General features: G+C 49.2%; 6 protein-coding genes, 1 long non-coding RNA gene and 1 pseudogene across 15 annotated transcripts in view; 5 read left to right on the forward strand and 3 right to left on the reverse strand.

The window, feature by feature from the left end:
• GRB2 (growth factor receptor bound protein 2) lies at positions 1,512–69,884 on the forward strand. Its single transcript, NM_001137628.1, is given in 6 exon segments — positions 1,512–1,642; positions 8,820–9,037; positions 59,049–59,146; positions 65,356–65,478; positions 68,641–68,809; positions 69,547–69,884. Coding segments are annotated over 5 exon segments (654 nt in total). The 5' UTR covers positions 1,512–1,642; positions 8,820–8,959; the 3' UTR covers positions 69,733–69,884.
• On the forward strand, positions 81,455–82,425 carry LOC110255908 (annotated as a pseudogene).
• On the reverse strand, positions 86,466–94,435 carry LOC102165522. The gene is made up of 3 exons (XR_002336994.1): positions 94,334–94,435; positions 87,606–87,717; positions 86,466–87,467 (listed from the first exon to the last, which is right to left on the reverse strand). It is a non-coding gene; the product is annotated as an uncharacterized LOC102165522 (long non-coding RNA).
• SLC25A19 (solute carrier family 25 member 19) lies at positions 94,394–106,224 on the forward strand. Of its 3 annotated transcripts, NM_001164514.1 has the most exon segments (8): positions 94,450–94,525; positions 94,997–95,050; positions 97,042–97,211; positions 97,592–97,747; positions 100,047–100,217; positions 101,777–101,960; positions 103,183–103,313; positions 105,587–106,224. In NM_001164514.1, coding segments are annotated over 6 exon segments (957 nt in total). In that variant the 5' UTR covers positions 94,450–94,525; positions 94,997–95,050; positions 97,042–97,079; the 3' UTR covers positions 105,770–106,224.
• MIF4GD (MIF4G domain containing) lies at positions 108,084–112,992 on the forward strand. 3 transcript variants are annotated; one of them, XM_005668610.3, is made up of 6 exons: positions 108,084–108,267; positions 109,469–109,600; positions 110,755–110,864; positions 111,067–111,222; positions 111,324–111,416; positions 112,238–112,992. In XM_005668610.3, exons 2-6 carry the CDS (start codon positions 109,513–109,515, stop codon positions 112,463–112,465), a joined length of 675 nt encoding a protein of 224 aa, XP_005668667.1. In that variant the 5' UTR covers positions 108,084–108,267; positions 109,469–109,512; the 3' UTR covers positions 112,466–112,992. The 3 variants fall into 3 exon arrangements, with proteins under 3 accessions (XP_005668667.1, XP_003131252.1, XP_013836204.1); XM_003131204.4 differs by lacking the exon at positions 108,084–108,267 and adding an exon at positions 108,456–108,578; XM_013980750.2 differs by lacking the exon at positions 108,084–108,267 and adding an exon at positions 108,489–108,682.
• Positions 112,643–133,213, forward strand: GGA3 (golgi associated, gamma adaptin ear containing, ARF binding protein 3). Of its 3 annotated transcripts, none has more exons than XM_021066652.1 (18): positions 112,643–113,555; positions 114,852–116,556; positions 123,852–123,936; positions 124,063–124,138; positions 126,307–126,405; positions 127,034–127,157; positions 127,348–127,451; positions 127,552–127,632; positions 127,949–128,086; positions 128,562–128,643; positions 128,741–128,857; positions 129,090–129,320; positions 129,576–129,646; positions 129,897–130,192; positions 130,400–130,623; positions 130,901–131,070; positions 131,224–131,334; positions 131,554–133,213. In XM_021066652.1, the coding sequence occupies exons 2-18, from the start codon at positions 116,517–116,519 to the stop codon at positions 131,662–131,664; spliced, it is 2,160 nt and encodes a 719-aa protein (XP_020922311.1). In that variant the 5' UTR covers positions 112,643–113,555; positions 114,852–116,516; the 3' UTR covers positions 131,665–133,213. The 3 variants fall into 3 exon arrangements, 2 of the variants coding, with proteins under 2 accessions (XP_020922311.1, XP_020922312.1); XM_021066653.1 differs by lacking the exon at positions 112,643–113,555 and having other exon boundaries at positions 115,635–115,808; positions 116,071–116,556; XR_002336993.1 differs by lacking the exon at positions 112,643–113,555 and having other exon boundaries at positions 116,437–116,556; positions 131,554–132,573; positions 132,743–133,200.
• MRPS7 (mitochondrial ribosomal protein S7) lies at positions 112,898–116,458 on the reverse strand. The gene is made up of 5 exons (XM_003131206.5): positions 116,122–116,458; positions 115,415–115,606; positions 115,236–115,299; positions 114,694–114,861; positions 112,898–113,532 (listed from the first exon to the last, which is right to left on the reverse strand). The coding sequence occupies exons 1-5, from the start codon at positions 116,202–116,204 to the stop codon at positions 113,311–113,313; spliced, it is 729 nt and encodes a 242-aa protein (XP_003131254.1). The 5' UTR covers positions 116,205–116,458; the 3' UTR covers positions 112,898–113,310.
• Positions 133,520–138,934, reverse strand: part of NUP85 (nucleoporin 85) — a 31,242-nt gene continuing 25,827 nt past the window's right edge. For all 3 annotated transcript variants that reach the window (XM_003131211.6, XM_013980753.2, XM_021066654.1), the window contains exons 12-19: positions 138,806–138,889; positions 138,590–138,655; positions 138,231–138,382; positions 137,348–137,465; positions 137,139–137,239; positions 134,748–134,899; positions 134,275–134,376; positions 133,520–133,703 (exon numbers count right to left, since the gene is read on the reverse strand). In XM_003131211.6, the coding sequence (XP_003131259.1) occupies positions 133,602–133,703; positions 134,275–134,376; positions 134,748–134,899; positions 137,139–137,239; positions 137,348–137,465; positions 138,231–138,382; positions 138,590–138,655; positions 138,806–138,889 (877 nt within the window). In that variant the 3' untranslated portion in view covers positions 133,520–133,601. The remainder of the gene's footprint in view (positions 133,704–134,274; positions 134,377–134,747; positions 134,900–137,138; positions 137,240–137,347; positions 137,466–138,230; positions 138,383–138,589; positions 138,656–138,805; positions 138,890–138,934) is intronic.

The raw sequence follows: 138,934 nt of genomic DNA on the forward strand, positions 1-138,934 counted from the left end.
CGCATGCAGCTGATGCTTGACAAATACTTGGTGAAAGAATAATTCATACTCTTTATTTCAACGGGCTTGTTTTCTTCAGGGAATCATGTTTTGTTTTGTTTGTCTTTTTGGCCTTTCTAGGGCCCAGGCTAGGGGTCCAATCAGAGCTGTAGCTGCCGGCCTACGCCAGAACCACAGCAATGCGGGATCTGAGCCGCGTCTGCGACCTACACCACAGCTCACGACAACGCCAGATCCCCAACCCACTGAGCAAGGCCAGGGATCGAACCCGCAGCCTCATGGTTCCTAGTCAGATTCATTCACCACTGTGCCAGGACAGGAACTCCCACGTTTCTTAATTTTTATATCTTGCTCTTTTGGTGGCTTCCGGAATTCACATCACCGTCAGATGCTCTGTTCTCTCCTTTGATTGGGACTGAAAAATAAGAGTTACTCCTCCAAGCCTCATCTTCTGCCACTACCAGGTAACTCACCCCGCCTCATACAGGAATCAAACTACTTCGCGTTGCAGGGAACACGATGCCCACGCCTCCGTTCCCTCGTACGTGCGTGCTGTTCCCTTTGCCTGGAATGCCCTTGCAATGGCTTCTCTGGCAAACTCCTACTCATCCTCCAAGACAGCTCAGATAACGCCACAGCGTTCTCCGAGAACGCTTTTCTGAGATGGGAGGAGCGGCGACCCCTCGCCTCTCCTCAGCCTTCTCCAAATAATTCTGACCGTACTTATGGTATTATTTGTTCTTTCCCTCCTATAGATCTTGAATTCGTTTCTGTGCAGAAAGGGCCCGGATTTCTGTTCTTAGTTGGACCCTCTATACTTGACACAGTGCTTAGAATGTACTAGGCACTTGGTTCAATCGATGAGCGAACGAATATGTTCATTCACCTAACGCAGCAGAGTTTGTTTGGACCAGATTCTCAAATATTTCCAGACCTGATCCTCTATTTGGCTTGCTTCACGTGGGAGGGAGATTCCCCCCCAACCCCGCCAAACTGGGTTGGTGGAAGGGGAAAACGAAGTGATTAGGGTGTGCATAAAAGTCCTTTCTTGGCTGGGGGAAAAATGTAATTGTAATGTATACATGTAAGGATAACCTGACCCCCTTGCTGTACAGTGGAGAAATAAAAAAAAAATAAGTTGATATCGGCCATCAAAAGTAATATGACAATTGAATCATGCAAATGTGGGGCATAAAAAAAAAAAAGTCCTTTCTTTCGGAGGTGAGTTGTAATTGACCCGCTCTGGCACCGAAAGGGTTACGGCGACCCAGGGGTGGAGCCCTGTCGGTGCCACCTGCTGCGGGGCGGCCTGGCGCCTGCGCTCTGGCCTGTAGCTGATCTACCTGCGGGGGGCCTGGCGGAGGAGGAGCGCTTGCGCTCTGGGCCTTTTCCGCCGGGGGAAGTCTCGCGGGGGCGGGGCGGGGCGGGGCCGCACAGGGAAGTTCTCGCGGGACCCCGACCAGGAGCGGAAGCGAGGCGGCTGTGCTGCTTCAGCTACCGGACCGCGGCGGCGACGACGAAGACTGTGGCGGTGACGGCGGCGAGAATAGGCGCTGCCCTCGGGGAGCAGCAGAGGGGTCTGCGGCCGCTCGCACCGCTGCAGAGGGGCCGGCCGGGCGTGGAGCGGAGCAGCTGCGCCACGGTGAGTGTGGCTGGCGGCGACGGCGCTGCTCGCGTGCTGCTTCCTCCCCGCTTCGTCGCGGGAGTCGGCCCCGGGGGACCGGGCCCAGGGTACCGTGGGCTGCCGGGCCTGGGGGTCGGGAGTGCGAGGCTCCGGGCGGGGAGCGGAGCGCCCGGGCTCCGGGCTCCATGTTTCCCCTTTTGGGGCGCTTCCTTCCCGGGGACCGTCCTCTCAGTACCCTTGGCTTGGAACAGAGCCCTGGACGAGAGGCTGGGGGCTCCTGATTTAATTTTATGCTTTCTTCGTGAAGGTTTGCACAGGGGGGACCCGGAGAAGCCCGAGAACACAGGGTAATCATTCTGTGAGTCAGTGTGACTTGGCCCGGGAGGCGGGGGATTCGAGGCGGGTTGCAAATATGGTGATTGATGCTCCTTCGACCTATACGGCCACCACGTCACCAACTCCTGGTGTTTGGGGGCCGAATTTTGGGAGGAAACCCACCAACCCTATTAATACTGTGAGCGAGGACGTTTGTTACCGGAGCCAGTAGAAATACCTTTACTTTTATTGCGCTTTTTTTTTTTTTTTGACTGCTTCCCTAAAAACATTTGTTAAGAAAAGTAAGCAGCAGTTAATCGGAATGCTCCGAAGAAAGATTTCCGTGATCGAGGGCAGAGAATCGCTGGCACTTTTCATTTGCAGCTCTCTCTGTGTATAGGATTGTAAAGCCATGCTAGTTAACAGCTTATTTAGGGAGTTCACCTAGGCTGGCTTCAGATGCAGCAAAAGTATACTTTGCAGAAGAGCCGAAGTGCCCTCGCGGGTTCTGTCTTTTGCTACTCTTGAGTCTCAGAAGAGGGTGGAAAAGAAAGGCGCACTAGAGAAATTCGCTTTAGTCTTCTGGGCTTTCTAGTCCCTCTGTTCACTTTGCACTCCACAGTTGCTGCCTTTCTAAACTTCTCCCTTGTCTTCTGCGGCCACGAAATGCTTACTCCGTATAATGCAAGTCACTTGCCCCCTCCCCCCTTTTAGTCTAATCTACTTCCCCTTCCTCCTTATTGTCCCTTTTGGCATAATTTTTTGAGGTTTCTGCTCTTTCGCCCGTTCGTTTTTCTCCCTCATTTAAAGATTCCGTTTCTCTCCCGGAAAGATGATGCCCTCTTCCCTGCTTTATCCTTTGCTGTGAAGCGTCCACTGTGTTTCTTCAGTCAGCCAGAAGGGTTGCTAGAGAGCTGTGCGAGACTTAAGGTCTCCCCCTGGGAGCTGGGAGGCTCAAAGGATTGAGTTCAGCCGTAACCAATACTGCACTAATACTGCACTAGATCACAAGTGTAGCTTGCTGGTGTTTTTGTGTTTTAGTTGTTTTTTTTCACTTTTAGATCGCATTTTTGTGCCTGCTCAGGTTTTTCTATGTCTCTCTTATGTTAGTAAGGAAGATTGGGTCAATTTGGGGCTCATATGCCTTCTTTTTGGCTTTTAGCGGGGGAGGCGACTTAAAAAATGAAAACCAACCATAGACACCTATATTACAATCAAGAGAGCTTGAACCATTTAAGGGAATAGAATTTATTTAGACTACTGATGAATTAATTAAAGCTTGCCTGTTGGAGTAGTACTAACTTATTCTTTCCCAGGCTTTTAAAGATCAGGTGTCTCTTCCTGCATCTGCTATAAGCAGCCTTCTTTGTTATTGTTGCTGGGCTTGAGGGGGGAAGGCGGTTGACAGAAAGAAATAACTATGTTCTGTTGGCCTTTCCTTTGTTTAAAATGTTCTGAATCCCCCAAATTTAAAAAGGTTAATTCTTGTAATCAGCTTTGTTTGTTACTAAAAGCAAGCACTCAAATGCTTGAGGCAGTTTACTTCCTCAGCAAGTGTGTTCAGATTTGAGGGATTACTAGGTTTTTCAATACAACTAATTGATGGTACTTAGAGATTTTTCCCCGAAATTCTTGTTACCATGTTGCACATTGTGTAGCAACAGTTCTAATGGTTACTTAGAACAAAAAAGTAATAGATTTTGGAGAAATGAAGTAATACGGAATAGAGACCCACTATGGTTTCCTGAGAGAAATTAATAGTTATTCGCTTAATTCAGAAGACATTTCTGGCACTCCTGAATGACTATTGAGAGCCTTTGTTTTTTTTTTGTTTTTTGTTTTTTGTTTTTTTTTTGTCAAAGTTGGCTTTTTCACAGTTGTGCCAAGTGGATAGGCGTTATTTTCAATTTATGCAAAGACATTATGCATCATCTGAGATGTAAACTTTAAAATCTGGTAAAGATACCTTTACAGTACAGCATGATTTTTTAAATTTAGCATGCATAAGAATTACCTATGAATCTTAACTTAAAATTAGGTTCTGGAGTTCCCGTTGTGGCTCAGTGGTTAACAAACCTGCCTAGGATCCACGAGGACGAGGGTTCGATCCCTGGCCTCGCTCAGTGGGTTAAGGATCCAGTGTTGCTGTAAACTGTGGTGTAGGTCGCAGATGCGGCCCCATCCCACATTGCTGTGGCTGTGGTGTAGGCCAGCGGCTTCAGCTTCAATTCTTCCCCTAGCCTGGGAACTGCCATATGCCACAGGTGCAGCCCTAAAAAGACAGAAGACCAAAAAAAGAAAAAAAAAATTAGGTTTTGGGCCTAAGGCCACTGTGCTGCAGAACTTCAGAAGGCACCTCGTAGTGAATCAGTCCCTGAAAGAGGTGATTTTGATGTAGCTGGTCCAAGGACCAAAACTGTTGTTACAGAATGCATCCATAAATTGAGATGGTAGTGTGGCTTTAAATTACTCAGCATAAAATTACACTTTCAGTGTATACAGAGTAAATTTTTAAAAGCCTAACAGAATAAGTGGCTGTAGATATGATTAGTTGTTGTATGTGTGAATATTTGAGCATTGTTAGGACTTGGTGTGGAGCTATTTAATTTGAAAGTTTATGCTTAATAGGGCTGTTAATTTGCCTGCCAGAGAGTTCTTCAGAGTATGTATGTAGATGGAAGTTCTGGATTATTGTGAGAACACGGGGGCCGATATTTGAGAAGGGGCTGGTGGTGCCGGTAAACACCTCTTAGCACTCTGTGCCGGGCACTCGGCTAAGGCCTTTTACAGGTGCTGACTCTCTTAATTAGTAAAATGACCTAATACGGTGTAGATGCCCTTATTTTCCCCATTTCCCAGCTGAAGGATACTAAGCATTAGAAAATGTAAGTTATTTCTCTACTGTTGCCCACTCAGTTAGTAAATGGTAAAGGGACAGTTGAGTCCAGGTCTAATTCCAGAGCATCAGTAAGATTTTGGTTTTTGTTTTTTCTAGCTACAAAAGCAGTTCATGCTTATAGTAAGGACAATGAAAATACAATCGAGATGTATGGTAGGAAAGTAAAAATATTCTGTGATCTCATTTCCAGAGATAATTATTGTTAACCTTTTGAATTTTTTTTTTTGTAGCACGCAATATATATTATTTTGCTTTATATACTTATATAGAAAGATATTTCTTAGTTACGCTCATGGAAATAGGTTAGAGATGTAGTATTTTGCACATGGTATTTGTGTCACTGTTTCAAGTGAGGTGAATCTTGGAAGTGGAATGGCTTGCCCAAGGGTATGTACTTTAAATATTTCAGCAGATACTACAAAATTACTCGCCAAAAAGCTTGGCCTAATTAACTCCCTGCTAGAGTATGGGTTCTGTGATGGTTTTATTATTGTAATCCAGTACCAAGCATATTGTTAGACATATAGTAGTTGCTTATAATGTTAAATTAAGAAACATTGGATCGAGTAAAGAATGTTAGTTCAGTGTATTACAGAAACTGGATGTTATAAATCTTTTTTAAACATTGACCTTTGGTAGATGAAAGAAGTCTCATTGTTTTAATTTGCTCTTTGTAATATTAATATTTAATAATGAGAACATCTGATAAGTTTTAAGTAGGGTCACATTTTAACTAATTTTGAGTGACTTAATGTCAGGCTCTGTCCAAAGCACTTCACATGTATCTATTCTATAGACTACCAATTTTAATGCTCAGTGAATCTTATAAAGTAGGTGATACTATCCCCATTTTACAGATGAGAAAACTGGGGCTTTTTTAAAAGGCTAGCCCAAACTTATAGGTGGTAAGCAGCAAGGTCATTACTTGAACCCAGGATCAAACCATGCAGACTTAACATTCAGGAAAGTCTGAGTGTTATACTATACTGCCCCAGTAAAGTGTCATGTATTTTATTTTTTGTGAATTTTGGGGAGAGTTGAATGGAAGAAAATTAAATTCTACAAACACGTTTAGGAGACTGCAGTTTAGGAGACTGTGTGTATTACTTAAAATGAAAGATTCAAGCTGCACTTACCATTAAAATTCACTGCTTGTGATGGGCTGCAGGATATGTGCTGGTAATAGTTCAGACATACTCTCATCAAACTTCAGTGTAAGGTGTACTTCCAGCCCATTTTCTTGGGAAGCCAACAGCAACATCTACTCTGTTAAAATCATTATACATTGTATCCACTTTCGGGTTTCTTTCTTTTTTAAGTAAGTAGTCTGGTGTTATGTGCTAGAACTTTTTTCTGTCTTTAATGAAACACACCCATCTGAATTTATTTAGCCCGTTTGCTTTTCTGTGGATAGCCTAATAAGCTGACTTCTGGTTTTCTCTGTGAGATGCTAATTTTCGTTTGGCACAGCCACAGAAGTATTGACTGGTTCGTTTTCAAGTCTATCAAGCTATGTCTTAAAAAGCAATAGTACTTAAAACATGATTTTCGTCAGTTTAAGTTTTCTGAAATGTTGAAAACGGTCTTGGCTTTTATGCCTTGGCTTTTCAGTCACTGCAGTTGTCTGGAATCCTGCATGACAGGAGTTTATGCCCCGTTATTGCATGGTACCTTGGCAGTGATAGTGGTCTGGGTTTCTGTCTGATTTGCGTTTCTAAAAATGAAACTCCTTAATTTGGGGGGATCTGCTCAGTTATCCACCTTCCCATCATTGATACATAGTCCCAACAATCAGACCAGTGAAAATAGATGGTCAGGTCAAGGTATGAAGAATATCGATAGGCCTGTGACAGAGATTTTGGAGCAGCTGTAAGAAATTTAAAATAGGTACACATTGGAAAGTAGGCAAAAAAAAGGAGAAACAGTTATTAACGCTGGGGAAAATTGAAGGATTATACTGGAAAGAGGGTTGGGTGTCATACGTTATTTACATCAGGAGTGAATAATATTTCGTAATGTAATGCTACGGCTTAAACCGGAATATGTGATGTTACTGGGAGGAGGCAAGGGGGAATTGGCAGGAGCGGAACAGCTAGGTCCTCGTCTTTCACGTGATGGATGATGGCTGAAATAAATTAAGACACAGCAGTAAAAGCATATTATTTAGGAATATTGTGAGTAAGTGTGAAGAGAAAGCTGAAAACAAAATTGAGGGTGATTGCTTGTGGGCTTTGGGGTAGAGAACTGCTCTTTTTCATAAGCCTTTTAATCCTCTGACTTTTAAAGTTATGTCCATGGATTCATTTGATTAAAAAAAGTAGCTGTGGTGAGTATAAGTAAAAGGTGTTTAAGGACACACAAAAATAAATACTATGAGGCAAATCTTTGTATTTTTTTGTTTGCTGGGACTCTTTTTCCTTAGAGCCAGCACAATATATAGGATATCCTAGGTATGGCCTGATGGAATAAACATTGGTTTAGTTTATTAGTTTCCCTGCAATAGAATGTTTGGTTTTCAGAATTTGACTGAAGGACCTTTTATTAACGGGTGATCTCTTTCCTTCTTAGTGATACTCATTTCCCTCTAATCTTAATATTCCCAGCTGGTTTACTCCTTAGTCCATTTGCAGCTATGCTTCCTTAATGCCCCAGTTGTTAACTTTAGAACAAAAGCGTAATAATCACTCCTGCCCCTCAAGTGAGTTCTCTGCTAGGTGGTAATTATCCAAGAAAGGTGTCACTATAAATAATCCGTCCCCATTCTGCCAGTGTCAGTGGTGTTTTCTGCTTTTATTTAGCCTGTATGAAAACAGTGACCTGACCAAACCAGGATGGGGCTTCGCTTTCCTTTAGTTATGCAAACGTCTGTGTTGTGTTCTGTGGTCCCAGCTCTAGACTCCTTGCTTCCACAGTGGCTGTACTGCCCAGGTTCACGCTCACCCGGTGCACTACCTAAGGGGTATTCTAGAATCTTTGCCTGCAGAATGCATTTGGGATCAGTTTAATACTTCCCTGGCTCTGGGAAAAGCAGCTGTTCTCAGGCTAACTGTGAGAGGCTTCTGTTTGGCCTTCTGGCACCATCTCCCAGGCCTGATATCTGGCCTCTCCGATTGTGAAAAAAAGAGATTCCTTTCAAGTGTAGATTAGGACTTCAGCTTTGCTCCTTCGGCTAGTTAGGACTAGTGCAGAGGCCACTTCTGAAATACTGAGCCTTGGACACCTATTTCAAGGACTCTTGGGAACCCCAAAGCCTCAGGGGTCTTCAAGGGAGGGGGAGCCTTATGCAAAAGCAGGTCCCCACCTTCAGAAGGCTCTGAGCTGGATCTCCTTTCTCCGGTCCCCCGAGCCTGCCGATCACAGCTGGGAGGTGGCGAGGGAGAGCTGCCTGTGCTGAGAGGAGCAAATTGAATGAGAAAGTAGTTCCTTGGACCACTTTCTTCCGATTTCCTGGGAACAGACCAAGGTTGCGTTTCTGAGAGACCCGTTAAAGCCGCTCAGGACCGCAGCCCACATCGCTGGCCCTGGACTGGGGATGGGGGGCCCAGGGTTTGCAAACACCCAGGAAAGCTGGCCGGGGGAGAGGCCCAATTCCCTGCGAAGAGCAGGGCCGCTCCCGGGGCGAGCCTCTTCCCGCAGAGCCAGGGCGGTGCAGAGCCTCCGGGACCGCGCTTGGTGCCGGAGGGGCGTGCGGACGAGGGAGCCGAGGCGGCGGCTCCGGCTCCCCGGCCCTCCCAGCGGCGGCGGCGGCGGCGAGAGGAAGTGCGCGCCGGCGGAGCTGGAGCCGGCGGCCGCCATTGGCCGGCGGGCCTGTCAGTCGCCCGGGGGCTGCGGCTGCCGAGAGGAAGAAGGAGCCCGGGCTCCTGCCTGGAAGGGAGGGAGGAGGGCCCGCCGGGGGGCGTGGGGGCTGGGACGGCAGGCCGCTGGCAGGGCGGGGCTGCCTTCGATCGGCCACTTCTCTCAGGCATTGCTCTTCTGATTCAGGGTGGCATTGTGTGTCCCGGAGAGCAGGAGCGAGTCCCCGAAGAGCGGCGAGGCTGAGCCCAGAGCCCTGGGTATCTCCTTCGGCAGGGAAGACTGCCTTCCCCCTGCTTCAGGCTGCTGAGCCCTGAGCCCCGCTCAGAATGGAAGCCATCGCCAAGTATGACTTCAAAGCCACCGCAGACGACGAGCTGAGCTTCAAAAGGGGGGACATCCTCAAGGTAAGGGGTGATGCCCAGCAAACGCCCAGACAGCCTCTCCTCTGCTGACCTGCCTGCTTTTGCCCTGATAACACACAAAGAAGCTGTGCTCCTTCTTTTTTCATTGCCCCTCTTCACACTTAGCGTCCTGTGTGATTCGGATAAGCTAGATGGCTGAGTAGAATAGCAAATATGACTTCAGAGGGTTGGTGTGGTGTCTGGTCTCTAACTGCCTTTGTGTGAAAGCCTCAAGTATTTCCAGTTGCTTTGTTGATATTGGTAATTCACGTCAAGTCAAGGCAGTGTGATTATAGTGAGGAAGCGTATGAGAAGATTGGTTTACCTTGTGGAGTTTTATTAAAAAATGAGAGGAGTTCTTCAAAGGAGCTAAACTTGAAATATTTATGTAAGAGCACTCAATTAGTCTCATTTTACGTCGTCAGATTTTTCCATTCTGGAATGTGATCCTGGTAAGTTAGAAATTAATTTCCCCTGGTTTAGTGAGGTGGTTAGAAGTGTATGCCAAAACTCATTAAAGAATCTCTGTGTATTTTTATTCTTTGTGAAACAGCTAATGGAGTTCTGAATAACAAGGTTCAACTTGCTATTGTACAAGTCAGATTTTGATTTTCTTAAACTTGAGGAGCAATTACCCTGTATTAAACTCTAATTGCACAAAAGAAACCTGCTGACGGTTTAAAAATAAGCTTCCCTACAGTTTGCAGCTCATGTTGAGCCCCCCTATTTACATGAGATTCGCTTTCCACCTGGCACATGTTAATTATGTTGCTTACCCAATTGACTGGAGCAGCTTGCCCTTTTGGGTATATAATTTCTTTTTACAAGGGTGTGTGTTATTGAATAGCATATCAACTTTGAGAAAAACCCCAGTTTAGTGTTTGAAGTTTAATATTTGAGTCTTCACTGTGTCTCAAGTTTTGACTTTTTTCCTCTGAACCTCAGTCTGATGGTTGGAATTTGCCATCCATTTGTTACCAGCCTTGAATGAAATTATTAGGATTTTATAGAGAGGAAGAAAGTGGAAATAGAGAAATACGATTCTTTATAAAAGGACTAGTGATTTTTGTTTTTAAGGTTTGCACACCTGTGGATAGTTGCTATTTTGCTGTTTGCCTGAAGTGTAGAGTGCCGCTCTGAAGTTAGCTGCACAGTGGTTTTCTTAGTGTTAGAAATGTATAGACGGTGATAAAGAGCCCTTTAGGGAGCAGGAAACTGTTGTCTTCAAAGCTGTTTTTGTGATGCCAAGCTTTTTGATGGTATTCTCAAAGTCAGCACTAAATTAATTGTCAGAAGGCAGACAGAACCAGCTATAGGTTTTATAGTGAAATACAGCTTTTTTTTTTTTTTTTTTTTTTTTTTTTTTTGGTCTTTTTAGGGCCACACCCACGGCTTATGGAATTCCCAGACTAGGGGTTGAATCGGAGCTGCAGGTACCGGCCACAGCCAAGCCAGATCCGAGTCACGTCTGCGACCTACACCTCAGCTCATGGCAACATGCGATCCTTAACCCACTGAGTGAGGCCAGGGATCGAACCCATGTCCTCATGGATACTAGTCTGGTTCATTACCACTGAGCCACAGACAGGACCTCTGAAATACATCTTCTATTTCTCTAGCTAGAAAACAGCAAGCATAACTTTGACTCCTAAATTACTCTTTATCATTGGTGTACAGAGGAGGTAATTTGATGTTTTCTTAGGTGATTATTATTTTCAGCAAATAACCTACTCCTAATATCATAGTAAAATTGGCTACTCAAAAAAAGAAGAAAAAAATTGGCTACTCAATTAGCCCCATTTGTCACCTGTACAAAACTGCTTTGAGGCCATGCTTGGGGTTTGGTTGGTGATTGTTGGTTTGGTTTGTTTACTTAAACATAAATTAGATATCTCCATTAAGCTTACCCTAGAAACTTGACACTTTAGCCTGGAAGTTCATATTTTTTGTCTAAGTCTATCCACTTGCGCTTTTATTTTTTATGGCCGCTCCCCGGGACGTATGGAAGTTCCTGGGCCAGGGATTGACTCTGAGTCACAACTCCTTTAACCCACTTTGCCGGGCCAGGGATTGAACCCGAGCCGATGCAGATTCATAATCCAGTGCACACACCACAGCCACAGCAGGACCTCCTCAGTTGTGCATTTAGCGCTAAAGCAATAAATCAAAAGAAAATTGTGAATTTGGGGTCTATTTTTAAGAATTTTTAGGCAAGTGCATTCCCTATTTACTACATTATAGTCTTGGATCCTGGACATTTCATCAGTTCTCCAGCTTAAAGTGATGAAGTTCCCGGACAAGCCTGACATCCTCCTTTCCATCCTACGACTAGAGAAGATGACAGTGTTTAACATTCCCCCGGAAATTTTTATGATGGGAGAGAAAGTGAGTCAGGGTGCTCACATTTGCTTTCACATTTTCTTTGGGGAGAGAGAAAAATACATATGTTTTGTTCTTCCCAGTTGAGTAGATAACTGGCATATGAAGTCATAATGCCCTTATTGCTTTTGAATGGTGGCCGGTTAGCTGTCTGTTAGTAATCTTGTGGCTTTACTCCAAAAAGAGAGTGACGATACAGTAGCTTGTCTCATAATTCTGTGAAACAGCTAAATGAAGAGACGGGACATTGCTTGTCTTAAGAGCTACTAGTTTTTTCTTTTTTAAAAAAAAAAAGGGGGGAAAGAAAAACAGCGTTTTCTTCTTGAATTTGATCTGATAACTCTTTTAGGACGTTAGTTATGAGCCAAAACACATTTAGAAGAGGCTGGAAGGCCTTGACCAGTTTCCCTTGATTGAAGTTGGGGTTGTATTTGCCCCGTTGATAAAGGGGACGTGTGCACACGGGTATGGAATACACTTTATTTGGAGACAATGAACTCGGAAGGGGCCTTGCCCTCTGCCTAGAGTTCAGAAGGGTTACAGCCCCTCATGGTCTTGGAGTTTCCTGGGTAGCTTTTGGTGAATGTTGACGCCTGACTCCAGCCAACCACTGCCTTACTCTTTATCCACTTGTTGAGTTGTGCTGCTCTCAGAGGAGAGAGCAAGTTGAAAACATCCTACTGGATGCCTCAAATAGAACTCAGTGCTTCAATATATCTGCCTTTGTTAATTTCCCTCTAATACAAATAAAAGCTTGTATTTTTCTTGGGGAGCGGTGGGGAGGGCACTGGGGCATAGAAATTGAGGAAATTGCTCTTCTGTTGCAGTTTCAGGCCTTACCCGGCTGAAAGGAACCTAAATTTCCTGACATAGGGCAGCCTTGAGGTAGCCCCAGGGGCCCTCCACTGAACCAGACCCCTGAATACTCTGCCCTAGAGCACACACAACGCCAGAGCTTACCTAACGCTTGCACCTGCCACGGGCTGCATAGGAATTAAGAGACTTTTGAGCTGTCAAGCCTGTGCTTACTGCATTCTAGAGCTTCTCTGCAGGCACACCTTCAACTCCAGAAGAGAACCAACTCATCTCAGTATCTTCGTCTCTGCCTGGCACTCACTTCCTTTTCCAGTTTCCTAAACGGCTCTTGAACTAGGTCTTGGGTTCAGTGCTGTTGACCCTGTCTCACCGTCACATTTACAGAGCGTCTCCTTGAGCCGCATCCTGGAATAAGCTGCTCTGTGAGTTGGGGAAGAAATGGAAGATGTCTCCCTTCAGGAATCTGAAATCAAATAAGAGAAATGACATCAATATGTGAAGCAGTATGTGGCAGTATGCAAAATTAGAGGGATTTTAGAACAGGAAAAGACCTTTAAAATCTCTCAACTTAGACTTGATTATTTACAGGTGAGGAAATGGTGGCCCATCGAGACGAATGACCTAAGATCACAGCTATGCGTGCTTAGTGCTGAACTGTGTTTCACAGAATGCTAAAGTTGTGGGGCACAGTGGAACTGCCAGAGTAATTTAGCAGGGAAGAGACTGGTACGTGCTGAAGTCGGAGAAAGCAGTGGGGAAGAAGTGAGACTGGGACTGGGCTTGTGATGCCTGGGACGGGGCTGGGAGAAGAGAAGCGGGGGTCGGGGTCGTGCTTGTGTTTGAGAGAGGAGCGCCAGAATAGGGTTAGAGACTGTGACTGGGGCGGGAATAAGGTGGAGCCGGATAAGGAAAACCCAAGAGGAGTTTGGTCTTGTCTTTAAGGAGCCTCTGAAGGTTGTGAGCTGATGAGGAAAGTGTCCTGCTTGTCTGACAGATCACAGGGAGGAAGCCTTGGAGGCTCCGCCGGCGGGTCTGTCGCAGTGTTCGGGTTGTGAGATAAGTGCCCGCACAGGAGCTGAAGACGAGGCTTGAAGGACAGGGGAGCTTTGAGAGACGCTGAAAGGAAAAATAATGGGATTTCTGCCTGTCGGCAGGGGGCTTTTGAATAAGTCTCCTGTGTAACTGAGAAGAGAAGTCTATTGAGTGTGCGCGCCTGAGAGCCAGGAATCTGAGCTGGGACGGGATTGGTTTGGGTTTTCACGGCAGCTCTAAGTCCTGCAGTTCAGTACTTCAGTCTCATTCGGGTGTTTGAACTATCAAACCTCAAAAATAAGAGGGGGTGTGGGGGTTTTTTTCCTTCACTATGTTAAAGTACTAGTGTCAGTATGCTTTTTGAAGTATTTCTTTGCCTGTTGGTAAGACTTTTTACCAATCTTGACTAAACTCAGACTGTTTAATCTTGGAGAAGGAGGGCAGTTGGAGTTCTCTTACAACAAATAATTTATTTGCCTTTCATTATATTCACCACCTCCCCCCCGCCCCCCATCTGAATACATTATTTCCAAACAGGTGCTAAGAACCAACTTACATCTCTATACAAGACCCCTTTTGGGGTGGGGGGTGCGGCAGTGGCTAGGTGAAGACCAGCTATCCCTGTTTGGAGAAAGAAATGAGTAAGGAAATGCAGTGTTCCTTGGGGGTCTTCAGTTTTCACCTCTCTGAGCCGCTAAGTCATCATTAAATAGCCGCTGTTTATGGAGCATTTTATATATGCCACAAAGTTAGATGATTTCTAACTGGGGCACTGAAAGGTTGGCATTATTAGCCCCGTCTTATGGGTGCAGAAGTTAAGTCACGGGCTCAGGTTCACACATCTAGTGAGTGGCAAAGCTGGGCTCTGATCTTCGGTCTGGCTGCAGTGCCCCCTACGATACGGTAACGCCTCTGTTAACTATCCGGTGGCAGCAAACCAGAGATGATAGGTCATCAGCAGTCCTGATTTGCTCACGCGTGGCCCTGCTTCTGTGTCGTGACTTACTGGACATCCTCTCTAAAGTAAGCGGAGGTTCATAACGAGAGAAAAGGTCACTTTGCCCATCAGATGATGAAGATTGACCCCACTTTCTGTTGGTCAGGATGTGGGGAAGTGGATCCTGTCACGTCCTGCCAGTGGAGGTTTGTACCAATGCCTTGGTCTTCCTGAACAGTGGCTTGGTAACGTGTATTTAAAGGGACCGGCAAGTCCACTTTAAGGGCTTCGGTTTAAGAAAATTCAGAAGTTTGTAAAAATGTAGACATGGGTGTTTATTTCAGTGAATTTTGTACCACTTAGAAATTTCTGCATTTAAGAAATACCATTTTAATATACATTTCAGAGATATTAAAAGGTCTTAAAAAGAGGGCTCTTTGAATCCATGGAATTACCATATTAGGAAAAAAAAAAAAAACCCTGGAATTCCCTGGTAGCCCAGCAGGTTAAGGATTCAGTGTTGTCACTGCTGTGGCCCTGGTTACTGTTGTGGCGAGTGTGTTCTCAATTCCTGTAACTTCTGCATGCCGTGGGCATGGCCAGAAAAAGAAAAAACCCAGCCAAACAAACAGAACCCTAAGTAGCCCATCATTAGGAGCCGCATAAACAGATTCTGGTGCCTGTGGCTGGAGCAGTGTGAGGATGTTCAGGCTGGGGGTTCCCGTGGTGACTCCGCGGTAATGAACCCAACTAGTGTCCATGAGGAGAGGACTTGAGTTCAATCCCTGGCCCTGCTCAGTGGGTTGGGGATGTGGTGTTGCCTTGAGCTGTGGTGTAGGTCACAGACGTGGCTTGCATCTGGGGTTGCGGTGGCTGTGGTGTAGGCCGGCAGCTATAGCTCTGATTTGACCCCTAGCCTGGGAACCTCCATGTGTTGTGGGTTTGACCCTAAAAAGACCTAAAAAAAAAAGAGAAAGATGTTAAGGTTGATGTAAACTTACATCAACTCAGAATAACATCTACGCTTGCTCAGACATGTGTTTATAGATCTTTTTTTTTTTTTTTTTTTTTTTTTTTTTGTCTTTTTGCCTTTTCTAGGCCGCACCCAAGGCATATGGAGGTTCCCAGGCTAGGGGTCTAATCAGAGCCACAGCAATGAGCTGAGTCTGCAACCTACACCACAGTTTATGGCAACGCTGGATCCTTAACCCACTGAGCAAGGCCAGGGATCAAACCTGCAACCTCAAGGTTCCTAGTCGGATTGGTTAGCCACTGAGCCATGACGGGAACTCTATAGATCCTCTTTTAAAAAGTAAAAGTGTATCTAATAGATTGAGTTTTTAGTTATGTCCTTGCACAAAGCTAAATATTTTACTGGGATTTTCTTTTAATCCTCACAATAATCCTATTAAGACAGATTCTCTTATCCCCAATTTAATGATCTGGAACCTGAGGCTTATGTTAAGTAACTTGCTCAAGTTCACATTCAAATCCAGGCTGGTTAAGTCGAGATTCCACATTCTTAACCACTACTCTGTGGGGCTTTTTGTGCCCAAATGAAGTCAAACTCGAAAGAGAGTGCGAGCCCATTCGGGGAATATTGCTATCTGTTTCTATTTGCTTATTAAAAACATGGAGTTCTTTCTGAATTTCTCCAAGGACTGAATTTCATATGATTCCTCTTTTTGTGCCTTTTTAAAAATTTATCAATTTTATTAAATTGATAGTGTTATTCAAATAGTAAGTAGTTAACATTTTGCGTCTTTTTACCTTAATGGATATTCTGGGAGGTTAAAGTGCTCTGGTCATGGGTTGGTTGGTGTTTTGTTTTTTAATGACTGAGGTTTAACCTGCTTTTAAATCTTTAGGCTAAAAGTTCACTGTCCCTATGCTCAATATCATAAAACTTTGTTTTTTAAAAGGGACTCCAAGTGCCTTTTGGAGGAAAACTTTGGTCCCTTTGGCAGATACATCCTGTTTCACCTGGTGGACGTGGAATGAGAGACTCCTGGGATGTCGTGGGAAAGAACGCCTGCCCCAAGGCTAGACCCACGTCCTGCCACCGGCAGATGGGCCTTGTGGTCTTGGGACGCTTACCCCGAGCTTTGGTTCTCCTAGGGCCCAAGTGGGAACAGCGACACCTCCCTTCTTAGAGTCACAGCGAGGCTTGTGAGGAGCGGTGTATTCGTGTGCTTGAAGCAGTGCTGGGCGTGGAGTGAATGTCCCTGCCGCTGCCAGGGGTTTTGTTAATGTTACTCAGATGCACGGCTTTGATGAGAAGAGTCCGGCCAGCTGCTGGCTCAGGTAACCGTTAAGTCACAGGACTCTACACAGAAACCTGGCTGGGTGCTTGTCCTGAGATTACCTCAAACTCAGAGCTGTTCAGACTTTGCCTTAGAGTTTAGCCGAAAGCACGCTGTCGATGGACAAGTAGTTTCTCTATTCTTAAAGGTCTTTGATCTCTCTCGGATTAATCCTGAAAGCAGAGCTTTGGGCCCCTGCACAGCCTTCTCTTGGGGACCTCCCTCTTGTGTATTTCTTGGGCCGAACAGACTTTGAGATTGTGCTGTTGGCTGACTCTTAAGAGATGAGAGAAGAAACAGCCTTGGGAAAAACTCATTATTGTATTCACTATCAGGATATTAAGGAGTCTTTCATTATTATGAGTGACCTCTCTCTGTCTCAGTACCCAGAGTTGGTGTATTTTCTCCTTAAGGAATGTTTTTAAATCTCAAGGATACTGTAATGCTTCGATGTGTTTCCTTCTGTATCTCGTGCGAAAGCTTAGAGCCTACTTTGGTCCCATTTCTAGCAGTAGCTCTTACACTTTCTGTCCTAATATTATTTATCAAAACAGGTACTAATTAGAAGTGGTAAATAGTGAAAGTTTTTTTTTCTCACCTTAACAATGGCTTTAATTTTTAACTAATTAATTTATTCTTTAGTTTAACAGCAGACTTAAAATCTAGGTTTAGCAAAATGGCAAAGCCTTTTGCAATGCTTTGCTTTTGAAAAATACAAAAACCCTCGGTTCAGTTTTAAAGTGAGAGGAAATGCATTTTGGAGCAATGTAGACTTGAAACAGTCGACTTTACAGAGGATTAGAAAGGAGTGTATGTTTTCCTCAGAATATTGATCATTGTATGTCTTCTTTGTGTCATTATCATAGATTTGTTATTTTCCTAGATAAATATGTATGGTTTGAGATGGTTTGCTAGAGGAAAAAGAATATATTTACAACATTTTATTGTCAATATTTCCTCTTTTTTCTTTTTCTTTCTTTTTTTTTGGCCACACTCATGACATGTGGAAGTTACAGGGCCAGGGATTGAACCCACACCACAGCAGCAGCCCGCATCACAGCAGTGACAATGCCAGATCCTTAATCCACTGAGCCACCAGGGAACTCCAGTATTTCAGTTTTTCCTTAACATTTAAGATTAACATATATTAATGGGGGGGAAAAAAGATAGGAAATTCAAAATCCTGCCTTAACCCTCCTCCAGTATTTTTGCTAAGCCTAGATATCTTCTAGGCTTTTTCATTATACAAACATTTTATAGTGCTGTAATTATGATGGGACTTAAAATACAACATGTGTTATCATTTCCCCATATTTGTTTTACCTATTATTTTTAGTGGTTTAGGGTTTGGGTTTTTTTGTTTTTGTTTTGTTTTGTCTTTTTAGGGCCGCACCTGAGGCATATGGAAGTTCCCAGGCTAGAGGTCACATTGGAGCTGTAGCTGCCAGCCTACGCCACAGCCACGCCAGATCCCAGCTGTGTCTGCAACCTCCACCACAGCTCACGGCAATGCTAGATCCTTAACCCACTGAGCGAGGCCAGGGATCGAACATGCATCCTCACGGATACTAGTCAGATTCATTTCCGCTGAGCCACAATGGGAATTCCTACTTTAGTGTTTTTTAAAGTTTAGTATTTTTAAAGCTAATTGTTCTATAGTTGACTTAGTTATTTCCCTTTTGCTGGCTATTTAGCTTGGTTTTATTAATTTAGTTCATAATCTCACAGGAGGCTCTTGATATATATGATGCTCTGTTGTCCAGAAGGATTGAACAGATCACCTACTTGAGGTCAGTTGAATGAGAATAGCCCATAATCTTGGCCAGAAGAGTAATAATAGTGCAGCTGCCCTTGGCTTCATTCTCTGTCCTTTAACCACAGCACGGTATTTCACACTTTGATGGTGTTTTTTAGGACCGTGGAACCAGATTTGAGAAATGATCAAATCTTTTCATTCAGCATCTAAGATGCTTGACACATAGTTTTTCTGAAGCATGTTTTGTTTTGTGCTGTTCCTTCAAGGTGATTAATTTGCTTTTTTATAGTTGTGTCAGGTAAACAGGTAATTTTGATAGCCGAGAAATTCGATGTGCATTCATAGATACAGTTTTAATTCAGTTTTACTTCTCTGGCTAAATGAATCCCTTCTAGAGGGAGATCGTCCATCCTCACTCATGTTTGGAAAAACATGGGAAGCCAGACAAACCAGGCTTTGTTTAGTTGATGCTGCAAATGTTTAGCTTTAGAGCCAGGAGGCTCTGCTGAGAGCTTTTGAGAAAAAAGTAGACTGACTTATTGAAACATCTCCATGCGCTTAAATGTACTGTGATATAAAGAAAAAAGAAAACTGTCATGTTGGTTTTTTCTGGATGCTGGTTTTATGGAGAACTGTCACTTTCTACAGCATGCGTAGCTGTAAGGGAAAATTGTACAGGCATGTACTAGTTTCATAATCAGAAGAGCAATAAAATACAAGAACACTATAATGTCAGTTGACAGGTCAACAAACCTTCTAGGGTCTGTTTTGCTTTCTTAAAAGGACAAAAAAAAAAAATCGCAGTGTACAGCTTCATGGAGTAAATCGGGTTTTATATGAAGGCTTTTCTTGATGCAGATAACACCAGCATCTCCACATTATGTAGGGCGTTATCTAGGGCTATTGTGTAGGCTTTACGTAGCGTATACAGTGATAAACTAGAAGCATGTTCGGCCCTAAAACTGGTCATGCTGCCCAAATTTCTAGTTCTATCTAGCTTATCTTTTCCCTGCACCTGATAGGACAGTGATGTCGCGTGCAGTCTCACTTAGTAGTTCTGACTTATTAGGTCAGTCTCCAAACTGGAATAAGATCAGTAGTGCAGCCACATTGCAGGTTTTCAGAGGTTTAATTATCCATTTCTCCTTCCTTGTCCTCTGTCCATTTTTAGCTCTAGCTAAGTTTACATTGTATTTATCAACTTCTATACAAAAAAATGTTTGGTTTTGAAAACTAAAACTAAGAGACAAAGCTTTGAAGTTGTTAGTGGGTTTTAGTAACCTATCGTGCATTGGAAAAATCCTGTGTCTTCATTTTACTCTTTTAAGAGTTATTCAGTGGAGAAGCGTAAAAGAAAATTAGGCCAGAATCGCTCCTGTCACTCGGAAAGTAAGTAAACAAATAAATGCTGAACTCATTAGAAAATGTAAAAGGCAAACACTCTTCCTAGAGGAAATTACTATTCCGTTTTTCTCTAACCTTTCAGGAAAAAAAAACAAAACAAAAACCCATTTAAAAGAATACAGCCATAGTTACTTTTACTATTCTTTCTGGGTATGATGAGAAACACAGTGAAACCGTATTCAGAATTACAGTATGAAAGTAAGCAGGTACTTCATCTTTGGAAGGAAGGACGGGGTTTCTGCTTAAATGAACTGTACCTCTTTAGGAAAAAGCAGTAGCTTGAAGGGTTTCTTTGCCAGGCTATTGAGAGAAGATGATAATGATGAAGACTTTCTCAAAGTCACATGTGAAAGCTGAGTTAGAGCAGGTCTCGAACCGTGAAAGCTGAGTTAGAGCAGGTCTCGAACCTGAAAGCTGAGTTAGAGCAGGTCTTGAACCGGAAATCGGTAGCATTTTCTCAAACGTTGTACTGGTGTTGTCCACATCAGGTGTCCAGTTGAATTTGTGACTAATGGCCTCACTTAGTGCTGGAAGTAGAAACTTGTAGCCCTACTGGGAGACAAATAACTTTATTGGTCTCCTAAATTTACGTTACTGGTGAGAAAGAACCAGTGCTTTAAGTTTTCGTTGACTTGGAAAGTCATGCCCTTTGTGCTCAGATGCCCTTTATCTGCCTTCTTGGAGTACCTAATATAACTACACCCATCTGAAGAGCTGTTGCCCTTAAAGACTGTAGAAGTTAACTTTCCCTTTTAGCCGTTTGTTGGTATTGTGTATCAGAATGTTAGCTTTCTGCATGTTCTTACCCTCACTCCTCTCCTTTCCTATTAGATAGTGAAGGTTTTACAAAAGACGTCTGCTTCTCACTTGCATATTCTCAGATATCCTGGTGAAAACTAACCAATGACGTGCTTTTTGGAGGTTTGGGTTTTCTTAAGACTGCTTATGCAGTATCTTGATAAATCACAGCAATAGAGTATCTTCCAGGTTAAGGGTACTATGCTTAGTGCAGAGTGTTCACGATGTAGATAATATTTAGTAATACATAGTTTTAAGAGCTGTGCTAGGTGTGCACTGGGTGTTCTGAATGAAAACAGACTTAGTAAGACAGGAGTATTGAAAAGTGTTCTGAGCTAATTTAGAAGCACTCATGACTGCTTTGTCCATCCAGATATGCTTGACTTACTAAGGACTTCTGTTTCTAACATTAGCAGAGCTTGCTCTCAAACACTAAGGGGCTGTTGGAGTTGTCCTAGAACACTTAAACTTGGAAGGTTAATTGCCTTTCAGTGTATGTGGCAGTTTCAAAAGTAGATGTGAGCCATAGTGATAACAACATGGCACATGCAAGCGCTTCAGTGATGATGACACTTCTTTCACGTTTTATAAAAAACTTTAGATAAGTACCATCAATCTCAGATTTTATGCCCATGACACCACCACCCCACCTTTTAAGGAAATATTTTATGGAAATGGATTTCTATGACACATTTGTATGTAGAGCATACTGAATAGGGTTTTTAAGTGGAGCTACTTTATTTTTTTTTAAGATTTTTTATTGTTTTCCATGATAGCTGGTTTACCGTGTTCCATCAGTTTTCTGCAGTGTAGCAAGGTCACCCAGTCACACATACATATATACATTCTTTTTTTCTCAAATTATCATGCTCCATCATAAGTGACTAGATATAGTTCCCAGTGCTACACAGCAGGATAAATGGAGCTACTTTAAGCTATAACATCCCAAGTATTGAAAATAACATGGGAGTTCCTGTTGTGGCACAGCAGAAACGAACCCGACTAGGAACCATGAGGTTTCAGGTTCAATTCCTGGCCTCACTCAGTGGCTTAAGGATCCAGCATTGCCGTGAGCTGTGGTGTAGGTCACAGATGTAGCTCAGATCTGGCGTTGCTGTGTCAGTGGTGTAGGCTGGTGGCGACAGCACCAATTAGACCCCTAGCCTGGGAACCTCCATATGCCGCAGGGTGCAGCCCTAAAACAACAACAACAACAACAACAATAAAAAAGAAAATAGCATGAAGTTTATACAGTGTTTTAGTAACTTCAGGAATGGAAAGGATTAAATTTTTATTCATCACCAGAATATGAATTATATTTAACGAGTTTGCGTGTAGTCCAGAGTGGTATATAACTGAAATCTGCGGTCTAGATGTTGGTGTCTAAAGTTTAAAAGGTCCGTGGTTGGGAGTTCCCATTATGGCTCAGCAGTAACAAACCTGACTAGCATCAAGGAGGATGTGGGTTCCATCTCCCGGGGGGTGTTGCCGTGAGCTGTGGTGTAGGTCACAGACACGGCTGGGATCCCATGTTGCTGTGGCTGTGGCGTAGGCCAGCAGCTGCAGCTCCCATTTGACCCCGGCCTAGGAACTTTTATATGCAGTAGATGTGGCCCCAAAAAGAAAAAGAAAAAAAGTCTATGGTCAAAGGAGTAGAAAATGGAATACCTTTTCAGGAAGCCTTTGGAAGAAAATTGCTTGAGTAAACAAAGAAGCTCAAGATTCTCCTGCGTACACCTGGAGACATTTACTCAGTTACAGTTATATTGTTGTTGATATCAAATACAAGTGTGAAAGCCCCCAATTCAGGGCTGTGTTTATGGGGAGCTTAGACTAAGACTAAGGTCAGTGATGCTTGTGCTGTCAGCCAGGGTCCTGCAACAGGATCCTCTTGTTAAGACGAAAGTAAAACTGTTGCAACATCTTTACTGGATATAGTTTTTTGTTTTGTTTTGTTTTTTTCTTTTTTTCTTCTTATGGCCACACCTACAGCATATAGAAGTTCACAGGCTAGGGGTCAAATCAGAGCTTCAACTAAGGCCTATGCCACAGCCACCATGGCAGCACTGGATCTGAGCTGTATCTGCAGGCTATGCCACAGCTTGCAGCAAAGCCAGATCTTTAACACACTGAGCAGGGCCAGGAATGGAACCCACATCCTCATGGAGACTGTCAGGTTCTTAACCCACTGAGTCACGATGGGAACTCCTTAACATGGTTTTTTTTTTTTTTAAACATAGACTTATTTTAGAATATTTTTAGATTTACTCAAAAAATTGCAGAGATAGCTCAGAAGGATCCCATATATCTCACATTCAGTTTCTCATGATTAACATTTTAGTATAGTATATTTTTAAAATTAGCAAACCAGGAGTTCCCATCGTGGCACAGTGGTTAACGAACCCGACTAGGAACCATGAGGTTGCAGGTTCGGTCCCTGTCCTTGCTCAGTGGGTTCAGGATCCGGCGCTGCCGTGAGCTGTGGTGTAGGTTGCAGACGCGGCTCGGATCCTGCGTTGCTGTAGCTCTGGTGTAGGCCAGTGGCTACAGCTCTGATTAGACCCCTAGCCTGGGAACCTCCATATGCTGCGGGAGCGGCCCAAAGAAATAGCAAAAAGACAAAAATAAATAAATAAATAAATAAATAAAATTAGCAAACCAATATTAATACTTTATTAACTAAGGTCCATACATTATTCAGATTTCCTTAGTTTTTTCCTAATACTCCTTTTTCTTTTCTGAGATCCCATCCAGGATGCCACATTGTTCCGTTGTCTCTTCTTCATAGGCTCATTTTGACTGTGTCAGCTGAATACAGATTTTATATTTTCATTTTGTTCTTTTGACTCTTTGATAAGTCCGTATCTAATAAAGAATTGTTATAGAGAGAGCTTATAAATTGGTGTTTATGGGGGAGATGTTATTTATTCAAGTAATCATGTAGTACCTATTGGCATTCTGAGGTCGAACCACGAGAGGGTTTGGCTCCCATATGCTGGGTATTTACCACATTCTTCAGCACAGCACTGTAGCCACTAGCCTTACACGACTGTTTAAGTGAGACAATCAGTGTTGGCCGTGTTTCAGGATCTTAGTAGCTCCATGTTGCTAGTGGCCACCCTGTGGGACAGAGCAGATACGGGACATTTGCGTCGCTGTAGAAGAGGTTTTTGGACAGCTCTGCTGGCGAGTGTCACCACCCAAATAAGTGTTTTTGTGTTCAAAGTATTTGGGGTTTCACTTTGAAATGCCAGGAATCATGTCTTCCCTCTCGTTGTAAACCTTTGGTGGTTACTCTGGTCTTTGGAGGTGAGGCCCTTGGGCAGGACTGGGACGGGAGTGGGAAGCAGGGTACCGCCGTGGTAGAAGGTGGCTAGGGTTTCCTCTTTTGCAGATTCTTCCCTGTGTGCACACCTCCCTTTCTTTGTGAACCTCCGACTTCCCAAACCCCTTCCTCCACGCACAGCACCGTTCCTGCCCGCAGCTCGTGCAGAGGCAGCTGCTGGAGCCTGCTGGCCTGCGGTGATGTGTCCATACTAGTGGAAATGGAAGGGCGGGCAGAGAGCTCGTAGAAGGGCTCCACTGGGGTGACCTGTAACATGTTGTCGCGTCCAGAGCTGCCTCTTCTAATTTGGGTGCCTTGTGTCATTGGATGTGTAATGTGGTCTTGAGCTGAATGTGCAGACAGCAGCATCTGAGGCACATCCAGAGAGCAGAGGCAGCATTTCTTTGAATTCAGCAAAACCATAATTATTGTGTTTTCTTTTCAGAACTCTGTTTTACATAAATATCCTAAAGCAAAGTCTTACTTTTATCATAGAGTCATTTTATTTCTTTGTGTTAAACTGCACCACAGTTTTGCACAATTATATATATATATCCTCATCCAGAAGGCCCTACCGTGTTTCGTGAGTGAACATCATGTGCCAGTCATGTCAAATAATGGGTCAGTTAATCGTCGTGACTATATTTAAACAACACTTGGTCAATTTTCAGTTGGTTGCATAGTTCCCCTGAACACTGAGCTCGTCCGCATCTTGCAGTCTTCAGACCTGCTCTTCTTTTGTCTGGAATAACCTTGGCCACCTCTCCTTCGCTCAGGACTCCAAGCAAGCCCGAGCTCCAGAAGTCTTTCTCGGTGCTCTTCCCTCCCTCCGGTGCCCCAACCCTGCCCCGTAACACATTGTGCACCTCTGGCGGCGGCATGTTTGTGTCTCCCAGGTCTCAGGTTCCTGTATCTCGAGTCTTACACTGTACCTAGCAACGTGGTCCTTGAGTCTGTTGGAACATAAGAAGCATTGAAACCCACACAAGGTTTATTCCACGCGGTGTCTATCAAGTCTGTAGCTGGTATTGTCTTTGTTACTCGGTATTGCCCTGTCACAGGTCAGGTTTGGTTCTTATGTTGCCTCAGCTGTTTTTGCATTTATTTAGGTGACATAAACCAGAAAAGGAACTCTGGAATTTCCATCGCCATTTTTTATTCCCTTATTTTGCCACCACCTTAGTTAGGTTTCTCAGCTACTTTTCCTTCGACTCTCTATACAGTATAATTACACTTTACTGTGCATGTGATCTAAAGAATGCTCAGTTTTATTTTTGTTACTGTTCAAAAAACACTCTCCCAGCTTCCACCAGTTTGTTTTTGGACATTTAGTCCATTTATAGTCTTAGTAGCATTTTATTCCAGCAGATGGTCCATATATATAAGAAATATCGCTATGGAAGGAGATTCTAAATCATTTTGGCTTTCTCTCCTGAGTTTGTTCTTTATTCTTTAAGTGTATAAGAAAAATGAGAAAAAAATTACAGGAGTAGTTTGAAGGAACTCTGATGATTTGTTCCGATTTGCATGGTTCACACAGCTCCTAGCCTTAGAGAACGTGCCAAAGAAAGCTAAGCAGGAGCTGGATTTGGGGAAGAGGAGTCTTATCAGAGGTCCTCTCGAGTGTACTTTTCTGCTGAAAGTGAGGTGGATGGGGCTTGAGGGAAGAATTTCTTCTTGTTTTTCAAGCTTTACCAGAACATTTTGCTTACAAACAACTGGAGGAACTCTTCCTGGTGTCCCTGTATTTCCAGGGATGCTTTCTGACCTCCTGTTAGCCCCACAGCTAGGGCTGGCGGCGTGCTTTGTGGTGCCAGATGTAGCCAAAGCCAACCTGGAGCGGGTCCAACCCGAACAAGATCCCGAAGTCAGAGTGAGCGGGGTGCACATGCCCTTGGTGAGAGCCTGGAACGTCTTCCCAAAAAGTTAATGCAGCAGATCTGACAGGCCGGTGAAAACGTGTTCAGAGACTGACATTTCAGTTCTTCCAGGCTTTGAGTTGATGTTCGTCAGCAAGGCACTAAAAACCCCTTTTAAAGTTGCTCGTAGGAGCCAGCTCTTGGAATGCATGCATCCTGGTGATAAACCTGGATCTTGATGTTAGAAAAGCGATGAATTTGCTTCTGTAGTAGGACCTGGCTTAGTTTTGACTCCGTCAGTCAGTCTATGCCTCAGCTTTAAGTATTCGTTAATTTTAAGTGTTTGTGCCTCTTCATTGGTAATATGGTGGTTCATGTTTTGAGCAAATAATGCTCTCCTTAAAGCAAATGTGTGCGTCTTGAGTTGTTTTTCTAGTCATGGTAGGTGCACTGGAGGGTCAGGAAGTTCATAAACGCTGTCGCTGTCTTGACTGGTGCCATTCTTAAACAGGCTGGTTGCTAGATATGTAGCAAGACAGAATCAGTCTTTGGACACCAGCCCAAACCAGCCCACAGTCCCTGTCCCAAGAGTCTTATATTGTGACTCGCCAGCTGAGCTCAGAAGCAGCGAAGGAATGAACTTGTGTTTTGCTCAATATCAGGTTGATTAGCATCTCTCAACTGAGTAAAGCAACATGTGGTCGTTTATGCCACCTTTTGGCCCTGGCCTTATAGTGTCAAGAAACCTTCAGTTTTGCTAGAATTTTAAGCTGCTCCCCCTTGTTCCAGCTTAAAATCATTTAAATAAGATAAATAGTTGATATGTCCTATATTTCTAAGGAATTTCTAGTGGTCCCTTGGTATAAAATAGAAAATTGGAGTTCCCTTGGTGGCTCTGGGGGTTATGGATCTAGCACTATCACTGCTGTGGCTCAGGTCCCTGCCGCAGCACGGATTTGATCCTTGCCTGAGAACTTCTGCATGCCACAGACATGCAGAAAATGCAGAAAATCGTAATTTAATAAATACATTTCTAAGCTTCTCCTTTTTTGGGCACACCCATGGCATGAGGAAGTTCCCTGAGCCGCAGTGGTGACAAAGCCGGGGCCGTACCACATTGTGCCATAGCGGGAACTCCCAGATTCTCTTTTTATATACCATATTTAGGTCAGCCTGCAAGCTTTTAAGTGTGTGCCAAGGAGACAGTTTGAGTCTACTAGGGACTTAACAAGAGTTGAGCTGGTGAGGCTCTGCATACGTAGCTGTGAAACAGTGGGTAGAGAAGACAGTTATAAGGAAGTATGTCTTCTGGTTAAATGCTGATTTAGAGGGTGTATAGCAAGACGGAATCAGATGTAGTGATTGTGGACTGTAAGTAAGTAATTTTGGACTCGGGGTACTGGGAAATGGTAGCTACCGCCTGAGTAATCAAAGCCTTCGAGGCAGGAGGAAACCTGAGAAAGGGATGGCCTGCAACAGGGGTGCCTCACCGAAGCACAGCTTCACCGGGGCCAGGAGAACCAGCTCCCACTGAGCTCAGTCTTGGGAGCCAGGCGGGCTTTGTACCAGGTCCTCGGCTCTTTAATCTTCTCAACAGCTCAGTGAAGAACTTTTTCAAATGTGTTAACAGACAGGTTGAGTAACTTGTGTAAAACTGCACAGCCAATTGGTGGGAGAACAGACTCTTGAGCATAATTTGATCTGGTTCACATTTTGAATTTGGGCTGATCAGAAGGTAGGCATTTGTGTTGATGAAACAGCAGCATTTTCTACCAGGTCCTGGAGCAGTGAGTTTCCCCAGCTGGTCTTTTAGAAAGATTGCTTTGAATGGCAGCAGACTAAAGTAGAGCAAGATTAGAAGCAGGATAGAGCGTAGGGATGAAGCGCCCAGGCTGGAGCCAGACCGTCTGGGTTCAGACTTCAGCTATGCTCTTTGCCCTGGTCGTGATGCTGGGCAAGTTTTTAGACGTCTTTGTGCCAGAATTTCCTCATTGGAAAAATGGGGATAGTAATAGTGGTTACCTCATCAGATTGTTGTGAGGATTAAATTATTTGAATCACGGAAGCAGTTAAAACTGCAAGTGGGGAGTTCCTGTCATGGTGCAGTGGTTAACGAATCCGACTAGGAACCATGAGGTTGCGGGTTCGATCCCTGCCCTTGCTCAGTGGGTTAACGATCCGGCGTTGCCGTGAGCTGTGGTGTAGGTTGCAGATGCGGCTCGGATCCCGAGTTGCTGTGGCTCTGGCGTAGGCCGGTGGCTGCAGCTCCGATTAGACCCCTAGCCTGGGAACCTCCATAAGCCGTGGGAGCGGCCCAAGAAATGGCAAAAAGACAAAAAAAAAAAAAAAAAAAAAAAAAACCCTGCAAGTATATATAGTTAGTTACTATCAAATAGAGGAAGCAGTTTTTTGCAGGCAAGCAGCTGAGATAAGTTAGTGGGAATGGTGACGAGCCCACATCTAGAGGGTGTTACAGGGCAGGAAATCACAGGACCCAGCAGCAGATGCAGTTGAGCTGAAGGGTTCTGAGGCTTTGAGATGGAGAGACTACTGGTATCATTAACAGGAGGGGAAAGCTGGGAATTATCTAATTGGGGGATATAAGAGGTTGAACACTAAACCGTAGGAAGAGATTGGACTGAAAATACTGTGGACAGTGTAGACTCTACCCTCTGCAGACTAAGCAGTGGCAGGACTCACCTCCCTCTCGTGAGGGAGCGTCTTTCTGCATCTTCCACAGCAAGAGGCAGCCTTGATGTTGAGGAACACGAGTCACTCCTGCGACCTGCTGCTCTGAGCAGTTGCCGTGTCACTAGCGCTCCTAAAACAGAGTAGCAGATGGGGGTATGATGACCCTTTGCGGCAAATGCTACATTCCATTGCCGTGGGTTTTCTAAATTGGTTGCAGAACAACTTTTAATTTTGTTTGTGGCTGAGAGTAAGAATCGTGTGGCCCTGTTCATTTAGAAAAACTCCAGTGAGAATTGTCACATCTCAATTATAAGACCCTAAAGGACCGAAACCTTGTGTTAATTTTATCTCATTGTCGTTGGCCCCGTTATGCCACTGTGCTCTCTAGGGTAGGCCTAGGGAAAGCTTCCTGACTAGGTTAAAAGGATTTCAGGTCCAACAGCTGATTCATATAAACAGAAGGATGAAAACACAGGCACTCTTCCCCCAAGTCCTGAGGAGGGACCGTTAATAGTGCTGGTAGTTGTCAAGGAGAAGTTGTTGTGTTTGCCTCTGTTTCAGCAGAGCACTGTCCATGTCAGATTCCCGAATGTGTGTCATACACTCAAAATGTGACCAGAAATAAGTCCCTCCACTTGTGCTGACTGGTATATATCACGAGCTCTTTTATTTGGGAATCTTTGGCTTATGGGTGGTCTGTTTAGTTATGATTCAAGAACTGCTTGTTGACTCTCTGGCACAGTGGTTCTTAACCTATTTAAGGGGTCACACCCTTTGAAACACTATTGAAAGCTATTTGTCATCTTCTAATGTATATAAATAATCCAGATTAAGAACCTCAGCTTGGAGTTCCCGTCGTGGTGCAGTGGTTAACGAATCCAACTAGGAACCATGAGGTTGCGGGTTCGGTCCCTGCCCTTGCTCAGAGGGTTAACGATCCGGCGTTGCCGTGAGCTGTGGTGTAGGTCGCAGACGCGGCTCGGATCCCGCGTTGCTGTGGCTCTGGCGTAGGCTGGCAGCTACAGCTCCGATTCAACCCCTAGCCTGGGAACATCCATATGCCGCGGGAGTGGCCCAAGAAATGGCAAAAAGACCAAAAAAAAAGAACCTCAGCTTGATTTTATAATGGAATATGCTAGGTATGGAGGCAACTCAACACAAAGGTAGAACTTCCTTTCCTCCAAGAATTTCATGTTTGGAACATAGCACTGAGACGGTTATGTTTAAATGTATTAGGTGTCCAGGATTGTAGCATTTTTATAGGTGTTCAGTAGATGAGGTGGTTATTGTAGTGCTGCTAGCTGTTGAAGGCATCAAGCATTCAGAGAAGAAGTTGTTGGGGCTTGTGGGGAGGAGGGAAGAGAAGCACTGATCCTTGATGGCTGGGGTTTGGCTGGGTAGAAAAAGGGAAGAGTGGCGTCTCAGATGCAGGCTTCACAGGGGGTTGAAGTGTAAATGGAATGTGAGTTTCAAAAACAGTGATCAGCCTGGCAGTCTTTTTTTTTTTTCCCCCTTGGCCTCGCCTTTGGCATGCAGAAGTTCCCAGGCCAGGGATCAGACCCTTGCCACTGTAGTGACAAGGCCAGATCCTTAACCTGCTGCACCACAGGGGAACGTCCCAAGATGAGATATGGTTTGGTCAGGTCTCAGCTCAGTATTTCCATGAGTTTTTCGTAGCTGTACTCTCTTCGCATATCCCCTTTGTTCTGAGGCTGGTTCTCTTGGTGATCGCATGCCTATCTCCAGAGACCTTGACCAGAAGACATCTCTCAGTAACCTCAGAGGGAGAGAGAAGTGTGCCCTTCCCACCTTCAGCAAATGCCCTGAGTTTGGGTTGATTGGTTCAGGTAACAGGCTAAGCTGGCCGGTGTGGGTTAGGGGAGAGAGACTTGCCCTGGGAGATTTGGTTGGGGGTCAGTCCCAGCCCAGCTTCATGGCTGCTGTACAGAGGCAGAAAAGAGGTTGAGGACCCACCCATCCTATTATAAACTCTTAGTAAATAACATTTGAAGCAGCGGCAGGGTCTCTGGTTATATGAATGGTCCGTAATTTAACCATTTCACTACGCTTGACATTTCAGAATGCTTCTTCTCTCCCCACCACTATGGTAACTGATGCTTAGGTGAACATCTTATTATGTTTAGAGATGTTTTAAAGAGGAGTAAGATGTAAGACTTGATAAGACGCAACTGTGAAAGGAGGACTAATTGTGAAAGTGGTTATTTGTGTAGACAGCTGCAGCGGGTTGGATGGTAGGAGGACTTGGGAGGACAGTTGGTTTGGGTCTTGATGTGTTCAGTGAGACCCATTCCTTGGGAGGTTCTAGTCATCTCTTTGGTGCTCTTGAGCAACCCCTAGTACCCACGGGTTATGAATTTCTCCCAGTTAGGTTCTTTTATTTTATCTTTCAAAAAAAACTCTGAATGTACCCATAGTGGGTTTTTTTTCATCCCTTTTGCTCACATTTTCTATTTGCCACCATGCATTCGCCATTATGCTCTGATTTGAACTTTTTCACCTTGGTGTAGATGGCACCAGATGTTTCTTTCAAGTGAAACCTGTCAGTCATGGCTAGCACAGTTGTAAAGGCAACATCTTGCCAGAATAGCCTGTCCCTGCTGCCCTCTTCTAGTTTTACTATTTTAGCTTCTATTAAAAATGCATAACCGACTTACTCTAAGTAAAAGGGCAGCTTAATCTCCTGTACTATTACTTACAACAGAGCAGAATTCATTGAAGTAGGATTTAGAATTTCTTTGATATAAGATTCCTTACAGGAAGAGTTAAATGATTCTGATTTAGAGGTTTTTGGGTTTTGTTTTGTTTTGAGACAGCTGAAAGGAGATGTGGTGTAAGATGAGCCATTAGCTTCTGTCCCCTCCGTGGACTTCTTCCCAGTTTAAATGGAAGCGTCTGGGTGGCAGCAGATGGATCTGCTATAGGATTGGTATTCGACACCTGCCCGCTTATGAAGCTCACACATTCTCAGTATCACAATCATTTGATACTAGAACTGCCAGAGAATGTCCTAAAAATAAAGATGGCCAGGAGCAGAGGAGGGGCTTACTGAGATTATTTTCATCTTTTTCCTCATGGTCTGCCATTAGAAGTGTGGGTATGAGGTTCGCAACTACCAAATGAAAAGAATTTATGTATCTGCAGACGGCCCTGCCTTCCAAAAAAATGGGAGGCGATATTCTATTGAAAGAGTGACCCGAATCAATAAGTAGTTGGTAGATTCTTTTTCCTTTGTGGACCTCACAAAACTTTTCTGGTTAGCTGGCTTTTTCTTTTCTGAGTAGTATGGAAAGATTAGGTTGAGTACCAGATACTTGTGTGTGAGCCGGTGTAGAGTAATATTATTCTGAGCTCATTGTCCATAGCAGTCTTAACCCAAAATAACTCTATCAAATAATTCTATTGCTTCAGCTGCAGGGAGTATGAAACCCTAATAGAAACCTAGCTAGATAATTAATTCTGTAACGTTTTGGACAGAAATAGTGAGGAGAGCACTCTTGGGGAGAACTGGAAAGTGCTATAAAACAGCACACACCCCGGATACGGACTCTGGGATTGGTCAGGCCCAAGTTCCAGTCCTACCTCGTCCAGTAACAAGCTGTAACTCCTTGGGCAGGTCATCTAGCCTCTTGGAGGTTTTGTTTGTTTTATGTCTTTTTAGGGCCGTACCTGAAGCATATAGAAGTTTGCAGGCTGGGGTTGAATCAGAGCTGCAACTGCCGGCCTATACCGCAGCCACAGCACCACCAGATCTGAGCCTCATCCGTGACCTGTGGCACAGCTTGTGGCAATGCTGGATCCTTAACCCACTGCGCGAGGCCAGGGATCAAACCAGAATCCTCATGGATACTAGTCAGGTTCTTAACCTGCTGAGCCACAATGGGAACTTCCTATCTAGCCTCTTTGAATGGACCTCAGATTTCTCATCTGCAGAGGTGAGCTAACTACCCACCTTATGGAGTTGTGAGGATGGCCTAACAAGTCATGAATTCTGGCCATGACAAATGCTTAATAAATGTAAGCTGTGTTAATTATTTATTAAAGGAGAGATGAACGCATTCACCAAACAGGCATTGAGTGTCTCCTTTATACAGGCACGTGATAAAACCAGACACTGTTTTGTGAGGGACCTGGGCATACACCTCGTGTGGTTGTGCAGTTAGTCCCCGTTCACCAGTAGAGGTGTGCACAAGGTACGGGCCTAGAAAGGAGAGTGGTGGTGATGGAGTGCACAGAGCGTGGACCTTTCAGCTTTGAAGAGCAAAATAAGGCTAGGTGAGCAGGGAGATCCCGTTGTAGCTCATTGGAAATGAGCCCGACTAGTATCCTTGAGGACTCGGGTTCACTCCCTGGCCTCACTCGGTGGGTTAAGGATCGGCATTGCCGTGAGCTCTGGTGTAGGTCGCAGACTCAGCTTGGATCTGCTGTGGCTGTGGCTGTGGCTGTGGCGTAGGTAGGCCGGCGGCTACAGCTCCGATTCGACCCCTAGCCTGGGAACCTCCATATGCGGGTGCAGCCCTAAAAAGACAAAAAATAAATAAATAAAGTTGGGAAGTAGTTAAAGGATGTTAAGCATGGAAATATCAGTTGTGGTTTTGTTTGTTCGTTCATTTGTTTGTTTTTTGGCCTCACCCTTGCGGTGCAGAAGTTCTCAGGCGAGGAATTGAACCTGCACCACAGTGGTGACAAGCCAGATAATTAACCTCCTGAGCCATGAGGGAACTTCCAACACTAGTTGCAGTTTAAGAAAGCAATTGTTGCAGCAGAGTGGTAAAGAAAGGTCAATTAGGATAACGTGCTACATAGAGATGAAATGACATCGATTTATATGATAGAAGGAACTAAACTCGGGGGGTGGATAAGGGAGAGGTCTGACTAAGGCAGCTTGGCGGCTGTGGGTCCTATTAACTGAGAAAGATAGTATGGGAGATAAAATATTTTTTGTAACATCCTGAGTTCCATTTGGTTGTGATTAAATTTGAGGCACTAGTGAGACGTCCGGGAAAAGAGATGCGGCTGTTGAAGAGGTGATTGGGGCTGGAGAGATTTGCGTGTTTCCAAGTCAAGTATAGGCAGTAATGGAAGTTTACGTAGAGGGAGCTTTTTTCTAAATGAAAATGTATTGTTAGAACAGTACCGAAAAGAGAACCTAGAGGAAGGTCAGGTCTTTGAAGAGGAACCATCAGTGAGCAAGGCCTTCTGTGGACGCATTCCTCCTCTCTGAAAATGAAAGAGGCCATTGGAAAACTTGACCAGGAATATCTTAAGTTGACTTTTTAGTATGCAGTCAGTATATTGACTTTCTGGTACACACGTTAGCTATGTCTTTGTGTTTTTTGACTAATTTGCTCTTAGGACAAGCTTAACAAAAAATTCAGAGTTGAGGAGTTCCCGTCGTGGCTCAGTGGAAATGAATCTGACTAGCATGCACGAGGATACAGGCTCAATCCCTGGCCTCACTTAGTAGGATAAGGATCTGGCGTTGCCATGAGCTGTGGTGTAAGTCACAGCCTCGGCTCGGCTTGGATCTCGAGTTGTGGCTGTGGTATAGGCCAGTGGCTCCAGCTCCAATTAGACCCCTAGCCTGGGAACCTCCATATGCCTCGGTTGTGGCCCTAAAAAAAACACAAAAAAACAAACAAAAATCAGAGTTGTGATTTCATAAGAATAAAACATTTTGCAAGTATAGTTTTCTTTGCATTTGTGTTTTTGGTTTCCTGAAACAGTGATCAAATAGCATATCTGTCATGGCCCTCTAGGTAATCCACATAGTTTTCCGGAGTGGAAAAGGTATTCCAGAGAGAAAATGTAAAAGCAGAAGGTGCTTTTATGATTGAAAATGGTAATATCCCCTGTAGCTGGTTTTAGAAGTCAGGAAGTAGAAGACCTGGCCTTCTCTGGGTGGTGGGTGGCTACTGGCCTATATGCTGACCAAAAAAGATAATTTGGGTGTTCAAAACTTTTGGGGAAGCATCTCTTGATTGTTAACTTTAGAAACCAGAGGATCTTTGTGATGGAAAATAATCTCCCTTTCCCCCCAAAACAGACAGATACATACCCTTTGTGGTAGGAATGGATTATGAAGTATGGTGCCCAGTACAGACTTGCCCTGACACCTTTATTTTTGCTTCTGTTTCCTTCAACTACCCAAGTCAAACAATTCTAATTTTTTTTCCTATTCTGTTGACTTTTCTTCCTTCCTTTACTTTCAAAATGAGAAAGCCCTCAGCTTTTAACTGTAGTACTTTATTTGGCTTTCAGTGTCTGTCACATTAGTAATTGGCTAATCTTGGCTGGAGGTGGGGGGCTGTTCTGCCCTTTTGAGGACTGGCCCACACACCATTGTACTGAAGTACCCACACAGGAGCAGAGCCAAACTGGCTGGATTTTGAATGCAAAAGCATGGTACAGTGGGCGGGAGCATATATATAGTTTTAGAATTTTTAAAGACAAGACAAAGCCCATGTACCTCAATAGGGCCAATGGAGTTAATGTTACAAAAGATAGAACTTTTGTTTCTGTTTTTCTTTTCCTACAACCAGCAATTTGAAATACTAAGAACAAATACTCGTGGTGGGTTGAGGATCTTATCACTGCATCGGCTTGGGTTGCCGCCGTGGTGTGGGATTGCCTGGTAACTCACTTCTGCATTGCCAAGGGTGCAGCCCAAAAAAAAGAAAAAGAGGAAATACTAAGAACAAGAATAAAGTGATAGTTATTCAACACCTGTACCTATTGCTTACTGATGAAAATCAACACATTAAAAAATACCTGCTGGCTCCCAAATTGTTAATACTTCCTGACTTATGTGTGTCTTGAGTAGTTTAGAGGAGTAAATGAGCTGGATCTTACATCCTCAGACAAAGGTGAGTTTTCCCTCAAGGAGAGAAATTTGGTGGTTGGAGGGTGAAAAAAATCTTACTCTTTTTATGCATATAGCGCCTAAGCAGATATTAGTGTATCTGTGGAATCAAAATTTCATGGTGGGGCAGGAGGTTTTGTTTTTGTTTTTGTTTTTGCTTTTTTTTCCAAAGACAGCAATTCAACTCCTAGCCTGGGAACTTCCATATGCTGCAGGTCCAGCCCTAAAATTAAAAATAATTAAAAAATTTAAAAAGACAGAAATATTGAGCCCTTTGATTCCAGTACCTGCCGAGCCCTGAGTCTGTGTATCTGAAGATGTTAGTGCACCCTCTTTATTTTTCTCATCTCTGAACTGGCCTAAGGTTGATAAACTAATCCGAGGTGCCTTAGGAATGCTTATGGGGTTTTTTTGTAATTTTTTGGTTTTTTTATTTTGTTTTTTTGCTTTTTAAGGCTGAACTTGCGGCATATAGAAGTTCCAGGCTAGGGGTTGAATCAGTGCTGCAGCTGGCGGTCTATACCACGGCCACTTAGGATTCAAGCCATGCACCACAGCTCATAGCAATGCCAGATCCTTTAACCCACCAAGCAAAGTCAGGGATCAAATCCACAGCCTCATGTATACTAGTGGGGTTCATTACTGTTGAGCCACAAGGGGAACTCCTAACTTTTTTCCAATTATATTGAAGTATTTACAGTGTTGTGTTTCTGCTGTAAAGAAAAGTGACTCTGTTATACATATATAAATAAATTTTTTTTTCATATTTTCCATTACGGTTTATCAAAGGACATTGAATATGGTTCCCTGTGCTATTCATTAGGACCTTGTCGTTGAGGATATTTTTAGGATCATGGCAAAATGTGATTCTAACACTTATCAAGTGTATATATGTATATACACACACATAGACATGTGTGTGTATATGCACATATGTAGTGCTTCAGAAATACTTGTATATAGTTCTCCTATGTCGGGGAACTTTGAGCTTGTTTTATTTTTTATTTTTTTTAATTTTTATTTTTTTGTCTTTGCTGTTTCTTTGGGCCGCTCCCGAGGCATATGGAGGTTCCCAGGCTAGGGGTCGAATCGGAGCTGTAGCCACTGGCCTACGCCAGAACCACAGCAACGCGGGATCCAAGCCACGTCTGCAACCTACACCACAGCTCACGGCAACGCCAGATCCTTAACCCACTGAGCAAGGGCAGGGACCGAACCTGCAACCTCATGGTTCCTAGTCGGATTTGTTAACCACTGCACCACGACGGGAATTCCTGAGCTTGTTTTAAACGTCTGAAAATAAGCTGAAATACTTCAAGTGGGACAGGCTGAATCCTAAAATATTTGCAACATTATAATTTATGATATTAATTTAATAGTCTGTATCACTGGAGATGCTCAGTTAGTAACAGGCAGTTAATGAGCATAATGTATTTTGCCCATGGACTGGTGGTGTTTTCAGAGATGTTAAAACCTACTAACCTGGGAGGTGTATTTTCCCGTTCGGTGGGGAGTTTTTATTGTCCTCCATGCCTGCTCCCTGCCCTACCACAAACCGTGATATTTAGGGTACGGTTCCTCAAACTCTTTGGAATACCCCCTCGTACCTTCATTCAGGATGGTTGGTATTTTGCAGATAGATACATGAGAGAGAGTGTGACGGTGTATCCTGGTAAATTGAGCACTTGGTAAAGAAATAACAGCGTTTGTGATGCCAATTTTAAAGAGCCAAGTGTTTGGGCCTATTTTTCTTAGGATTTCTCTGTCCCTACCCAAGGCATAGTGGATTGTCTTGACCTATTTTTATGTCCTTATGCTGCCTGTAGGAAAAAAACACTTATTTGTATCTTTGCCAGTCTGTAGTTTTCTTTTTCTTTTCCTCTCTTTTCCAGGCAGATTAGCAGAATGTTTTTTAGAATAGGACAGACCTGAATTTGTTGTGGTTTTTTTTGTCTTTTCTAGGGCTGCACCTGCGGCATATGGAGGTTCCCAGGCTAGGGTCTAATTGGAGCTACAGCTGCCGGCCTACACCACAGCCTCAGCAACTCCAGATCCAAGCCACGTGTGCGACCTATATCACAGCTCACAGCAACGCTGGATCCTTAACCCACCAAGCGAGGCCAGGGATCGAACCCACAGCCTCATGGTTCCTACTCGGATTCATTAACCACTGAGCCATGTTGGGAACTCCAAGACAGACCTGAATTTGAATTGAATTACAGTTTTGCTTTTTATTAACTGTGTAATCATCTATAAAATGAAAATACCCTCTCTGAGAAAGGTTGTCCTTAATATACATATTAAGGTCACATAGGGAGTTCCTGTCGTGGTGCAGTGGAAATGAATCCCAACTAGGAACCGTGAGGTTGTGGGTTTGATCCCTGGCCTCGCTCAGTGGGTTAGGCAGTCTGGCATTGCTGTGCCTCTGGTGTAGGCCGGCAGCTACAGCTGTGATTGGACCCCTGGCCTGGGAATCTCCATGTGCCACAGGTGTGGCCCTAAAAAGCAAAAAAAAAAAAGAGAGAGATAAAGGTCACATAAGAGGTACACAATACATGGTGCCTTTTTAAGTTCTAGCTTTTTTTTTTTTTGGCCTTGCCCTTGGCATGCAGAACTTTCCAGGCCAGGGATCGAATCAGAGTCATAGCAGTGACAATACCAACTCCTTTACCCACTGAGCCACCAGGGAACTCCTGCATTCTAACTTTTATAAAGAACCTTTCATTACAGGGCTCCAGCCCAGCACTCTTATTTTACAGGGGATTTATATGAGGCCTAGACAAGCCAAGAGACCGAGCAGGCTTAGAGGGAGGACCGTGCTGATGCCCCTGGGTCCTGTGTTCTTTTCACTCCACTCCACTCTGCTTTTGTGTCACATCATTCCATGTGATAATGGTGGCAATTTGCTTTCCTCTAAGAACTAATGCTGACTTTGACCTAAATTCCGTGAGTGGAGATTACATTTGTGTAAATTCTTGAGGATAGTTCTATGGAAGCCTTCTAAAATAGGATAATTATCATGCCCACATTTGTGACTTCACTTACTAGGTTTTATAATAGGAAAACGGATTGGAAAATCTCCTAAAACCCCATCTGGTCCTTTGATTTTTATGTGTGAAGGACTTAAAATTACCAGGAATTTTTCCAAAAAACTTAAAACTGGTCCCTGTTGTCCAGAATTGTCTTTCTAAGATGTGTGTGTGTGTATGTGTGTGTGTGTGAGTGAAAGAGAGAGTGTGTGTAAGAAAGACACACACTAAGTGCTTGAAATCTGTTGAGACCATATTTTTGAGATTTGAGCTGCTGAAGCACTTGCTTATTATGAATAAAAAGAAAACCAGGCATAAAAATTCATTATGTAATAATCACATTTCCTCATTTACATTTGGGAGATAGTTTATCATTTCTTTTAAGAGAGAAAGATCTAGAATTTTTTTTGTGACATACTGTTTCTCCAACAAAGGTTTTGGGGTTTTTGCAAGACAGATCAGGCTGTAAAAACACCAAATGTCCTTGAGGGATACCAGGGTTAATAGATGAGGCATGTGCCCTCAAATAGCTGTCTGGTGGAAAAGCCAAGTGATCACAACATATTGAGACTAGTATGGTGATAGAACTGTGGTAATAATGCAAAGATCAGTGGTAGCAGAGAGGAAGTGATCTTTCCTCTGTGTGTGTGTGTGCGTGCGCGTGTGTGTTGAAGGATTTATTGGAAGTACTTACTGCAGGGAGCCAAGCGAGGAGGCTGGGACAAGAGCCCAGCTCCGGAAGTGGTCCTTACGTCTTCAGTTTGCCATCTTGGCCAGAGGAAACACATATACCAAGTCTGAAAATCATAAAACATCTTGGCAGTTAGGAAGCAACTTGCAGTAACTTTAGTATTTTTTGGAATTTGGAATTCAAGGAAGGAAAAAGCAGAAACACCGAAGAGTCAGACAGGGGCTGGGTAGTGGAGAGCTTCCTGTTGAGTGCTGCGGATCTGGGCCCGGTGACTGATGAGGTTTGCCGTATAGTCAGAGGTAAGCGCCATCATCTCTGTCCTTTCAGTTACAGTTAGTTAGCAGATTCACCGTCCCCACAGATAAGTGTAGAGGAGAAAAACAGGTAGGTAAATATTTCACCTAAAACTGTGGTTATTAGGCCTAAGATGCTTTGCATTTTACCTAAATTGTTTAAAAAGAAATCCTTATATTTAACATTTGTTTAGAGTTTTAAAGACCTAATGCATTTTCCTAAGCATCTCCTAAGAAGTATGGACTTGTATGGTTTGTTTTGGATTGTTTTGTTGATTGTTGTTTTTAATCCCAGTTTAAGTTGCCTTATAGCCTCTCTCCATAATTCGTCTACGGACATCCTCGTTCCCACTCCCTTCCAACGTCTATTGAGCGTTCACTGTATTACACAACACAAGGAACAGTAAACAGGGCCTGTAATTTCAAAGAGAGGCCACAATACCATAGAATTTGTTACCAACAGAGGTAGAACTATCATTGAGAATAATAGGCAGTAACAGTTCTGCTAAGTTTTCTCAAAAAAAAAAGCTGGTGACATTGGAAATGGCCCGCAGCTACTCTTCCTAAGGATGCCTGCAACTGGGTCGCTGTGCCGAGTCTCTGTGGTCAGGCCTCACCGTGCACTTCCAGTGGACTTCCCAGTCTGCTGTTGTGTTAACTACGTACTAACTATGAGTGCGCAACCAAGGAACGCCAGAGGTTAGAAGAATGGGAAACCAGTGAAGGATTTTAAGCAGAATGACAGTCTAGCTTTTTCAAGAAATAAATAAAGTTTACTTTTCAGAAGCGTTTTAGATGTATAGCAACGTACAGTGTTCAAGTATGCTCACACCAGTTTCCCCCATTAGCATCTTACGTTAGTATGATGCTGATAATAGCTTTTTATAATTAGTGGACCAATATGGATACATTATTGTTACCTAAAACGTCCATATTTTTTTAAAATCCAGTTTCCTTAACTTTTCCCTCCTGTCCTTTTTCTGTTTGGGATCCCACCTAGAATACCACGTTATCCTTAGTTGTCATGTTTGCTTAGACTCCTTCTGGCTATGAGTGATCTGGCTTAGATTTTAATGATGTTATTCTGGTTTGCAGAATTGAGAACATTCTAAAGAGGACACAGTGAAAGCGAGGCCAGCTGGGAAGTCACTATCTGATAATTCAAGCGAGAGATAATGGCAGCTTGGACTAGAGTTAAAGCAATGGAATTGAGAGAAGTGTTTTGTTTAAGATATGTAAAAGTCATTCAAGTATATGGGAAAATCAGGGGATTGAGTGTAGACAAAGAAAGAAAAATGGGTTCAGGGGTGGAGCCCTTGGGGCACTTTAAAAGTTAACAAAATAAAAAGAAACTAGCAAAGGAGAGCAAACCAGAGCCACTAGTTAGATAGGAAGAAAACTAGGAAGTGTTCTGTCCCAGAAGCCAAGAAAGTGTTTCAAGGCCAAGGAAATGATCACTCTATTATGTGTTTCTCATAGGCCAAGTCAGATAAGGGCAGGAAGTTGACCTTTAGTTTCAGCAACAGATCGCTACAAAGTCTGAATAACTTCAGGGAGTTGTGAGAGCAAAAGCGGGCTTGGAGTGGGGTCAGAGAGAATGGGCGGCCCAGGGGAAAGAGCATGAGGAAACTTGCTGGGGGTGGCGGTGGTTATTTTACACCAGAAGAAAATGTGGCAAACTAATATTTGACTATAGTTAATGTGTATGCAGGAATTCCCGGGTGTTGGCTCGAGTCACTGCAGTGGCGCAGGTTCAATCCCTGGCCTAGGGTCTTCCATGTGTCGAGGGGGTGGCCAAAAAATATGGGTGTGTGTGTGTGCGCTGAAGTATTTAGTAGAAAGAGGACTGATGGCTGCAACTTTGAGATGTGTCAAAAAAATAAAATGGATTAATGGAAGGTTGTATAGTTGGATATATTTAAATATATATGTAAAGTACATATCATTAATGGCATAGTTTAGGTTGTAGGTCAATGTGTGTTTGTTGTAAAATTCTTTTTAACTTCGCTCCACTTAAAAGCTTTCTTTGAAAGCTCTCGTAATAAAATGTTGGGGCTGGAGGAGGGAACAGGAGGAAAGAAATTGGAGACAAGGAATGTAGATGGCTGCTGTGAGGAGTCGGGCTGTAAAGGCAGTAGAATCAAAAGAAGTCTGTTTTCATCCCAATCTCAGAGTTGAGAGAAATAGCAGGAAAGATCCAGTAGAAACAGAAAAAATTGATGCAGAAGAAAGGAAGGAAAACTATTGCACTAGTGTCCTCGAGCAGGAAGGAGAGATGGGAGCTAGCCCATTTTTATTTTGTTAGGAGCATGGACAAAAGTAATAGAAGGTAGATGATACTGATATAGACCTAAGCAGTCGTATATGTGTGGTGGGAACTTTGAAAGGTCTCTTCTGTTTGCTTCTGGCTCCACCCACCCCCACCCCACCTCCGGCGAAATAGAAATAAGATCAGCTGCTGAGAAGGATAGTGAAGGAGCTGTTGCGGCCCAAGGAGATATAGTAAGAGCTCACTTGAGGTCTTTCATAAGGTCGAGTAATTAATATTTAAAGTTTCAGAGAGTTCCTGTTGTGGCACAGCAGAAACAAATCCAACTAGGAACCATGAGGTTGCGGGTTCAATCCCTGCCCTTGCTCAGCGGGTCAAGGATCCAGCATTGCCATGAGCTGTGGTGTAGGTCGCAGATATGGCTCGTATCCTGCGTTGCTGTGGCTCTGGCATGGGCCAGCGGCTACAGCATGTGTGTGTCTATGAGTCTGTGTGTGTATTTCAAGTTTGAGAAGGAGAACAGTGCAAATGAAAGGAAAGGCACTATCAGATTTTTTTTAAAAGGAAGAAGGTAACCTCTTGTAGCTGATAATAGGAGCTTTTGGATGGAGAGGGCCCACCACGTGTACCTGGCAAGATAAACAGAAACAGATCCACCACACTCAAGGTCATTGGTCAGCTTCAGAATGACAAGAAAGAAAAGGTTCTAAGAGCACCTAGAAAAAAGAAACACATCTCTATAAAGAAATAATAGATGGCCAACAGACTTTGCATGAATAACTCCAAAACCCAGAAACAGTGTCTTCCAAATTCTGAGGAAAAATCCTGTTCAGCCTAAAGTTGTGTTGAATTGTACACCTCACTGAGCTGGCACTGAAGTGTGGGTAAAGAATCAAGGCCGTTTTAGACATGCCAGGACCGAAAACGCTTGCTGCCAAGCACCCTTTCTTGGGAAAGTGTCAGTGGTGCATTAGAGTCAAAACCAAGAATGAGGAAGACTCAAAATCTAGGAGGTCCATGCATCCAACCAGGGACGTATTGGAGGAAAAAATCCCAGAATGATAGACCTACTGGAGAGAAAAATGGGTATGCCAGATATTTTTTAACACTATCATTCTTGAAAAGCAGTAATAATTCAAAATATATTAAAGCCAGAAAAAAAAAATTGGGGGGGGGTTTGTTGGCAGCACACACGGCACGCATAAGTTCCCAGGCCAGGGATTGAACCCACGCCATAGCAGTGACAATGCCAGATCCTTAACCATTAGGCCACTAGAGAATTCCCCAGAAAAATTATTTTAAGGCCATTAGAACTCTGGGGAAAGCAGAAGACCATCAAATAAAGGGAGAATAAATTTTAAAACCAGTTTAACTGTATCTCCCAGAGCTGCAAACTATGACCTTAACAATGAAAATTCACCTGTAGAGGAGTTCCTGTTGTGGTTCAGTGGTAACAAACCCGACTGGTATCTGTGAGGACTTGGGTTCGATCCCTGGCCTCGCTCAGTGGGTTAAGGGTCCGGCGTTGCCATGAGCTGTGGTGTAGGCCCACAGCTGCAGCTCCGATTCCACCCCTAGCCTGGGAACGTCCGTGTGCAGCAGGTGCAGCCCTAAAAAGACAAACAGACGAAGGAAAGAAAGAAAATTACCCTGTAGAAAGTAAGGCATTTTGGTTCCGGGCAGTTCCGATGTGAGAGCGTCATCATCCCGGATCCGTTGCGCAGAGCCACTCACAGCCTTCGCCGCACAGAGGGGGTCATACAGGCCTAATAACGCCATTCTGTGTCGGCCAACAGTAGTCGTACCTCACTTGATCATGATCAGTTTTGTAATTTGGGGAAGCTCTTCATCATTGTGGGCAAGAGAGTGGACCCCGAATTCCTGGTTTCCCTGTGCATTTCCAGGCAGCCCGGCTGTTGTTGGGTTAGGTCTGTGGCTGACCCAGAATCGCGGAGTGGCACACAAGTTTCCCACTTGAAATACTACGTGAAATCGGGAAGTTGTTCTTGCAGTCTGGAATTGAGGTTCTGACAAGCCCATGGTTTGCATTCACACATCCTATTATTTAGTCCCCTTCGTCCCTCTTGTCTCTGCAGGTTGTGACATTTCTGTAGGACGAAAGTGCTGATTTTCTACATAGAACACTGTGTAGGTGCTTAGAGATAAAACTAATAGGCGGAGCAAGGCTGGGCTTGTCTGCTTTTGATGGCACAAGCGGAGAACAGAGCCGCGTGGTGTTCTCCGGCGGCCCCCCGCCCCCCAGCCCTCCCAGGGCTCCTGCTCTCGGAGCGGTGCAGCTGCCTGAGGGAGCCCTGGGAGCTGGATGATGCCTAGACAGGCCTCCCTCCCAACAGTGCAAGGAAGGGTAGTTAGTTTAGACTGTTACCAAGAGCTGTATTTATCTCCAGTTCTGTTAGCGGTGCCTGGAAAAAGTTGTCTTATCCTGAATTCTGATGTCTGTTTTGTTTATGTTTAAAGTGTCCATATTTGAGGTCACTTTTGGAAGCAGAGTGAGCATCTGCCAGAGTACACTAGTAAATTGAGTATTTTTATAGATTCTAAAGTTTGTACATTATATTTATTTGGATTGATTGTATGAAAAAGTCGTATCAGGAGTTCCTGTCGTGGCTCAGCGGAAATGAATCCAACTAGGAACCATGAGGTTGTGGGTTCGACCCCTGGCCTCACTCAGTGGGTTAAGGATCCGGCGTTGCTGTGAGCTGTGGTGTAGGTTGCAGACGCAGCTCGGATCCCACGTTGCTGTGGCTGTGGTGTAGGCCGGCAGCTATAACTCTGATTTAGACCCCTAGTCTGGTAACCTCCACATGCCGTGGGTACAGCCCTAAAAGGACAAAAAGACAACAACAACAAAAAAGTAATGTCAGTTTTTTGTAGATTATAATTGTATAGCAATTAAAATACCACCTCAACGCAATTGAAGGATTATCCCTTTTATACATTTTATTTTTGGTGAAACATAACCTTTGTCTAAGTTTTAAAGTATGTCACCTGGAGAAGCCTAGGCTATGGCTTGAAATTTGATATCCTACCTGTGCTGCACTGTGTTCCCTGTTCCTGCAGCAGAGGGTGGGGGGTAAACTCAGAGACTTAAAATAATGCATGTGAGTTTTTTAATGTTCATTTTAGAGACTTTTCCGAACAATCTAATCCTCCCACCCCATCTCTTCTGGCCTGGCTTATGGCAGTACCCCCTCAATTAAGTGGTCTTCCTGCTGCCACTTCTGTCCCTCAGGTCTCTGTGCCACACGAAAACCAGAATCATCACCTGAAAGAGCAGGTTCAGCCCATGGTTTCCCAGAATCCTCATTCCCCCCTTCAGAGCCCTGCGAGGTCTGGCGCAGTTAGTTCTCTTCCTCTCTAACTTCTGGTGGCTCTGCTTTTCACACACTTCCCTTGGGTTTGGCATTTCGGTCCCAGACGTGCTAACCCCCTTCCCACCCGAGCACCTCCATTCCCGCTCTTCCCTCTGCTTGGACAGTGTCTCTTCACACTCATTTCTGTCCTCCATCCCTTCCCCCGAGCCTCCCTCGCTGAGACCTGCTCACACTTAGGGATTGCAGTTGAAATGTCCCTGCCCAGGTGAGCTTTCCCTGACCCCTGTCGCTGTGCAGGATTTGATTGGGTCTCCTCAAGGTGTGCCCTCATCCAGAGCACTCTGAACCTTTCGTCATGGAACTTTACACCTGAAGTTATAATTACCCTACTTCCCCTACTGTCAGCTCCTTGCAAGTAAGGATTGCTTCCTTATTGTGGCACCCCCAGCACGTAGCACAGACTCTGACTCAAAACGGACACTCATACTCCTCTGCCTCCTGAGTCTTGCTATAGCAGGTCTTTGATTGTTGTACCAGGATAGAGTCTTAAGAATGGCGTTCCTGGGTTAATAGGTGTGCGCGTTCAGATCTTTGACACCTGTGGCCAGGATGCTTTCAGCAAAGCTCATACACCTTGCTCTGCTCCCACCAGTACCGTCCCCCCACCATCACTGCATATTAACTTGCTTTCATCTTTGCCAACGTGATCATCCAAAGAGGGGGGAGGCGAAGTCTATCAGATGTCTTAGTGACAGAAACAGGAGACTGGAACAGACCACTTGATCTAGTTACTCTAGGCATGCGCACATGATATCCTGTCCTTGCAGATTTCTGGGCTCCAAGACTCTTCCGCCTTGCTGGTGGCACTTGCGCAGAGTGGAGGAGACCGTGAGGAGGATAGCTTGTCTTACCTGTTGGGTGTTAGCTTCCAGTGGAGTAGCATTGCCACAGTGATTACCTGTGGGAGGAGACTCTGCTTGATTGAGCCCCATCCAGCCACCTTCAGTGTCTGTAATTACCATTTGTCACTTAAACATAAGACAGCTTCATTGCAGGAGTGCCTGGCAGAGGATGGATAGCAAGCAAAGCGTGACTTCACAGCCGTCAACTCCCTCTTTATTGAACCCCAATTAAAATATAAAGGAGAAGATGATGGAGTTCCCGGTGACTCAGTGGGTTAGGGATCTGGTATTGTTGCCACTGTGGCACAGGTTGGATCCCTGGCCCCAGAACTTTCATATGCTGCAGGTGTGCCATAGGTAGATAGACAGGTAGGTAGATAGAAGAGGGCTTTGTTGCCATAACTTTGAAATACTCTGTATTGCTCTGCCTTTAGGTTCTTGCTCCATTCCTGGTTGGTTGAAGTTGTCCCTTTTCTAGTTCCTCCAGACTTGAATTTTCTATACCAACCAGGCAGCTCATTTGGAAACTGAATTCCATATTCAACTCACAATTAGCAGTTTCCCTTATCCTACTTTTTACTTATTCCCTCATTATTTGCATACAAAGTTCCCTTATTATTTACATGCAAAGTTCCCTTATCTATAAACACTTCCGAGGGTAAGGACTGTGTCTTCTCCACCAGCCCCCCTTTTAAAATCCCATTGCAGGAGTTCCCTTGTGGCACAGCAGGTTAAGTATCTGGCATTGTCACTGCAGTAGCTGCTGTGCTGCAGGTTGAATCCATGGCCCAGGAACTTACCCATGCCATGGACACAACCAAAAAAGAAAATTCCTTTGCAGCTAGCGCAATGCTCTCAGTCTAGTAGACGGTCAAACATTAATGAAAAGTGCATTTCAGGAGTTCCCGTCATGGGAGTTCCTGTCGTGGCGCAGTGGTTAACGAATCCGACTAGGAACCATGAGGTTGCGGGTTCAGTCCCTGCCCTTGCTCAGTGGGTTAATGATCCGGAGTGGCCGTGAGCTGTGGTGTAGGTTGCAGACGCGGCTCGGATCCCCTGTTGCTGTGGCTCTGGCCTAGACTGGTGGCTACAGTTCCGATTCGACCTCTAGCCTGGGAACCTCCATATGCCGCAGCAGCGGCCCAAGAAATAGCAAAAAAAAAAAAAAAAAAAAGTTAGGAGTTCCCGTCATGGCATAGTGGTTAACGAATCCAACTAGGAACCATGAAGTTATGGGTTTGATCCCTGGCCTTGCTCAGTGGGTTAAGGATCTGGCGTGGCCATGAGCTGTGGTGTAGGTTGCAGACATGTTGCTGGGGCTCTGGCATAGGCCGATGGCTACAGCTCTGATTTGACCCTTAGCCTGGGAACCTCCATATGCCGCGGGAAGCTGCCCTAGAAAAGGCAAAAAGACCCCCCCCCAAAAAAAAAGTGCATTTCAAAGAGGACAGCTACTGGGGTTACCATTGTGGCTCAGTGGGTTAAGAACCCAACTAGTGTCTATGAGGATGCAGGTTGGATCACTGGCCTTGCCCAGTGGGTTAAGGATCCGGTGTTGCTGCAAGCTGTGGTGTAGGTCACAGATGCAGCTTGGATCTGGTGGTGCTGTGGCTGTGGTGTAGGCCGGTAGCTGCAGCTCTGATTCAGCCCTTAGCCTGGGACCTTCCATATGCTGAGGGTTGGCCCTAAAAAGAAAAGCAACAACAACGAAGGACAGCTACTGTCAGCCTAGTTATGACCGGATTACAGCTCCTGGGTTTTCATACCCTCACCACCTTTGTCAATACCCCATAATTATTTTAATAGTAAATGGAATTGTTTGGTTGCTGAAGAATGTTAGACTCAAGGCTCTTTTATAATGTCCTTCTCCCAAGTTGTTGGTACAATTTGGTTATTTCCTGTGATCTGTTTGTCCCATAACAAATGTCACTTTATATAATGAAATACCTCCTTAATGAGTTCCAAAGGATGGATGGAACTGATTTGAGGGGAGTTTCAGCCAGGGTCCTTGTAGGAAACACAACACATTTAATTTGGCTAATTTGAGGGGGGTGGGGGAGAGAGAGAGTGAATGTGTGTGTGTGTGTGTGTGTCTTTTTGGCAGCATATGGAAGTTCCCAGGCTAGGGATTGAATCTAAGCTGCAGCCGCCGGCCTACACCATAGCCACACCAGATCTGAGCCACATCTGCAGCCTACACCACAGCTCATGGCAACACCAGATCCTTAACCCACTGAGCGAAGCCAGGGGTCAAACCCAAATCTTCATGGATACTAGTCAGGTTCTTAACCCACTGAGCCATAGTGGGAACTCTAAGGAGACTTTATTAATGAGACTGTCTTACAAGATCTGGGCAGGGTTCCTCTAGAAACCACAGGGCATGGTGCATGCCCATAGCTAGTAACCGGTAACATCATGAGGCCTGCAGAAGACAGTGGGGCAAAGGAAGCGGAAGGCGTTACCAGGCCCTGGAGGAGGAACAGACTGAGTCAGGAGGGCTGAGGCCTGCAGTTACTGCTCTAAGGTTATCCGCAGAAACTCCCAGACAGGAAGCTGCCTTCCGTGGGCCTCCCCGCTGGGGAGCAAGAGAGCCTGCAGATGTGGTCCATACAGGTGGGGGGCACAGAATGGTGGAGAAGAGTGTCAGCTGGATCGGGAGAGGCGGGTGGAAGCTGGCAGCACGGGAGTACCACCCATGTTTCACAATTAGCTTTTTACTCATGGTGGCTTTAAAAGAGGGAAATCTGCCCAGCAGCTCTGTATAGCTGCTTTTCTAAAGTGTTTTTCAAGGAAAAAATCGGTGGCCAAGAGGGAGCCCACTGAGCCACATCTACCCACCCAGCTCTTTTGCTTCCATCTCCAAAAAGTATCTTGAATCTGCCTCCTTCCCTGTAGCCCACTTGCCCACCCCAGTCACCTTTCACCTGGGGGCTGTAGTTGTTCGGCCTGGTCTTCCCTGCCCTTCGTCTCACAGTGGGCCCTTGAAATGTTAGAAAAATGCAGAGCGGACTCTCAGAAACTCTTCCATGACTTCTGAGCATCATCCTCAGCTTAGCAATTTGAACTCCCTCATTTGCATTCTAGACCTGCCTGAACCACTCACAGAGATCCTTTGGGGGTGTCCCCTCAAATGCGACTCTCTGACCACATTACCCTGCCCTCCCAGCCTAGGGTCGTCCCTCTCTTTTCTGCTCCCTAACCCCCTATGCTTAACTCTGATCCTCTGATCCACATGTTCAGTTTCCTATTTACCTGTCTAATCGTCTCCTTTGACCTCCACCCTGGGAATGGGATGGGGACTCTACCCTGGTCCCTCCGTCTGTCATGCGACTGCAAACTCCCCAGCCACAGAGCTAGATTAGCTCCTTCAGAAGTGGAAAATGGGAGTTCCTGCCGTGGTGCTATGGGTTGAGAATCCAGCTGCAGTGGCTTGGGTCGCTGTGGAGGTTCAGGTTAAACCTCTGGCCCAGCCCACTGGGTGGAAGGATCCAGCATCGCCGCAGCTGCAGCGTAAGTTGCAGCTGTAGCTTGGATTCAGTCCCTGGCCCAGGAATTTCCATATGCCACGACTATGGCCATAAAATGATTGGGGGGGCGGGGAGTGGAAAATGCCTTTGGAACTAGTTTGGCTTGTGTTTTTTGGTGTTTTTGTTTAGTTCAGAATGGTAGCATTCTAGGGGTAAAAACCACTGGCCTTGGGAGTTGCCATCATGGCTCAACAGTAATGAACCTAACTAGTACCCATGAGGACGCTCAGTGGGTTCGGGATCCGGTGTTGCTGTGGCTGTGGTTTAGGCTGGCAGCTGCAGCTCTTATTTGACACCTAACCTGGAAACTTCATCTGCTGCCCTTGCAGCTCTAAAAAGACCAAAAACAAACAAAAAAACAAAAAAAAACACTGGCCTTGATCTTGGTCATAGATCCTTATGCAGCTGCCAGTGATTAGCTCAGCGACTGATGCCTTTTGCCTTTTATTTCTGTTATGTTCTGTGAGGTGGCTTTCGGGTGACAGGATGACTGTAAATCAGTAGACCCTGTTTGGCTCACGTCTTGAGTCAGTAAGGCCTGAGTGAAACTTAATAAATTTTTTTGTCATTAATGGGGGAGGGGGGCTCGTTGGGCGCCCCTGTTTTATTTTGTTGTGCTGAGGCAACAGGAAGTGAGATGGAACTGATGATGTGAAAGCAGATAACCGCTGCTCCCCTGGCCTAGGAGGCTTTGTTTTTTATTTTGTTTGTTTGTTCTGAGGAGAGGGTTGTAGAATTTGACCTGTTACATGAATAGGGACAGTAGCTAAGTATATATATTGTTAAAGAATTAGCCATAGTTTGTGGTTATTTGGGTTATTTCCTGTTCGGAGTTCTGATACCATTAATAAAGGTTTTACTTTTCAAGGTGAGGCGGCTTAACCAGGCTTTTAACGGCGGCCAGCTGTGGCCAAGGGCCCCGCCGGCCCTCCGTTTGCTCCGTAGCGAGCTGGGACATCCCCCGTGTTCCTTCCACTCAAAGTTCTGCACAGGCTGAGCAGAACTAAAGATGCAGAGAATGTAACCCAGCTCACGCTTGGTCCAGGAAGGCTTCCTCTATCCCCTAAACTGGATTTAGGCCTTTCCCTTCAGTGTTTGGGAACTCAGATGTCTTCTGTTGAACTGACCCTGGCTGCCTCCTACCCGCGATTCCCCCTCTCCTGGCATCCATCACCCTGTGTTGCCACCAGCAGTTTATCAGACTCAGAGCCTCCTGGGAAGGGTGTCCACGCTACCCTCAGCTCACCAGCTCGGGGCTTGGCCCTCTCGTGGCCTTGTGCTTGCCTGGTGCAGGCTACCGCATGACGGCTGAGGTTTTCCAATGGGCAGAATTTTCTCTCTTGAGACTCCCTCACATTTTCTCTGTCTGCCCCTGCCCCCAACTCCCCCAGTCCCCTGCAGTTGGAATTCTGACAGTCTTGAGAACATTTCACTCTTCCATTGAGCCGTCAACTGCACTAAAGTAATGTCTTCTGCAAGTCACACAACACAGAAGACAGTTATTCTGAATGGAAACTCTTGGTACCCCTTTGGTATAAAGAGTTTATTTTGGGGTACTGCCTGTGCATTTAGGTTTCATTGCCTACAGATTCATCTGGGTGGAGTAATAACTACATAAGTGTGAACGGCCTTCCTGTTTTGTTAAAATGTCATGAGCTGGGGAGTCCCCGTCATGGCTCAGCGGTTAACGAACCCAACTAAGATCCGTGAAGACTCGGGTTCGATCCCTGGCCTCGCTCAGTGGGTTAAGGATCTGGCAGCTACAGCTCTGATTTGACCCCTAGCCTGGCAATCTCCATATACCACAGGTGTGGCCCTGAAAACACGAAAGATTAAAAGAAAAAAAAAGTCATGAGCAGCTTTTCTGAAAGAAGTTGATCCAAGTGTCTAATTTATTTTTTGAATACTAAAATATTTCCCAGAGAAATAAAAATATTCTGTTTTGGTTATTCTTCGTATAATTCTAATTATAGTAATAATTTGGTTCGTTTTCTTAATTGTTCATTTTCCTACATTGTAAAGGAAGTCTACCACTTTAAGAAATGCATGAGTGGTCCTGAACTCTTAATCAATTGTGTGTGTGTGTGTGTGTGTGATAGAGAACACACACATGTTTCTCTCTACATGAACTTGGCTGCCATTCAGAAAAATTTTAATGGTGAAGGTCTTCATACTGTCCTTTGTAAAAATTTTGCTGGAGGAGTTGTAGCTATAAAATTAACATGCTGCAAAAGTAAGTCACAAGCCGGACAAGCAGGCTGCACCAGGCATCTGGACATTCCAGGAAGTGCCCCTGCGCCAAGGGCTGCTGGTAGGGACCCTGCTGTCGACAGCTCCAGCTCTGCCCAGCCCGAATCAATCACCCAGAGCGCACACCCTTTTGTTGCTTTCATGCTGAAGTTTCCCCTCCCTGCCTGACTACCCTACCCGTACAGTTTTTTATCTTGAGGAAAGTAGAAGCAGGTAGTGTTGCGGAAGAAATGGGGGGTGTACCCCCTTTTGAGGTGCCCCACGTGGAAGTCTTTCGGCAGTGGTGCTTCAGTTACAGGAAGACTGCCCGCTTGTATTGCTTCCTTTATTTTGCCTCTCCTCCTGGGGGGCAGACGCACGACAGCCTTCTCTCAGGTCTGTGGGGAGGTGATGATTTTCACCAAGGAATTTGATGTTAGCGTGTAACGTGTAGTGTTCTCTCTGTTGTCCTTAGACCCCGCTGGCTCTGTGGTCCTACATCCGTTACTCAGAACAGAGGTTCCATATACACGTCGGTTCCTCAAAACATGTTAGGTGCCATTCTAGGAACCATGCAGAGAGGGAGTTCCTGTCGTGGCTCAACGGAAACGAATCCAACTAGTAACCCTGAGCATGTGGGTTCGATCCCTGGCCTCACTCAGTGCATCAAAGGATCTGGCGTTGCCGTGAGCTGTGGTTTAGGTCTCTGACACGACTCGGATCCTGAGTTGCTCTGGTTATGCCTGTGGCCGGCAGCTATAGCTCCAACTTGACTCCTAGCCTGGGAACCTCCACGTGCCTTGAGTGCGGCCCTAAAAAACCAAAGAAAGGAAGGGAGGGACAGAGCAGACAGACAGACCGACCCACCCACCCATGGAGAATGCCACTGAGAACTGCACGGAGCCAGCTTTAGGGTGCTTGCTGTTTGGTTAGGAGAGGACCAAAGCTTCCCGGCACACAGCACAAAGCAGTGGTTGCCAAGATTTGAATAGCTGGGAAAGAGAGGAAAACGTGAGAGATTGTACCTCTCATTGTACACATTGTGCTTGTGTTTAGAGGTCGCTGAGTTGACTGGCTTGACTGAACTGAGGGGTTCATTTAGAGAGGTAGTGGGTGAGAAGGGCAGAAAGTGGATGATGGCAAATTATGAAAAGTGGAATGCCAGACCAAGAATCATTTGTTTTTGTTTGTTTTTTGTCTTTTTGTTTTTGTTTAGGGCCACACCCATGGCACATGGGGGTTCCCAGGCTAGGGGTCCAACCAGAGCTGCAGTCACCAGCCTGCGCCAGAACCACAGACACATCTACAACCTTCACCACAGCTCACCAGATCCTTAACCCACTGAGCGAGGCCAGGGATCGAACCCGTGTCCTCGTAGATGCTAGTCGGGCCACGATGGGAACTTCCCAAGGATCATTTGAATCTATAGAAGGCTACTGAAGATTTTTTTAACAGAAAACGATGATATTTGAACTGACTCGGAGCACTAAATAGATTGAGGTCAAACTAGGTCAGCCTGGGAGTTTCCACCATAGTGCAGTTTGTTAAGAATCTGACTGCAGTGGCTCAGGTCGTGGAGATGCAGGTTCCGTCCCCTGCCTGGTGCAGGGGGCTAAAGAATCCAGCATTGGCATAGCTGCAGCGTGAGTTGCAGCTGTGGCTCAGATACTGTCTCTGGCCCAGGAACATCCATTTGCTGTGGGTAACACCGTAAAAAATAAATAAATAAATAAATAAAGTAAAAATTTTAAAAAGTGGGTCTTGATCTCTGGATCCACCAGTGTTCCCCTTTCACTCTGATCCCGTTGGTAGCACCTGCTTAGGGAGGGTGGAGAGGTCACTCTTGAGCAACAGGAGGAAAAGGCACTGTTCTGGGGTATAAATGGTTAGTACTCAGATAGCACTCTACATGTAATTAGTGATTTTTAACAGTGGAAAATTGGGGGCCTCAGGAATTCCCCCCCCTTTTTTTCTTTTCCTTTTAAAACTGTTTAAAGGGCAAAACAGTATTGGTCAGAAGGTAAACTGGACCAACAAATGCCCTTTGAATTTCTTTCATTTGGTAAATAGAATCCTTACAAGAAAAATAATGTAAAAAAAAAAAAAAAGATTTAGGGCTCCTTGATCCCCAAAGAAATGAATCTTCTGGAAAGATAATTCAGAAGAACTAAAACCAGCATTTCCTGGCACAGAAATTATACTTTTGTTGAGGGAGGTTATCACTATAAGGTAAAATACCCCCTTGGTTTGATATCTTCACATAAGTACCTTTTTTAAGTGAATTGGTTTTCTGTACACCATTTAGTAAAACAGCACAGTTTGATGTTTAGAGAGAATTTTATAAATCAGCCAAAATTGGAAGAGTTTTAAAACTTCGTAGACATATTTCATCTCTTCTCGACTTTGCTGGTCGTCCAGGACCCACTGCCTGTCAAGTGTCTCCACTGGGTCAGGAGGCGCTCGGTGTGTTGTGTCTTCCCTGAGTTGGGGTCGTTCAGCGTGGAGACGGGCCCGGTCACGAGCCCTTGAGGACTGTCACACTCTGCGTGCTTGGATAAGCACCGTAAGGTTTCTGTGGGACCAGGTACCTTGATTATTAAACTGCCTCGAAGTGGGTCATCTCATCATTAAAATTCGGAGTAACTCATTCGCAGTGTGGGTGTTTTTCACAATTTGGCACACACGGTAGAGCAAGCAGCGTAGCCAAGACGTTTTTCATGTTGGGCAAAAAACTAACAGATGGAGGTGGTGATCATAAAGCCCTGATTTTAAAGTGTTAGGAATGAATCCGTGTAGTCGAGGCCGTGTCTGAATCCACACTGAGGGAGCCTGGGAAGCTGAAGAGCAGTCTCGTGTCGTCAGCTGGGTCCCCAGCAGCTGCGGAGAACTGATTGCACCTGGCTCCTCTCTCAGTCTGGTTACCCCAGCCAGGGCCCTGTAGAATTTCTCTTAGAGGTTAGTCTTTAAAAAGCCTCGTGCGAGTGCGTCTTTTCCTTCCTTTTTCTAGGAACCTGAAGTAATGTGGTAGGGTCACCGTAATTCTTTAAATTTGTCTTCACGTCGTGGCAGCATTTCAGTGTTGCTCGTGTGGGATTGATTGATCTTCGAAGAGCTGGGGAAACTCACTGGCTTATGTAGAGTTTCCGTAACGCAGGGACCAGCTATAAGTGGTATTTTTGGTTTTTTATGTAGTGAAAGAGCTTAAATGTGTAATTGTTCCTATCTTATATGCACAATTGCTCTTATAAATTGCTTCACAAACTGATAAAACTTTGAATATTTTTTCCCTGAAGAAAGGTTGGACCCCGTGCAAGCTGTTAGAATTTGAGTGTGTGGTGAATGCTTTGACAGGGACTCCTGTCCCAGAACTGCATGGCATATTCTTTTTTTTAAAAATTATGATTCTTTTTTTGGCTTATTTACAGATGCCTAGCTATGTTCAGGCAAGAAAATATCCCCATATTTCAAAATACAGCAATTTATAAACAAAATACTTATCTATCATTTTCCTGAAAGACCACCATTTTTCTGTAATTGTGTAGAAACTTAAGGGTCATTCTTGTCTCCCACTATTGGTATGAAAGAGATGGGGAAAGGAATTACCTATTTTAATCCTCGACCTCTGCATTTAAAATCTTTTTCGAAGTAGGCACAGAAGCCTTGTGCTCGTGTGTTTTCAGAATAAAACAAAAATCCCAGTTCTCTGTTAATATGTGTGGTCTTGGTGCCGTCAAAGATACCTAATTTAGATAAAACTTGGCCACGTTTGGCTCGGTCTGAGGCTGCTGGTGTGTAAGGAGAGTAACGGTCGTGAAGTAAACGTGTCCACTCCAGCGGCTGGACCGTAGCTCTGCTCGTTGCGGCGCTGCTTATTCACTTCCTCATTTAACCCCTCGTAACCCTGGGGAGATGGGTATTATCACCACTTTATAGTTGGGGAAGCAAAATTTACGAAACGGTCCTATGCCCAAGGTCACATAGCTCCCCGCTGGTGAAACTGGAATCTGACCCCATGTGTTTATTGGCCTCTTGAATCCCACCAGAGCAGGTCTGTCCTAAGGAGGTCTGGGACCTGGCTATTTGGAAACCTTTAAATTGGTATCAGTAGCAATAAAAATTTGCATTTGCCCTTAGAAGAGTCTCAGATTTGAGGGGGAGGGGCAGCAGTGAATGTTAACAACGTTGTATGGTGTAGACGAGTAGATAGAACGTGGAATGCTCTTCCTTGTCCATAGGGAAGAAAGTTTTATTTCAGGGAATTAATTTGTTTTCATAAGTGATGGTAAACTATCTCGGTGGGGGTTCTGAAGCTTCCCTGTGTTATTTTCTGCTACTCTGTGTATCTTCAGGTGAAAAGTTTGTTCCAGAGGTGTGGGGCCCGGTGGGGGTTTCTTACATGTAAATTTTATCATAGTATTACTGTGTTGTCTTGTCTTGACTGAAGTATTTTTTAGTTAAAGTGTGGTGTACCAGTGGAGAAGTCAGTGTATTCCTAAGTGTACAGTTCGAAGAATTTTCACAGCCTGAACACACCCAGCTTATGAGCACGCAGGTCAAGAGATGTAGTAACATTCTCGACAACTCAGAAGCACCTGTTGGGTCCCTTCCATCAACTGGAGTAGTTTTCATTCTCCGGTGTGAACCTCACATCATTCCTTATCTTGTAGGTTTCTTCCTGATTGAGGCTCTACCACTACTTTGAGTCTTTTTGCAACCAAAAAAGAGAAAAAGCTTCACTGAAACTTGTCTCTTCCTCCTTTCATAATCTCATCTCTTGATCAATCTGCTTCCGTTAAACCAGAGTGTTTCGATGGCTACACAGAGGTAACTCGAGGGAACATGGGGGTTGCAGGACATCAGGCAGCTGTGGGTAAGAGCCAAAAGCATTCCTTGGAATGTGCTCGATGGTCGAACAACAAGAAGTAACGAATGAGCAAACGGTAGCTGCCCGTGTTTCGGGGAAGTGGTCATAGGAGCAGTTTCCTCCTCCCCAGAACTGTGATCAGGCTTTTAAAACGTACTTGTGAAGATGTGCGCTTTCATCTACGACCACTGCAGACTCAGTACAGTGTCTGGAGGTGCAAACTCATCCACATCTGGCCTGCTCCACCGTAGACTCGCTTATGTTCATTTGTGTCCTTTGCTGTTCTAAGCACGTGGATAAAACTTTAATTTTTGAATTTTAAATTGTGCCATCCTCGTTTCATCAGGGCTTGCATGTGCATGTGGAGGTTGATGCACAGTGGAGCAGTTGGTGGAAAGGCTTCGTCCCTACCTGCAGGTGGCCCAGGGTTCACGAGCACTCGTTCTCCTGTGCTTTGTCTCCAGCAGTGCCAGTCTTTCCTCAATTACCGAGTCAAGAGATTTAGAGGCATGTACAGCAACACCTTGGCTTTCTGGCAGAGCGGTATTTCCCTACCTTCTTGGGGAGAAAAGCATACTAAGCACCAAGTATCAATTTTCTTCTGCAGAAAACCATAGTTCTGAAGTGGTGCCAAATGTGAGAGTTGCCATGGAGTTTCTTTTATTGTCAGGGAACATTTTTTTTAGGGGTAGGTTTGTCTGTATCTTAGTGAAGGTGACAGGGAGAATGGGCAGTTGTAAGAACTCCTAGACTGTAGCACAGTTACCTTTCCTGCAAAGTTATTGGTCACAAGTTAAAACCAACCTTTTCCAAGTGATTACCTTACTCTGTTTTGATGCCCAAAGGAGCTAGAATCATCTCCTTTTCAACCTGACTCTCCTGTCTTTCACAATTCTTTGCAACTCACCATTTCAGGAACTTTAAGACATTTTGGAGAACTCTTGTTCATAGGCCTACAGTTTTTATTATAACTAGAGGATAATGCTTTATAAGATAATTACTAGAACACAATTTTTTTCAAGCCTTTCTTTTTGGCAGCCAACAGAAGCCAGGCCTTCAGCTCCTTTGCTCTCGTGCTGTTGAGTTTTCTGTGATGCGAGTGGGTCAACCTTGGTGCTTAGGGACCAGCATCCCTAGTTGCGTAGGGATTGTGTTAAGAGCCCTGTCCCTCTCAAACCTTCATCCTTGGTGTACGCTTTATAATTGTCTAGTGACCAAATAGCTTTTTAGGCTACAGTACAGTTCATTGTTTTTGAAATGCAGATTTTAAAATTGTAAACTACTTTTCCTGTATTAGTTTGTGTCATCGCAGTAATTAATAAAATAAAATATTTTTAAGGGAAAATGATAGAGGAAAGTTTCCATCCCAGAGGTTGATAGGATTTACCAGTAGCTGATATTTTTTCAGCTCTCCATCCACAGCTATTAGCCCTTGAGAGATTTGCTGTCTCATCTCGCACACGTACAGTCACCCCGATGCGGAGGGCCCGATGTTGGCCAGCATCACAAATGGGCACTGGCTTTGTAAAGCTCCTCAGGGCATAGTCTCCCTTCAGAAGTGAATTCACGGGCAGGCCTCATTAATGCGGCTTAGCTGTTGGTTGGTTATCCGTCAGCCTTATGTACCCTTTCTAAACGTGTATCCCACTTGGCGACGTCAGGACACCTCAGACACTGAAGAAGTCTGGGTTCTACTTTGGTTGGCAGGGAGTACAGCATTGTTCAGCATCATGAATAAATGATTTTGTAAAGCATTTTACCAACTTCCCTTTAGAATTTTGCTGCATAGTGTAGATTAACTACCACTGTACTAACCCATCAGCATTTTCCTGTCCTCACCATTTTGGAGTTGGGCTGACTTTTCTATTTTCTCTTTTCAGTTACTGACTTTTTTTTTTTTTTTTTTTTTTTTAAATGCTGTATACCCTTTGCCTTCTGTTAGAAATCTGGAATTCAAAGAGTGGCTTTTATACTATCCTAGATCCTAGATCTGTTCTGCTTTTTTCTTTTTTGGCTATCCCAGGGATCAGATCCCAGCCCCAGTCAGGACCTAAGCTGCAACCGTGGCAACATCAGGTCCTTAACCCACTGAGCTAGGCCAGGGATCGAACTTGTGTCCAGCACTCCCAAGACCACCATCCCATGCAGCACAGCGGGAACTCCTGTTTTGCTCCTTTCAATACTCTGCAAATGACAGTATCACAGCCTAGCGTATCCGTATGACTTAGCCTTGGAGCGCACACCCGTTTGGGTTCTGAAAATCGGCATGGGATTCACCAGCTCGCAGCCTTGGGATCGTGGAGTCTCCTTTCTGACCTCTGCTCACTTGCAGCCACAGCTTCCTCCCTCTCCCTTTCTTCTCCAGGGTGTGTTTGCCCTTTTCCAGAGTCTCCCTCAGAAACTCACCTTGTGCTTTCCCGTCCCTCTGCTTTCCTACTGAGGGTTTAATGCTCGATGGTTGGGAGCCTGAGCTCTCATTTCAAGAGACAGTTCCTTCTTATTTTTAAGTATCAGAATTGACATATGCTGGTTGTTTGAAATTCTGAGAAGTCTTGCATCCATGTAACTGATAATATTCCAAACAATACCTTTTACAAACAAGCCTAAAAGGCAGCATAATTGTCTTTGTGGCCATCCATTTAAGAATGAAGAGGAAATAATCGGTTTTTTTCCCCCTTGTCTTAATTTTTTTCAGGTTTTGAATGAAGAATGTGATCAGAACTGGTACAAAGCAGAGCTCAATGGGAAAGATGGCTTCATCCCCAAGAACTACATAGAAATGAAACCACACCCGTAAGTTGGGCTCTGCTGACCCTCCGGGGTCAGACGCGCCTGCTTGCTTCAAGTGTTTTTTAAAATTGAGATCATTGGGATGGATGCCGTACTTCTAATCTGTCTTCCCAGGGAATTAACAGAGCACATTGCTTTTCCATGTTCATAGGAGTGTATACTGAGGGTATAATAGTCAATAACAGGTTTTAGATTAATAACTGTCAGTGATTTCAAATGATAAAACAAAAATTTTTCAGGTCCATAATTCTTTTTCTATGAAATCTCTGGTGCCAGATATGTTTCATAATTCTGTATTTTTTGGAATTTTAAAAAGTGTACTTATCCCGTGGTTTTCTATTGACATGCTTGATTTTCTTTTTTTTTTTTTTTTTTTTTTTTAGGGCTGCCCCTGTGGCATATGGAGGTTCCCAGGCTAGGGGTCAAATCAGAGCTGTGGCCTCTGGCCTACACCACAGCCACAGCCACGCCAGATCCGAGCTGAGTCTGCGACCTACACCACAGGTCACAGCAAGGCCAGGGATATCAAACCTGTGTCCTCATGGATGCTAGTCAGGTTCATTTCTGCTGAGCCACGACGGGAACTCCCTATGGGCCCTGTCTTACTAATCTTTGGATCCCCAGAGCGCAGTACTTGCCTCGTGGCTGGTTCTCCATAAATGTGTGCCCTAACCCTGCCCTGGCCCTTCGCGTCAGTGTTGCTCTGCAGAGAAGACAGAGTGCTCTCCTAGTCCCCGGTGCCGAGAGCAGTGGGGGGAAAATGTTTTTTAATTCCAGAACACGGTACGTTGGTCAGAGACATGGCAGTACCCCGAGAGCCCTTCAGACACTCTCACCCCCCGGCCTGTTTCACTGTCCCTGCTCCTACTTCAAGAGCAGTCACCTTCTTGGAGTATGTCAGGGAGAGCAGAGGCTTTCAGTGCTCAGACTTGGATGCCGCCGAGACACAAATGGTAGATCCTCTCTACTTGTTTTATTTATTTGTTTATTTATTTTTGTCTTTCTGTCTTTTCTTGGGCCACACCCACCGCACATGGAGGTTCCAGGCTAGGGGTCGAATCAGAGCGGTTGCCGCCGGCCTACACCAGAGCCACAGCAACGTGGGATCCGAGCCACATCTGCGACCTACACCACAGCTCACGGCAATGCCAGATCCTTAACCCACTGAGCGAAGCCAGGGATCGAACCTGCAACCTCATGGTTCCTAATCGGATTCGTTAACCACTGAGCCACAATGGGAACTCCTCTCTCTACTTGTTTTAACACAGAGTGTAAGTTAGACTTTTAGACGACTGCCCGCCCCACCTTGAGTAACTGCCCATTTGTCCCTCTTCCCTGCGGTCAGCGTTCCGACATGTCCCTGCCGTCCCCTTCCCCGGGGCTAGAGCAGAGATCTTCACCACATGCATCTCACACTGATCTTACCTCGTCCTACGCAGAACTTAATGCCCCAGAGCTTGGAAAGGCCTCAACAGCGATCTAGTTCATTCCTCTTTATCCTAAAAATTAAGAAAGCTTCCCAGTATTTTTATTTCAAAACCAGTAGTTTATGAGTATGGCTCTCATTATAAAAAGCCCAGAGGGTAGAAAACTGTAGAGCAGTGCGTCTCCCAGGGACACTTCCCTTGAGGAGGTAACTTTACCACCACTGACAATTAAATGTGGGCCCCATGCTACCTTATGAGCTGAATCTGTTCTAAAAATGATGCTTGCCTTCTGTGAAATAAAACAAATGATCCAGAAGCTTCACCATGCCACTGTCTGCGGGTTCGCGCTTTGGTCAGTAAACTCTTAACACAGTTCTCATCATGTGCCAGAGACTGTGCTAGGTGCCGGGAAGTTAGGGTTTGTAGTTAAATTATGGTATAATAAAATGTCTGTGTAGTTAATATGAAGTTCTTTGGAAGATCACATCGTGGAAGCCTTAGCCTGGAGAGAGGTTCGGTCACCCTGCAGTCTGGTAATGGGATGAAACCTGTAGAGACGTTTCTATAATGGGCGTTCCCCTCGTGGCACAGCCGAAACAAATCCAACTAGAACCATGAGGTTTCAGGTTCAATCCCTGGCCTCGCTTAGTAGGCTGAGGATCTGGCGTTGCTGTGAGCTGTGGCGTAGGTTGCAGATGCAGCTCAGATCCCACGTTGCTATGGCTGTGGTGTAGGCTGACAACTGTAGCTCTGGTTCAACCCCTAGCCTGGGAACCTCCACATGCCGCACGTGGGTACAGCCCTAAAAAGCAAAAAAAAAAAAAAAAAGTTTCTATAATGAAGAATCTGTGAAGTCCTCACAGAAACTTCTTTTTACTTGAAGAACTAGGCACCTTATTATAATGGCTCAATAAATATTTCATTGAATGATTTACAAGGAGAAAACCAGTCTCATTTGTAAAGTATGTATTTCCAGTGTTTGTTTGGAACTTGTACTGGCTTGTATCTTTGTAACTATGAGTTTGAGCTCTGCTCTCCCCACCAAAAGGTGTTGGATTCCGTGAAGAATGTCTGTCTTCTGGTGTTAGACTCCCTTATCACTTGTTCCTTGCTTTTGCACATAGTAGCTCAGTAGGTAGTTTTGAAATTATATTCAGACCAAATTCCTGTACAAAGGCCTGGACCAATTTGTTCATGATAATAAACTCAGAAGTATTAAATCTTCGAAGGTATAGATGGAAGAGATTCCTGGGCCCCATCAGTGGATTGATTGATAATGTCCTGCATTTGAGGTCCGTGTAACTTTAGATGGGTGGGGATTATTAATATGCAGCCGTGCTCTGGTTACTAAACTCTAGACACAAGTAGCGATATCCAGGAAACTCCAAAAGATGAGCATGAGATGACTAGATTCCTGGGAAGTGTACCAAGCACAGTTTTGCATTCTCGTGGCTTCTTAGTGTCCCTCTTTGCTTTGGGAGTCATGTGGGCTGTTCGTGGACAGCATCACGGAACGCGCTCTGCAAGGAGGAGGAGCTGGGTGGTGGTTCCTGGGAGTGCATGGTGCATCCTGCCTCGGGCCCTGCATACAAGCCACATCATTTGTGCACATCCGTTCCTGTGATCCATCCTCACAGGATGGATGGAGATTAGCTCAACCTTTTCTGTAAAGGGTCAGATAAATACTGTAAGCCTTGTGGGCCATGTGTGGTCTCTGTCACATCACATATTCTTGTTAGAATTTTTTTAAATAATCCTTTAAAATGTTTAAATATAGTCTTAGATTGTGGACCATACAGAAACTGCCTAGATTTAGGCCTATGGCACTGGGTCCAATGATAACAAAACCTACCTGAGTGCCCTTTTGTTTTCATAGTTCCAGACTGAAAGGGAATTCAGCAGAACATCAGACTGTAATTTGAATATTAAATGAAATGCCTGTGGCTCTGAAGCCTTGTTTTTCTCCATACTGTTTCGGGTGTCAGCCACATTTCAAACCTGACTGTTGAATACATGGGAAGGGCCCCCTTCCTTGGGTGGTTGTAGTTTCTGACCTGACTGATGGATTAGCCTTTTAGGAAGATTCCCTCTCGGGCCTGCTTCCTCCCCTCTGTGGGGAACATGGGGCTAATAATTGATCAGGAAGCATCCAGTTCAGGCCCCTGGCTCCGTCGTGGTGTTCTCCACAGACTGGCTGAAAGGCAGGCAGTGCTCATCACAAGCTCTGAAAAAGGAAACCGTTTTGCCAGAAAAGCCCCTGACCTTGTGCCTGTGTGCTCGTTGGCCTGACAGGCCTGTTCCACGTGACGGGGCTGCCCTGGGCCTGGATGTCCAGGAGAACAGGGTCGCTGCTGGTTTCGCAGCTTCGGGAGAGCACGGCGTGCCAGGCCCCCCTTCCTCCCCTTTCTGGTTTTTCTTAGGGAGGAAGGGGGAAGTTTAAAATGGAGTGTGACCTCATGCAGCATCTGAGCTAACAGATTAGACGCAGACTCCAAAACGACTGTTGGCGTTCGAGTCGCACCATGAGTTGTATGTACTGGGGGTGGGTCCAATATATGCTTTTCACATTCAGTGCCTCTCGATGGAAGCCTACGGGGTGTGATGAAGAATTGAATTGGAAAATGAGCTGCCCACTCCCATTAGCTTTCTCCCTCCCTCGTTATTTTTCCTGTAGTATAAACCCATCTTTTAAAAAAAAATGAATTAAAAAAAATTGACCACAGCCGTGTGGTTACACATAAATATTGCCATTAAAAGAAGTTCATTAAATTTATCAATAATATAAAATGCTGAGGAAACATGAGGGGTGGTGTTAAATGTCCTGAGAGTGCCAGCTGTTCCTCACACAATGTCACACTCCTTATGTTGGGGGACATCCTTGAGGGGGAGAGGGGGTGTTTAGTGAAAATGGGAGCAGATACGAAAGAAGTCTTTATTAAATAAAATGGTCTCCTACTCATTTTCTGTTTTTCAGTGTGGCTGCTTATAACAGGGGGTGTGTTTACTTTGTAAAAATTCCAGGTAGAGTGTTTTGCCTCACTGCGGGTGTTTGTTTGTTTGTTAATGGAAAATAAAAATGAGTGGCTTTTCAGCTGGGAAAGCAGTGCCACCAGCTCTGTATATCTGTGCCCTGTGAGGGCAGGTCTGAAAACACAGGCCTCTAACCACCAGCCAGCATCGCTGCCCCAGGGAGCTTGAGGGAGGAGCCCTGCTTTTTATTTTTACTTCACGCACATCTACGCTATTTTAATTCATATTCATTACTTTTACCTTAAAAAGGGGAAACAGAAAGGAAAATGCCTATCTGGTGGGAAAATGGGGGGGGGGGGGGGCAGGAGGAAAGAATGTGGCTCCCAGCCAGATGCCTGCTGCGCGGGGGCCTCGTAAACCAGTAAACCAAGCGCCCAGGGACCAAGACAGTGCTCACGCGTCCCCGTGCTGTGAGCTGTCCTTGCCCAGTCGGAGGGCATCCTGCCGTGCTAATCCGCAATTTCTCTGTGGGCACTGGAGGCCTTCGCCTCGAGTTATGTGTCAGGGCAGGAAGGCAGGTCGGTTGTACCAGCTCCTCCGCGCAGCTCGGCGTTATAGCACCCCAAGTGCGAAAGACACAAGGATGCAGATTTTAGGGCTGTTTTAGGTTATTGATGGCAACTTCTGACTGTACCCTTCCTCGCAGCTCACGTCCTTCTGTTGGGATTTTAGTATAGTGTATTATTTCAGAGGCATCTTGTGGTGCAGTTGCTTATAAGTAAGATGGATGTGTGGTAGGTTTAGAACCTTAGTTGATGCTTTGGTGCCTTTGCTTTTCTGGTTTGCGGATACACTGCCTGTTAGCTGCCCCGTAAGGAGTCTGATGAGGCCCATAGGTCTTTATTCGCTTATAAGTAGCGTTGTTGCTTTTTTAAAGTATTAGCTCGGTAAAGACAGCTTGGCACAGAGCACTGAGTTTCCAGTCATCTCTCCCAGTTAGTTAGGGCTTCCCTGTGGAAAGGGAGGTGGCTGTGACGAGATTGCTGCTCCTCTTCCTCCTGGTCGGCCCCCGGGGCTCCCACACTTTCCCTGAGTTCCCCTGCTTTCTCTCGTGACCAAAGTGAATGAGCACTGGGAGCAGAAGAATCTATAACTTGCTCCAAATGAAAATTCGAAATTTGCAACTAGCTGCCTCTGCACAGGGTGAATTATGGCATATTCCCGACGGCTCCTAAAAGCCAAACCCTGAGCGGTGACGGCAGAGAGAGGCCTGAGAGGAATGCAAACCGCCGCCACCACCTGGGGCTCTTCACCGCCAGGACCTTTCCCCTTTGTGCTGTTACAAGAAGTAGCCCTGCCTGCAGCTTCTGGGCCTTCCAGCTTCCCTGTCCCTGTCTCTCCATCCCATGTGGCAAGGCTGCCGCCTTATCAAATGGCTGCAGGAAGGGCCCATCTCCCCCTCTGTGGTTCATCCTGTGCTTAAGTCAGTAGGCCTGGGCTTTCCCCGCTGCCTTGCTGATGAGTCAGGAGGGGCCCCAGTGGGCTTTGGCCCAGGAGGCCCATGTTCAGGTGTCTTTCTCTGTAGAAAGAGTGGCCCACGATGGTGTCTTCTGAGTCACTCTGGAGAGTGGGGAAGCGAGAAGGCTTTGAAGGGATCTGGTCCCTCTCTCAAGGCGTGGTCGGGACGGGCGGGACTGGCAGGGGAGAGGGGCCCCTCCTTTGGCGAGGAGTTCTCGGTTCCTCACATTTCGGAGGCTGGATATCCCGTTTCTTTGTGGGGAAGCAGATGTTGACTGGTTTGCCTTCCTTCCTTAGGTGGTTTTTTGGCAAAATCCCCAGAGCCAAGGCAGAAGAAATGCTTAGCAAACAGCGGCACGATGGGGCCTTTCTCATCCGTGAGAGCGAGAGCGCTCCTGGGGATTTCTCCCTCTCTGTCAAGTAAGTACTTCCTGCTCTGGTCGCCTGGAAGCCTGTCTCCAGCTGATGGCAGTTGTGAAGCCAGAGGCCAGGCGTCTGACTACATGCACCAAAGGTGGCACACTGGTTAAGGTTTAGCTTTGGCAGTATTTTACACATCAGAAAAGCTTACATTAAAATCCTCATTTCTGGTTCCTCTAAAGAATCTAGCAGCTCCAGCAATACTGGGTTTAGGACTCCCAAGAGGGAAGTCTTCAGTGGCTGAGCAGCGGCAGCACTTGAGAGAGCGCACACTTCCCTCTTTTCCCCAGTCCCCACCACTCTGCAATGCTCTCCACATACACCACTCTTTCCTCCTCCGAACATCCTGCCCTTTCTGGGCTTCCTGCAGCTCTGTAAGTGATCAGCTCCCTTGTGCCCCTTTACCAGGTGTCTAGCTAAATCTGCCAGCATCATCCTAGGCCTCCCATTGACTTCAAACACAAGGGTTTCTTTCCCCGGTGGGGAATGTAACGTTGGCAGGGAGCTGTGTGCTCAGAATGGGGGAGTACCGGGAGTTTTACCATCTTGGGAATCACAGAGAATACAAATTGGAACTTTGACAACACTAAACTAATCACTCCCCATCCGTGACAAAGATTTCAAAGTTGTCATTTCCATACATTTTGATTCAGTCCATTTCTAGTTAATATCACAAGAAACCCTGACCTAGGAATCTTACAAATCACTTCATTGTTTATATGGCGGAGGTGATTAGATTAAAACTCAGCTCGCTTTAGTATGGATTTACATTATTTTTAAATGGAGGCTGTAAAATATTTTATTTTCCATTTACAGATGATATAAAGATTTTTCAGTCTCAAAAATAAACTGGGTGCGTTCCCGTCATGGCTCATCAGTAACAAACCTGACTAGTATCCATGAAGACATGGGTTTGATCCTTGGCCTCATTCAGTGGGTTAAGGATCCAGCATTACTGTGGCTGTGGTGTAGGCCAGCAGCTGTAGCTCCAGTTTGACCTCTAGCCTGGGAACTTCGATATGCTGCAGGTGCAGCCCTAAAAAGCAAAAAAAAAAAAAAAAATCAACTGAATACCTTGTTTCATTTTGGGACCAAATGAGTGGTTAAAGTGTAGGGGTTTTTTAATGTAGATTTAAGTTTAAATTTTTTGTATCCTTTTTCTCAGTGAAGTTGTGGGAGGTGGTTTCAGGTGATATTTGCAGTATCTTACAGATAATGTTTCCAGTATAGCTAGGTCTAGTCCCAACATGAAAAAAATCAAGCTGGATCTGATTTTCAGTTTTCCTCTTTTAACAGTGGCTTTTTTTTTTTTTAAGTAGACTTTGGTTTTTTAGAGCAGGTTTAAGTTCACAGAAAAATCAACTGGAAGGTACAGAGATTTCCCGAGTACCCCGACTCCCACTCACATGCATAGAAACAGTGGCTTTTTGATGTGCTTGATTAAACACATGCAAATGAGGATCTGGTGGGTGAAGAGCACCTTGAGGTGGAAAAGGCTTTATGCTTCTCATTAACTCTGGTTTCTTCGTCGGTTTTCCTTACACTTTATACTGACCTGAGTATAAATCCGGCCGAGGAAGACCAAGAATACAAGCCATTAACTGGTGATTGAATGATGGCCCCAAACCCTGAGGCAGCTGGTGTTCAGTTGTCTGATGACTAGTCCCTGCCCATGCCCTGCGGTGCCCACTGGGCAGCTCCCAGACCATGTTCCATTTTATCACGTAAAACCTTTAAAGAGTTTGTTTTAGAAATTCGAAGCAGATGTCCTAACCACCTTCCACACATAAGCATTCTTCTAGAGGAGCTTCGGGAATCCAGTCTCTCGTTTCAAGGCGTTGTGGGTCCGTGATGGAAAAACTTCGGGAGTTAACAGCTCACCGTCAGGGACCCTGTACCCCTTTCAGGAACCACCTCTGTTACACGGTGGGAGTGCCCTTCCACGGGCCAGAAGTGCCATTTGAATGCCCTTCTTCCTCATACGGCTTTTATCCTCGTCCATCTTTTTTCTCTTGAAATAGCAGTGCTGTTTCTAAGCGCTTCCTACTCGTGGCTTCCTTAAAGCTCAGTGCTGCCACCTGCTGGGTTGTTTTTAAGACGCGTTAATGCCTTAAAACCAATGGCAGAAGAGAGTCCTCCGCTCGTTTTGCAGATGGTTGTAGAGTGCCTTGTGAGGGACGGGCAGCGCCTTGGTGGAGCTGATGTGCTGGGCCGACAGCACGGTGTCTGTGGGCCGGCCCACTCAGCCAGGCTCGGGCTGGTTTTCTGGGCCAGCGTGAAAGGTGGCATTTACCGCTTTACCAGGTGGTAGAGGGGAGGGGGTAGGAGGTGCCTGGGCCTTTTTAGTGTCCCAGCATGTTTTGTTCTGAGATCTTCTCCCCACAAGTAGACCTAAAATCCTTGAGCAGAAAACAGGACTTTTCGGAGTTCCTGTCGTGGCTCAGTGGAAACAAATCTGACTAGCATCCATGAGGACACAGGTTCGATCCCTGGCCTCACTCACTGGGTTAAGGATCTGGTGTTGCTGTGAGCTGTGGTGTAGATCACAGATCCGTCTTGGATCCGGCATTGCGGTGGCTGTGGTGTAGGCTGGTGGCTATAGCTCAGTTTGACTTCTAGCCTGGGAACCTCCATGTGCTGCAGGTGCAGCCCTAAAAAGACAAACAAACAACAAAGAGAGAGAGAAAAGAAAATATGGCTTTAAACCTTTCCTAGGTACAGGAAAATCGCTAGAAGTATGTCCCATCCCTTCTCACCTTATTTCCTGTCCTGTCTCTTGTAGTCTCTTTAAATATCATACAAGATTTTAGTCCTTTTATCTTTTGGTACAGGGCAGGGAGCGGCTTCCACAGGTTAGGACATTTCTCTTTTTTATTTGCAAACTTCTTCAGAATTAGTCTGACAAGGTTTCTGTGTCTGGAGAGGTGTCTTCATGTTGACACTGGTCATTGTCGGCCGAAACGGAGGGGTCAGGGCGCTTGGTGACTGTCCTGCCTCTCCAGCCAGCCGGTCAAGCTGTGCTCCAGCCCCGGGCCCTCAGGCTGTGCGGGGCGCGGCCAGAACATGAGTTCTCCCAGGATGGCTCCTTGCTCGGCAGGTGGCCCCTGGCAGCCAGGACAGAGCCCTGGGACCTGTTCTCACTGTGTCCTCTGCCCTCCCCAGGTTTGGCAATGATGTGCAGCACTTCAAGGTGCTCCGGGACGGCGCTGGCAAGTACTTCCTCTGGGTGGTGAAGTTCAATTCTTTGAATGAGCTGGTAGATTATCACAGATCTACATCCGTCTCCAGAAACCAGCAGATATTCCTCCGGGACATAGAACAGGTGCCACAGGTGAGCTTCGTAAGGGAGAGATGGGGGTCCCTTTTATCAGTGAAGGGTGGCGCCTCAGGCCAGCAGGTGTTCTTTCAGAGGGTTTACCTCTGGGCCTTTTTTGCTCCTTATCCAAAATGTTATCCTTAATTCGTGTTAAAGATTTGAAGTTTGAAACAAAAAAATAATAGTCTTGCCCCCTCCAGAGGCTGCTTCCCTGAAGCCGTGGGTCTCTAAGGTACACTTGAACACACCCTCAGGTAGCCGTTCCCTGGCACTGAGCTGCGGGGAAGATCAGGCGTGTGAGGGGCGGGGTCCCCTCAGTCCTGTGTTCGCTGTCCTGTGTTCTGGTGGGCACCACCGCACTTCATTCAGGCTCTTAGCCTCTGACCATAAAACCCGAAGGATTTTATAAGTGTTAAGGTGATAGGAAGTAAAACTTTTGCACCTCTGGGATTGTAAACGAAGCCCCACTGGCTGTTTCTGAAGTTCTCTCCCCTTAAAGCTGAACTTGCTGCCCTCTGCTCGATGCCCTGCACAGCTGGCCACCCTGGGTACACTCTCGTGTTGCTGTGGCTGAAAGAGTCCGCCCACCCGGGGTCCACCAAGGCTCTGGAAGAACTGGTGGAGAGGGGAGGCGGAAGGAGGGGTTATTTCAGGTCATGTGGCAAGGCTGGCACGCCTCGGGTTCCCGTCACCAGCGCGAGGGGCTGGCCGCCGTCGGGAATGCAATGTGTTTTCTCCCTGCCTCTCTGCAGCAACCGACATACGTCCAGGCCCTCTTTGACTTTGACCCCCAGGAGGATGGTGAGCTGGGCTTCCGTCGGGGAGACTTTATCCACGTCATGGATAACTCGGACCCCAACTGGTGGAAGGGGGCTTGCCACGGGCAGACCGGCATGTTTCCGCGCAATTACGTCACCCCTGTGAACCGGAACGTCTAAGAGTCAAGAGAAGATTATTTAAAGAAAATGAAGAATTTTAAACACGTGCAAAAGAATTAAACCCATGAGCTGCCTCTAACAGCAGCCTGTGAGGGAGCTCGGAACCCCTGGCTGGGTCACCTGGTGACCCTCTCACTTCGGTTGGAACTCGGGGGGGTGGGCGGGGGCGTTGGATATAATGCCAAAACTTACCTATAAATTAAGAAGAGTTTTTATTACAAATTTTCACCGCTGCTCCTCCTCCTCCTTTGTCCTTTTTTCATCCTTTTTCTCTTCTGTCCATCAGTGCATGACGTTCAATGCCGCATATAGTCCTAGCTGTTGCCAATAATAAAAGAAAAGAAACCACGTGGGCTGATATTTTCTCTATGCAAAATGTCTGTTTTAGCTGGAACAACAGAAAGAAGAACAGCCGCTTCCATGTCCCGCCTGTGCACTCGGACAGCGGGCGGGAGCGGGAGGCCCGTGCTGCTCAGCTTCTGCCGGGGGAGCGGGGGGAGCAGGGCCGGCCCCCTCCCAGCCCACCCCACGTGTGGACGTGGACTGGGGTGGCGGAGGGGGTGGCGCCCCTCGGGGCTTCCTGCAGGCCGGGCCCTAACCTGTGTCCCTTTCCACGTGGTTTTCCCTCCAAGTGGTGTTTTGAGCATGTTGTTTTTCATAGTGCCTTTTGCCTTATTTCAAGGGTTGCTTATGAGTGGTGTTTTTTATTTGTTTTGTTTTAAAATAAGTTAAAGACAGTCAGCCAATTTGTCTCCTACTCTGTGTAAATATTTTTCCCCAGGGGGAGGGGAAGGCAGGGTAGAGACAGGAGACGCGGGAAGGTGTGGGCGTCCTGCCTGTGCGCAGCCGGAGTCTCGGAGGCTCAGCTTTAATTCTTGTGGCCCCGCAGGTTCAGGGAGCCGGAGCCCTGCCGTCTGGAGTCGCTGCCCGGGGTGCAGAGTGGCCGGGGCCCAGCCTCCCCACATCTGACCAGATCTGGCTGAAAGGGGCTCAGGGTCCCTGACCTTGTGCTCTCAGGTGTTGCCTGCCCCTCCTTGGCCCCAGACAGCCCCCGACGCCAGCCTCTGGAGCCAGCAAGTTTCAAACGCAGGAAAGCCTGAGACGGCGAAGCCATATCCGGTTCTGCCATCCTCCTACGCTGGGAGGGAAAATGCGAGTTTTCCCGTGGTTTTTCTTGCTCTGAAAGCTAGGCTTTCACCCCCTTGTGTCCCCTCCCTGAGCTGCCCAGGTGAGCTCAGGGCAGCGCGCAAGGAGCAGTCGGGTGGTTTCTCACGTCTCCGTTCACAGCAGGCTCTGCCCGCAGCCGCTCCACCCAAGCCCCTGAAAAGGAAGTGTCTCCGGGACGCAGGGACAGGTGGACGGGAAGCTCGCACGTCTGAGTCCGTGGCAAAGCTCTTTCTGTCGTCTCCTGTCGGCTTCTTGTCCCTCGTAGTGATGTGCCTGTAAACTTCCTCTCCCCCCGCTCCGCCCCGTCCCCTTCCCACGACAAAAACGGGGCTGCTGGGTGTTGGCGACGGCCTTGGCTTCTCAGGCGGACGGTCAGCATCTCCCCTGGACTCTGGTTATGGGGACGGACTTGGCCCCAAGGGCTCGGAGGCCCAGGAGGCTGCTCCCCTGGACGGAGCGCCCCCCTCTCCCCGCCCCCTCCGCTCGCTGCTCCTTCCTCGCTGATGATAAAAGGAATCGCTGGCATTCTGCACCTGGACCATTTGATTGTTTTATTTTGGAATTGGTGTATATCATGAAGCCTTGCAGAACTAAGTTTTGTGTGTATATATTTAAAAGAAAATCAGTGTTTAAATAAAAAGACCTATGTACTTAATCCTTTAACTCCGCGGATAGCATTTGGTAGGTAGTGATTAACTGTGAATAATAAACATACAGTGAATTCTTCACTCGGTATCTTTTCCTTTATTCCCTCTCGCCTTAAAGTAGAAACTTAAAGGACTCTGTCAGGGAGTCAGGACACCTTCCGACTCTGCCTCACTCCTTGGGGGGGGCGCGTGGGGCTCACTGAGCCCCTGGAGGGGTGACACCCACATCAGAGTTCACCAGAATCCCTGGGCTCCGGTTCCCAGGCCACACCCTGTGTTTCTGACAGAAGCCACAGGCCACGCTTTGGAAACTGGTCTGGACCCAGGGCTTGCGAGGACAAGGGCCTTGGCTGGCTCCGTTCTCGTGCCCTCCCTCCGCCTAAATAAAGGACAGAAGGACACAAGGAGCTGAGTGGAAGCGGCTTGGGGTGGGGCCAACTAGGACGTGTTTAGAGCAAGGACACACACTCCCACTTGTGTTCTTAATCCAGGTCTGTCTTTTTAGGGCCGAACCCACAGCATGTGGAGGGTCCCAGGCTGGGGGTCCAATCAGAACTGTTGCTGCTGGCCTCCGCCACAGCCACAGCCACAGCAACGCGGGATCCTTAACCCACTGACTGAGGCCGGGGATCAGACCCACATCATCATGAATGTTAGTCGGGTTCGATAACCGCTGAGCCACGGCGGGAACTCCCTCCCGAGTGGCTGCCCGGCTTGGGCGGGAGGGGCTGCCCCTCTCCAGGAGCCTTACCGGCGCCGCCCTGCTGGAGGCCTTGGGGCTCGGCTCACCCAGGCTGGCTCCTCCAAAGCTGAGCAGAAGTTTCCAGAACAGGGCGGTCAAGGCAGTGACTGTCAGCCTCCCAGAGGCTTTTTGCTCCGTTTGACTCATGGCCTCAGAATAGCATCAGAAATAATGGGAAAACGACTGCTTTTGCACAAGCACGTGGGTCACAAGTTCCTTGGCGACCGAATCCCCCTTCGCCCCTGGCTCTGTCATTGCTGGGGAGGCGTCTGGGTGGGAGCGCCTTTGGGGAGACTCCGCCATGGGATGTGGGGGGACAGCTCAGCGGCCTTCGGCTGAAAGCGCAGGCCAGCACGTGGCCGCGCGGCTCCCTCACCGCACGTGCCCTTGCAAGCAGCCCTCCTGGCGTCTTCATCCTCTTCATCCTTGGTGACCTGGGAGTTTGGAATGGTCTCATCCTCAAACCGGAGGAGGAGGAAGAAGGGGTGGGCACGGAGGCCTGCCTTCCCTCCACCCTTGTCCCCCCGACCTGCTCAGAGTAGCTGACCTTTAAGTCGGAACACTTTGCTTTTCCAAAGTGCCAGCGAGAGTGGAATTGTATCTGCTCACATGGGAAATCCTTGTAACCCCTGAGACACTCGATTTGCATCTTACGCACATTCCCCAGATCTGATCTGAGCCCTGCTTTTCACAGAAGAGCAAGGAGAGGGTGCATCCACGTCCTGGCAGACTGTGTTCCCCCTTCACCCTCGGGCCGGGGCGGGATGGGGGGTGGGGAACAGGCTCGCCCTCCAGGCTGCCCTCACTTCGAAAGAGCTGGAGAGGAGTTCTCTGGTGGCGCAGTGGGTTAAGGACCTGGCATTGCTGCCGGGCGCAGGTTCGAACCTCCACATGCCAAAGAAAAGAAACCCAGAGTGTCCTGAGTGCGCGGACCTTCAGCGCTGGTCCTGCTCTGCCCCCCGCCCCGCCCTGTGCTCGGGAACCAGAGAGCACCCAGCACCCCCTTTCAGGTTTACTGGGAGCGAATTTCGGGGCGAACTTCTCTTCTGGGGTGTGTGGTGTTCAGGCTGGAATTGTAGTTAGAGCCCATTCTGTCCACCCCCAGACCGTCAGCCACCCCTTTTCCTCCTACACAGCCAGCATCATTGCCCTGACTCATCCTGAAGCTGGAAATTACCCACTTCAGGCGTCTGTACCCGATGCCAGCACCTTCCTGGGGGTGTGATTCTTGCACTGATGGGCAGAGAATTTCCAATGGGAAGTACAAAACAGCACAGTCGGTGGGGGGGATGGAGGCCAAGGGGACTGAACCAGGTCTTGGGGGGCGATTGTTTTGAATGGGACGCATGCAGCAGGCAGTGTGGTGTTGGCAGAGGAGGTGGGAAGGAGCACAGTGTCAGGAGACTGGTTAAGGAGCTCCCGTTGTGGCTCAGTAACAAACCAGACTAGTATCCATGAGGACTCGGGTTCAATCCCTGGCTTCGCCCAGTGGGTTAAGGATCCGGCGTTGCCATGAGCTGTGGTGTATGTAGGTCACAGACATGGCTTGGATCCTGCGTTGTGGTGGCTGTGGTGTAGGCTGGCAGCTGCAGCTCCAATTCAACCCCTGGCCTGAGACTTGCATCAGAGCTGCAGCTGCCAGTCTACACCTCGGCCACCGCAACTCGGGATCCGAGCCGTGTCTTCAACCTACACCACAGCTCACAACAACGTCGGATCCTCAACCCACTGAGCGAGGCCAGGGATCGAACCCGCAATCTCATGGTTCCTAGTCGGATTCGTTAACCACTGCGCCACGATGGGAACTCCTAGAACATTTTAAGCACTCCAAAAGAAACTGTGCAGGGAGTTCCCCTCGTGGCACAGCAGAAACGAATCCAAATAGCATCCATGATGATGCAGGATCCCGAGTTGCTGTGGCCGTGGTGTAGACCGGCAGCTGCAGCTTTGATTTGACCCCTAGCCTGGGAACTTCCATATGTTGCAGGTGCAGCCCTAAAAAAGAAAAGCATACCCATTATCAGGTACTGGCCATTTTCCCCCAGGCCCTCCCAGCCCCTGGCAGCCACCAATCTACTTTCTGTCTCTGGATTTGCCTCCTCTGGACATTTCCTATAAATGGGATCATATCACACGTGGCCTTTTGTGGCGGGCTTCTTTTGTTCAGTATTTCCAAGGCTCATCCCTGTGGTGGCAAGAATCGGTACCTCGCTCCTTCTCCTGGCCAGATGATAACACTGCCTGGCATGGAGACACCGCATGGCGTTTATCCCTCGGGACAAGGATGGGCATTTGGCTTTGTCTCCACTCTTGGCTGCTGAGAACACTCCCCAGCAAGGCTGTAAGAGACGTCCCCTGAAGAATTTGAAGCAGAGGAGCAGAGCGAGCCCTGTTTGGCTAGAACAGTGCAGAAAGGAGCCATGCCGCAGTTGTCCCGGTGAGCAAGGGGGGTGGCAGGGAGAGGAGAGAGGAGCTGGCTGATGTGAGCCACGCAGAGGAGGCCAGGTTGGCCAGACCTGGGGCCAAGAGAAAGGAGGGGTATTTCCATTACGGTTTATCACAGGATTTCGAAGATGGTTCCCTGTCCTATGCAGTCCGACCTCGTTTAATCCGACGACCTAAGTCTCTTGGCCTGTTCACCTGAAACTCAGAAAGCGAATGTGAGCCAGACACTCGGCTTGGGGTGGTGGGTGTGGAGGGGGCCCCAAAGCCCCCTGCCCTGGGTAAGAGCTCACCCACAGTCCCTTAGGGAAGTGGACAGAAGGCAGGGCCGAGCCCTGAGGACTGGACAGGAAAGAGGAGGAAGCAGCGAAAGAGAAGAGGAGGCCAGGGAGGCAGGAGGCAAATGAGGGCCGTGTGGGGGCGGCCGGGTGTCCAGGGCGTCCCGTCTCTTCCCCAGCAGATCCACGTTGTCCCCAAACTGCCCCACGTGTTGCCTTCTCTCTTCTGCCGAGAGGCCTTCCCCAGCTGCCCGGTTGCTGGGAGGACAAAGGGCAGGCTCCTGACCCTCAGCCGTGCTGTGAGGTCAGAGAAAGGCAGCTTGGAGTCAGGAGAGTCAGGGCTTTATTTGGAGCCCTGTGACCTTGGGCAGGGCCCTTAACCTCTGATCCCTTCACCCATCCGCTTAAAACACAAGCCCAGAAGCTCCCGCTCTGGCAAGTGGGATCAGCAGACTCTCTGGAGCGCTGGGATGCCGCCGTGATCCCCCACCTAGCACAGCGGGTTAAGGATCTGGTGTTGCCACAGTAGCAGCAAAGGTTGCATCTGCAACTTGGATCTGGTCCCTGGTCCAGGAACTCCATATGCTGGGGGGGCGGCCAAAAAAGAAAAGAAAAGGGAAAAACCCAAGTTCATGTGGCTCGGTTGGCCTGAGGATCCAGCGGGATTGTGTATGTGGAGGTCTTACAAGTTATTTAAGGCAATGAGACCAGTGCTGGTCATGACCCTGGCACTCAAGGCCTTTGACAGTCTGAGCCTGGTCCCATTCAACTCTTTGGCCTGGGAGTTCCCGTCATGGCTCAGTGGTTAACGAATCTGACTAGGAACCATGAGGTTGCAGGTTCGATCCTTGGTCTTGCTCAGTGGGTTCAGGATCTGGCGTTGCCATGAGCTGTGGGGTCGTTTGCAGATGTGGCTCAGATCCCGAGTTGCTGTGGCTGTGGTGTAGGTCAGTGGCTACAGCTCCAATTCGACCCCTAGCCTGGGAACCTCCATATGACGCAGGAGCAGCCAAAGAAATGGCAAAAAGACAAAACAAACAAACAAAAAAAACCTCTTTGGCCTGAATGGTCAAGCCACTCAAGATGGCTATTCTCAGGAGTTCCCATCGTGGCTCAGTGGTAACGAACCTGACTAGGATCCACCAGGACGTGGGTTCGATCTTGCTCAGGGAGTTAAGGATCTGTCGTGGCCGTGAGCTGTGGTGCAGACGCAGCTCGGATCCTGTGTTGCTGTGACTGTGATGTAGGCTGGCGGCTACAGATCCAATTCGACCCTCAGCCTGGGAACTTCCGTGTCCCGCATGTGCAGCCCCCCTCCCCCAAAAAAGATAGCTGTTCTCCTGCTCCCGGTGCATCCCCTGCTCCAGCACTGCCTGCTTCACCTGTACACGTGTGACTGACCTTCCTGCCTACTTGCCCCAGGCCCAGCTAGAGATTGTTCTCATTAAAGGGGTGGGAGGGGTGTGCCCTTCTGCTGGTTTCCCTGGCAACGAATGAGCAAACCTGCCACCAGTCCCCCTATAACTGGGAACCTCCCCTGTTAACCCCTGGGGAGCAAAGGCCACTGCCGCCACCTCCTGCCTGTCCTCTGCTGTGCACGTGGGGTGTGGCTCCAGGACCTTGCTCCAGACATGTAAGCTCCCCAACCCTTAAACTGTGGCTGTCTCTGTTGCTGGGCTCTTTCTTTGGTTTTGAAACTGGGCCAGCCTAGGGGCTTGGGGGCCTGAAGGGTGCCACCCGACCGTCTTTTTTTTTTTATTAATGGCCACATGTGCAAATGGAAGTTCCTGGGCCAGGGATTAAATCTGAGCATAGGTGGCAGCTCTAGCAATATTGACGCCTTTAACCCACCATGCCAGGCTGGGGATTGAACCCACACATCTACAGGGACCCAAGCCACTGGGGTTGGATTCTTAACCCACTGAGTGTGTCTGGCTTTCGCCAGCATCCGCCTTTCTCTCCGATCCAAGGCCAAGCTCGCTCTTGCCCTCTGCTTGTCTGCTAATCCCCAACCCAACATGGGAACTGACCTTACACACCCGCGTCCTCTGGGAAACCTTTCCTGACCAGCTCCCAGTGAACTCCGGCTCCACGGCAGTCCCCGAACCCCAAATGCAGGACGGCTCCTGGACCTGTCCTGGGACACCCCGTCCTGTTTCCACCAAGCCCCGTGCCCTGCCTCAGGGACCCCCGTCCCCAGGGGTGGTCAAGCTTATCTGTGGCCAGGAGCAAGGGTTAAGACCCACACTCTGGGGTGGCCTAGGGCAGGTCACCTCCTATGCTTTTGAGGGTTAGTAACCACATCACCACATCAGTAATATTCAGCAAGTTGCCTTTCGAAGCCAAAGGTCAAGAAACTGAGGTTGGAGTTCCCATTGTGGCTCAGCAAAAATGAATGTGACTAGCATCCGTGAGGACATAGGTTCAATCCCTGGCCTCGCTCAGTCGGTCAAGGATCTGGCATCGCCACGAGCTGTGGTGTAGGTTGAAGATATGGTTCAGATCCTGAGTTGCTATGACTGTGGCGTGGGTGCGGCCCCAAAAAGACCAAAAAAAAAAAGAAAGAAAGAAACTGAGGTTGTTGGATAAACAAGGTTCTACTCTTACAGCACAAGGAACTTGAAACCAAGCAGGAGCCTGTCGGGCTGCTAGATACGCGAGCCTGTGCCCCCCATGTTCTTGTTTTTAGGGAATAAGCTGCAGCCTCCATGACCTTCCCTGAGTTCCAAACTGCAGGTTCAAACAGTTGCTCATCAGGGAAGGGAGGGGATGCAGAGACCGGGGGCGAGCGGTCAAGACACAATGGTGCAGCCTGGGGGCAGCGCCCTGGCCCCTCATCAAGGAAGATATGTAACATTATCTGAAGGAGTTCCCGTTGTGGCTTAGCAGCCACCAACCCCACTAGTATCCATGAGGATGCGGGTTCCATCCCGGCCTCACTCGGTGGGTAAAGGATCCAGTGTTGCCATGAGCTGTGGTGTAGGTCGCAGATGTGGCTCCGATCTGACGTTGCTATGTCTGTGGCGGAGGCCAGTAGCTGTAGCTCTGACTCAACCCCTAGCCTGGGAACCTCCATATGCCTTGGGTGTGGCCCTAAAAAAAAACCCCACCAAATATATATGAAAAAGAATGTAAATATATATATATATATATATAACTGAATCCCTTGCTATACAGCAGAAATTAATGCAATACTGTAAATTAACTATACCTCAATAAATTTATTTATTTGTTTTGCTTTTTAGGGCCACACCCAGGCATATGGAGGTTCCCAGACTAGGGGTCCAATCAGAGCTATAGCCGCCGGCCTGCCCCACAGCCACAGCAACACAGGATCCTTCCCCACTGAGCAAGGCCAGGGATCGAACCCTCATCCTCATGGATACTAGTGGGGTTCATTACTGCTGAGCCACGATGAGAACTCTTAAAATAAATTTTTTAAAAATAAAACTTAAGGAGTTCCTGTTGTGGTACAGTGGTTAACGAATCCGACTAGGAACCATGAGGTTGCGGGTTCGGTCCCTGCCCTTGCTCAGTGGGTTAACGATCTGGCGTTGCCGTGAGCTGTGGTGTAGGTTGCAGACGCGGCTCGGATCCCGCGTTGCTGTGGCTCTGGCGTAGGCTGGTGGCTGCAACTCCAATTCAACCCCTAGCCTGGGAACCTCCATATACCGCCGGAGCGGCCCAAGAAATAGCAAAAAAAGACAAAATAAATAAATAAACAAATAAAACTTAAATAAACCAATGGGACCTAATCAAACTGACAAGCTTTTGCACAGCAAAGGAAACCAAAAAGAAAACAAAAAGTCAACTTACAGAATGGGAGAAAATAGTTTCAAATGATGCAATGGACAAGGGCTTAATCTCTAGAATATACAAGCAACTTATACAACTCAACAGCAAAAAAGCCAACCACCCAATGGAAAAATGGGCAAAAGACCTGAATAGACTGTTCTCCAAGGAAGTTATACAGATGGCCAACAAGCACATGAAAAAAATGCTCAGTATCCCTTATTATTAGAGAAATGCAAATCAAAACTACCATGAGATACCACCTCACTCCAGTCAGAATGGCCATCATTAATAAGTCCACAAATAACCAGTGCTGGAGGGGGTGTGGAGAAAAGGGAACCCTCCTGCATTGTTGGCAGGAATGTAAGCTGGTACAGCCACTACACAGAACAGTATGGAGGTACCTTAGAAATCTATACATTGAACTACCGTATGACCCAGCAGTCCCACTCTTGGGCATATATCCGGACAAAACTTTCCTTCAAAAAGACACATACACCCGCATGTTCACTGCAGCTCTATTCACAATAGCCAAGACATGGAAACAAGCCAAATGTCCATCGACAGACGATTGGATTAGGAAGATGTGGTATATACACACAATGGAGTACTACTCATCCATAAAAAATAATGACATAATGCCATTTACAGCAACATGGATGGAACTTGAGACTCCCATACTGAATGAAATAAGTCAGAAAGAGAAAGATAAATACCATATGATATATAAATACCTTATAACTGGAATCTAATATATGGCATAAATGAACTTTCCACAGAAAAGAAAATCATAGACTTGGAGAATAGACTTGCGGCTGCTGGGGAGGAGAGAGAGGGAGTGAGAGGGATCGGGAGCTTGGGGTTAACGGATGCAAACTATTGCTCTTGGAAGGGATTTACAATGAGATCCTGCTGTGTAGCACTGAGAACTATGTCTAGATCCTTACATTGCAACACAACAACGGGAGGAAAAATTATGTATACACGTATGTCTAACTTGGTCCCCATGCCGTACAGCAGAAAAAAAATAAATAAATTTTAAAAATTAAAAAATTAAAAATAAAACTTAGGGAGTTCTCACTGGCATTGCAACAGCTGTGACACAGGTCAAAGCTGCAGCTGGGATTTGATCCCTGGCCTGGAAACTCCCATATGCAGCAGGCACAGCCAAAAAAAGAAAGAAACTTAGGCTGATAAAAGAAACTGAGGATTGGGAGTTCCCATCATGGCGCAGTGGTTAAAGAATCCGACTGGGAACCGTGAGGTTTTGGGTTCGATCCCTGGCCTTGCTCAGTGGGTTAAGGATCCGGCGTTGCCATGAGCTGTGGTGTAGGTCACAGACATGGCTTGGATCCTGCATTGCTGTGGCTCTGGCGTAGGTCAGCAGCTACAGCTCCAATTAGACCCCTGGCCTCGGAACCTCCATATGCCGAAGGAGCGGCCCAAGAAATGACAAAAAGACAAAGAAAGAAAGAGAGAGAGAAAGAAAAGAAAGAAAGGAAGGAAGGAAGGAAGAAACTGAGGATTGCTCAGGACCGTGTGGGTTAATCAATGCCAGCTCCCACACCCGGTAATTCAACCTGAGTCCAGCCCACTCCTAGTCAACCCTGTGCCCACTCACAACTCTTGTTCTTGTTGAGAGCAAAAGAATTCATCCTTTTCACTTTTTAATATTTAAATCTTGGATCCATTTAAAGCTTATCCTGGTGATGAGTGAGCACTTGGATTTTTTTAATTTCCACGTGGCTACCCACTTGTTCGGTCAGTATGTATTAAAAGATCCATTGTCACAGTTCCCGTCGTGGCTCATTGGTTAACAAACCCGACTAGCATCCATGAGGACTCGGGTTCCATCCCTGGCCTCACTCAGTGGATCAAGGACCTGGTGTTGCTGTGAGCTGTGGTGTAGGTCACAGATATGGCTCAGATCTGGCATTGCTGTGACTGTGGTGTAGGCCCTCGACTACAGCTCCGATTCGACCCCAAGCCTGGGAACCTCCATGTGCTGAGGGTGTGGCACTAAAAAGACAAAAAAATAAAATAAAAACTGAAAAAAAATAAATGATCCATGGTCAGCTCTCAGATTCAAGAGGATGCATTTTATACACTGAGGTTGCCTGTGGCAGGGACCTGTCTCGGCTTCTGTCCCATCGCTCTGTCTGTCTGTCCAGGAGCTGATTCATGAGGCTTCACCAGGTCAAGACATCAGGTCAGGTTGTTCCTTCCCAACTCCCCTCCCTCCTCAGTGTGTCCTGGTCTTCTTGCTTGTTTGTTTTCAGTGTAAACTTTAGAATCAGCATGTCTAGTTCCAGAAGAAAAAAAAAATGCCTCTGGCTGTTTTTATTTGGAGGATGTTCAATTTATAAGCTACCTTCGGAAGAATGGGTATCTTTCCGAGGTTGAGCATGTCTTTCCAGTTTCACGTCCTCTGGGAATGTTTCAAAGGTTTCCTCCTGGAGGTTTTGCATGATTCTTGTTATGTTTATTCTCAGATATTTTATCTGATTTCTTGATATTTTATGTTTCTTGGTTTTTTGGGTTGGTTTGTTTCTTATTTTTTGTTTTCTTTTTTGTGGTTTTTTTAGGGCTGCACCTGTAGCATATGCACCTGGCTAGGGGTCACATCAGAGCTACAGCTGCCAGCCCACGCCAGAGCCACAACAACTTGAGATCCCAGCCACATCTACGACCTACACCACAGCTCATGGCAAGAACAAGGGCCTATGAAAGGCGGCAAAAAGGGAGCCAAGAAGAAAGTGGTTGACCCATTTTCTAAGAAAGATCGGTCCAATGGGAAAGCACCAGCTACGGTCAATATCAGAAATAATGGGAGTTCCCGTCGTGGAGAAGCAGAAATGAATCTGACTGGGATCCATGAGGATGCAGGTTCGATCCCTGGCCTCGCTCAGTGGGTTAAGGGTTCGGCATTGCTGTGGCTGTGGTGTAGGCCGACACTTGCAGCTCCGATTCAACCCCTAGCCTGGGACCGTCCATATGCTGCCAGTGCGGCCCTAAAAAGCAAAAAAAAAAAAAAGAATTGGGAAAACACAAGTCATGAGAACTCAAGGAAACAAAATCACATCTGATGACCTCAAGGGTCGTGTGTCTGAGCCTTGCTGGTCTGCAGAATGATGACGTTGCATTTAGAAAATTCAAGCTGACCACTGAGGATGTTCGGGGCAAAAACTGCCCGACCAAGTTCCACGACTGAAGCTCATGCTGATGACAAGGCTACCGGTGGTTATTTGCTTCGTCTATTCTGTGTGGGTTTTACTACAAAACGCCCAGCGGTCCAGCACCATCAAGTCCGCCAAATCCAGAAGAAGATGATGGAAGAATCATGACCCAGAGGTGCAAACAAAGACTTGAAGGAGGCGCTCAATAAACCGATTCCTGACCGCACCGCCAAGGACGCAGAAGAGGCTCGCCAGTCTGTGCATCCGCCCCGTGCCGTGCTGTTAGAAAAGCGAAAATGCTAAGGAGCCCAAGTTTGAATTAGGAAAACTCATGAAGCGACATGGCGAATGGAAGCAGTTCTGGAAAAGCGACTGGGGATGAGGATGAGACAGGTGCTCGAGTCAAACGAGCTGATGGATCTGAGCCCCCAGTCCAAGAATCTGTTTAAAATTCATACCTTTAATGGTGACACATAAAAGATCTTATTTGTGATGTTTAAAAATAAATAAACAAATAAATAAATCTCATGTTTAAACCTTGCGACCAGGCATGGTCCGAGAACATTCTAGAACCGCCTGTACTGGTAGCAGGCAGACAAAATTAATTTTCTGAGTAAATGGTTGAGGCTGAGAGATGGACGTGCTGTCTTAGATGCGATGCTTACCTACTCCTACAATGAAGGCTGTATAAATCTGTTCAAAAATCTCTTTTTTTGGGGTCTCTTTAGGGCCACATCTACAGCATATGGAAGTTCCCAGACGAGTGGTTGAATCGGAGCTTCAGCTGCCAGCTTACGCCACAGCCACAGCAATGCCAGATCCGAGCCATATCTGTGACCTACACCATAGCTCATGGCAATGCTGGATCCTTCCTTAACCGCCGAGCTAGGCCAGGGATCAAACCCACATCCTCATGGTTACTAGTTGGGTTTGTAACCACTGAGCTACAATGAGAACTCCTCAAAAATCTTATTTGAACAAAACTCAGAATATTTTGTTTTAGAGTTCCTTTGTAGCACAGTGGGTTCAGGATCCAGCGTTGTCACTGCTGTGGCTTAGGTCACTGCTGTGTCTGGGGTTCAATCCCTGCCCGGGAACTTCCTCAAGCTGCAGGGTTGGGCCAGAAAAAAAAAAAAAAAAATGGTGGAGTTCCCATAAAGGCCCATCAGAAACGAATCCAACTAGGAACCATGAGGTTGCAGGTTCGATCCCTGGCCTCACTCAGTGGGTTAAGGATCCAGCGTTGCCGTGAGCTGTGGTGTGGGTTGCAGGCGAGGCTTGGATCTGGCATTGCTGTGGCTGTGGCGTAGGCCGATGGCTACAGCCCCGATTCGACCCCTAGCCTGGGAACCTCCATATGCCGCAGGTGCAGCCCTAAAAGGACAAAAGACAAAAAAGAAAAAAGGTGAAAAATCTCTGGAGCTCTGCCGTGCGTCATTGTACAGCAATGCTTTGTACATGTAAAATTTTAAGAGGGCTGCTCTCACGCTAAGTATTCTAACCGCAACAAAACTTTAAAAATTAAAAAGCTATCAAGAAAGCTTGATATCTAGAATTGCTGGTTCTGGATCCTTATGGAAGAGGGAAAGTAGGAAATACCCATGTGAAGAAAAAAATCTCTTTGCAAAGCTCTCCAAGGATTCCAGTGCAGGAGGAGCCCTGCTCTCGCCCATCCTTCGGTGGGTGGGATGGGAGAACGGACATCCAGAGACAGTAGGAGGGTCTTGCCCAAACGCTTAGACTCTCACCTCTCAGGAACGGCCACTGTTTTCATCTCTGGCAAGGACCAGACTCTCGAGAATTTGCCATCCCGCTCTCCATCTGCATCCCTCACCCTAAGTGTTAAAAATAAGGAGGCAAATGTGTATTTTAAAAATTACTAGGAGTTCCCATCATGGCGCAGTGGAAAAGAATCCAACTAGGAACCATGAGGTTGCAGGTTCGATCCCTGGCCCCGCTCAGTGGGTTAAGGATCTGGTGTTGCCGTGAGCTGTGGTGTAGGTCGAAGACGTTGCTCAGATCCCAAGTTGCTGTGGCTGTGGTGTAGGCTGGCAGCTACAGCTCCGATTAGACCCCTAGCCTGGGAACTTCCATATGCCGAGGGTGAGGCCCTAAAAAGACACAAAATTAAAAAATAAAAAAAATTTAATTAAAAAAAATTTTTTTAATTAAAAAAAAAATAAAATTACTAGTTGTTTTTCCTCCAAACCCTTCCTTCCTTTCCTGGCCTAATGATCCAGTCTGAACAAAAGGAAAAGATGGCTAAATAGCCCCCCTTCCACCCACTGCTCTTAGACTCCCAAGGCAGCTGGTAGCAGTGAGAAGAGCTTGAAGTCAGCCTCGGTCCGCTCGGGCTGCTATAACAAAATAACACAGATCGAGGGAGTTCCTCTTGTGGCTCAGCGGAAACAAAGCGGACTAGCATCTATGAGGATGCAGGTTCGATCCCTGCCCTTGCTCAGTGGGTAAGGGATCTGGCGTTACTGTGAGTTCTGTTGTAGGTCACATATGTGGCTTGGATCCTGCATTGCTATGGCTCTGGCGTAGGCCGGCAGCTACAGGTCCAGTTGGACCCCTAGCTTGGGAATCTCCATATGCTGCAGGTAGAGCCCTAATGAGACAAAAAGACAAAAAACAAAAAACAATAAACCATAGCTTGCGGAGCCCAAGGTCATGGTGCAAGCAGATTCGGTTCTCAGTGAAGATGCTCCTTCTGGCTTGAGATGGCTGCACCCTCACTGTGTCCTCACCAAGTGGAGAGAGAAAGAGAGACAGAGGCAAGAGACGGAAAGCGCTCTGGTAACAAAGGTGCTCCTGAGGGGAACCCCACCCTGGAGACCTCATCCAAAGGCCCCACCGCCTGCAAAGGCCGCGCCCCCAATGCCCTCACATTGGGGGTGAGGGCTTCGACGTTTGAATTGAAGGGGTCCCCAATATTCAGTCCAGGACAAAGCTGGTCGTCCCAGCACCAGACTCTACTAGTTGTGCAACTTTGGGCAAATCCCCCAAGGCCTCCGCGCTTGTTTCCTCATCGATATGATGGCAGTATCTTCCTCAGAGCACAGTTCTGGGAAGACGTGACTAACAGATCAAACACTAAGCACGATGCCAGGAGCTTGGTGCTTGCTCAATACGTGTTTCCCTTTGTCCGTGCATCTGTGGCCAAGAGGCTGGCTGGCTGCCACTTTCCACTCTTCTTCCCCTTCCTTCTTCTGTAGGAGAGGAATGTTCAGTTTTTAGCCTGTACCTGCCGATGCAGAGTCAAGACCATTTGTCTCAGCCACCTGAGCAATTAGGTGTGGCCGTGTGACTAGGTTCTGGCCAATAGGGTCCAGGTGAAAAGCTCCTGCGGCAGCTCCAGGAGCCCTCGCTCCTCCACCCTGATGCTGGAATCCCTCCTGCCCGTGGGTCAGACAGTGAGGGCCACACCTTCGGGGGTGGCATGGTGAGCTGGGAAGAACCTGTACCTCTGGGAAGCCTGTGGAGACGGCTGCCAAACCCCACCCCGACGGGACTCTGATGGATTCAAGTCACCGGACGTTAAGGAATTTAAGGCACAATTACTGTGGGGCTCTGTCGCTTCTCCAGCAGCTGAATTTTGCCCTGCTGCCCTGTCGGGCAGGACTGTCTGCCACGCGGCCAGTCTCCACATTTCCTGATGTCTCTCTTCTTCTCCAGGATTCAGGGAACCCCAGAAGGAGGTGTATCCCAACCTTCCACCAAAGGCGGGCAAAGAAATGCTTCCAGGGAGTTCCCACTGTGGCTCAGCAGGTTACTAACCCTACTAGTACCCATGAGGACACAGGTTCCATCCCTGGCCTCGCTCTGCGGGTTAAGATCTGGCGTTGCTGAGAGTTGCAGTGTAGGTTGCAGAGGTGGCTCGGATCTGGCGTGGCCGTGGCTGGGGTGTAGGTCTCAGCTGCAGCTCTGATTCAGCACTTAGCCTGGGATCTTCCATATGGTGCATGAGTGGCCCTAAAAAGGAAGGAAAAAGGAAGGAGGGAAGAAAGGAAGAAAAGCGTCCAAAAGATGCCCCCATGGTCTTTCTCTTTCCAGCCCTTCCATGTTGAATTCTCCCACCTTCTCTGGTCTCTAAGTAGCTTCAGGAGGTGCAGGGAAGTCATTTCACCCTGAGACAGAGTGGGGTCCAGTTTCTTCCATCCCCACCCAAGATTTTTTTTTTTCTTTTGGCTGTACCCGTGGCATGTGGAAGTTCCCGGGCAAGGAATCGAACCTCACACCACAGCGATCCGAGCCACAGCAGGGACAACACCGCATCCTTACCTTGCCTCCCCTCTGCTTTCACCACAGCAGCTCAGGTTCAATCCCTGGTCTGGGAACTGAGATCCCACATCACGCTGCTGCATGCTGCGGCCACACACACACACACACGCGCGCGCGCGCACACACACACAGAGCACACGGGTTCCTGCATGTTGAATTCTATAAGGAGCAAGCATGACCACAGGACCAAGGATTCGGAGCGTTATAGGAGAATAGCTGCCTCCAGCTCATGGATTTTTCTCTCTTACTGTTCGCCTAAGATCGGTGCCCTTCGGGTTCCTGCTACGGTTTCCAGCTTACCACGGTACCCTGTTCCGCTCCAAGCACCGGGTGACCTAGTTGTGTTCTCAGAGAGTTGGATGAATAGAGCAGGATGAACACAGCAAAGGCCTGGATGTTTGGGGGCAGTTTTTTCCTTCTGTCACCGAATAGCCGTCCACCGTGTGGTCACACCACATCGGGTGGTGCCCTCTTGATGGACCGCTAGGCTACTTCCAGTCTGGGCGGCAATGAACATTTTTATACAAATATTTTTTTGCAAGCGTGTTTTCATTTCTCTCGGATAAACATCTAGAAGTGGAACTGCTGGGTCACAGGCTGAGCGATGTTTAACTTCCACGGCTAATGGGCAGTGTCGGCTGGTTGCCCCACAGCTCTGCTAACATGTGGAGGTGTCGGTCTTTTTTAATTTTTGTGTTTTGGCTGCATCTGAGGCAGGTGGGAGTTCCTGGGCCAGGGAGCAAACCTGTGCCACTGCAGTGGCAACACTGGCTCCTTAACCCATGGTGCCCCAGGGGGAACTCTGCCTCATCAGGATACTAATTTGCAGTTTCTGGTTTTTTTGGTCTTTTCAGAGCCACACCTGAGGCCTATAGAAGTTCCCAGGGTAGTGGTCGAATCAGAGCTGTAGCTGCCTGCCTACACCACAGCCACAGCCACGCCGGATCCTTAATTCCCTGAGCGAGGCTGGAGACTGAACTCCCACCCTCATGGATACGCGTCGGGTTCTTAACCGGCTGAGCCACAACAGGAAGTCCTGGTGAGTGGTTTTCCAATTGCTTGTTGCCCATTGGTATCTTTGTGAAACGCCTGTTCAAATCTCTTGCCTAATTTGTTTATTGGGTTGTTCATCTTTCTGTTGTCAACTTTACATCCAGATTTGAGGTTCCCGGAAGTAGTCACCCTTGAGTCTAGATGGGTAGAGAAGCTGCAGAGGAAGAAGACAGGTGGGTGGTTGGCATGGGGCGTGATGCCAAACCTCTCCTTTGTGACAGCGCTGCACCCGCTCTCCCATGCACGCAGTGGTGGGTAAAGACCCGCTTCCTACAGACACAGCAGGAAATACCTTCTCAAGGAAATCAACTCTTGAAAGTCACTGGACAGTGAATCCTCTTTTTCTCTTCTTTTTTTCCCCTCTTCGTTCGTTTACTGGTGTTTGAGTCATTTGCTGAGTAAATCTGAAAGGACAAAAAAAAAGGAAGTGCATCAGAAGTGTCTCTATCTTTGGCCCCTGTAGCCTGTCAGAACTTCTTCCAGAATTCTCCAACAGTTGTTGGTTCTTCATGATTTTCTCAAACTCAGAGTCCTACAGTTTAAAAAAATAAGCGAAGGAGTAAACAAAAATAGTGGAAACTTACGTCCACGCAAAAACCTACACATATTTTTAGCAGCTTTATTGATAAAACATGGAAGCAACGACGACGTCCTTCAGTGAATGACCAAGCCGAGTGACACCCCGAGACAGGGGACAATCATCCAGAGCTAAAAAGAAAAGAGCTGTCAAGATAGGTAAGTCATTTGAGGAGTTCCCGTTGTGGCTGAAGCGGACATGAGGCCGACTAGGAACGCTGAGGTTGCGGGTTCCATCCCTGGCCTTGCTCCGTGGGTTAAGGATCTGGCGTTGCCGTGAGCTGTGGTGTAGGTCGCAGACGAGACTCGGATCCTGTGTTGCTGGGGCTCTGGTGTAGGCCGGCAGCTACAGCTGCGATTCAACCCCTAGCCTGGGAACCTCCATATACCCCAGGTGCGGCCCTAAAACACACACACAAAAAAAGATATGTAAGTAATTTGAGTATGTATTACTAAGTGAAAGAAAGTCTTCAAGATGCAAAAAAAGCCAACAACCCAATGGAAAAATGGGCAAAAGACCTGAATAGACTGTTCTCCAAAGAAGATATACAGATGCCCAACAAGCACGCGAAAAAAGGCTCCATGTCACTGATTACGAGAGAAATGCAAATCAAAACCACCATGAGATAGCACCTCATACCCGTCAGAATGGCCGTCATTAATAAGTCCACAAATAACCAATGCTGGAGGGGCGTGGAGAAAAGGGAACCCTCCTGCACTGTTGGGGGGAATGTAAGCTGGTACAGCCACTGTGGAGGTCGGTATGGAGGTACCTTAGACATCTATCCATAGAACTACCATATGACCCAGCCACCCCACTCTCGGGCACCTATCCGGACAAAACTTTCCTTGAAAAAGACACGTGCACCCGCATGTTCACGGCAGCTCTGTTCACAAAAGAAAGTCTCCAAGATGGAAGACACTCTGATTTGTTCATTGCTACATGCTCAGCTCTAAGAGTGTCTGGCCATAGAGACCCTCGGTAAATATTTGATGGGGAAACATAATGATGGGATAGAGGCCCTTCCTCTGAACCTCAGTCGTAAGAAGGGAGAAAGAAACAAGGGCAGCCTGGGATGATCAGCTAAGCTGTGTATCCCCCATTCAGTGTCTCTCCAGTTGGAGACCACCAACCAAAATGCTTATTCCCAGGCCGTGGGCCAGATCTGCTTGGTCACAACGTCTGTCCTCTTGGAGACGGTCATCTGCCTTTTTCCATAAGCACCCAGATGATGCTTGTTTAAGCTGCAGCGAAGAACCCTTCCCGAGGCTCACTACAAATGCAGATTTTGTTTTAGATCCGTGGAGGTCCAGGGGCAGCAAGGACTGGGTTGGACCCCCTGTAGTCCCCCCCCCTTTTACTTCTCTTTTTTTTTTAAGGCCGAAGCCCACAGCACACGGAAGTTCCCAGGCTAGGGGTCAAATGGGAGCAGCAGCTGCTGGCCTACGCCACAGCCACAGCAACACCAGATCCTTAACCCACTGAGGGAGGCCAGGGATGGACCCCGCATCCTTATGGATACTAGTCAGGTTCATTTCCACTGAGCCACGCACGAGGGGAGCTCCCAACCCCTTATTCTTCCTAGCCGGAGAAACTGCAGTCCAGAGGAAAGAGTGCCCTGCCAAAGAGCCACAGCAAGTCGCCCCTGGCCCTCAGAACCCTTTCAGATGGCATGGCTGAGCACCCTCAGGCAGTAAGAGATTCTGCCTGACTTCTCTCTGATCAATAAGATCATTGGCTTAGACCGCTGATAAATACAAACTCTATCTGGTCAAGGCCAAGGAGGTATTTCCTCCCTCCGAGGAGGTGGGGAAAGTCCAAAAGAACCTTTACTAGTCTATTTAGGGCACATGGTGATGAGATCACAGGAGGACTCACTTCCCCAAGTTGACGGGAACCATTATTTTCTGGTTTCTCTTTTCACATGATTTGATTTACTTAGTATATTTAACTTAAAATGAAATAATCCGATTTTCAGTATGCAAACGCTAGAACCAGACCGTAAGCCCAAGAAAACTGGCACCTGCCACGAGTCTTATCGCATCTTGGCCACCAATTTGCCATCTCATCTCGGAGGACCTTTGGCATATCTCTTAGCCCCTCTGGCCTTGAGTCCTTCTAGTTCTCATGATCTGGGGTTTTCTAACTCACTCTACAACTACGCCTGTGGCCAAGAGTCCTGCTGGCTTATCTGTCGAATGACCGTTGGGAGGCCTTTGCTAAAATGTGGGCTCCTTCTAGTCCAGGAGAACAAAGTAGAACAAACATCTCAATAGCCAAAGAGATTATCTGCAGAGAGGTTAGTGGTCAGCCCACGAAACTGATGGAAAATGAAGATATAACACGGTGGCTGGGGGCTCATGGGGGAAATAAGGCAATCTGTACACAAGGGGACAGAGAACATGAGTGATAAACTGGGTCCACCCTGCGGACAGAGTGGGAGACACTTTTTTCAAGAAGAGCAGGAAGTCAAATTTCTGCACCAGGCTCCGCCTGCTGCGGCCACCTTAACATTTTAGTTCCCAGTGGTGAGTGAGTGTAGCACTTAGGTTGAGGGGGAAAAAAAGCAGAAGAGAAAATTTGGTGTGCCCAGGAACAAGTGATTTTCAACAAAGGTGTAAAAGGTAATTCAGCAAGGAAAAAAAAAAAAAAAATAGACTTTTCTGGACTTCCCATTGTGGCTCAGCAATAACGAACCCGCTCAGTATCCATGAGGATGTGGGTTTGATCCCTGGCCTCGCGCAGTGGGTTAAGGGTCTGGCATTGATGCAAGCTGTGGTGTAGGTGGCAGGCATGGCTGGGATCTGGCGTAGCTGTGGCTGTGGGGTAGGCCGGCAGCTGCAGCTCCAGTTCAACCCCTAGCCTGGGAACTTCCATATGCCGCGGGTGCGGCCCTAGAAAGACCAAAAAAAAAAAAAAAAAAAAAAAAAAAAAAAAAAAAAAAACTTTTCAACGAAAACAGTTTTCTAGGTATTGGAATAAGGAAATATCCAAGCGGAGGGGGGAAAGGGGGGGGGGAGAGCAGAAGGAGATCATTCTGTGTCTCACAGCATACACTAAAATTAACCCCCAATGCATCAGAGACCTCGATGGAACACCTACAACTGTAACATTTCTTTCTTTTTTTTTTTCGTCTTTTGTTTTTTGTTGTTGTTGTTGTTGCTACCTCTTGGTTCTTGGGCCGCTCCCGCGGCATATGGAGGTTCCCAGGCTAGGGGTTGAATCGGAGCTGTAGCCACTGGCCTACGCCAGAGCCACAGCAACGCGGGATCCGAGCCGCGTCTGCAACCTACACCACAGCTCAAGGCAACGCCGGATCGTTAACCCACTGAGAAAGGGCAGGGACCGAACCCGCAACCTCATGGTTCCTAGTCGGATTCGTTAACCACTGCGCCACGACGGGAACTCCAACTGTAACATTTCTATTGGAAAACACAGGAGAAAAATCTTTATGACCCTTAATTAGGCAAGGATTCTTAGGTATGATACCAAAAATATGATGCATAAAAGGAAAAAAAATCAATAGATTAGACTTCATTAAAATTAAGATCTTAGGGGTTCACATCCCAAGGGGAAACAAGTACGACTAGCATCCATGAGGACACAGGTTTGATCCCTGGCCTCGATCAGTGGGTGAAGGATCCCACGTTGCTGTGGCCGTGGTGTAGGCCAGCAGCTACAGCTCTGATTCGACCCCTAGTCTGGGAACCTCCATATGCCACAGGTGTGGCCCTAAAAGACAAAAAAGTTAAAAAAAAAAAAGTAAATAAATAAAATTAAGAACTTGGAGTTCCTGCTGTGGCACAGTGGGTTAAGAATCCAGACACAGTGGCTCAGATCATGGGGGAGGCTCGGCTTGGATCCACGGATTGGCGCAGTGGGTTAAAGGATCCGGCGTTACTGCAGCCGCAGCATAGGTTGAAGCTTTGGCTGGGATTCAGTCCCTGACCTGGGAACTTCTGCATGCGGCGGATGGGGCCAACAAAAGCGTAACATTTATAGGTCAATCAGGGAAATGTAAACACTAATTTGATATTTGATAATATTAGGAAGTTATTGTTTTGGGAGGTGGGTGACAGTTTGGTGGATGTATTTTTTTTTTTTTTTGTCTTTTGTCTTTTTGGTTTTTGTTGTTGTTATTGTTGCTATTTCTTGGGCCGCTCCCGCGGCATATGGAGGTTCCCAGGCTAGGGGTTGAATCGGAGCTGTAGCCACCGGCCTACGCCAGAGCCACAGCAACGCGGGATCCGAGCCGCGTCTGCAACCTACACCACAGCTCACGGCAACGCCGGATCGTTAACCCACTGAGCAAGGGCAGGGACCGAACCCGCAACCTCATGGTTCCTAGTCGGATTCGTTAACCACTGCGCCACGACGGGAACTCCAGGTGGATGTATTTTTAAAAAGGGAACACTCACCTTTCTTTTTTGAGAGTTGCAATGTTTATTTCAGATTTGTTTTTGTTTGTTTGTTTGTTTGTTTGTTTTTGGCCAGACAGCAGCGACCAGAACCACAGCAGCGAGAACACAGGAATCTTGACCCGCTAGACCATCACTTGTCTTTTAAAGATAAGCTTCTAACACTTGTCTTTTAAAGATACATTTTGAGGTGTTCCCCCTGGTGGTGCAGCCTGTTAAGGATCCAGTATCATCACTGCTGTGGCTTAGGTTGCTACTGTGGCATAGGTTTGATCCCCAGGTCTGGGAACTTAAAAATGCTGCAGGAGAGAATCCCCCCCCCCAAGAAAAAGATACATTTTGAGATGCTTACTGGTAAAAATCACATGATATCTGGCATTTACTTAAAAATAATGTTGGGGGTGATATAAGGGGGAAGAACAAATCTGTCTCCATATTGGATCTGTTTCTTCTACTTTATCCTTTGTATACTAGTGCATTTGCTACAAGTTAATCACTAAAGGGACGTTACCTCTAAGCTTAAATTATACAAGATCCCTATCTCTGGGAACTCTGTCTCCCACGAAATGAGAGTTAAGCTAAGATAGCTTTGTTGGAAGTTCCTGTTGTGACTCACTGGTAACGAGCCCAACTAGTATCCATGAGGATGCGGGTTCGATCCTCGCTCGGTGGCTTAAGGATCCAGTGTTTCCAGGAGCTGTGGTGTAGGTCACAGACGAGGCTTGGATCCTGAGCTGCTGTGGCTATGGCGTAGGCTGGCAGCTGAAGCTCTGAGTCGACCCCTAGTCTGGGAACTTCCATATGCCATGGGTGCGGCCCTAAAAGCCAAAAAAAGAAAAAAGAAAAAATTGCTTTGTTCAGCTCCCAGGAAACCTCCTGACCAGGCCCATCTGTGTGACTGCAGGAAAGAATAAATTAACACATCCCTTCTGAGGCTGACTGGAACCAGGAACTGTGTGACTCCCTCATAAAAGAAGCCGGAATTCTAACCCAGGCCAGACAGTTCTTTGGGACAAGAGTCCACCATCTTCTCAGTCTGCTGGCATTCTCAATAAAGTCATTATTCCTTGCCCCCAAAACTCCTCTTTCATTTTTTTTTTTTTTAATTTTCCTCTTCCAATTTATTGGCTTGTCCTGCAGTGAGGCCAATAAATTGAGTCTGGACTCCGCACCAGTGGCACATAGCTGCTGGTATAGAGGAAATGAGACTGACCAAGGGTTGGTTAATTGCTGAAGTTCAGTAATGACTATATGGTGGCTCATTGAGCTGGTCTCTCTACTACTGCATATGCATGAAAAGATTTTAAATTGTGCAATAAAGGAGATCCTGCAGTGCCAAAAGGTGTTAAGAATCCAGTGTTGCCACAGCTGAGATTTAGGTCACAGCTGAGGTTCGGATTCGATCCCTGGTCCGGGAACTTCCGTAGGCCACAGGACAAAAGAAAAAAAAAATTAAAAATAGATATTGTGCGTCAAAATGATTGCACTAATGTAAAAAACAATTTATTTAAAAATCAGGAAGAAATACTGTCCTGCAAAACGCTGATGCTATTTGCGTAAGAAAGGTAGGATGAGTCATTTCCCCTTTATTTCTACATTTTCTGTAATATGTCTATGTATTTTTATTTTCCTAAGGGCAAACAAAACCTCTGTATTTTTGCCGTCCCCATCTTGGACTTAAAAACTCATCTATTCCCTCCTCCATGGCCTCCAGGCTTTGATTAAGCTTCCCGCCATCTTTTCCAAGTTTAGATTATCCGGATTCTGGAACTACGACGGTTTTGAGGAAAGGAGGTCAAGTCCAGAACGCCCTAAACTTCCGCCGGCCAGCAGGCTGATCTAAAGCGCGGGCCACTTTGCACCGCGACCTCCAAGTACGCAGTCTGGCTTGGGACCCGCCTCCTTCCAACGCGTGGGTTATATTTGCGCACGCGTGCGCCGAGGGACTACATCTCCCAGGAGGCTCTGCGCCTCGCGGGGTAAGGGGGCGGTGAAAACAACCTTGGTAGCGAAGGACTACATTACCCAGAGGTAACTTGAGAGGCGTTGGTCCAGGGGCGGCTTGCAACCATTGGTTCAGCGTCTGTCGGAAGCTGCGCGGTGATTGGTCCCGAAGCCCGTCGGTTCCTGCCAAGAGCAGTTAAATTTTGCTGTTAGCGTGCGCGAGAAGGGAGGGAGAGAAGAGCGCGGAGAGTTCTGCCGCGCCCTCTGAGCTGGGTGAGTGACCTTTACCTCCTCCCTCCTGGCACTTTTCTCGGGGACCTGCACCGTCGCTCCCCTGCTCCCCGGGAGGGGCCCACACGCGCAAGTACTCACGCGGGGGCTGGGACTGTACCCACACGTGTCACGTCTGACGTGAGAAGCATCTTCAGGGACGCAGGGAGCAAAATCCTGGACACGCCCCGGGCACTTCTACACGCGGGAGCCCACCTCGCGGGTGTCTTCTCTGACTCGGAGAGAAAAAACACGCTCAAAGGCACACGTGGACATCTGTGTCCACACGTGGGCACATCTGCAGAGACTCTCAGCTGAGCCCAGGGGCACACACGCTCACCGCGGGAGACCTGCATAGCTGCTGCAGTAGTAAAAGGGGAGTGGCTAAGGGAGACACCAGCGGCTCCCTATCTTCTGAATACTGAATTGTATCATACATGTAATCATATTTCATTTTTTATCTTGTCTCTTCAGATTAAATATCAAGGCTTTTTGGTACAAGAAGGAAATTTTGAACCCGCAGAAAAAGTAAGGCCACTACTGAATTGTGATTTACAAGCCCTTTCACGTGTAAAAAAATTTTACCTTTCTTACAGAGCTTATCACACATGATATCTTGGATGTTCCTTCCAGGAATCTGGCTAGGCAGGGCCACCATCATTACCATTTTCCAGAAGAAAATGAAACCTGCTAGGGGTCCAATCTGAGATATAGCCACGGGCCTACACCACAGTCACAGCAACGCAGGATCTGAGCCGAGTCTGTGACCTACACCTCAGCTCAAAGCAATGGCAGATCTTTAACCCACTGAGCAAGGTCGGGGATTGAACCTTTGTCCTCATGGATGCTGGTCAGATTTGTCTCTGCTGAGTCATGAAGGGAACTCCCTTCTTTTTTTTTCTTATAAAGTAGTTTTCTATTTATTTATTTATTCTTAGGACCACACCCATAGCATATAGAGGTTCCCAGGCTAGAGGTCAAATTGGAACTGCAGCTGTGAATCTACACCACAGCTCACAGCAATGTGGGATCCTTAACCCACTGAGTGAGGCCAGGGATCGAACCCGCATCCTCATGGATCCTAGTAGGATTCTTAATCCACTGAGCCACAGCAGGAACTCCCTGAACTCAGGCTTCTTGATTTGAGGTGTAAGATTATGTCCAGCTATACAGAACGCCTACTTATAGAAATGCCCCCTTCTTGACAGCAGGGAACCAGCACTGCTCAGCGTGACCTTTGAGGGTGTGCAGAGAAGTTAGCGAGGAATGGGCACATTCCTGGCAAGGGTGGGGAGGTTTCATACCATTAGACTTTTTTGGGGTGGCGAGGGGGGGCTATACCTGCTGCGTATGGAGGTTCCAGGCTAGAGATTGAATTGGAGCTGCAGCTGCTGGCCTTCGCCTCAGCCACAGCAATGTCAGATCCGAGCCGCATCTTCGACCTACACCACAGCTCACGGCAACACTGGATCCTTTGACACACTGAGCAAGGCCAGGGATTGAACCTGCATCCCCATGGATACTAGTCAGATTCTTAACCCATTAAGCCACTGTGGGAATTCCGCCACTAGACTTTAATAAGACATTATTTTAAAGTACTTTGCTGATAGAGCCCCGTGGAAATGTCTGGTCAATTTCAAGGATGGATTGGAGTACTACTTTGGTACTTTCAGAAATATTCGGGTTTGGGGCTGAGGGACTGGTACAGACAGAGTTCCAGGGAGAGTGAGCGGAGAAAAAGAAACAACAGTGGGGCGAAGGTGTCCCTGTGTGGGCCCTGACTTCCCTGTTACTAGAGGTGGTCAAAAAAACTAGGTTATTCTGAGGTCCCTTCTGAAATTTTTTTTTGACCACGCCCAGAGCATTCAGAAGTTCCCAACCCAGGGATCAAACCTGTACTACGGCAGCGACCTGAGCCACAGCAGTGACAACACCAGATCATTAAGTGCTAGGCCATCAGGGAACTCCTGATCTAGTCTTTTTTTTTTTTTTTTCTTTTTAGGGCCGTACCTGGGGTGTATGGAAGTTCCCAGGCTAGGGATCCAATCAAGGCCTATGCTACAGCCACAGCAACGTGGGGTCCAAGCCTCATCTGTGACCTGAACCACAGCTTGCAGCAACGCTAGATCCTTAACCCACTGAGTGAGGCCAGGGATCGAACCCATGTCCTCATGGATACTAGTCAGATTTGTTACTATTGAGCCACAATGGGAACTCCAAATGTCTGTTATGTAAATGTTGTAAAGAAGAGTAAAGCAGGATAAGCAGAGTAAAGGGGTGGATAAGGGCGTTGCTCGCTGTGGGCTGTGGGCTGGTCGGGGATGGGGGGGTTGCTCGCTGTGGGCTGTGGGCTGGTTGGGGATGGGGGGGTTGCTCGCTGTGGGCTGGTCGGGGGTGGGGGCGTTGCTCGCTGTGGGCTGTGGGCTGGTCGGGGGTGGGGGCGTTGCTCTGAGGAGTGATGGTTGAGCAGACACCCTAAGAACTTGCTCTGGTATTGACTCCGAGTCTCTTGCGTTTAGCTTGAAGCTGATGGACGTTGTGTGGTCCAGGGGCAGGGATGGTGGGCTATGACCCCAGAGCAGATGGCAGGAATATCTCCAATCTCGAGGTGGCAGTGGCTGGATCTGTCTCTGGACTTGTCACTCGGGCGATGATCAGCCCCTTGGACGTCATCAAGATCCGTTTCCAGGTAACCTTCTCCCCCCTGTTCCGTGTAACGGGCTGCAGGACCAGTTCACTCTTTTTGGCCAAAGCAGTTCCTAGAGCTTGGAATTTTGTTAGGAAGAGGCCCTTTGTTACCCTCTCTGAAATTCTTTCTTTCCTTTTTCTTTTTTGGCTGCCCCACAGCATATGGAGTTCCTGGGCCAGGGATCAGATCTGAGCCACCGTCACAACCTGAGCTGCAGCTGCGGCAACACCGGATCCTTAACCCGCTGTGCCGGGCCAGGGATCAGCCTGTGCCCCCGCGCTCCAGAGATGCCCCTGATCCCATCGCGCCACAGGGGGAACATCTGACATTCTTTCTTCTCACCCCACTGCAGTTCTGACTACTTCAGTTTTGATTCCCAGCTTCAGATTGAGCGCCTGTCTCGCAGTGACCCCAATGCAAAATACCACGGGATCCTACAGGCCGGGAGACAGATTTTGCAAGAGGAGGGCCCAACGGCGTTCTGGAAAGGACACATCCCAGCCCAGCTTCTCTCCATAGGCTATGGAGCTGTCCAAGTAGGTGGCAGGGGAACCAGCCAGGCCCCTGGGGTCACATTGAGCAATGGGGGAGCCCAGGATGATGATAGGGCCTGCAGAGGCACTGCCCGAGGTAGGGCAGCAGGAGGCAGGCAGCACATTTCTCACTGATCTTGGCCAGAAAGCTACCTGACAAATGAAGACAGAGTCACACTGAGCTCTGGCTCCCCCACTTTTGTCTCCCCACCCTGGGGACTTAACGACCCCTGAATATGAGGTGAGACAAGTCAGAGACTGTCTTGATGCCAGGGCCCTGGAGGGCTTGGCAAATGGCCGTGCAAATGCTCTTCCTTTTTCAAAATAGCGTTTTCACCTCTGTGCTTCCTTCGAGCTGTCCAGCAGCCCTGTGAGGAAGGTGAAATAGGCATTTATATGAGTCACAGAGAGGTTAGGTGAGCTGCCCAAAGCCGCACAGCCTCTAGGTGGTGAGGCTGGGATTAGGATTTAGGCTTCTTTTCTTTTTTGGGGGGCCTTACTGCATATGGAAGTTCCTGGGTTAGGAGGTGAATCTGAGCTGCAACTGCTGGTGTACATCACAACAGCCATGGCAATGCCAGGTCTGAGCCGCATCTGCAACCTGTGCCACAGCTCATGGCAACACCGGATCCTTTTGGGGGGGTGCAAAGGAGAAAAAATAGCTTTATTGCTTTGCCAGGCAAAGGAGGGTCACAGCGGGCTAATACCTCAAAGACTGTGCCCCGCTTAGGAGAGACTGGGAGGTGGTTTGAGTCTGGGGAGTGAAAAATAGGACTGCAGATAAGGATCAGGGGAGAGGCAAGCTTGTATTGTTTTCCAAGCTGGGGTTCAGGGGTTGGGTGGTCTTCTGTTGAGGTTCAGGTTCTTCATGCCTCTGTGCAGAAGGAATTTAGCAAGAGACGAAGTGGAAGGCAAGAAATCGATTTTTTAATTTAATTTTTATTTTTTTGCTTTTTCAGGCTATGGCATATGGAGGTTCCCAGGCTAGGGGTCTAATCAGAGCTGCAGGTGCCAGCCTACACCACAGCCACAGCAACGTGGGATCCAAGCCTCGTCTGCAACCTACACCACAGCTCACGGCAACGCAGGATCCTTAACCCACTGAGTGAGGCCAGGGATCAAACCTGCAACCTCATGGTTCCTAGTCAGATTCCTTCCCAATGCGTCACGATGGGAACTCGCAAGAGATAGGTTTATTAAGATAGGACGCTTGTGAGAGATGCGAGTGGGCAGGCAAAGAGGTTCTGCCCACACCGCATCCATAACCCACTGAGCGAGGAAAGGGATCAAATCTGCATCGTCACGGATACTAGTCAGGCTGGCTTCTGCCGAGCCACAAGGGAAACTCCTTCTCGTGTATTTTCTTACCCTTTGAGTATTTGGCTCTGCTCCAAGTATAAGATGATATCTGAAGAGTTCCTGTAGTGGCGCAGTGGAAACAAATCCAACTAAGAACCAGGAGGTTGCAGGTGCATCCCTGACCTTGCTCAGTGGGTTGAGGATCCCGTGTTGCCATGGCTGTGGTGTAGGCCGGCAGCTGTAGCTCCCATTAGACCCCTCGCCTGGGAACCTCCATATGCCACAGGTGCAGCCCTGAAAAGCAAACAAAAAAGAAACACAAATAAAATGGTATCCGAGCTTTGCATAAAGTGATATGTTTATTGTATTCTGTCACTGCTCAAGAAATACCTCCTGGAGTTGCCGTCGTGGCGCAGTGGAAATGAATCTGACTAGGAACCATGAGGATGCAGGTTTGATCTCTGGCCTCCTCAGTGGGTTAAGGATCCAGCGTTGCCATGAGCTGTGGGGTAGGTCATAGATGCAGCTCAGATCCCCAGTTGCTGTGGCTGTGGCATAGGCCAGCATCTACAGGTCCAATTCGACCCCTAGCCTGGGAACCTCCATGTGCCTCAGGTATGGCCCTAAAAAGACCAAAAAAAAAAGTACCTCCTGGGAGTTCCCATTGTGACTTTGTAAGTTAAGAATCTGACTGGTATCCTTGAGGATGCAGGTCTGGTCCCTGGCCTTGCTCAGTGGGTTAAGGATGCAGTAATGCTGAAAGCTATGGTGTAGGTCACAGACTGGCTCAGATCTGATGTTGCTGTGCCTGTGGTGCAGGCCAGCAGCTACAACTCCTATTCCACCCCTAGCCTGGGAACTTCCATATGCCATGGGTGCAGCACTAAAAAAAAAAGAAAAGAAAAAGAAGAGTATTTCCTGGTCCCTAGGACTTGGCCCCACCTGAGTCATGGGGGGTGCATTTAGGGGGCATCTGTCCATGATGTCACTCACTCTTGCACAGTTTTTGTCATTTGAGGTGCTGACCGAGCTGGTGCACAGGGCCAGTGTGCGAGATGCCCGCGACTTCTCTGTCCACTTCGTCTGCGGCGGCCTGTCTGCCTGCGTAGCCACCCTCACCATGCATCCCTTGGATGTGCTGCGAACCCGCTACGCAGCTCAGGGTGAGCCTAGGGTGAGTGACTGGGCCAGAGAAGGGGCACCTGAGGGGTGGAGGGTGTCCCGGGGTGGGGGCTCTTTCCTTAGATGGAACAGAGCTGAGGGAGCCTGGGGTTTTTCAGCCCATCTGTCAGCCCGTTCCTGTGCCCAACACCAGGCAGGGCGCTCACAGCCTCTCCGGGGAGACAGACCCTTCGGGGGAAGGCGGACAAATAGCAGACAGGGAGGGCATCTGGGAAGATGAGACCTGAGAGCCTCTGGCTGTACCACTGCGATGGTGGTTTGGGTTTCCAGGAAGAATGCATTGGAGAAAGTGGATCACCGAGTCAGACCGGAGGAAGGACTAACCCTGAAATCGAGCCCACACCATAGTCTGTTTCCTGGATGTATATACATAAGACCATGGGATGTGGTTCCTGGGGAATGATGTTTTCCTTAAGAATTTGATCTGGGGAGTTCCCATCGTGGCTCAGTGGTTAATGAATCCGACTAGGAACCATGAGGTGGCAGGTTCTATCCCTGGCCTGGCTCAGTGGGTTAAGGATCCAGCGTTGCCGTGAGCTCTGTGGCGTAGGTTGCAGACGCGGCTCGGATCCCGCGTTGCTGTGGCTGTGGTGTAGGCTGGCAGCTACAACTCCAATTAGACCCCTAGCCTGGGAATCTCCATATGCCTTGGAAGCAGCCCTAGAAAAGACAAAAAGACAAAAAAAAATTTCATCTGGGATAAGGTTAGAATAACTGGTTTCAGCTCTGCTGGGGTTTCAGCCTTTAGGAAAAGTCTATGAGAAGGAAAAGGGCAAGACAGTGTTAAGAAAAGGGAACAGGGAGTTCCCATGGTGGCTCAGAGGTTAACGGACCCGACTAGGAACTGTGAGGTTGCGGGTTCAATCCCTGAGCTCCCTCAGTGGGTTAGGGATCTGGCGTTACCGTGAGCTGTGGTGTTGGTCGCAGATGGGGCTCAGATCTGGCGTTGCTGTGGCTGTGGTGTAGGCCGGCGGCTACAGCTCTGATTCAACCCCTCATTCAGCCCCAGCAACACAGGATCCGAGCCTCGTCTGTGACCGACACCACAGCCCACGGCAACACAGATCCTTAACCCACCGAGCAAGGCTGGGGATGGAACCCACAACCTCATGGTTTCTAGTCGGATTCGTTTCCACTGCTCTGTGGCGGGAACTCCGTCGTGTCCTTTTTTTAGATTCCACATGTGAGTGAGAGCGTTTGATGCGGGTGTCTCGCTGTCTGACTGACTTCACTTAGCACAGTCATTTCTCGGTCCATCCCTGTTGCTGCGCCTACCGTTCTTCCTTTCCTTTGAACGGCTGAGTAATATTCCCCTGTGTGTGTAGGTACCACGTCTTCTTGATCCACTCCTCTGTCGATGGGCAGTTAGGTTGCTTCCACGTCTTGGCTGTCGCGAGTAGTGCTGCTGTGCACATGGGCGTCCGTGTGTCTTTTCGAGTCATGGTTTTCTCTGGACCCAGTGGCTGGTTTCTGGCCGAGGGGGAGTGTGTGTGGCGGGCTGTGTTCTCGGGCTAAAGCGACGTCGCTTACTCGAGTGGCACGTGTGGTCAGGTGTACAGAGCCCTGCGAGACGCCGTGGTGACCATGTACAGGACGGAAGGCCCCGCGGTCTTCTACAAAGGCCTGACCCCGACCCTGCTGGCCATCTTCCCCTACGCCGGCTTCCAGTTCGCCTTCTACAGCTCCTTGAAGCATGTGGGCGAGTGGGCCATGCCCTCCGAGGACAAGACGGACGGTGAGCCCGCCCTCGCGGGGAGGGAATCGGGGCCTGTTCCTGAGCCCTAGCATCTCTTTCTTTCTTTTTTCCTTTTTTCAAAAATTATTAGAGTTGATTTATAATATCTCTTTCTGAGTCAGGTAGGAAAGAAGCTAAGACACCGCAGATCTCTGACCACCCCCCCTCCCCCGCTCTGTCTGTAGCCAACAAAACAAACAAATCCTGAGTTCCCATCGTGGCCTAGCAGTTAACGAACCTGACTGGTATCCACGAGGACACGGGTTCGATTCCTGGCCTTGTTCAGTGGATTAAAGATCCAGTGTTGCCATGAGCTGTGGTGTAGGTTGCAGATGTGGCTTGGCTCTGGCATTGCTGGTTGCTGTGGCTCTAGCGTAGGCCTGCGGCTACAGCTCCGATTGGACCCCTAGCCTGGGAACCCCCATATGCCTTGGGTTTGGCCCTGAAAAGCAGCAAAAGAAAAAAAAGACAAAACAAACAAATCCATTCGCTCAGATGACTTTATTTCTTCCAGTTCCTGCCACACCCATCGATGGCATGCAGCTTTTGGTCCTGTGTCAAAGGCCCTACTTGCAAACAGTCCATCTTACTTGTGGGTTGGGTTGGGTTGGGTTGGGTTTGGGGAGGGCAGAGGTGGGGGCAGTTCTGTTCCCTCTCAATCCAGGAGCTGAGTCACGTGGCAGAGCCCTAAAAGCCCTTATTGCCTCCAGCTGGGCCATTACTGCTAAAGGCTCGCACCTCTTCTGCCACCAGCCTGTCCAGTCTGCAGTCTGTTCTCACTGTTGTTGTTGTTGTTGTTGTTGTTTGTCTTTTTAGGGCCACACCTACAGCATATGGAGGTTCCCAGGCTAGGGGTCCGATTGGAGCTGTAGCTGCCGGACTACGCCACAGCCACAGCCACGCCAGATCCATGCCAAGTGTGCAACATACACCACAGCTCACGGCAATGCCAATCCTTAACCCACTGAGCGAGGCGCGGGATCGAACCCATGTCCTCATGGATACTCGTCGGATTCCTTTCTGCTGAGTCACAACGAGAACTCCCGTTCTCATTCTTGCTGAAAGTGGCTGAGTCTGGTTCTCCCGCTCCTGGATTAAATTCTTCTGAGGTTGAGGTTGCCTGTGGGTTTTGTTTCATGGTGGAGGATTAGATTCCGGAACCTTGACGTTTACCTAGATTGCGTTTCTCTCATTTCCCACCTCAATCACTTGTCTGGTTCAGGAAACTTCAAAAACCTGCTTTGTGGCAGTGGAGCTGGAGTCATTAGCAAGACCCTGACGTACCCCCTGGACCTCTTCAAGAAACGGCTGCAGGTCGGAGGGTTTGAGCAGGCCCGAGCCTCCTTTGGCCAGGTGAGCGGTCCCCTGCAGACAGGGCTGGTCCTTGCCGCTTGCTGGGCATGGGAAGGAACCAGGGTCAGCTCCTGCCCCCACGGCCCTCTCGCCTCCACCCTGTGCCCGGGGACCCCGGAGCACATGGAAGCCACAGGCAAGGCCCTGCGTGTACTGGGCGCTGTGCAGAGATGCTGGAGGGGGCACAGTGTTCAGGTCTAAACAGTGTTTAGTTCAGTTTGGGACCAAGTGTTTGCTGACAGAAGAAAGGGCCCAAGATATTAAAGAACAGAGAAAAGGAGGCTCACAGTGGGGCCCAGGGTGCTTTGCTTTTGCTGTAGGAGTTCCTGGAAAGGGGTGAGTTAAGTTTGATCAACCAAATTCTGTTTTAAATGCCCTAGAGGAGTTCCCGTTGTGGCGCAGCGGTAACAAATCTGACTAGTATCCATGAGGACATGGTTCGATCCTTGGCCTCGATCAGAGGGTTAAGGATCTGATGTTGCCTTAAGCTGTGGTGTAGGTCGCACACTCGGCGTGGATCTGGCGTGGCTGTGGCTGTGGTGTAGGCCGGCAGCAACAGCTCCAATTAGACCCCTGGCCTGGGAACCTCCATAGTGGTAGGTGCGGCCCTAAAACCTAAATAAATACATAAATTACTTCTCTTGCCACTCAGAGAAGCCCTGTGGCAGGCACTCCTGTAATGTTAGTTGTCACTCCCGGTCCGCTCGTATTTTCACCAGTTGGGTTTTCCTCTGTTCCTTTCGTGCAGTAAGGGCTCCCAAAGGAGCAGATGATAACGCGGGAGGTGGGGGGGAAGGCTGGGTCATTTCCGGGCTTTTTCCTCTGGAACCTGGGACCCCGGAATGGCAAGGCATAAAGAAATGTGCCTGGCGATGGCAGAGGGGCAGGACCCCGCAGAGTAGGCAGCTCGGAGAGGAGGCAGCGCGTCTTCCTGATGGGGACAAAAAGAAGTGGGTTTGTAGTTGCGAGACATTTTCTCCGTAGAAAACTTGAAAGTGAGACAAAAAGATAGAAATCACAATGAAATCCAACACCCCCCCCCCCAGAGAAGCCCTTTAGCTGTAGTTTTTTCTTTTCTTTTTTTCTTCCTTCCTCTTTTCTTTTTTTTTTTTTTTTTTGCTTTTTAGGGCCACACCCGCGGTATATGGAACCTGCCAGGCTAGAGGTTGAGTTTCGAATCGGAGCTGTAGCCACCAGCCTACACCACAGCCACAGCCACAGCCACGCAGGATCTGAGCCACATCTGCGACCTATACCACAGCTCACGGCAACGACGGATTCTCAAACCGCTGAGCGAGGCCAGGGAGCGAACCCACAACCTCCTGGTTCCTAGTGGGGAATTCGTTTCCACTGCCCCAGCCACTGGTTTTCTCTGAGTGGCTTCGGTTTTGTTAGTCATTGTCTTTCTCTGACCTGCCTTCCTAAGCCCAACACCGCCAAGGTCCGATCCGCTGAGGTTTTTCTTCCTTTGTATAAATAGACGCAGGTACATTGTAACAGAAACGGGGTTACACACCAGGTTTTATCACCTTTTTTTCCATTTACCAACTTGTCTTGAAGAGATGCTTTGAATTCGGGCAGGGAGAGTGGGTGAGAGCCCAGGACCAAGAGGGGAGGCCCTGCTCTCAACAGAGATTTCGCGCCAGCAGGTGTGGCTGGGGGTGGGTGCCTCGGGAGGAGCGGTGGGGGACGAAGGCCGACCGGGGCCCAGGCCGAGGCCAGATGACGGAAGCCCTGGCCTCCAGGCTGCAGGGCTTCGGCTCGATTCTTTATCGCGTTCCTGTCATCCTCCTCGTCATCAGGAGTCCCTGAAGCTTCGGGAGGGGAGGAAGGCTTGAGCAGAGCTGTGCCTCGGGGACACGCCGAGTCACAGTTTGCAGTCAACTGGAGGTGGCCAGGCTGGAGGGGTGGCGCTGGTCAGGCTCAGAGCTAACGAGGGCCAGGTTCAGATCTGCTGCCGAGGGGACCAGGAGGGACAGGGGCACGTCAGAGGCACCTCTGGGCGGTGGGTCCAGAGCTCTCACTGGGTGCTTGAGAGCCCCTGGCCGTGGGAGCCTCCTGGGCAGGAAGCAGCTCTGTCCAGTGCTGATGTGCAGCCACTTCATCGGTTAAGGCTGCATTGGCCCAGTTGGAAGAGCAAGCATGAGGCTTATTCTGTCTTTTTTGTGTTCATTCCTGCCTCTGGCAAGTATTTCCGGGAGCTTGAGTGCCCCAGGCTGTGTTGACGAGAGAACCGAGTCCGTGTCCGTGTCTCCATCGCTTTCTCTCCCCAGGTTCGAAGCTACAAGGGCCTCCTGGACTGCGCCAGGCAGGTGCTGCGAGAGGAGGGCGCCCAGGGCTTCTTCAAAGGCCTGTCCCCCAGCCTGCTGAAGGCCGCCCTCTCCACGGGCTTCGTGTTCTTCTGGTATGAGCTCGTCTGTAACCTCTTCCACCGCCTGAGGAAGGCGGACAGCTAGCCTGGACAGCAGGAAGGGTGGCCTGGCCCCTTGCCCGGAGACGCCCTCCTGAGAGAAGACTCGATCCACAGTCTCGGGTTGTGCTGCGATCAGGTGCTGCCTGGACCCTGCTCCAGGCCAGCTGTCCTGACCACGAAGAGCTGGGCAGGAGCCGTAACTCCACCAGCTCGGACGCCACCAGGAGGGCAGAGGCGTTTCTCCACGCGACAGCATTTTCCTTGGTCTGCGGGAACCTGACCCTGCCCGTCAGAAGCTGGAAGCTGCCACCTGGCACAGACTCTAAGGGCAACAGCTGCCCTCCTGCATGTCTTACCTCGTCTGCCCGGAGAACTCTCCCGGCTCTGGGCGGAGCCGCAGCCCCCGTGTGAGGCAGGGATCCAGCCCTTTCCAGGGTCTGGTCCCCACACTTGACTTCTCTCTCCCACCGACTCACTTAATAGACATCAAGGCTGGAAGCAGGCTCCGTATCTTCTCTCCATCGCCCCATCCATCACATCCTTCACAAAGGAGGAGGGAAGGGAGCCCTGCTCGCCACTTGTAATTTTTTTTTCCTTTTCTAATTTTACTTTTATTTATTCATTTTTTTGTTATTTTCTTCTCTTATTTTTTTTTCCTACTTTCCTGAATTCTATTTTTCTCAGCATTTGCATCCCCCAGGCAGCTTTGCTTTTGCTCCTGGGTGAAGAATCCCAGCTGCGTTGCTCCTTTTATAAACCCAGCCAGGCTCAAATCTTCATGTCTAGAAGGCATCATTGGGCCTTCCTGTTGTGGCTCAGCAGGTTAAGAACCCAACTAGTATCCGTGAGGATGTGGGTTCGATCCCTAACCTCGCTCAGCGGGTTAAGGATCTGGCATTGCCATGAGCTGTGGTGTAGGTCACAGATGTGGCCAGGATCTGGCGTTGCTGTGGCTGTGGTGTAGGCTGGCGGCTACAGCTCCCATTAGACCCCCAGCCTGGGAACTTCAATATGCTGTGGATGCTGTGGGAGTGGCCCTAAAAAAAAGCTCATCATCACTCACTTCTCTCTCTGGGCAGGCCTGGCCCCAGCCTGTGGGCCTTGAGGGAAAGCAGATACTAAGCAGCCCTGCAGACTGGGGGGATGTGCTACGGGGAGGGGGTGTGGGTAAAGGCAGCACCCCTTTTCCCTGGTCTACCGGGGATCACCCCTCTTTCACTGGGGGGCTGGGTCAGCTCTCCTGGGTGGGTGGGAGCCTACAGCTGAGCCACTGGGCAGCCGCTGCCTGCTCAGGCTGCTCCTCCTGGGTCCAGCAAGGCGTTGTGTGCGTCCTCTGTAATCCCAGAAGGAAGGGGTTGAACAGGCAGCCTGGTGCGAGCACAGCTGGTGCCCTGGAGTCTTCAGGGCACAGGGGTTTGAGAGGTGAAGAAAATCTACAGAACATAACCACCACCTCCCCCCCAGGTCTCCTCACGCCCAGGCCCCCAGGGGAGCTCGGCCTGAGGGGTTGGCCCTGCAGAGGGAGCCCCACGCTGGCCTCACCTCGGCTCTAGCTCCAGCCTTCTTCCTAGCATGTGGTCTTGGGGGCTGTCACGGCTCTCAGTCCCTCTGGATCCTGGGCTCCTGCACGCCGTTACTGCTTCATCTCTGGTCTGGGGTTTTGTGATGTGTCTGGGACCCAGAATCCTGAAGCTGTCCTGCTCTTGGCAGCTGTGGCTGGGGGGCCCCCACACCCACAGGGGTTTGGCAGTCAAGGCTTGGGGCTACAGGGAGGCAGCTGCCTGAATGTATTTTTTATGAAATTCCATTGAAGTGAACTTGATTCTGAGATTCTGCTGAGACTGTCTTCCTTGTTCATTTTCTGCTGACCAGCTTGACAGGAGAGAGCTTTGGATACAGAAAACCGCCATGGACACTTCTTGTCTAATCGATGGGACAAGGCAGTTCTTTGCCAGCCTCTTCTGTGTGCCCTCCTGCAACCCAGGGCTGACCTCAGGGGTGGCCCTGTCTGGACTGCTGCGCCCCGTGCCTCCCCCCAGCCCCAACCAAGACAGACTGAGCCAGGGGGCTTGCGCAACCTCAGGGTCACTCCTAACACCTCCCCTCTGCAAGCTGGCACCTGGGACCCTTTCTCTTGGGTTAGCCCATTGATTTTCAACTAGTTTTACCATTAAATAGCGTGTGTATTTGGAGTAGGAGAGGGGCTTAATGGGACTCGATCCGGCCCTTACCACCTTCCCGCTCTCACCTTGAGAGGTGGGGTGGGGGTAAAAGTGCCACCACCTGCGAAGTCCTGCCCCTCCAGCCATCCTCTCGGCCCTCCCACCCCCCGGGCTGAAGGCCACGCCCCCCGCAGGCTCCTCCCACACCGCGCGGCCAGGCGAGTCTCCTGACCCCGTTTTAACCTGAGCCCTGGTGTGGGGGCGGGGCGAAGGGGGGGGTGCCAGCGCTCAAGACCGAGGGCTTCATGCCGGCCGCGGAGCACATCGGGCCCAACGCCGAGCAGCCGTTGTGGTCCCGGACAGGCCGTGGGAGAACCAGGTGAGGAGAGGATAGCGGCGGTGGGAGCAGGGTCACCGGCGTCCTGCCTGGCTCCAAGCTCCGAACTTCCGGGCGTGCCCGGTGGCGCGGCGGGGGCAGCGTCGTCGGGGCTCCGGCAGGTGGCGTCGGCGAGGCGGCCGGGCCAGGCCCCGCCCCCCTGCCCTGGGCCCCGCCCCGCCCCCTGCACTAGGAAGTGACCTAAGCGGCAGCAAGGCGCGGCCGGCCTCGCCAGCAGCGCCGCGGGCGCGGGCCGCGCGCACCATGCCAGCCGGACGGCCTCTGGGCACGCGGGCGCGGCGCCGGCGTGGCAGGTGGGTCCTGGCGCTCCCACCATCTCTCCACCCCACGGGACACCGGACGGTGGGCTGCGCTGAGCCGCCGGGAAGGGCGTTCCGAGCTTAGGGAAGCTGCCCAGGTCTGGAGAACCCTAAGGCTATCTCCGAGTCCGGAAAGGGGGGACCACTCCTGGAAGATACGTAATCCCGCTCCCCTCCTTAAGAGAAAGGATCTAGAATGGAACTGAGGAACTGGGAATCCTGGGTGGGCCAGGCTGAGTCTCTACCACTCAGGAGGCCAGTTTAACCAGTCCATCCTGGGGAGAAGCTGGCCAGGAAAGGGGGCGTCAGGGCGGCAGAGACGCTTCTGCGCCCAGCCCTCTGGCCAGCCTTATCCCGTGGGTTGGAGGGGTGGGCTCTCTGGACCGAGGACTTTGACTAAGGTTGAGTTGGGGAGAGGGGCTTGGAACTTTGCAGGGACAGAGCTGTCCACAGCGTGGAGCCTGTAGCCATCTCACTCGCTGAGAATCATGCTGGACCAGCAGCTTCCAGACCGGCGTATATAGGCAGGAAAAGTGTCCAATTATCGACCTCTTCATCCCCCCAGCCCATCACACCCCACCTCACCCCAGCCTTGGTGTCAGCTGAGAATAATCCTGCCTCCTGCTGGGGCTGGAGAGTAGAGGTCTCTTTCCTCTTGTGTAATCCCAGAAGCTGCAGGGCTTCTTTAACTGAGCAGCAGGTGCCTGGCCAGCCTCACCACCAGAAGCCAAGCTTTGTGGGCACCTAACCAAGCCCTGAATGCCAAAGACTGCCCAGGAGCACCTGTCCCAAGCACTGGCCAGTTCTGCCCAGGGCACATAGGGCTGGGAACCCTGGCGCCACGCTCCACACCCAAGGCCTCTCCCTTCGCTGCTCCTCCCCAGGTGCTGTCACTCATCCCACCCCAGTAAAGAGCACCTGAGGCTGGATGGTCATGGGGGAGCCTGGTAGAGAGGAGTACAGAATCCAGTCTTTTGATGCAGAGAGCCAGCAGCTGCTGAAGACAGCACTCAAAGGTGAGCGCGGGGAGCCTCCCGAGCCTGGGTCCAGAGCTACACAGAAGGGCCCAGGGGGACAGGACCGGAGGACTGAGCCGTAACGCCCAGGCCTCTCCCTTCAGTTTCTGAGAATGGGAGTCAGCAACATAATTCTGGAACTGGAAGACAAGCCCATGTAGGCCAGTATTTGGGAGTATGAATCATAGAGTCACCCTTCCAATCATAAAGCTTTTTTTTTTTTTTTTTTTTTTGTCTTTTTTTGCCATTTCTTGGGCCGCTCCTGTGGCATATGGAGTTTCCCAGGCTAGGGGTCTAATCGGAGCTGTAGCCACCAGCCTACACCAGAGCCACAGCAACGTGGGATCCGAGACGTGTCTGCGACCTACACCACAGCGCACGGCAACGCCGGATCCTTTAACTCACTAAGCAAGGCCAGGGACTGAACCCGCAACCTTATGGTTCCTAGTTGGATTCGTTAACCACTGCGCCACGACGGGAACTCCATAAAGCGTTTTTTTAAAAGGTTACGTACGCAGGACAGGAGGGCGAGGCACAGAGGACGCAGTTCCTGCCCTTCAAGCCCTTACACAGGACCTGGTTTCTGTGTTGCTGCAAGCAGCTCTCTTCCGTGTGCAGCACCGCCTGACCTGGGACAGAGGATGGAGTGTTCTGCTTGGCAGAGGAGGAAAGTAGTGGTCCTGGACCCGTGCCTTCTGCAGCACTCAGGACAGAAGTTTGCCTCAGCTAACGATTAGCGATGCCTATCACATGCCAAGCTAAGCCTCTGGGGAGGCCCCGCCTGGCCCGCTCTTGTCGGGGGCTCATGTGTGCATTGTGAGAACACTTCCTTTGGTGGACGGCTGTCAAAGACATTGTTATTCAGGGTTCCGTCCTCACCCTTGTGCCAGGAAAAGATGTGTCCTAAAAACCCAGCATCTTCCATTCCCTAACAGCTGCGTAACCCTCCCTGTTTCCGCTGATTGGGCCACCCTAGGAGGCTCATGGCCAGAGCTGCTCCTGCGTGCGGTTTCCTTTCTGTTCTCTGGTCTCTTTAAATGGAAGGGCGTCACGGGAGTGCTCGCTCTTCTGCGAACATCACGAGCCTTTAGAAGCAGGTGGAGGCAAATGTGATAATTAAGCACCCCGAGATTCCCCACCTGTCTTTACCCTAGATCCAGGTGCCGTGGACTTGGAGAAGGTGGCCAATGTGATTGTGGACCATTCTCTGCAGGACTGTGTGTTCAGCAAGGAAGCAGGACGCATGTGCTACGCCATCATTCAGGTTGGGTGGGGTTGGTACAGCAGAGGGGAGACGCTTGGAGGAAGGTGCTTCAGAGGTGGGCAGAGGCCTGGCTAGCCAGGCAGCGATGCACAGGGCTGGCCTCAGAGGCACAAGAGGACAGCAGGGGCCTCAGCTTTAGAAGCTTGGGTGGAATTGTGACAGCACTGTCACGCCCCTTCACCAGCCTTTCTCCCACTCACAGGCGGAGAGCAAGCAAGCTGGCCAGAGTGTCTTCCGCCGCGGACTCCTCAACCGGCTGCAGCAGGAGTACCAGGCTCGGGAGCAGCTTCGAGCACGATCCCTGCAAGGCTGGGTCTGCTACGTCACCTTTATCTGCAACATCTTTGACTACCTGAGGGTGAGGGCCCCCCCACCCCCACCAGCCACATCCCGTGCAACAGAGATGGCCTGTCTCCTGTGCCACCAAGCCAGTGCTGTGGCGCTCACTCTCCCCCGCAGGTGAACAACATGCCCATGATGGCCCTGGTGAACCCGGTCTACGACTGCCTCTTCCGGCTGGCCCAGCCGGACAGTCTGAGCAAGGAGGAGGAGGTGGGTGGCCTGGGCACGGAAGCCTGGGGAGGTAGTCTTTGGCGCAGCTCACTGTCCATGGAGACTTTCGAGGGCATCACTTGCTGGGCAGGAGCTTGGTGGGGGCATGTAAGGCCTGTCACAGTTACAGGGGAAGTTGCTAGGTCTGGAATCCATCCAGAGCAGAGAACAGCCAAAGCCTCCTGGCTCAGAGGCTGCCTTCCCAGTAGGAAGGCCAACCTATGATAGGAATGGTGAGCATCAGCCAGCTGAGGGTACAGGTGGCCCAGAAACCAAATAGGGGGAGGGGTGGGGAGTAGGATTAAGAAGCAGTTTGGAGGAGTTCCCATCATGGCACAGTGGAAATGAATCCAGCTAGGACCCATGAGGTTGCTCAGTGGGTCAAGGATCTGGCATTGCCCAGAGCTATGGTGTAGGTCACAGATGGGGCTCGGACCCCGTGTTGCTGTGGCTGTGGTGTAGGCTGGTGGCTACAGCTCCAATTAGACCCCTAGCCTGGGAACCTCTGTGCTGAGAGTGCAGCCCTAAGAAGACAAAAGACCAAAAAAAAAAAAAAAAAAAAAAAAAAAAAAAAGCAGTAGTTTGAAGACAGGGCCAGAGTCCAGTCCAGCCTAGCCCACTGAGAGACCTCAGGCAAATCTCTCAACTTGCTCCTTTCACACAAGCAGTGGCCAGGGCCCACGGGGTGCTGTGAGGATGAAGTGGGGAAGCGTGTGTACAGGGCCAACCCTGGTGCCTGGCACACAGCACGTGCTCAGTAAATGGCTGCTCTGTGTGACAGGCTGGCTCTGCCCGGGGTCACCTCCCGCTGCCCCCTGCAGGTGGACTGCCTGGTGCTGCAGCTGCATCGCGTCGGGGAGCAGCTGGAGAAGATGAACAGGCAGCGCATGGATGAGCTCTTTGTCCTGATCCGGGATGGCTTCCTGCTCCCAACGGGCCTCAGCTCCCTGGCCCAGCTGCTGCTGCTGGAGACCATCGAGTTCCGGGCGGCCGGCTGGAAGACGACCCCGGCTGCCCACAAGTACTACTACAGCGAGCTCTCGGACTAGGGCCCCAGACCAGGCTTCCTCCCCAGCAGCGCTGGCCTTCCTCCTACCCACTCCCCAACCTGGCAGTGGGGTCCTTGTCTCACCTTCCAGACTTTCAAAAGCACTCAAGACGTTTCCCACTCACACGGTGGTGCGGCCCTGAGCACCTTCCCTCCCTGACCCCAGGACGGGAAGACCCTACACACCTGCCCCAGTCCCATCAGCCTTTCTCTCATCCCCTTCAACCTGGACCAGGCAGAGAAGGGCAACTCCTGACAAGCACTGCACTAACCATCACTGCAACAGCTAGCTTGGTGCCTCAGTTCCCCATCTGGAAAATGGGGAGCCATCGCCATGGGTGGGGTGCTTTGGGGTATCAAAGGGAGAAGCAGAGCACAAGTCACACTGCTTTTTATACATTTTGTACAAGGATCACTTTGGAACCAAGCACCCTTCCTGCCGCTGGTTTTAATGAAGGGCACTACCACATCGCAAGCCACACCACTTCAGGATGAGAATTTTCTAATAAACATTTTCTGATACTAAAACTGCTTCCTTTCGTATTGCCCAAAGGTCTGCCCCAAGCTGAGAGAAGAGAAGGCTGGACAAGCCTGTGTCTTGGAAATCCAAGTTGCTATGTCCCCTCTTTGCAAGGAGATGGGGCAGGGAGAGCGAGTTCTAGCCCCCAAAGAAAGGACTCACAGCAATCAACACGCTGCTCCATCGTTCTCATGAGGCCTGCCGGCCCTTTAAAGGGAACTAGACTCTTAAACCCCAGGTGTTTCTCAGCATGGCAGGGGCTCCCATCGGTTCCCACTGGTTCCTGCAGCAGAGAGCGCCAGGCCTCGCCAGCCCCCGGCCGCCCTCTACCACCAGCGGTAGTGGGCCAGCGCGCGGTTGGCCTCGGCCATCTTGTGCATGTCATGCTTCCTCTTGATCACAGGGCCCTGGTTGTGAAAAGCCTCCAGCAGCTCCTGCGACAGCTTCTCCGGCATCAGCACCCGCCGATGCTTCTTCTCCCTGCACTCAGCGATCATCCACTTCATGGCCAGGAAGCGGCGACGCCGATCAGCTAGCGGCACAGGGACCTGGGAAGGCGGGCCGTGGGCAGGTCAGTCTATGAACGTGCCTGGACTGCAGGCTCCTCCCCACCTTGAGCTCTAAGAAGCAGCTGCAGGGGCCCCTCTGGGCCAGCCCTGGCAAGGCTCCGGGAGAGGGGCCTGGCTTTTCCTCTCGGAGCTTCCCTCACCCCTGGCTGAGCTCAGTGCAGACATCATAGGCAGTCAATGAGCAAACACTTCTTGAGCGCTGGCCTTTTTTTCTTTTTCCTTTTTCTATTTTTTTTTTTTTTTTTTTTTTTTTTTTTTTTTTTTTTGCATCTTAGGGCCGCACTTGTGGCATATGGAGGTTCCCAGGCTAGGGGTCTAATTGGAGCTACAGCTGTCACCCTATGCCATAGCCACAGCAATGCCAGATCCAAGTTGAGTCTGCGACCTACACCACAGCTCATGGCAACGCCGGATCCTTAACCCACTGATCGAGGCCAGGGATCCAATCTGCAACCTCATGGTTCCTAGTCGGATTAGTTTCTGCTGTGCCACGACGGGAACTCCAAGCACTGGCCTCTTTAACCTCTAAAGAGAGCTCAGCCAAACTGATACAGGCACCTCTGGGAAAAGCCCTGTCAGCTAGGGTGACAGCCAACTCAGATCATGGGTAGCTAGAAACAAGAGTCTCCTGTCCAAGAATCATTTGCCAGCCCCCCACTACGTGCCAGACACCATGCTAGACCCTAGGGACGCAGATATCAAGGAGAAAGTCTACCCCCATGAAGTTTATATTGAAAAAGGAAAGACTAGAACATCTACCTATGACAATGACGATGAAATACAATTAAGTGCTACAGTGGGAGCACCTGGTTCAGTTCAACAAATGGTGATGAAACATCAGTCAAGTGCTATTCTAGACACTGGTGTATAAAGATGAGGTCTAAATACAGTCCCTCACCACGGGAAGCTTAAAGTTTAGAACACAGAATACTGGACAGAAAGGGGGGTGGGAGGTCATTTGGATACATTTTTTGCCCTCTTCCATCTTCTGTCTGTAATCTTTACAGTATGGGACCCAGATGAGCAGATGCTGACACTTCCTGGTCCCTAGAAAGCTATCAATCTTGGCCCTACCCCAGGCCCTCCCACCCCCACCTCGTTTCACAGGAGCAGCCCTGCCTTCCCGCCCTGACCACTCACCTGGTAGAAATGGCCACCCTTGAGGATGGGTACCAGCCCGATCACAGGCTCACAGTTTTTCAGGGCCTGGTGGAAGATGGTATAAGGGTTGCGTTCGATGGTTGCTTGTTCCTCAGCAGAGGCAGCGTGGTACTTGGCAAACTGCTTTCTCTTCACAGCTTCCAGTGTCTGCAATGAGAGACGACGGAAGAGGCTGCCCCGGGCTCCCTAAAGGGTCTTCCCAGCTGAGCTAGGATCTTGCCCTTTACTCCCGTCACACTGTTGTTCTCTAACTGTGCAGCTCCTCCCTCCGCACTGCTGAAACCAGGATCTTCAGTGTCTCCCTCTTCCCTGGACCAGGAAAGAAAGAGTGGGCTAAGATTTGGGATATGGGGATGAGGAATGGTAGCTGTTGACTCCTGCAGGACTTCATTAAAGCCCCACTCCCACACATGCATACAGGGAAGTTAATTTCAACGACAGCTACAGAATCCGTTTTTTTTTCATGCTAAAACGAAAGAGCCAAGTACAAAGCTACGGGGAAAAGCAGAGGGACTGTTTACCTGTGTCATGAGGGATCTGGCCAGTACTTTGTTTCCTCCTTTCATCATCATGTTGGTGAATTTACTTCAAGGAGAAAAGCAACATGTTTAGCCTCTCAAGGCCGTGTCAGGGAATCCTTACTATAGACCCTCCCTGGTAAAGTCCCGGTCCTTGGAAAAAAACTTTGTTTCCTTCTAACCTGATCACCGGGTCTTCAAACACAGAACTTGTTTTGGTCGCGGGGGCGGCTTTGATAAGTTGCGTCTTCTTGAAATCCCGCTCATACTTCTCCTCCTCCGTCTGCTCCGCCAACGGCTTGCGGTAATATTCCTTGTCAATCTGGGGATCCTTGTATTCAGGACCATAGCGGCTCCACCTCACCTGGGTTAGCCTGGAGGCGGGGAAGAGGAAGAGGAGGGCAAAAGCTGACTCCACAAGTGAAATAGCTTGACTTAACAATAGGCAAGGGTGCCAATCCGCCGACGAGTGAGAGCGGCGCGGAGACCGCTAGCCAAAGGTGAACCCCGATAATTCTGGTTCCCGTCCCAAGCAGGAGGAGAACTTTCCCCCAAACAGGCCAGGAAGTGCCAACGGTAAGGACGGGCCTGAAACTCGGGATAGGCGCCCCGCCTATGCATCTCTCCCCCTCCCTTCCAACAAAGAAAATCCCAGCTCTGCGTTCTTTAACAGGATCGCACTTTCGGCGCTAAGTTAGAACCCCTCGAGCGGGCGGGAAGTCACTATGTCTTCAGACTGACCCAAAATCACCCTGCTGGTTAAAGAGCCATGGAGCCGGACATCCCAGCCCCCTGGTTCCCGCGCGGCCTGTCTACGGCCCCTCTTCCTTTCCAGCAGGTCTCTCCGTGAAGACCCAAACGGCCTCCCAGCTACAGGCTGCCCTCTCACCCTGGAAACCGGAGGACGGCAATCCGCACGCCCAAGGCCGAGCACGACCACCCTCGCGCAGCCTTCACCGCGGGGGCAGCCATCTTGGCTGGCCACGAGGACCCCACAGAGACTGCCCTCGGTGCGCCTGAGCTGGTGACAGAAGTCCGGGAAAGGCTGCACAGGCTCCTAAACCTGGGCTTCACCCTATGGGGGCCTTAAGAGTCTCTCACACCGGGGTCTAAGGTGAAGAGTCAAAAGGAAACATTCGCGCTCCCATTATTCGCCGCAGCCTGGCGCAACCCTCGGTGGCGGCGCTCTCTCTTCTCAGGGCCCTATGCAGGCCCCGCCCCAGCTCAGCTCTTGCAGGTTCTCGCGAGGTTTGAGGCCGCGGGGCCGGCCCGGGCGGCTGCAATATGGCGGAGGCGGAAGGGGAGAGCCTGGAGTCCTGGCTGAGTGAGTAGCCCCGGTCGCTTGTGCCTGCCCTCAAGCCGCCGAGCCGCCCCTCTCCACACCCTTCTGCCCCTTCCCCGGGCCCCGCGGTGGCGCTGCATGGCAGCTGCGGCAGGCATCGCCTGCTCTGGGAGCGTCTCGCGATCACGCCCCTTCCCCGTCAGGACGCCCGGGCTCCTGCACCCTGTGCTGCGGCGCCTGCTCCCGCTTCCGCGCGCCGCGGCGTGAGCTCGGGTCCGGTCCGGGCCTCCTGGGCTTCGAGAAAGCTACAGCCAAGTGCTTCGGGCTGACAGGCATCCGGCGCTTTGGGGCAGCTGTGGTGGGGACGCGCGCGGCTTTTGACTCTGGGAACCCCTGCGCCTTCCTGACCAAGGGAAAAGCTCCGGATTTGGGCTGAAGCTTCGGAAGCGGCGGTGCCGATGAGCAAGCATAGCTTCAGAATTGTGAACCTGTATTCGAGGAGAAGTGACCTCCTCGCGCAGGCTGAATGTTTGAAGTGAGAATCTAAAGTGAGAGAGAAAACAGGGCTTTACCTTTTTCCTGCAGTGACCAAAATATGGTGAAAGCTGTGTTCCCCACCCCCGCCCTGCATATCTTAAGGAGTCCTTCGTTGATAACCTATACTGAGCAAACCTGAGAGGCGCTGCCTGATGCTGTAATTATAGCGGCCTATTGCTATGATTGCTAATGCATATTGCTGTTAAAGAAATAACGGTTTAACTCTAGCAGGTAGTATTTGGCTCAAGGGTTAATATTATTTTATCTGTGGGTTAGAGGAGGCACCTGGAGGTCTCTTTCAGTGAAGACAAATTGAACAGGGTGATAAGGCAGCAGGCTAGATGCTTAGACAGTGCCTTGTGCGGAGATCTGTTATTTACTAGAGCCTCCAGGCTCTTGGAGGTGATGGCTCTTTCCTCCAATTGCCTGACTTTTCTTTTTTTCTTTTTGGCCGACCCGCGGCACATGGGGATCCCAGGCCAGGGATCAGATACGAGCCACAGCCAAGAGCCACAGCTGCGGCAACACCGGTTCCTTAACCCACTGTGCTGGGGATCCAACCGGTGTCCCACCGCTCCCAAGACACCACTGATGCCATTGTGCCAGAGCGGGAGCTCCTTGCCTGCCTTTACTTAATAAAACCCTGTTCAGGTGATTGAACTTAGGTTACATGAGCGAAATCTGCAGTTGCAGGGAGGTCACAAAGTCTTCGGTATATATGGAACTGTTCTCCAAGGAGCTAAGAGTGCTCCAAAGACATTCATTTAATTCATTTGTCAAGTATCCTAGCAAGCAGGTACTATCACAGTGTCACAAAAAGAGGACACCCTGACTCTAGTCAATTCACTTGCCCAGAGCCACCCAACCAGATAATAAGCACATTGGAATTGGTTCCATTCACAGATATTAATGAGGACATTGGAGTAATTTAAATGACCTGAGCTGAGTTTCATAGGCTAGGTTTAGAGTTATAGTTGGAAAGAAGAGACATAAATCTGTTTCTGAGGAAGAGTAGAAATGATGAGGGGGTAGGGGAGGGTATCTGTAGAGCTGAGACTGGCTTTTGACCCTTTCCTGATTCTTAGAGTGATATTTGGGGTAGTGTTAAGAGGATTCCATTCTTACCCTCTGTCCACCTTCACAGTTCTAAACTGTACCAATCGAATAGATCATTGCTTGGAGTGCAGCACCATCTTTTTTTTTTTTTTTTGCTTGTAAAAAACATTTCTTAAAATCCACAGTTGTTTATTTTCTTCTCACCATTCCACAAGCATCCGTCCAGCTACCTGTCAACTGATTAAGTTGCGTTGACTGCTGCTGATAAATGCCTTTGAAATCTTCAAGATAACAGAACATCTGCCTTTTCTTAAGGCATGTTCCATGCCTTGTAGCCAGCCCCCTCTTCACACCTTTATAAAAACAGTCCCCAAAATCTGCACCCCAAGCAAGCCATCCATAGATAATACCAGGAACCTACAAGGGAAATCATGCTTTCATTAAAAGGTCAATCTAGGCGTTCCCGCCGTGGTGCAGTGGTCAACGAATCCAACTAGGAACCATGAGGTTGCGGGTTCGATCCCTGGCCTTGCTCAGTGGGTTAAGGATCCGGCGTTGCCATGAGCTGTGGTGTAGGCTGGTGGCTACAGCTCCGATTCAACCCCTAGCCTGGGAACCTCCATATGCCACGGGAGCAGCCCTAGAAAAGACCAAAAAAAAAAAAAAAAAAAGTCAATGTAATCTTTAAATTCTCATTTATTTTTGTCGCAGGGTTCCTCAATGTTAGATTTGTCTACATGCTCGTGCTTAGTCTATGTCCTTGTCACTCCCTGTTTTGCCAGAATTATTACAGAAACCTCTGCTGGGCCCAGTGTCTCGGGGTGCCCCTCCTCCCCTTCCCAGTCCCTTCTGCATTCTCCTCCCAGAAAAGCACTTCTGTTTAGTCAAGTCATTCCAGGGCTGCTCCCCCGCAGCTGCCTCCTGATGTGGTGGGGTTTTTTTATTTTTATTTTTTTGGTCTTTTTAGGGCCGTACCCGCAGCATATGGGCCAGGGATCAAACCCGCAACCCCATGGTTCCTAGTCAGAGTCGTTAACCGCTGAGCCAGGACAGGAACTCCTCCTGATGTTCTTCTTTGCTTTAGTTGGTTGGATGTTCTCGTCTCCCCAAGGCTAATTCCTCTCCTTATCTGAAAGCCCTGTTTCTCCTTTGCTCCACTAAATGCTTTAAACCCCACCCTCCTTTCCCACAAACCATCTCTTGATGACTTCAGCCTTTTCTAAAGTTCGGTCATTACCAGTTAGTGTTTAATGAATACCTGCTATGTGAGGTGTTATGAAAATTTAGAAGTTCAGATGGTCTGTGCCTTCAGTTTGATGAAGGTGATGCTGGAGTGAATAAAGCCTTTTTTTTGGCCCTCCCTGTGGCATGTCAGGGATTGAACCCATACCACAGCAGTGATAACAGTGGATCCTCAACCTGCCGGGCCACCAGGGAACTCCTAAAACATTTTTAAGTGAAAAGATAGTGGCAAGGGCCATAAATGCTAAAATGCAGATAGTTTCTTTGGGAAATTAGAGATAAGTGGAGTGAAGGATGATTCTCCCGGTGGGGAGAGAGCATTCATGCAAGGCCTTAAAGACAAGAAAACTGGCTAGGAAAACGCCAGACAGTGATCTGGAGGGAACAAACCATATTTGGGGCACACAGTAACACGTGTTTGGCTGTTTCAAGCAAGGAGTTCCTGTGGGAGCTAATAGGGAAAGCTGGGAGGTTAGAACCAAGTTCTGAACCAGCTTGAATTCCAGCCCAAGAAGTTTCAGTTTCTACAGCCATGAGGCCCAGATCCTACCATACCTGCTTAAATCAGGGTTTGTGATGGTTGAGATGGGGTTTTGATATAGAATGGATCAGGGCAGAAGTTCTGGAAACAGGTGAGAAGTAAGGAGGTAGGGGCAGGAAAGGAAAGGAAATGACGAGTTCCTGTTGTGGCTTAGCAGAAACAAATCCTACTAGTATCTATGAGGACAAGGGTTTGATCCCTGGCCTCACTCAGGGGTTAAGGATCTGGATTGCCGTGGCAGTGGTGTAGACTGGCAGCTGCAACTCTGATCACGCCCCTAGCCTGGGAACTTCCATATGCTGCAGGTACAGCCCTAAAAAGCAGAAAAGAAAAGAAAGGAAGCAAGAGTTTTGAAAAGACATTGAGCCTCCTGGTGGCCCAGCAGGTTAAGGATCCAGCATTGTCACTGTGTGGCTCTGGTTAATTCTGTGGCATGGGTTTGATCCCTGGCCGGGGAACTTGCACATGCTGTGGGCGTGCCCTCCACCCCAAGATACTGTGAAGGAAGGAATCAGGACTCACTAATGGAAATGGTGAGAGGGAAGGAGACTGATGGGATTCAACCCGGTGCCTGGGGGTGGGGCAAAAGGAGCTTTTGAGTGGTGGCACCATGTATAGAAACAGGGAAGTCAGGAAGGAGAAGTGATGAATTTGTTTTTAGACCTGTTTCTGCACCAAATTAGCACTTTAAATCACACCCCATCTTGTTTCTTACTCTGGTTATTTCTCATGTGGTTGCGCCGGAAGCACATAACCTCCTCAAGGGTGGGGCGCAGATCTTGGACTTTCCCGTAGTCCCTCCAGGGCCTAGCCTGCCCTGTGCCTCATTCTCTGTGGGTGCTCGCCGGAGACCTGGTGATTGACTAAGTCTCCCTTGGTGCTAGACCCTAGCACTGAAGGTTGACTCTCGGCTCCCTTCTTTTTTTTCTTTTTTTGCTTTTAAGGGCCGCCCCTGCAGCACGTGGATGTTCCCAGGCTAGGGGTCCAATCGGAGCTACAGCTGCTGGCCTACACCATGGCCACAGCAACGCAGGGTCCAAGCTGCATCTTAAGCCTACACCGCAGCTCATGGTAATGCCAGATCCTTAACCCACTGAGCAAGGCCAGGGATCGAACCCACAACCTCATGGATGCTAGTCAGATTTGTTTCTGCTGAGCCACAACAGGAACTCCTTGACGCCTTTTCCATCCATGTCTTTGCCTCTGCTTATTTCTAAGTCATTTGCTACCTAGAACTTGTCGCCTCTGAGCCCTGTTAGGATGGGGTAGCCCAATGCTGCTGTTTTCATCCCTACTCGACCGTCGAGGCTAGTGATGGAATTAAGTTGCAAATGAACAGGAAATCTGGAGGCAAAGACTCAGACTAGAATAAGGCTTTCAACGGCGACCCGAAAATAGAAATCTTGAGTCAGAGTAGAGCCTGGAGGGGTGGTTCTAGAAGGCAGGATCTGCAGGGGAGGCTCTGGTGTCACCTGGGTGCCAGGTGAAGGAGAATGTTGAGTGGGAGAAGCCTGTGTGCATCTGCCGGGGCTTGGCAGTGGGCAGGTGGAGAGGTTGAGTCACCCAGAGTTATCCCCCGAGCTGCTTCCGCATCCTGTGGGAGACTGAGCTGGAGGAGAGTTGGAGGAGAGACCCAGAAGTGGGACCAACCGTGCCTGAAACCAGGGCCTTTTTTTTTTTTTTTTTTTTTTTTTTTTTTTTTTTCCCCCTCTTTCTTTTTTGGCTGCTCTGAGGCATATGGAGTTCCTGGGCCAGGGATCAGATCACAGTTGCAGTGGCAATGCTGGATCCTTTAACCCACTGTGGAGGGCCGAGGATTGAACCGTTTCCCAGTGCCTCAGAGATGTCATTGATCCCGTCGCACCACAGCAGAAACTCTGACCAGGGCCTTTTTTGTTCATGTATAGGTGGAGAGCTCCCTGCAGGTCTGCAGTAAAAAGGTCTATCAAAGAGGAAGGGGAGGTCCTGCTGTGGTGCAACAGGATCAGCAGTGTCTCTGCAGCAATGAGATGCAGGTTCGGGCCCCAGCACCGCCCCCGGCCCAGTGGGTTAAAGGATCAGGTGTTGCCACAGCTGTAGCGTTGGTTGAAACTGCCACTTGGATCTGATCTCTGGAAGTCTATAAGCTGCAGGATGGCTGGAAAAGAAAAACAGAGGGAGCGAGGAAGGAAGCGAGATTCTAGAGATGTTGAACATAAGTGGAAAGTAAGTGGGAGCATTCTTGGAAGCAGAAACGCTGCAGGAATTGTGGCGGGCCCGGGCAGAATACATCGCTAGGTGAATGCCCGTAGCTTAAGTATGTGGCGGGGAGGGGGTGTCCACACTGTACCCTGTATCCGTGAGATGTAAGGTGTTTTGTGAGTCGCCTTCAGCAAAAGTGAATGGGCTTCTTGTCTTATACCACGAGGTAAAATGATAATAGTGACGGGGTGTGGCTCCTCAGACCTTCTTATTTTGTATCCCTCAGCCTCTTGATGTCGTAGGAGAACCTTAAGCCTCTCAAAGGATGGAGGTTAGTAGCAAAGCTACGCTAACGCCTGAGCAAATTTCAGACACCAGGTACCTGGTGGGAAAGACTTAGGGTCTTTGGAAGGAGACAGCCCGTGGGTCACCCTGGCAGTAAATAGCCACTCTTGATAGATTTAATCTTCTTTCCCTTCCAGCGTATGCCTTTTGTTTTTGTTTTCTTTTCCTGTCTTTTTAGGGTCACACCCGCGGCATATGGAGGTTCCCAGGCTGGGGGTCAAATTGGAGTTGTAGCTGCCGGCCTGCACCACAGCTCACGGCAACGTCAGATCCGAGCCACACCTGCAACCTACCCCATAGCTCATGGCAACACTGGGTCCTTAACCCACTGAGCAAGGCCAGGGATTGAACCTGCGTCCTCATGGATGCTAGTCAGATTCATTTCCCCTTGGGCTGCAATAGGAACTCTTAGCATACGCCATTTTGAAGGGGCTGCTAATTATCTTTTCAAGATTGAGGAGTGACATCAGAATTTTCTTGGAACCAGAGCAGAAGTGCTGCAGGTGTTCCCTCTGCCTCTGGGTGGCGTCTGGTGACCTCTTGTGACCCCTGGAGGATGGTGGAGGATGGGAGGGTGGCTGGGAGTCCCTCTTAGGATTTGGTTATGGAGCTAGTGTTTTTAATGTTGGGAGAGGAAAAAAAAAAAAAAAAAAGGAAGTTAAGGGAACACGGTCACGAGAAATCAGAATTCAGGAACTTCTGACAACACCCCTTGTTGGGATGGGCTTTTTCCAGGCTCTCACTCTGCTTTTGGCCCTTGTGGAAATGTGCAGGAGGAACCTGGTGTTTGAAAAAGGACATACGCCTTCAGGCTTCCGTTTGTCTTCTGAATCTGAAGCCCTAAATTTAGCAAGCAGCTTGGGAGTACTTTCTGGAAGAGGCAGACTCCAAGATCTAAATCAGAGCCGGGAATACATTTAACCACCCTCAGCTGGGGCCGTCCTCTGTTATAAGTACCGCTTTTGGGGATAACGGAGAAGAGGGGACCCACCCCAAGGACTCGGAGACTTGACATTTAGCTCCAGGAGTTTAAACCCTCAGTGACCCACTGAGGGCTCTTCAGCTCTTGTGCTCGTCCTTAACCATGGAAGACCATTGAAACTTGCGGGTGCCGATTATGAAAGCTCAGGTGCTGGTTCTGCGACCCCAGGGACAGATGGCACAATGACTGTTGCTTAGATTCAATAAATGTTGTTAGCTTACCTTAAAATGACAGGCTTAGATGTGTGTTCTCTGTCATCTGTGACTTTAAAAATACTAGACAGATAGCGGTGTTTGTATTGGACCTGCCGTCTGACTGGACTGTTGGGTCTTCTCTACTGGAGAAGACATTTGGAAACAAACAGCATCAGCGCCTAAAAAATGTGAGGAGAACCCTCCGTGGTGTCCTCTTTGCTCCTTATAATAATTGTCCTCTTCTTTGTTCTCTCCCAAGATAAAGCCACCAATCCTTCCAACCGCCAGGAGGACTGGGAGTACATAATTGGCTTTTGTGATCAAATCAACAAAGAGCTTGAAGGGTGAGTCTCAAAGCGGTTAGGGGGCAGGCGAGAGACAGGTGCCTGGAAGAGTCAAAAGCTGTGGTCAAGGAGGGCTGGCCAGATGGCCGAGGCTCAGTGTCCTGAAAGTGGTCTGCTGTCTCCCAGGCCACAGATCGCCGTCCGACTGCTGGCGCATAAGATCCAGTCTCCGCAGGAATGGGAGGCGGTCCAGGCCCTGACGGTAGGTTTTCCATGCTGATGGTGACCCCTCATGAGCCCGCTGGGATCTCTGAGGGGGGTCAGGTCTCTCTCCTAAGCCAGCTGAGTATCCTTGGTGCAAACTAGATATACCTGCACCTTGTTCGCTCAGCTGTTCTACAGATGTGTGCCCCTGTGCCAGGCACTGAGTGTCTCAGACACAGAAGTGTGCGCACAAGATCTAGTGGGAGGCGCCGAGTGGTGGAGGGAGGGAGCCAGGACAGGGCCCTGGGCGGGGCTTGGAAAAGGCTGCTCGGAGAGATGCTGACAGAGCTATCGTGCCAGGTAAGAGCTGGCCAAGGGTAATTCCTTCTGTGGCTAGAAGTAACGTCAGTTACTAGTGAAGGCATCACACCAATGGGCAGATCTTGGCGTTTATTCAGACCGAGAGGATAAAAGACATGGAGCTGGGTGTGGCACTCGGGTGTCTTCAGGCTCTCCTCTAAACCAGGGTTCCCAGCTTTCTCCCCTGCCTTCTGGAAGGGCAGGAAACGGCCATGGTCGTGGGACAGGCACTTAGCCTGCGTGCATGCCTCTGCTGTGTCCACCGGACAGTGGAGGCCTTTTTTTTTTTTTTTTTTTTTTTTTTTGGCTTTTCAGGGCCACACCCGAGGCATATGGAGGTTCCCTGACTAGGGGTCTAGTCAGAGCTACAGTGGCCGGCCGACACTGTAGCCACAGCAACACCAGATCCAGGCTGTGTCTGCGAGCTACACCACAGCTCACGGCAACGCCAGGTCCTTAACCCACTGAGTGATCAACCAGGGATCGAACCTGCAACCTCATGGTTCCTAGTCAGAGTGGTTTCCGCTGCACCGCGACTGTAACTCCCAGTGAAGGTCTTAAAGAGGTGGTTCTTGAGAGTTTTGTCTGGAGATGTTTTTGGGTGTCACACATCAGGAGATGCTACTGGCACTTCTAGTGGGTAGAGGGCAGGTTGCTGCTTAGCACCCTGTAACACACAGGACCCGCTTCTACAACGAGTGACTGGCCCCAAATGTCAGTAGTGGTGTAGTTGAAAATCCCTGCTTTACAAAGATGGAAGCCAGGGAAGGGGGCAGCACTCAGGGGGTGCTCCTGGGCATCAGCTGTGGGCACCGGGGCCACAACAGCAGCACAGGAACGCTGAAGGCAGCCTTATGAGCCCCAGAAGGAAAAGCGATGGGGCAGGGGAGGGAGAATAACATGTCATCTGAAATGGAGAAAATGGAATTTATTTATTTAGCTTTTCAGGGCCACACCTGCAGTATATAGAGGTTCCCAGGTTAGGTGTCGAATCAGAGTTACAGCTGCTGGCCTACACCACAGCCACAGCAACGTGGGATCTGGGCCGTGTCTGCAATCTACACCACAGCTCATGGCAATGCCGAATCTTTAACCCACTCTTGAGGTCAGGGATTGAACTCGTGTCCAAATGGAGACTAGTCGGATTCGTTCCCGCTGCACCACAATGGGAACTCCAAGAAAACAGAATTGAAACATTCTTTCCCGTCTCCCCAAAACATTGATCAGCTTATGGAAAGAACCCTGGACCCTGAGTCAGAGAAATGTGTCATCTCTGGGCCTTTTTCTCCATCTGTAAAACTGGAGGGCAGAACCTTGCTGGCAGGCACCTGCCAGGACTGACATTCACTGTCCTGGTATCTGGGTCTCAGGGGGTTTTTCTTACTCTTGTCGAGCTTCCCCAGGAGAGGTTTGGTTTTTTGGTTTTTTGGTTTTTGTTTTTGCTTTTTAGGGCCGCACCCTCAGCATACGGAGGTTCCCAAGCTAGGGATCAGATCGGATCCATAGCTGCCAGCCTACACCAGAGCCACAGCAACACGGGATCAGGGCTGTGTCTGCGACCTGCACCACAGCTCAGGTTAATGCTGGATCCTTAACCCACTGAGTGGGGCCAGGGATCAAACCTGCAACCTCATGGTTCCTAGTCGGGTTCATGTCCGCTGTACCATGACGGGAACTCCGAGGTTTGCAATTTGAGGAAAGCTTTTGTCTGTAGTCCTGCTGCCTGATGTCCCCTGGGGCGGTGCACACAACTTCTGTTTAGTTCTTTCCGTGGGTGAGTGTTCAGCGCTGCCTATGTGCAGGGTCTGGCCGGGTGCCGCTCCCAGCCAGACCCGGTTGCTGAGCGCCTCGCCTTCCCGTGTGCAGGTGCTGGAGGCCTGCATGAAGAACTGCGGCAGGAGATTCCATAATGAAGTGGGCAAGTTCCGGTTTTTGAACGAGTTGATCAAAGTCGTCTCTCCAAAGGTCAGTCAGTGGCAGTTTCCTCATTTCTAGGAACTTATTTTGTGTTCCTCCCCCCGTCCCATCTTACTGGCTGTCACTGGACCAACCAGCATCTCCACAGACCTGAGGCCCGCTGGGGCCTGTCCTCAGAGCTGCCCGAAGGTCGCAGGATGACCATTCGGGTCACAGGGACCGACCACCTTCTCTGATGGGCTCCCAGCCTCAATGTGACAGGTGACGTGGCAGCAGCTATGCAGGTGTCAGTGGAGGGCCTGGGACCCATCAGCCTCTGGGCTCCCAATGACAGCCGTCATTTTTCCTCGGCCTGTCTCATGCGGACGCCAGCAGCTGGCTCTGTTGCACTCCGGAGTTGCTTACGCTCTAGGCATTCAAGCTAAAGCGCAGTGGTTTCCGCCGGATTGTGCGTGGAACCCAGTGTGGAGGCCCTGCCCCCGGCCCCAACCACGGTCTGTGCCCCGAGGGACACAGCTGTGCGCAGGTGGCTCCCCTCCCCCTGCTGCTGTCACACAGCTCCCGCTGCAGGCCTGGGGCCAGTGAACAGCCATGGCATTGCTGTGAAGAGGGCCTTCCCCTGTCTCTGCCTCCAGACCTCACTCACCAGGTTTTCTCATTTCTTTCTGCCTCTTAGTACCTGGGGGACCGGGTGTCTGAGAAGGTGAAGACCAAGGTCATTGAGCTGCTCTACAGCTGGACGTTGGCCCTGGCAGAGGAATCAAAGATCAAGGATGCCTACCACATGCTGAAGAGACAGGGCACGTACCTGCCTGGCCTCAGCCTCAGAGCGGCCCCAGAGGCTGCCAAGCCTGGAAGGAACGAGGGGTGTCTGCCTGAGACAGTTGGAGGGGAGGGGGGAGAACGGCCTGCAGGCCTGGAAGTCACAGGGAGGCCCCCCGAGGGTGAGGAAGGGCAGCAGGGTGCCAACGCTGCTCTGTCCCCTTGCAGGCATCGTGCAGTCTGACCCGCTGCTCCCTGTGGACAGGACGCTGATCCCCTCTCCCCCGCCTCGTCCTAAAAACCCGGTTTTTGACGATGAGGAGAAATCCAAGGTAAGGTGCACAGGGGCTGTGGGGCCTCGGGTGAGAGCTGGGCTGGCTCCTCCGCGGGAGCTCGCTGCCCGGGCCTTTACCTCCGTCCCTCCACTGCCAGCTTTTAGCCAAGTTGTTGAAGAGCAAGAACCCAGACGACCTGCAGGAGGCCAACAAGCTCATCAAGTCCATGGTGAAGGAGGTGAGTGGGAAGCCTGGGGGAGGAGGCGCTGTGACCCCAGAGCAGAGGCCCCGTGCCCTGTCCCCGGCCCTCCCCTGGGAGGAGGAGGACGGGAGTTTCTGGGGGAGCAAGAGTAGAGGAGGCTGAGTGTGAGCGAGGGCGGGCTGTCGCTTCGAAGGACAAACTGTCGATTCGGGTCTGAGGCCGGTGGTTCCCAGGGGCCCCTGAGCGTTGACGGGAGCTTCTGGGGCCCTGGCGCCCGCGCTCTGGGAAGGTGGGATTCTGGGGCGCAGCGGGACGAGTCCGGTTGAGCTTTCTCCTTGGTCCCCTGACGCAGGATGAGGCGCGGATCCAGAAAGTGACCAAGCGCCTGCACACTTTGGAGGAGGTCAGCAACAACGTCAAGCTGCTCAGCGAGATGCTGCTTCATTACAGCCAAGAGGATTCCTCAGAGGCAGATAAAGAGCTCATGAAGGTAGGCCCTTCCCGCGTCCCTGCCCTGAGAGGCCGCTCCACGCCGGGGCGGGAGGGGTTCCTCCCGTGTTAATCAGCTCGGCGGCCGGGTGGCGCGGGGGTGGCCCCCGTTTGACACACGAACCGTAGCTGCTGTGCTCAGCGGGGCTGAGCTGCCTGAAGCTCTGCAGATCCACCCCTGCTGCCTGCCTTCTGCCTTGGGGACACTTGGGCGGAGGGCCACACTCTGCCGCTCTCAGTCACGGGGATGCTCTGAAGTCTGAGGCCAGAGGGTCACACTTCCTCTCACTCATCCTGGTGGCCTCTCCTGAGCAGGTGTCTTGAGTGACAGTGGCGGAGGCTGGTGGTGGGAAGATGTGTGCTCTGAGCCCAGCTCTGCCAGCACCTGCCCGTGGGTTTCTCTAGGCACGAAGGCCCTGCTGGTTGAGCTCCACCAGCCCTGGGAGCTGCAGTTGTTATACCTGGGTCTCTTCTAGGAGCTGTTTGACCGGTGTGAGAACAAAAGGCGGGCGTTGTTCAAACTCGCCAGTGAGACGGAGGACAACGACAATACTTTGGGTGAGTGAGTGGTTGACAACGATGACCTAAGAATTTGCTCTTTCTGTGGTGGGGGCATCGTTGGGACCAGGAGTGAGAGGTCTCTTTCCTGATCTAGGGGACATCCTGCAGGCCAGTGACAACCTTTCCCGGGTCATCAACTCTTATAAAACAGTCGTCGAAGGGCAAGTCATCAACGGTGAGGTGGCCACCTCAGCCCTTCCTGATTCTGAAGGTAAAGTGCTCCGGTTCCCCACCCCCGACCCCTCCACACAAGCCCCAGTCCCCACCAGCAGGACGACCAGTGTGCCATCCCACAGCGCCTGCGAGGATTCTGAGCCTCTCCAAGCGGTCCTCCAGCTCCCGGAGGCCTGGAGATGCACCCAGGGTCTTCCCCGCCTCTCCCTCCTGTGCAGCCACTCAAGTGGCCCCTAATTACTCCTGTCCCCTCCCATTCGCCCATCCAGGAAACAACCCTTCCACTCACCAGGCCACGCTCATCGACCTCGCCGAGTCGGATGCCCCAAGCAGCTCGTCCCCGGCCCCCCTCGCCCCCACCAGCATCCCTACCCTCCCGCCACCCCCCCAGGCCTCAGCACCTGGGCGCAGCCACTTGTCCAGCCAGGCTGAGGTCCCCCCGGGGCCCAACAGCACGAGCCCGGCCCTCTGCCTGTTGGATGAGGAGCTGCTCTGCTTAGGTGAGTCCTCTGCGGGGGTCTGTACGTCTGTACGGGCTTCTGGCGGGGCGGGGAGCGGGGCAGGCCCCCAGGGCAGGCTGCGCGTGACCACAGGTGGACCCAGTGTCTTGCTCTCCCTAAAGGTGCCCCTTCAAATAAGGACTGAAGAGCAGGTTGCCTGTGGGTCACCTTCTCCCCACCCCACCCCATCACCCCCTGCCGTCCCTTTTGTCATGTGACTTCCTCAAGCAGCTGGGGCCTCTTCTCTGTTCTCAGGCCTCACGGACCCTGCCCCGACTGCTCCTCCCAGGGAGTCTGCGGGAAGCAGCCAGTGGCCCCTGTTCCAGGTACGGGCACAGGTGACCCCACAGAACCTTCACTTCTTAGTACCTCCCTCCTGACTAGTCCCCAGCTGAGCCCCAGGGCACTACTCCTACAGCTGGGATGGCACCAAAGTGCTGTCCCTGGCCCACCCTCAGAGGGCACTGGTATAGAAGCCTGGCCCCGGGGCTCCCGGGAAAGGGGTGCAGGTGGGAAGCCCTGACCCTCTGCGGCCTGCAGGGCCTGCCGCTCACTCACGCTGTCCATTCCGCATAGAACCAACAGTCGGACCTGGACTTCTTCAGCTCCAAACCTGGGCTGGGTGCCCGCAGCCCCTCAGACGGGCCTCTCCTCCAGCCCTCAGCAGCCCCCACAGGCAACTCCCAGGCTCCTGGGGCCGCAGCCAGCGTTCCTGCTTCCAGTGCAGGCCCCTTCTTGTTCTCTGCTGGACTGGCCCCAACTGCAGCCCCCAAAGCCGAGCCCACAGCCCCCGGGCACCAGGGTTCAGCTTTGGGCAACAGCACCCTGCACCAGCTTGATGCCCTGGATCAGCTTCTAGAAGAGGCCAAAATGTAATGAGTGGGGGGGGGGGTTGGGGAGGGCGGGCTTGGCAGAACCAGAGGCAGCTGCAGGGGTCGAGGCTGTTGCCCTTTCAGTCTGGTCCGTGGGCTGGAATCGTGGGGCGGGAGGGAGCCGGCTCTGGCCTGGGAGGCCTTGGTGAGGGGCAGCCGGCAGCTGCCTGGTCTCTGACGGGCCTTGTCCTCCTACCTTCTTCCCAGGACCTCGGGCCTGGTGAAGCCTGGCTCCTCCAGCTTCTTCCCCGGGGCGGCCGCCTCCCCTCTGCTCCCCGCCAGCACCTCAGCTAGGCCTCTCCTCCCCTTCTCCACGGGGCCCGGCAGCCCTCTCTTCCAGCCACCTGCCTTCCAGCCCCAGGGCAGCCCCATGGAGGGGCCTGAGCTGTCCCTGGCCAGTGTCCACGTCCCCCTGGAATCTATCAAGCCTAGTAGGTGTTGCAGGCTCGGGGTGGGGTTGGGGGCTGTGGCGCACAGCTTGCAGCGTTGTTGGGAACAGAGAGGGTGGGTGGGTACAGGCTTTTCTTGCCCGGGTCCCTTAGAGCCAAACCTGGCCCACCCCACTGCCGTCTCGGCCTGGGCCTGTTGCCGCTGCTACTCGGAGTTCTGCGGAGGCGCTTCCCCAGGCCCCCGTCGCAGGGCTGCCCCGGTGCTTGTTGGGGCTCCTTGGCCCTCTCTCCTGCCACAGTCACATGCCCCTTCTTACAGGCAGTGCCCTTCCTGTGACGGCCTACGATAAAAATGGCTTCCGCATCCTCTTCCATTTTGCCAAGGAGTGTCCCCCAGGACGGCCTGATGTGCTGGTGGTGGTCGTGTCCATGCTGAATACGGCTCCCTTGCCTATCAAGAGCATCGTGCTGCAGGCCGCAGTGCCCAAGGTACCTGTACCCGGCTTCCTGGGGCCTCCGGAGGCACGATCACCTCTGTCCCGCACCCGTTGCCTCCAGCAGGCAGCGCGTCCACTGTGGCCACTGTTCCATCTCAGGGCACTTGCCATCTCTCTTCAGAGGAGCTTCTCTCCTTCTCTCTAGTCGATGAAAGTGAAGCTGCAGCCACCCTCTGGGACAGAACTCTCTCCATTCAGCCCCATCCAGCCACCTGCAGCCATCACCCAGGTCATGCTGCTGGCCAATCCACTGAAGGTGAGCTAGAACCGGGGCCCCGGCCCAAAGCCCGAGCTGCCCCAGGGCAGGACCTCAGAACCCCTGTCTCCCAACGTGGAATGTTTTTGAAGAGCCACCAGGCATCGTCCCTTCCCTACCTGCCTCGGTGGCTGAGTGAGGATGGGGTGGTGGGAGCGGGCCCTGTCCTTTAGCAGAGAAAGGGCCCCAGGGTATCTCACGTGCTGCCCTCTGCTGCAGGAGAAGGCGAGGCTTCGCTACAGGCTGACCTTCACCTTGGGGGAGCAGCTGAGCACGGAGGTGGGCGAGGTGGACCAGTTCCCTCCTGTGGAGCAGTGGGGGAATCTCTGATCCCAGGACACTGTCACCTGCACTTTGGAGCCCAGGCAGGCTGCCCTGGGACAGGAAGCTCTTCAGGTCCAGTCTTTCTCCATGTCCTGACGGCACTGCTTTAGAGCTTTGATAGGGGACAGGGCCCTGGGCATTGCTGCCAGAGGCCAAGCTGCTGCTGCGATGATCTCTCCTCCTTTGGCCCCTTAAAAGGACCTTTTTTATCTACCTGTGTGACTTGAAGTGGCCACGTACGTCAGGGGTGGGGCGTGGCCAGACGCTGCACTATCTCCCGGGAACATGGACCCAAGGCCAGAGTAGGTTCTTCCCCCGTTGCTGGCAGCCCGTGGTGCCCCAAGAGGGGAGAGCCCACAGACAGACTCAGGGCCTTCCCTCAAGGACCATGTCCCCACGGCACCCCCACCGCCCCCCAGGGTCTCAGCCCCATTGCTACTCCGTGCTTCTCCTGCAGGCTCCCCCTCTCACCTCGAGGGAGGTGGGCAAAGCCCGGGGGTCCTGAACTGCCCCAAGTCGGGAGCCGGCGTATCACACTGGCCCTGGCTTCTGTGGGCAGCAGCGCTCTGGAATGGCCACTGCATGAGCTGTGTGCTCGTCCCTGGAAGTGGCAGGCTGTGTCCTGTGGACATCTCAGTAGAGACAGAACTTGGCCTCATGGCAGCCTGAATTATGCTAGGAAAGAAGGAAGAGAGCCAGTGTTCCCCTTCTCCGGCAGCAGGCACTTCCTGGGAAAGCCTGCCTCCTGCCGTGGCAACAGGCCGGCCTCCTCACTCACTACCTCTCGCTTGGCATGAAGTAACCTGCTCTCCTGCCCGTCAGGCCTCCGGGAGGCAGGACTGCTCCCACCGCCCTGTGTCCTCCTGCTTCAGCCTCCCCTTCCTCCGACCAGATGGCCTGCGGTGCAGCATTCAGGTGGGAACAGGAGGCTTCAGGGTCAGGCACATTGCACTAGATTTATGTCCTTACCTGCTGCCCAGAAATCCCAACTGCTCAGGGGCACTGTCGGCGAGATGTTGGGTCTGGAGGTGGTGAGATTACAGACCTGCTCAAATCGAATCACCAGACCCTATTGCTTCAACAGTGCTCAGCCCCATCTACTAGATGCACCTGGACCAGGACTCTAGGACAGAGCGCACAGCTCACCTGAGCTCAGCGGGATGGGCTCAGAGCCATCGCCAGGGAAAGGTGGCACAAACCGTGTTCCCTGACCCTCCCTGCTCCCGCCAGGCTTTCTTCCTCTGTCAGGAGGTCATCACTCTTCCCGCTCCGCAAGCAGGTTTCACTGCTCCAGTCAAGTGAACCAACTTCACTACTTGAGGAATACATCCAAGAGCTTTCCAGAGGGGCTGCTGCAGCCTCGGGAAGGTCTGTGGGACTGCTGTATGGAAATGTCCCTTTACAATAAGCTTTAGACTTTACAGTTACTTAGGGGTGTTACTCATTACCACTGAGGTCACTGCCTGGTGACAGCAGCTGTGCTGGATGCATCACCGGCTGCCCTTGTTTTGCTGCATGTTAAATAAAACCATCTGCACCCTACTGGGAATCCTTCTAATACAGACACCGTTAGCTAAGTGGATGTGCAGGCACCACCTGAGGCTTTTGTTAAAAGACCAGGCTCCTGGACCATTTTCTTCTTTAAAGGCAATAATCAGAAAGTTAATCAAATGAATATTCTAGGTGATTTTGAGATGAAGCCAAAATTTCAGAAACACAAAAAACACTGAATGCTCTTGTTCAGGTTTCTAATTGTAGGTGAGAGGGTGCTTCGCCTGCCCTGACTTCTGGGGAAGGCTTTTCTCTAAAACTGAGGTTTATAGCAGTGATAGCTCAAAAACTATACATGTACGAACTTGCCTTATATTTGCAAAAAAAACCACATTTATTCTTTTAAAAATGTATATACATTGCCTTACAAAGATACCATGTTGGAGTTGGCCTCAGGAACCGTCCAACGAGCCTTCTTTTATAATTGACCGAGCAAGATTTCGTGCAAGACCAATTCTCAGCATTTCCACTTTGGTGGTCTCTATGTCATCATCCTAAAAGCAAAGCGAGCCAGCATGAGGAACAGCAGTAATCTTTCCTTCTTTATCACTTCCAGGACTATCTACCCAAAGGTAGATAAAGGGTGTTTAACATTCAGCCAAATCTTCCAGAGATGGAACCACATGCCAAGGACCTCTGACTACCAGGAAAGAAAGCAATCAAGAGGCCAAACACTAGAATCACCCCAAAGAAGTTGGTGTTTCATAGTCATAGGTTGAGAGGCATGTGAGTTTGTAAGGGACCAGTGGTGGTTTTTTTGGTCTGTTTTTTAGGGCTGCACCCATGGCATATGGAGGTTCCCAGGGTAGGGGTCTAATTGGAGCTACAGCTGCCAGCCTACACCACAGCCACATCAGACCTGAGCTGCATTTGCGACCTACACCACAGCTCACAGCAACACAGGATCCTTTAACCCACCAAGTGACGCAAGGGATTGAACCTGAAACCTCATGGTTCCTAGTCGGATTCGTTTCTGCTGTGCCATGATGTGAATTCCAGAGCCAGTGTTTTGGGGGCCTTTTCTCATCTCCATTGTGGAACCAACAAATCAAAAGCTAAACTGACCTGGAGTTGCTGGGCATCGGGCTCTCCATGCGCTGGCCTTTCTGAGATCAGGTCTTCCAGGCATCTCATCAACTCATACGTTTGCTCTGCTGAAAAAATCACCTAGGGGAGAGGTGCTGCTTCGCTTAGCTGCTCCCCAACCACAGCTTGCCCTGCTCTGGGTATGAGTCCAAGTTGAGCCAGCCTTTTGTGCATCCCGTTTGAAGGAGTGTGCTTTGGAAATGCAACCCAGGGAGGGCAGAGCACGCCTATTCTCAGGCCCAGCTCTTCGTGACAGGGCCCTAGGCTGAGCATTGTCAGCAAACAGCTGCTCCATTTCAAATTAAGTAGTCTGCTTTGCAGAATCTATTTCCAGAGTTGGCACCCTGGGGGGACACGCACACAGACCCACTTAGGAGATGATGGATGTACATGCATCTGCAACAGCTACAGGATGAAAGGCATAGAAGAAAATCAAGGTGGACTCAGTATACCTGTTTCTGTTCCAAGAGGGGCAGGGCGTCTGTTAGTAGCGTCATCCAGAAAGACCGGGGGGCAATCTGGGACGTCATCAGTGACAGGAGAAGAGAAGCAGCGTCAACAAAACGCTTCTCCCCATATAACCGGTGGAACTCACGGTACTTTCCTATGGAGAATGAAAAAAACCAACAGGTCACCCTGGCCCTAACACAGACTAGCTATTCCACAGAGCAGGGAAATTCTTCCAGAGCAGCCTCCAAGCTCATGGACCGATGGAACCAAAAGGATTCAAAACACATGCTTAAGGAGTTCCCGTCGTGGCTCAGTGGTTAACGAATCCGACTAGGAACCATGAGGTTGCAGGTTCGGTCCCTGCCCTTGCTCAGTGAGTTAAGGATCCGGCATTGCCGTGAGCTGTGGTGTAGACTGCAGACATGGCTTGGATCTGCGTTGCTGTGGCGTAGGCCGGCGGCTACAGCTCTGATTAGACCCCTACCCTGGGAACCTCCATATGCTGTGGGAGCAGCCCAAGAAATGGCAAAAAAAAAAAACAAAAAAAAAAAAAACAAAAAAAAACCACAACACATGCTTAAAGGAGTTCTGCAGTGCAACCACAGGCTGGGTGGCCTAGGAATTTCTGCATGCCAAGGGCTTGGCCAAGAAACAAAAACAAACCACCACATGCTCACAAGGGGCTCCAAGGAGCCACATGCCAGAGAATATAAACATCAAATGTTTACTGATGTAGGAGTTCCCTTCGTGGCTCAGCGGATAATGAATCTCACCAATATCCACGAGGACGCAGGTTCGATCCCTGGCCTCGCTCAGTGGGTTAAGGATCTGGTGTTGCCGTGAGATGTGTAGGTCGCAGATGCGGCTTGGATCTGGCATTGCTATGGCTGTGGTGTAGGCTGGTGGCTCCAGCTCAAATTCGATCCCTAGCCTGGGATTCTCCACATGCTGGGGGTGTGGCCCTAAAAAAACAAAAACAAAAAATGTACTGATATAAATGAAAGAACATAGGGGGACAAAGGGACATCTTCCATTCAGAGGAATGCCAACTAAAACACAAGGAATGGTAGTCAGAAAACCACCAGTAGTTACTACAACTAGTGGGTCAAAGTTTGATGAGGAACAAGGCACTTAAATAACCCACAAATTATTAAAGGGAAAACCAGTGCTACGCAGAGGAGACCCCAGTGGCCACCACATTAACCAAGCCGTCACAGTGAACTCCACCAGTAAGGGGATAGACAGCTCAGAGAACACACCACCTCAGTGGAATTCCTGCCCAAATACACCATCTGCGCCTGCTCATGAGATAAACCCAAAGTGAGAACCTTCTACAAGAGCTGAACTGACTCTTCAAAAATGTCAAGGTTAAAGAAGCACCAAGAAAGGCAACAGACACTAGTAAGACATGAAAACTAAATGCACGAATCTGGACAAAATGAAGGGCGTCCCTGATGGAATCAGAACGTGGCCTGTGAAAGGGTGTTAGATCAGTGCTGAACGTCTTAATTTTGAGAACTGGTTAAAGAACTATTTTTTTTTGTCTCTTTAGAGCCGCATACCTGGAAGTTCCCAGGATAGGGGTCGAATCCGAGCTATAGCCACCAGCCTACACCACAGCCACAGCCAAGCCAGATCCGAGCCGAGTCTGCAATCTACACCAGAGCTCAGGGCAACATGGGATCCTTAACCCACTGAGCGAGGCCAGGGATCAAACCCGTATCCTCATGGGTACTGGTTGGATTTGTTACTGTTGAGCCACAATGGGAACTCCAGTAAGAGACTGTTCTTACTAAAGGAAACACATATGCAGGTGTTTATGGAGAAAGGAAAACAGTGTCTCCAACTTACTTTCAAGTTATTCCCAAAAAAGCCTGACTGAGAAATGAGGCCAGATATGTAACTGGTGAGTCTGGGTAAAGAGTATAGGGGAATTCCTTACTTCTTATACTATTTTCATAACTTTTCTCTAAGTTTGAAATTACCGGAAGATAAAATGTTACCAAAAAATATGCCTTGGGAGTTCGGTCGTGGCGCAGTGGTTAACGAACCTGACTAGGAACCATGAGGACGCAGGTGCAATTCCCTGGCCTCGCTCAGTGGGTTAAGGATCTGGCGTTGCCCTGAGCTGTGGTGTAGGTCACAGACATGGCTCGGATCTGGTGTTGCTGTGGTGTAGGCCGGCAGCTACAGCTCTGATTTGACCCCGAGCCTGGGAACCTCCATATGCTGTGGGTACGGCCCTATAAAGACAAACAACACAAAAATATGTGCTTTGCAGAGACTGGCACACGGGTCTATGTGTTTTGGCCTGGAGAAGTCTAGAACCATCCCTCCAATCTCTGTAACGGCCCACTTGTGCTGAAGGTCCAGGGGCCAGAGGCCAGACTCACCCAGGAACGTCAGTCGATCACTGAGCATCATGGCTGGCCCCAGGTTGTCAATGAGATCGAGGTCGGAAAAGCAGCCTCGCTCACAGTAATCCCTGAGGAACCTGCAAGGAAGGCCCGGCCTGGAGATGAGAGCAGCAGTCCCGGGCTCACCTCCTCAGCCTCCCACCTTGCCAGACAGCACCCAGGGAGGGCACACCGGTTGAGCCTACCTGTCTGACACCAGCGTGGCAAAGGCAGCATCTTTGGCTCGAATGCTCCAAGAGAGGGCGGAGCCCAGGCGATTGTTGCGGACAGCTTTCATGGCTAAGATCTTACAAATGCTGCGAACTTTGCAGGGAAAAGAGAAAAGGCACACCTCTCACCCTGTCAGTCGCTCCATTCCTGAACCCCACTGGGACAGGAGCGGCCTTCCCACCTCCTGAACTAGGCTTCTCTATGGGCTCTCCACGTACAGCTTGGCCAGCAGAACTAGGAACTCGAGGGTTCATAAATTCTCTAATTGGCTTTGTTAACAGTAGGACCCACCCTGGAAGGACTGGCTTTGCGAGGGGGCTTCATTTCAGGGGTGGCACAAAGATGTGTCCTGCTCCCCACAGATCAGCGCCTCCTTGATCTGTCCAGGTACTCCAAGCCCTCTCCTCTTCTGGGTCCTGAATGCCATGTGCTTTCACAGAGAGTCATGAACATGCAGTGCCTCCTCCAGGAAGGCAGCTTAGGTTTCTACCAGTCACTCCGCAGCAAGGGGAAGAGAAGGAGCAACCATCCTCGCTCCCCCCGCCACCCCGGCTCTTCCTGAGCCAGCTCCAGTCCCACTTCCCTACCCAGCCAGCCTTAGCCAGAGCCACCCACTGGGACAGGACAACCCACAGCTGCTCCCGTCTGACCTCTGGTGAAAGCATGAGAGAAGAAGTGACTCAGAACCTTTATAAAGGCAACGTCCTCCACTACTTCCCATCGGACCCCTAGCTCTCTGTCCCTCCCCAGTAGTGTGCTGGGTTTTCGTTTACCTCCTGGCACCTGCTGCCCAGACGCTCTTCAGTCCGGGCAGCACGGCATGAGCACAGAGGTACGCCGGGCAGAGAAGCCACTCACCTTGCTCCGTCATCTGCCGCTGCTCGCAAACCCGCAGCACCTTGAGGGCTTTCTGCTCCGTGCTCAGCGGGATCCGCTCGATATGCAGCTCCAACGAAACTCGGCCCAGCTCAGGGCAGTGGTCAAAGTAATCCACCCCCAGCTGCCACAGGCTGCACAGGTCCAAGGACAGACATGAGGGCCTGGCAAGCCCAGACGCTGCCCTGGGGCTTGGGAATGCGCACTCAAGGCAGCTTCTGCTCCAAACCCTGCAGCCTTCGGGGAACCAGACAGGAGAGAACAGAGTCCAAGCCCCCTCCCCGCCCCCCTGCCCCGACCCCCGGCAGCCACATGCTGAGGAGCACCCACTGCCAGCATACCTGTGATGGGCAAACAGGCCTGAGGCATATTCCAGCAGGAGGAACTCTCTCATGTTGGACCCGAAGCTGGAATAAAACGTAACATGAGACCAAACTCCTGGGCTGCTCTATCCAGGGCCCCCTGTGACAGCCCAACCTCCCTTCCAGGCATTCGGGTACCCCCACACCCAAGGGTCTGGGTGGCAGCGAGAAGAGTGTTGGCCCCAGCATACTTACTAGAGGTTGTGAGACTGGAGGAGTTTGCAGTGATCCAGCAGGTCTGTCAGGTGGGCCACAAACCACCAGTTGCTGAGGGCAATGCTACAAGTTCAAACACCAAGGTAAGGGGCAAAGTCAGGATGAGAG

Source organism: Sus scrofa, chromosome 12, assembly GCF_000003025.6.
Source record: "Sus scrofa isolate TJ Tabasco breed Duroc chromosome 12, Sscrofa11.1, whole genome shotgun sequence".
Taxonomy (NCBI): Eukaryota; Metazoa; Chordata; class Mammalia; order Artiodactyla; family Suidae; genus Sus; species Sus scrofa.

Coding starts and splice junctions, on each gene's coding strand:
- MRPS7 (XM_003131206.5), bottom strand. CDS start 116,204: ATGGCTGCCCCCGCGGTGAAGGCTGCGCGAGGGTGGTCGTGCTCGGCC. Junction 115,607..116,121: donor GCCGTCCTCCGGTTTCCAGG/GTGAGAGGGCAG, acceptor CCCCGCCTCCAG/GCTAACCCAGGTGAGGTGGA. Junction 113,533..114,693: donor AGGGTGGCCATTTCTACCAG/GTGAGTGGTCAG, acceptor CCGCCTTCCCAG/GTCCCTGTGCCGCTAGCTGA.
- SLC25A19 (XM_021066050.1), top strand. CDS start 97,080: ATGGTGGGCTATGACCCCAGAGCAGATGGCAGGAATATCTCCAATCTC. Junction 97,212..97,591: donor TCATCAAGATCCGTTTCCAG/GTAACCTTCTCC, acceptor TTTGATTCCCAG/CTTCAGATTGAGCGCCTGTC. Junction 100,218..101,776: donor CAGCTCAGGGTGAGCCTAGG/GTGAGTGACTGG, acceptor ACGTGTGGTCAG/GTGTACAGAGCCCTGCGAGA.
- MIF4GD (XM_005668610.3), top strand. CDS start 109,513: ATGGTCATGGGGGAGCCTGGTAGAGAGGAGTACAGAATCCAGTCTTTT. Junction 110,865..111,066: donor TGTGCTACGCCATCATTCAG/GTTGGGTGGGGT, acceptor TCCCACTCACAG/GCGGAGAGCAAGCAAGCTGG. Junction 111,417..112,237: donor GTCTGAGCAAGGAGGAGGAG/GTGGGTGGCCTG, acceptor TGCCCCCTGCAG/GTGGACTGCCTGGTGCTGCA.
- GGA3 (XM_021066652.1), top strand. CDS start 116,517: ATGGCGGAGGCGGAAGGGGAGAGCCTGGAGTCCTGGCTGA. Junction 126,406..127,033: donor TCAAAGTCGTCTCTCCAAAG/GTCAGTCAGTGG, acceptor TCTGCCTCTTAG/TACCTGGGGGACCGGGTGTC. Junction 129,321..129,575: donor TGAGGAGCTGCTCTGCTTAG/GTGAGTCCTCTG, acceptor CTCTGTTCTCAG/GCCTCACGGACCCTGCCCCG.